The sequence below is a fragment of the Odontesthes bonariensis genome, chromosome 11 (assembly GCF_027942865.1).
Source record: "Odontesthes bonariensis isolate fOdoBon6 chromosome 11, fOdoBon6.hap1, whole genome shotgun sequence".
NCBI lineage: Eukaryota > Metazoa > Chordata > Actinopteri > Atheriniformes > Atherinopsidae > Odontesthes > Odontesthes bonariensis.
The window spans coordinates 23,064,679-23,208,857 of NC_134516.1; the positions used below are offsets into that span (position 1 = coordinate 23,064,679).

At 40.6% G+C, this 144,179-nt stretch overlaps 5 protein-coding genes across 13 annotated transcripts in view; 3 read left to right on the forward strand and 2 right to left on the reverse strand.

Annotated features, from left to right (window-relative positions):
* The first annotated feature begins 4,480 nt into the window (after positions 1 to 4,480).
* On the forward strand, positions 4,481 to 54,295 carry mcf2la (mcf.2 cell line derived transforming sequence-like a). Of its 6 annotated transcripts, none has more exons than XM_075477982.1 (32): positions 4,481 to 4,688; positions 28,427 to 28,510; positions 31,204 to 31,318; positions 33,363 to 33,453; positions 41,084 to 41,197; positions 41,299 to 41,415; positions 41,516 to 41,665; positions 41,787 to 41,911; positions 42,020 to 42,134; positions 42,226 to 42,345; positions 43,450 to 43,641; positions 44,376 to 44,567; positions 44,664 to 44,817; positions 44,958 to 45,010; positions 45,175 to 45,254; positions 45,423 to 45,489; positions 45,602 to 45,717; positions 45,801 to 45,870; positions 46,013 to 46,105; positions 46,198 to 46,290; positions 46,727 to 46,852; positions 47,054 to 47,275; positions 47,361 to 47,453; positions 47,533 to 47,611; positions 47,692 to 47,761; positions 47,852 to 47,958; positions 48,162 to 48,254; positions 48,893 to 48,967; positions 50,560 to 50,669; positions 50,787 to 50,899; positions 51,631 to 51,734; positions 51,915 to 54,295. In XM_075477982.1, exons 1-32 carry the CDS (start codon positions 4,556 to 4,558, stop codon positions 51,992 to 51,994), a joined length of 3,546 nt encoding a protein of 1,181 aa, XP_075334097.1. In that variant the 5' UTR covers positions 4,481 to 4,555; the 3' UTR covers positions 51,995 to 54,295. The 6 variants fall into 6 exon arrangements, with proteins under 6 accessions (XP_075334097.1, XP_075334100.1, XP_075334096.1 ...); XM_075477985.1 differs by lacking the exon at positions 4,481 to 4,688 and adding an exon at positions 5,846 to 6,075; XM_075477981.1 differs by lacking the exon at positions 4,481 to 4,688 and adding an exon at positions 6,770 to 7,133.
* A 724-nt stretch (positions 54,296 to 55,019) lies between these two features.
* On the forward strand, positions 55,020 to 68,917 carry cab39l (calcium binding protein 39-like). Its single transcript, XM_075477989.1, has 9 exons — positions 55,020 to 55,263; positions 61,826 to 61,956; positions 62,222 to 62,386; positions 62,512 to 62,630; positions 62,746 to 62,914; positions 63,486 to 63,545; positions 65,303 to 65,368; positions 65,459 to 65,602; positions 66,504 to 68,917. Exons 2-9 carry the CDS (start codon positions 61,855 to 61,857, stop codon positions 66,681 to 66,683), a joined length of 1,005 nt encoding a protein of 334 aa, XP_075334104.1. The 5' UTR covers positions 55,020 to 55,263; positions 61,826 to 61,854; the 3' UTR covers positions 66,684 to 68,917.
* Positions 68,918 to 68,967: 50 nt separating this feature from the next.
* cdadc1 (cytidine and dCMP deaminase domain containing 1) lies at positions 68,968 to 74,503 on the reverse strand. Its single transcript, XM_075477988.1, has 11 exons — positions 74,286 to 74,503; positions 73,663 to 73,763; positions 73,357 to 73,534; positions 72,723 to 73,020; positions 72,225 to 72,431; positions 72,044 to 72,144; positions 71,397 to 71,446; positions 70,734 to 70,903; positions 70,455 to 70,644; positions 70,249 to 70,297; positions 68,968 to 70,045 (listed from the first exon to the last, which is right to left on the reverse strand). Exons 1-11 carry the CDS (start codon positions 74,383 to 74,385, stop codon positions 69,954 to 69,956), a joined length of 1,536 nt encoding a protein of 511 aa, XP_075334103.1. The 5' UTR covers positions 74,386 to 74,503; the 3' UTR covers positions 68,968 to 69,953.
* A 553-nt stretch (positions 74,504 to 75,056) lies between these two features.
* Positions 75,057 to 84,050, reverse strand: rcbtb1 (regulator of chromosome condensation (RCC1) and BTB (POZ) domain containing protein 1). Of its 2 annotated transcripts, none has more exons than XM_075477990.1 (14): positions 83,996 to 84,050; positions 83,859 to 83,888; positions 82,722 to 83,022; positions 82,101 to 82,251; positions 80,980 to 81,146; positions 80,222 to 80,380; positions 80,032 to 80,139; positions 79,068 to 79,210; positions 78,675 to 78,741; positions 78,169 to 78,295; positions 77,897 to 78,023; positions 77,513 to 77,664; positions 77,280 to 77,410; positions 75,057 to 76,932 (listed from the first exon to the last, which is right to left on the reverse strand). In XM_075477990.1, the coding sequence occupies exons 2-14, from the start codon at positions 83,873 to 83,875 to the stop codon at positions 76,792 to 76,794; spliced, it is 1,791 nt and encodes a 596-aa protein (XP_075334105.1). In that variant the 5' UTR covers positions 83,876 to 83,888; positions 83,996 to 84,050; the 3' UTR covers positions 75,057 to 76,791. The 2 variants fall into 2 exon arrangements, with proteins under 2 accessions (XP_075334105.1, XP_075334106.1); XM_075477991.1 differs by having other exon boundaries at positions 75,058 to 76,932; positions 78,675 to 78,738.
* A 6,070-nt stretch (positions 84,051 to 90,120) lies between these two features.
* Positions 90,121 to 144,179, forward strand: part of LOC142391842 (fibroblast growth factor 14-like) — a 63,142-nt gene continuing 9,083 nt past the window's right edge. The window contains exons 1-3 of one of the 3 annotated variants that reach the window (XM_075477992.1): positions 90,121 to 91,107; positions 125,334 to 125,444; positions 129,595 to 129,698. In XM_075477992.1, the coding sequence (XP_075334107.1) occupies positions 90,426 to 91,107; positions 125,334 to 125,444; positions 129,595 to 129,698 (897 nt within the window). In that variant the 5' untranslated portion in view covers positions 90,121 to 90,425. Of the gene's footprint in view, positions 91,108 to 98,283; positions 98,347 to 115,849; positions 116,524 to 125,333; positions 125,445 to 129,594; positions 129,699 to 144,179 lie in introns of those variants that run through there. The other 2 variants (XM_075477994.1, XM_075477993.1) reach the window with 2 other exon arrangements.

A 144,179-nucleotide genomic window follows, 5' to 3' on the forward strand; every position in this document is an offset into this window, starting at 1 on the left:
GTACTTAAACAATTTACCTATAACATAACGTACAATTGCAAAGAATCTGGGGATTTCATCAATGACAGGACATGATGTGATTATGAGTTTAAGAAAATCCAGACATATCTCTGGAAATGAACGGCCGTGATCTTCAGGCCCTCAGGCAGCACTGCTGTAGAGGAAAGAAGAACACCGCCGTCACCAGTGTAGGTCAATGCATTTTGTCACCGGATTCACAAAAGTTAAAGTTCTAAGAAAAAATGTGTATATTGACCGAGCAGGAAGTCCAGGATGAAGTGCCAAAATGTTCTTTAATTCACCTGTTTATTGAAAAACACAAGTCCTCATAAACTCCTATGTTAAAATCTCTAATTCAGCAAAAGAAACTATTGTTGATAGCCCTGCAACAAAAAAAAATCTACTCTCCAGTTTAAACCGTGTTTCAACTTAATGTTACGCTTTGTTATAGACAGGCCTGTTATTCAACTGTCATGCAGTGTGCACTTGCTCTCACTCTTACCATCCCAAGCACATCACATCTGGCACCAGCGCAAAATGCTGAAGGTTAGATGCTGAACTTAAGTCTTCAAAACAACTTTTATATACTGTCTGTGGTATGAATAAGGACCAGATTATCAGCTGCTGTCTCTTGCCTTAAACTCCTTTAGGATTAACTGAGGAGACAACATCTGGGCTATTTGAAAGAAAAAATAGGACGTTTTTGTATCTACAACATTTGATGTGCTTCGGTAGCAAACACTTGCAGAGTGAACTTAAAAGAAAAAAGTGATGCAGAAGGACAGTAAACACGATGCCTCTAACTTAACTTTTTTGACACTTTTGACTCTCGCGTTGATTTAAAAATCCACCTGTTACTTTCTAAAACAACAAACCAAATGTCAAATGTCCGGGAGGTTTTGGTAAAAGGATTTTTGACTTAAATGTCGCGGCCTTCTAAGTTTCCAAACTACATTTTCTAAGAAAGGCCGTGGGTGGCAACAGGTGGTTTGATTCTTCCACGCACTTTTTGAGCTTGTAAAATCAGAGTAAGTTAGCTTTCGTTTTTGATCTAAGTTGTAAGAGATTTTTAGTTATTGTTTTGTTCATATTTTTTGTTGGAAATAAATTACATATATTTTTTAAACAATCAAGTCGGAAGTGAGTGGAAGAATCAAACCACCTGTTGCCACCCACAGCCTTTCTTAGAAAATGTTTGGAAACTTAGAAGGCCGCGACAGACACGTACCACCTACTTTAAGATGCGTACACCCTTTGTGGCATCTGTATTCTCTGATGGCAGTGGTCTCCTTCAGCAAGGTAACGCAGACTGGTACACTGCAATGAAAAGAAAGGAAAGTTTAAGGAAACTGACTTGGCCACCAACAATTCCAGATCTCAGTCTATTCAACGGTAGAGGGATGTGCTGTAAAAACAAGCCTTATCCATGGAGACCCCATGTCCCAACTTTGAGGACTTAAAGGATCTGCTGCTAACATGTTGGTGCCTGATACCACAGGACACCATGAGAGGTCTCCTGGAGTCTGTGCCTCCGCAAGTTAGAGTTGTTTTTGTGATGTGGTGGGGACCTACGCAGTAGTATGCTTGACTGGTGTGTAGGAATGCTTTCATTTTTATTATAAAATGTAGTGTAATCATTCACTTTATACGGACAAGCCCACCCTCCGGCTCTCTTTTGCTGTGATTAAACACAAAGCTGGCACAAATTAGGATAAATAGTCAGATATTCACAAGAAAATACGACACAGCAGCTGGAAGACTGAAGCTGAAGAAGTTCATGGATATTACATGAAATTTCTCCTCCACTTGAGTTAATTAAGACATCCAACAGGTGTTGTCTTACGTACTCAGATCTGTCCGTATCTATCCCCCAGTGTGAATTATTACTGTTTCCAAGAAAATAAAAAGTGTTTTTTCCCCAGATATAACCACGATAAACGAGTTAGCTGTCAGTGAGATCAGTTTGGTCGCCAATTTCAGACTTGGAGCACATGCGTTTGGATCATTTACTCATTATAAAATAACAAATCAAATTCTGCTGAACAACCAACCAACATCCCTTGCTACCTTTGAAGTTTTAAAGTGGGACTGTCGGTCTGATCGTTTGATGATAAATTCAGCGAAATAAAGATAATGTGATAGTCTAAGGGAGATGTAGATCTTTGCAGATGGCTCCAGTGTAATTTCCTTCGCCCCTCCATCACCAGCACTTTTCTAGGAAAAGTCCAAACTCACCATTGCCACAGTGAGAGGCGCCCATTGTCTGAGCCGCATACCTCTAAGATTTCCTTTAATATTCAGAAATCAATTTAAAATAGTTAAGAATTTTTGGGCTATTTTCCTTTTAGCCCTTTTTTCAAAACTCAGAAATAAAAAGTAGAGGCCCTTATTTACAATATACACCAGAAAACAGATTTATGCATACATATAAAAACATCACTTCATCCTTAAATCTTGTGGACTTCTTTCTGAAAACACTGCCTTAATGTAATAGTGGGTAAAGATTTATGAGAAGAAAAATATTATATTATGAAAAACTATGTTTCTGTTTGTATGTAACTGCTTCGCTGTTTATGTTACCTTAGAGTTAATTTACATGTACAGCGGGTCCTCCTACAGTGGCCATATTACTGCCTTAAAATGCTTGTAGAAGAGGAGTATTAATCAGATGGCGGTGAAGATAACGTGAATGAAATGGCAGAGTTTGAGGTGGAGTTTTAGGGTACACATTTGAGAAATGGAGAATCATGCTTAATTACAAAACGCAGCAGCAGGCAATGGTGCGTGAATCGAGTCGGTAAAGAAAAGTGAAATCATAAGTTTCATCAAAGTGATGATCAATGTTGCTTGTTTCCTCGTGGAGTCGTAATTTGGTCTACTGATATAAATGCAATATGTTGCTATTTCTTCTGTGGGTGACATTTCAGATGGTTTCTGTCTCTAACTCAACCACTAGATGTCAGCAGTTGTTACACACAGTTACTTTAAGGAACCAATGGTTTGTTAGCTTCCAGGTTCGATCCCCACCCTCCGTCTTTCTGTGGGTAGTTTGCATGTTCTCCCCGTGTATGTTAGGTTAATTGGTGTCTCTAAAAATTGTCCCTAGGAGTCAGTGTGAGCGTGTGTGTGGTTGTTTGTCTGGTTTGTCTCTGTGATGAACTGGCGACCTGTCCAGGGTGTACCCGCCTCTCGCCAGATGACTGCTGGCGACAGTTGGATTAAGCGGGTATGGAAAATGGATGGATGGATGGACGGCTGGTTTGGAAGCTGCTTGTAGTAACGAATGTTCCCATTTTTAACCCAAAAGGTCCAACTATGTAATTCTATCTGACAGCAGCTCATGCCAGTTTCTGTCCTCCACCTTGCTGGCATGACACCCTACTGCAAGTGGTGCCCTGTGTTCACTTTCAGAAGGATGTTCATGATGTGGTCCACTCCTTTGTGTCCATGCATCTTTTTCGCCAAGAGTCCTTCTCATTTTAAATTTCCTAGTCCGATCTTTAAGTTTCAACATGTTAGTCATACTCGGTGGCAATTGTGTTTTAGCCTCCTTACCTCAGTCATGTCTCTGAGCGGTTGACAACTTTTACTTCTGGTCACTTCAGGTATTTTGAGCATTTCGAATATAGCTTTGGAATATAGTAATGCTTGAGTAGAGTAGCCCTTGTCGTAGGCTTATGATTAATTACCTATTTTGCAGTTAATGCTTTTTTTTTTTTTTGCTTCAAAAGCTATTTGAAAGATGTTTTTTGTCCATTTTTGGACTTCTGAGTGTCGGTTACCTCTCTTTGGACTCATTTTACTTGAATAATTTAACACATGAGACTAATTAAGTCTCAAGTATTCAAGTGTATATGGTCTGGAACTTAAAAAATGTGCATAAATGGAATGATTGGGTCAGCATTATTACTTGCCAAAAAAATTGTGCATATTTTTCTCCATATGTAGTTTTGAATTTATCTATTAATGTCATAATATGAATGTTGTATTAACTCCTGCATATGGCATAAGTTATATAGTTGTTAGTCTTCTGCACAGCAAATATAACAGTGAAGCTAATGTGAAATTTGCGTAATGAAATGAAGTCTTGTGAGACCTTAGCCTCGATATCAAACACATTCTTGGGCTTTATTTGGCATCAATTCTTAAAGAACACTCAGTGTTGTAGCTAATTCCTCTTGTGCGCCCTCTTCATGTTGGGGCACATGAAATTGGACATGAAATGTGTAATGAATAAGTGGCCATATACTCTTGTTTTCGCTTTTAACACCTATCAGCAGGTCCAGAGTCAGTTTCCAGTTAAAATATGCTGCAGGACAGACACGTAAACACATTCATCAAGATAAGATAATTAGCTGTAGGGGGATTTATGTCTCGGCCCACCCTCCACCCCTCTTTTCCTGAGATAAACCCAGAGCTAACGTGAAGTGTGATGAATAATCACACATTTGCAAGACAACTACACAGCAGCCAAATTGAGGAGAGGAAGAAGAAGGCAACTGGAAAAGTTTCTATGGATAAGCTCATGTAATATGAAACACGCTCTAATCAGAAAATGTCTCTTTTGGAGTCGGTTCAAAACGGTGGAGAGTTGTTGTTCCAACAGCTGCACGATCTGTCTGAATCTATCAGTCTGCTGACCCGACGGAAACATCACAGCCGGAGACATCGACCATTCTGGAGAAGAGGTTTGTGCTGGCTTGGCTCTGTGCTGATTATAAATAAAAACACAAAGCTCTGCATTTCAACTTTACCAGTTAGTTTACATTGTTCACAGTGTACTCTGTTTGAGTCTCTGTTATTTAAATCAGTGTGACAGGATGACAGGACAGGATTTCCTACCCCTGCAGAGAGATTCCTCCTGCTGAGCCCCCCTCTCCCTCATTATTAGAGCATAATAGAATAACCTGACTATTTACTTTCCTGCTGGTTCCACAGTACGTAGGCGGTAGTTTGAGTGACTTGGAATTTGACCACAGGCGCTGCAAAGTGAATACATGAATCATTGACGCACTATGTTGTGTTTACTTAAAAAAGAAACTTTGACGTTGTAATCATAGCCAGTGTGCTTAATTGGAGAGTGATTTTAAAGTTGGATTTTCATGGATTTGCAACATTTAAGACTGACACATAAATAAACTGATGTGAACTTATGGCAGATTTAGTGTATTTCATGCCAGTCACCAATCGCAGTTAAATATTTGTCACCTTTTTTGTAAATTCATTGTTAATCTGAGTCTGACCTGTTAAGGAGTTGCAGTAAATGCATGCAATTTATTGGCATAACTGAGAATGTGGTTGTGTTTGAGAAGATCTCCTAATTAACAAACACTGTGGAGATTAGCTAAGATATTAAAGTTTTTTTCTCTGAGGCAGAAATATGAACATATTTTGGTGTTTACAACTTAAAAATGATGGTAATTATTCCAAACTCTCATTTTCTTTTTGTTAAAATCCAGCCTTTTTAAATATATCTATTACTATCTGAATGTGTCTGACTGCTAATTAAATGATCTGTAATATAGGAAAACTTATGTATATCTTTTTCTTCCCCTCTAAGTTATTTTTGTCAGGCCTTTATCTGCTGATAGCGACAGAAAAGTAGAGACAGGAAATTGTAAAAGAGGTCAACTGGCCTGGTGAAATACAAGTCTTTTGCCTGTTAGAAATATTTCTTGTCAATTTTCTTATAGCATTAAGTCAAAAAAAGTGCTTTCAGCATTTAATTACGATTTATAACTCATCAAATTAATATCACTGTATACGCTCATCTGGATATGAAGCTGACCAGACCAGCAGGAGCACGAGCTACCGCTTTGAGGCGCACTCTGTTTTCACTCTTTGTTTGACCTTGGTCACTGATTGCCAGATTTAGCCCTTGACAATGAGCTATGTCTCAATACTTCACCAGCGGAAATATGCATTTACAATCAAGGTCATTTTAACAGGCAGACAAGCACAAAGATTAGATTAGAAGGAGTGGTAGACCGTTATCCGCCATGTCTGCCAGTCTTTGCTGTGTCCGCAAAGCATGCGAAAGTGAAAAGAACAAGTCGTCTCAGACCAACACGCCAGGTGAGTGCTGAATTTTCTCGCTGTGTGATACATCTGGGAATCTGTTGCTTTGTGGCCATGTTTTGTAAAGTGGTCATTTCAGGGTTAAGGAATGAGCTTTGCTTGTTGGAATTTCAGATTATTCACGTGGCGCAGCCTGATCAATATTTGTGCACGTGAAGTTTGTCACAGGAGGTCAGACAGGTTCGAGGACTTATCTTTGTTTGTAGACCTTTGATGGGAGGTTGATATGCGGGAACTTTTCTAACCAAACAAAGTAAGTCCCCCTGGCTTTGTTATGAAGACATCTGCTTTGTAAAGACACCTTGTCTCTGCCTCATAATCTATGCTAACATACAATGTGGTAAAATAAGAACCAGCCAGTGCTGGCAAGATCAGTACAAACCATCATTAAGTTGTAATAATATGATTTAAACCTGGATTTAAGACTTGCTCCAGAGGCAACTCAGATCTGTACTGAGGCAGTCAAACCAATCAGGCTCCTGGCTGGACTATGACCCTGTCTGTAATCTTGTTTCCAAAGGATTGGTTTATCTTAGAATGATTTGTTGCATATTCCTCTTTTGTTAAGACTTAAAATTGCGTGAAATAATTGTTAGAATAGAAATCTGTTGCAGCTGTAATGTGGTTGGAATATCAGCAAAGTTGGACGATCATTCAACCAAATATGGGTATTTTTGAGACATGCAGTCAGAAAGTTTAAGAGCAATCTCTATTCTTCATCAGTCTCCACTTAAATATAATCTAAGTGTGCAGATTTTCTCAGCCGAAGGGAGGGGCAGAGGAAACAGGAGTGGTGTAATCATGAAAGACATCTTGACAGGTGCGTGTGTGCAGCAACAGAGGATTTGGAAATAGAGATGAGCAGAGCAGAATGAGGCATGCGGTAGTCTCCTCTCTGCCTGTGGAGATGAAAACGGTGAAGGGGGAAGAGGAGAGAAATGGGATTAAGGAACGCACAGGAAAACAGGAGTATGGGAAGGAGACGTTTATCTGTATCTCAGTGGAGGAGATGGAGAGCTACTACAACTTTACCCACTGCTGTCAGCGGCTGCATGGTAGGTTTTGCAGTATGTGAGATTACCGGTGGTGTGTGACAGGCAGGAACCTTTTAGCCTAAGTTACGTTACAGCTGTGAGCTAAAATTAGATGTTTGATTTTTAATTTTTTTTATTATCATAGTTTAGACATGAAACTTAAAATCCATTGAATAACTATGGAATTTTCTCCTTAAATCAACAACAGTGAACAAACTTCTATCAAACTACATTCTGCATCTCCCAATTCATACGTGCAACATTCAGGGATACATTAAAGCATAAGCTAGTGACAAACATCACTGCAAATAAATGCAGAAATTACTGCTGCCTTCCGGCAAATGTTGCATTTCCTTTGTGCTTCATGTAAGCCACATGATCATCACATGAAATTTTCTATTCTATTAACCTCTCGAAACATTTTTTCTGCTGTTTTACTTTCCGCAATCTTTCTGTAAAGCTGAGTCATGACGACAGGGGGATTTCTGTTTCCTCCTATAACACTTTCTTTATGTATTAAATAAATGCAATTGCTATCAGGTTGGAAACATTTCCTTCAATTTTTTTGTAGATAATTGACACTATCTGATTCAGTCTCATAAAAAAATCCTCCAAAAGTACATGCAACAGCTGCAAAGACCTCCTTGAAGCAAAAATTGATGCATTTTCATTAATAAACATTTTCCACGTTCGTGTTTGCTCTTGGTCTCTGTCATATGAACTTCTTTTTAAAAGCCCACATGGCAGACACAAATGTAAATAAGATTAAAGTTCACTTACTTTCTGCTCTCATTGACCTTGTGTTTGGTGTGCTTGTAAAGTCAGTGGCTTGCCCTTCTCTAGAGTGCAAATGATCAGTTCTGCTTAGCTGTTGATGTTCCCAACTGTTCATTTTTCTCAGCTAAAGAAGCGCTCTGAACCAATAATAATTAGACTTTTCCATAATTTTCTTGGTCAAAAGCATAGTTCAACTTTATTTTTTTGTCCACTAAACCTGAAGTTTGGTATTTTTGGAAAATGTGTAATGGTACATGGAAAATTTGTATCTTTCTTAAAAACCCTGAGTACATGTGAGGGAAGATTATTGTAGCGCTGCTACATCCTTATTTGCTCAAGGTGGTTCAGTAAAAGTTGGCGTTATTACTTGTCAGATTGTGTGTGTCAGAGGACAGAGAAGAGGTGTGTGTTTCCATTGGCAAAGGACAGTATTTGCCCACTTTTGGTCAGACTTAATCAGAGTCCAGGGTTCCTCTGAGCATGTGGGAAGAGTGCAGCATTTGCTTACTGATTTTCAGATCCTGGTGCCTGTCATCTATGGTTAGGTCTATTTCCACCCATTTAATGTGAGCGTTTGTCTTTATTTAGACACGATTCGAGTATTTATAGCAACGGCTTATCTGTGCCACAAAGACAATGCTGTGTCTTTGCTCTCGATCCTGTTTTCCTTTGTTGTGTTACTGTCTTCTCATGTTTCTTTCAATTTTTGGGGTTGAATATAGAACGGTGATGCAAAGACATTAAATATTCTTAAATATTTATAAGTTGGGCCGATTTTAATTTGGATCCATGCAACCTGGGAAATTCAGAGGTGTACTGGAGAGGAAAGTCCATCTGCTTGTGAAACCTTGGATTCAAATAACTTAAGCGTGGTGTGTGGGAGTTTTTCCAGCCATTGTACATGTATTTTTGAGGTATAGGACAAAGAAAATAAATAGATAAGTGTATGTGACACCTTGACTGTTGAAAGGTGGTAAAACCTTGTCTCACATAGCAGGAAACAGGTCACACTCATTCCCGGAGATGTGGAGTAAGTGCAGGACTACGCCTTTCTTTTTCAGATGACGCAATAGAGTGGCAGCCTTCATATTTATTTGGGACAGTTGGCAACTAAGTATGGAGCAGCTGGGAATAGAATTAGCACCTCCAAGTCCGAGGCTGTGCTTCTTGGCCAGAAAGAAGGTGCATGACCTGTTAGCTCAAGTTTCTCAAGGTCTTGTTTACAGATGGGAGAAGAAAGAACCGTGAGATTGACAGGCAGATTGGTGCTGGGTCTGATGTTTATGTGGTCTCAGTAGCAGTAGCAGTTGTCAGAGCGGAAGACATATGGTAAGAGGGGGAAATCTGAAAGACAAATGCAGTGAACAGGAATATAACAAGAATGATGGAGAGCATGGTGAAGAAATTATGATCTGATTGGACTCAAGAAGCTTAGCAGAATTTGGTCAAATATTGGTAAGAGCAGACGTCAGGAGGGAGAAGCCGTGAGGAGAAACTGCCAGTTCTGAATCACCACCAGCTACTTGTATTCCAGTGTAACATCAGTGACGTACAACAGATTTGTCTGCGTGACAACTGTAAATGCTTTCTAAAGATCAGTCAGATGAGCTGTTTCAGTTTGACAAAAGATCTTGTAGTGTGACTCCCTGCTGCTGATCAGTCGTGTGGTGTGAACCCACACCAGTGAACCAGTGCGTTGCATTCTGTGCACAACACAACAATCCAGTGGCACTGAAAATTGTAAAGTCTGAACATGGCTTTTAAGATCAGGAAAGGAGCTGCTCCTCTGCCTTGATACCCGTTGAGGGTTAGGAATTTTGTCTAACTTGGTTGAGACTAAAGCAAACTGTCATTAATCCCCTAGAAAGTTTATTACCTGCATAAGTGACAGTAAAAAGGGGATGGATGAACCATTTAATGGCATTGTTTTTTAATTTTGATAATAAAAGGATTACATTTAGCTTCTGGTACAAAGTTACCGAAGCTGTTAAAGTGTAGTAAGTGCAATAATTGTTTAAAAAATATACACGTGATGCCTCATCAAAATCCCACAGTTTTGTAATTGTCAGCTGTTTGACTTGGTGTTTTCCTTAATAATGAGCCATGACAGCATTCTGTCTTCCCCTTTGTTAGCAGTCCTTCCTCTTTCATGAGAAGTCTTATGATTTTGGGATCTGTTTCCTATTTCTTTTAATCGTTGCCATCACTACAATACTACTCTCCCCATTACACCTTTGTGCCATTGACTTGACTAGTTTAAGAGGTCCATCCTTTCACACTGCTTTCCTTCAAGTTCATTGTCCTCTCCATTTTTTTTTTTTTTTTTGCATGTTTCCCTTGGATGTGCATATAGGACGCTCCACTAGTTTAAGTGACTCTAACGATGTACCCTGAAAGGAGTGGGTCACTATAGTCAAACGATTAAGATGTGTAAATGTAATAAAATCCTCCCATGCAACGTTATTGGAGAATTGTGACCGTGATGACAGCTTTCATTGTGTTCAGTACTGCATTCGCCTTACACACACATTGTAAAATGTGCAGGTGTGTGGTGTCAAAGAACATCCTAGTGATTAGTTTTATTGGGTTTTACTCGAACATGTAGGATTAAGGATGTCCGCAAGATCTTAGCACTTGTTTATAGGGAACCTCAATGAGCACTGCCTCTTGTAAAACAATAAAAACGTAATGGGTTTAAAGGCTGGGTCCAAATTAATGATGGGCTTTCAGTAAACTACAGTAAAACAGGGTTGTGAATTAATATAGTTAACTGTTCTCTTTCTGTGCTATATGTCACAACAAGATCAAGGATATCATGAAGACTGTGAGTTTGAGAAGTGTGTTTGAGAAAAGCCAGTTGAGTCTGATTATAGAATTAAAGCAGATTTTTGTCCACTTTGACCGTAGACAGAGTGCACAAAGACCTGTTTTATGATGGAGGGAAACCTCGTCCATATGTGAGAACACGATTGAGGGTATTATGAAAAGAGTGAGTCTGCATGTATTTTAAGAAAAATCAGTTGAGTCTACTTTGGAATTAAAGATGATGTTGAGACATTTTCTACGCTTAAATGTTAGTCACCCACTACATTTACTCTCTCTGTACTCGGCCTAAACTGGTCAGCTTCGGTGCTCAGAGTACAAGTAGAGCAGAATATTAAGTGTAGGTTAGGCATGGTAGGGGTGTAAAGACGGTAGGATCATCTTGCAGGAATGATAGGCACATATCATTTGTATAGCAGTAATATGAGGAGCCATGTGAGTGGATGACCGAGCCCAAGGAGGTAGTTTATATCGTAGTTTACAGGGATGTGTACAGTTGTACGAGCCGTAATGCTTTGATAGAACAGCCAGTGAGGTACAATTCAAACAAAGAGTGCACTATACCTGAGATCCTCAACTTAGAAGGCACAGACAGCGTGATGGCATGATTTACTGTGTGAAAAAGCTGCTGACATGTCTCGCAAATCTGAGACTCTGTCAAGTCTATGTGACATCAAAGGAGTCGACCTGTCAAGTGTGCTGAGAAGGAAACAAAAAATTGGCCTGATGGCTCCCTGCTCTTGTATCTCCCCCGTACATAGGTGAATAAACAAAAAGCGATTAAGCTTTGGCTAGTATGTTGTTACACTCCCGTCAGACACACATTTTAACCTGTTTTTATTCTGCTACTTGAGCCTCTGCTTCTTGTTTCGGCCTGTGAGTCATTTCTCAATTGGTGTCTTCCTGTTTACGCACCAGCAGGCCAATAGTGTTTGATCGTGTTGTAGACAAAGACATGTGCTTAAATTCATGCTCAGCTGCAAGCTATTCTAGCTGCAGTCTGTACTACATCCCTCACAAACACACAAATAGGTTTCTGTCTGCTCCGTATCCCATGTAAACACACGTTTCTGTGTTGATTTTCAGTTAATTTTAGAGGCCTTGAATAGGTCAAGGGAAATGTTGCCCATGATTTCATCGTATGTTGCTTTTCATCAAATCTTCTGAGCCTTTTAGCTTAAAGATTATTTGTTATAAATGATCTTTTTGTATCTTTGCTGTGTGACCATAAACTGTAGTGTTAAGCTATGGCGTAGTTGTTTATAGAGTGAAATGCTGGACTAACTTTCTTATGAGGAATTTAAGGGAATTTGCTGTTTTGTACAGTGTGGGATTACAGCGGGAACAAAGAGTACATGTCTTATAACATGTTTTTACCATCTGTGTGGGCTGTGTGGTAAAAGTTAGTTCTAATAAACCTACTTAATTTGGATAATAATTACAAAGAAGTATTAGGACCATGTTAACAAAATGCAAAGTTAAAATACTACTGCAATAATAAATTCAAAATGTTAAGAAAATTGACTTCTGTGGTCTATAAATTCAAGTTTGGTTTCTCGATCTGAACACACTCAAAGTTTGCCACTATATCTTCAGAGTCATAATGTTCATACTGTGTTCATGAGCTAAAGGAGTGACCGTCTTTGTTGCAGAAACTGATTATGAACTACATGTTTACCAACTCATTTGCACAAAATGTTTTGGTTCGTAACCACACACCTTCATGCTCTGTGTTTTGATTTTGGAATTTAATCTTGGAAAAGTCAATCTTATTTTCAGAATTTCAACTTGATGATTGAAGTTCCTGTTTCTCATACGTTAGCCCTGACACTAAATAATAGAGCAGAGGCAACACATTTCTTAAATGAAAAGAACAAAACTGAACTTCCGTTGCAGTTGAGTAAAAAATGTAGCCAAAAAAGCCAGCTAAGGGATGATTTATTTATTTTTTTCACTTTATATTGTCAGTGTTCGGGGCGGCAGTGTAAATTCATGGTCAGAGGATGAAACTGCTGTTGCTGCTGGAGGATGAATCACAAGTGCAAGAAAATGACCGATTTAAAAAAAAAAAAATAATAAAAATAGTGTCTGACTCTTCCTGTCCCGCAGCCAACGTGCTCTATCATCTAAATCTGATGGGAGGATTAAAGTACACACACACGGTAGCATGTTAAAACGACTCTTGACACGTGGAACAAATGTAACGTCTTTTGACAATTATCAGCTGCATGTCTTTTCAGATCCTCTGAATCCCCTCATTTATTCATAATCTGATCTCCGACAAGATTGAAAGATTCCTCTTCAAATTTAGGCTAAATCTAATTCTTAATCTCACTCAGACGTCTTCTTTCTTCTCCTTGTGGCCAGTCATATCCTCTCATTTCCTGTCCACAAACAATGAAATAGTTTGGCTTGAAAACACAACCAAGAATTGCTCTGATCATGAAGCCGTTACTGTTTTTGCATAAATAGGATTGGATGTCTCCTATGTAAATCTATTTTCAGATGTGCGCTTAATGTGACTTTCTGGGGACATAATGCATGCGCACACAACACAACCACTGTGCAGGTTCATAAATGACTGGTGTGTGCTCATTGTGGAGATGGCAGGAGTGGTGGGCTGACCGAAACTGAGTAAGTGGTGGTCTTGTGCTTACATGTGTGTGCATTCATAGGTGTGTCAACACGTAAGCATGGATTATCTCCTTTGTGCCAGTCAGCAGTGTCGTAAAAACAGGTTTGCAGATGAAGATTCTCCTCGGTTTAAAATCATCTGCAGAGACTCTTTTAGGTGTTTAATGAAAATTATATTAAGGAAAGATTTAAAACAAAATGAAAAGACTAAATGTTTTTTAATCATCAGTTTTATCAGTTACGTTTTAGGAGCATCTACACATTAATTCCACACTCGTTTTATAAACTTATGTTTCAGTTTTTGCTAATATGAAGAAAAAACAATTCTGTGCAAAAGTCTTGAGCCACGGCTCACTTCTTTACATTTTGCCAGGAAAACAGCAAATAGATGCAGTGATTTATTGAATATGTGCAAACATAAATAGAAATACAACCTATAAGGCAAAAGCAGAGTTTGTACAATTCTAACGAGCTTGGAAGTCAATATTGGGTTTGATCACCTTTATTCTCCAACACAGCCTGAACCCTTTCAGATGAGCTTTCTGTCCTTTCTTTAAGGAGTCTTCAGGAATAGTTCTCCAGGCTTCTTGAAGGACATCCCAAAGCTCTTCTTTGGATGTCGGCTGCCTTTTGTTCCGTTCTGTCACGTTAATCCCACACTGCTTCAGTAATGTTGAGGTCCGGGCTCTGGGGAGGATTCATCCCTCCATCAGACCTGCTGCCATTTGGCATAGCTCAGGCTTTTCTCCCTGTTTCCCTTCTTTAAGAACAGCTTCCTGACAGCCGCCCTTCCATGGAGACCATTTCTGATGAGGCTTCAGTGAACAGTAGATGGATCCACTGAAGGTCCAGATGCATCTTACAGGTCCTGGATGCTGGATTTTTACCATTTTTCAAGGACATCACTTTCAGATACTGTTCACCTGTTGTACTGTAGATAGTTTCTTAGGACTGCCACTTTTTCGTCACTTGTACCATTTCCTCATTTTTCAAAGGACACACTGCACACCATGCTGAGAAGTGCCATGTTTTTCTCTAATAGCCTTTAGGGAATCATCTTGTTGGTGCAAAAATACAACAAACTGTGATTGTTAGCATTTTTCATAGATTCCAAATAGATAGATCAAAAGAAATTGGAACAAATTATGCATCTCTGTGACCGGCTGACAGTAATAAAGTGTCTAAAAATACAATTTAAAATTGGTTGTAGTAGACACAACACTCTTTCATCCATTGAATTAGGTGCCTTTTTTTACACTTGAATTAAATAAATTAAGGTAGCTCAATACTTTAAACATGACTGAAATCTCATGAGAGACAGATGTATTACAGGGTCATTTCAATAGCTTGCAAATCAGGATAAATTTCTTTGGCTCTGATGTACAACAGAAGAAATAACTGAGAGCTGCAGCCAGAATTCCATCACCTGATGTTGAATAAACCAACAGTTGAAAAGTGTGTGTCTTTCTCAGCAGGGCAGCTTGTTCTGAGCTGAACTCATGAAAGTCTGTTCACGTTTTCACCAGTATGTGGTGCGCTGGGTCCCCCTGCTGCCTTCATCTGCTGCCTTCATCTGCATTGTGTGTGTGCTTGTTGAGCGCAAGCTGAGAGAGAGGGAGAAGAAAAGAGAGAGCTAACAGGAGTCTTGCTTTTGAATTGTTTACAGTAAATGCATTAGAAGTTATGTTTACTTGACATTATCCCAATTTGGAACCTAATGGTCATTAAGATCAGAATTTGGGATGTCTGACACTTGGAAGTGTGAGCTGGCTTATCAGGGTTCTAAGAGAATGGGAGGAAAAGACTGCGAGGCATATTCATTTTGCATGGCTAACCGATGGATATAAACTTGCATATATTCTGCAGTTTTCTTAAAGGTATAACATGCAAAAAAACAAACAACAAAAACAAACAAAAAAAATCCTTTGTTTGCGTAACCATGACTATCATAATGTATTAGTTATTATCACTTTTGTCACCTCAGTTTCTGTCAGTACAAAAGGCTGCAGCTAAAGTTTTTACTCTAGACTCTGTTGTCATTGTCTGTGTGTGGAAACAGTCTGAAATGTGAACTCAGGGGCTGACGATCTGAAACTCCGCCTCCCTGACTGGCACATACAGGGAGGGTGTGTGTGTATGAGTGAGTAAGTGTGTTGAGGGGGGGTTGTGCTGCGCAGTGACAGCTCAGTAAGCAGCTGAAGTCTTCGGCTGCGGCGGAATGGACTGCCTGAACTTCCACTGGGATGTTCTCTGACAGAATGTGTGGCCGTGTGTGAGTCTGTTTTAAATTTATGAATGTGTCCGTGTGTGTGTGTGTGTGCACGTGAATAAGGGGGGCATACATGCAGCGACAACACAATGGGTCTGAACCGAGTGTCTCAACTCTGCCACGATATCACCAGGCTGTGGCTGCAGCTGAAGATGATCACAGGTAGAGTGTGTGTTTCTGTTTGTCAGTTACGTGAGAGAAGAGCAACTTTGTTCATCTGGTAGTGTGTTGTGTCTTTTTGTGAGTGTGAATACATTTTATGAAGACAGATGAGATTGTGAGAATTCTGCAGGTGTTTTTCTATGCGTGTGTATCCATGCAGTGCGGCCGCGAGTTCTGAAAGCAGAGAAGCTCAAAGTGTATTCTGCCTGTCCCCTATATGTTCACGTCAGCCTCGCTTCTGCTCTTTAGAAGCTGCTGTGTTTGTTCATTAATTCAAGTTGAAAAAGTGCAGAACTCTGCAGAACTTCAAGAATTTTTGAGTTTTAGAAAAATACTCTTTTAGCAGAGAACTTGGACTGAGTCTAAACCATGGATGTAGCCCCCAGGTCTTAAAGATAAAGCCGGTGCAGAAGTTTCATAACTCACTCACACCTAAGGCCTCATTTCACAAAAGGTTTTCAAGAAAACTGGAAACTTTCCATTCAAGTTTTTTGCTTTTCAGTCACTTCAGAAGCTTAAAACATTAAATGATAAACATTTGAGAGTTTAAACCTTCAGGTTTTCTTGTAAATTGTTGGTTTTGCCTTCATGTTTCTGAATGTTTTTTTTTTTGTCACTGCATGTTGTGAAAAATTCAGTGTTTGAAAGGCAAAAGCAACGAAAGGTTGTATTAGCTTGATAACACTTGATCTTCTAAATGACCAACAGGGGGTGACTCCTGTGAAAATAAGTCCAGATGTACAGAAAATGCCTGTACTTTTCACTTAATTTGTTACCTCATTAAAATCTCAGTCCCAGTCTCAATGGTAAAGTAAAATGAATGATAAAGCGGGGTTTGCCTTTGGGTGGGGCTACCTTGTGATAATATTTGCAAAACGGGCACAATTTCAACACAAATCCAACATGAGTTAAAGAAATGTCATGAGACTAAACCCAATGCGCTACAGTCTTTCTATGTAATAGAATCCAACTCCTCTGTGTGTGCTGATTTCAGCTTTTTAGCTGCTTTTTATTGCTTTATTCGGCACAAGATCACTTCCCCCTGGGGCACTCACACCGACACAAACATTGTCTTACCTCCCTACCATTTGCATCTGCCACCATCCCACTCTTCTTCTTGTACATTTTTGTTCATTCCTTGTTTTGTGTATGTGAACTGTGATCTGTGATGTTAGTATGCTGTGTTTAGTGTGGTTGTGTGTTGTGTTGCACTAGTGTTGTATTTTGTATTCTGATTTGTAATCAGTGATTTGTGTATTCTGTGCCCGTCTGTATGAGCTACTGGATCCTTAAATTTCCCTCGGGGATTAATAAAGTATCCATCTATCTATCTATTTATCTATTTTAAGATTATTGTACATAACAAAACATTTCGATATTAAGAAAGATTGACAGTATTTCATGAAATATCCTCCTAAGGGGGTCGAAAAGGGGATTTAAGAAGAGAGACATTGAATGATCTAGTATGGCCACTGAGTTTGAACAAAGTAAATGTGTTAGATAGTTCCGTCTTACATGCTCCAACATAGGGTCATCCCAGTTTAACTCTACCTTGTTAAAAGCAGTTTACAAGTGAGGCTTTATCAATGAACTAAATGAATCAACTTGGCCTGACTTTGTTATCCACATTGATTTTGTCTCAATTCACAAAGATGCTCTTCCTGCTAGAGGCATTACCATCCATCAAACAGTTGCATAATCCAATCTGAAGCAGACAGTGTACTTTGTCCTCAGGTCCTGATGCTGGGTCGGAGTGAGGTGTGTGTGAATGTGACGACGGCCTCTTCTCGGTACAGTGCTGAAGAGAACGTTGATGGCATGTTAATAACATTCTTCCCATTAACAGAGAGGGTTTCCTCATGTCAGTTGGGAGCAACGTTGGGACAAAACCCTTTTGAGTGTTTGAATGTCAACATCTCCTCCCCCTTCTTTCCTCTCTGCTGTGTGTGTGTGTGTGTGTGTGTGTGTGTGTGTGCGCGCATGTGCGTTCTTTAGTTGTCTCATTTATTCAGCCTTTTTGTTTGCTCTGGTGAGAAATGATGGCAAACCCATGAGCTGCAGTGTTTTTAATAATAATCCATAGAGACGAGACATTGTCATGTTTGTCTTGGCCCTCTGTGGGCTCTTACAGGTGTGTGTACAGTGTGGTGTGTTTAGTTTCGTGTTGTAGAAATTTAGCATGTTTGCTCTGCTGGCAGATGGGCTGAGGTTGGTTATCTTATGAGTCTTTAAACCCTGCTCATACACACAAACACAGTAACAAGCTCCATCGTGTCTACCTTCTTTTTTTTTTTTCTTTTGTTGCTTTTTGCCAAGTCAGGATTAGAAGTTGACAGCTATGCTTCCATTCGGCAGCATGGGATATGGATCCATGTGTGCAAGTCAGGGCCTCAGTATAAACACTAATCTGAAGTTAAAACTCCCTGTTTGCATTGCATTTGAAGCATCGGTTGCACAAGACAAAGAACTTGTAACAGGAGGGCAAAATCAATTAACATGAAGCCACTTAAATCTGTATCGATTCCTTAAGGAGGAAAAGGATGATGCAAAACCAAAACACAATCAATCAAAAAAACATTTGTCATGGTAATCAACTCCATTCAGCTCTTTGCCACAGATTGTACCGCACTGGGTACCTCTTTTAGTGTCATTTTCAACGTGCATTAACACAAAGCAGGATCTTTTTCCAAACACTAACCAAGTAGTTCTGATGAGTTCAGCACAAGTTTCTTGTACTGAACTCACAAGGGATTCAAAGCGTGATCTAAAAGGCAAAAGTTCTGCTACTTACGTCATGCACCGCCACTCTGAATGCCAACTTCTGTCACTCTTTTAAACCACAGAGACTTTGTGTCTGTGCAAAATTTTCTCGCAGAGTCTAATATCGGCATGATTGATGAAATGGAAGGGAAGTTGGTACCCAAAGTAATTTGCAGGTGATGGATTTAAAAGGGGGAACTGCTTCTTAAAAGCAATACACCTTCCCTGTGTGGAAAAAAAGCTCTTTCAGGGACCACACTGCCAGTAAGGTTACCTCAAACCCCCTTAAGATGAATACACATTTCCTGTCTATGTCTGCTGTTCTTGGTCAAAAGGAAGCAGAAATGTTTAATGACTTCAGTGAAATAAAAGAATCTGCAATCTCAAAAAAGCTCTGCTGGGAGAGCATGCAGCAAATGTTTTTCAGCATGACCTAATAAGCTTTGAAAAGAAGTATGGCTTTCTGTTGAGTATGGTTGACCTTTTTATCACGACAGCTTCGGATCAAGTTTCTGGGCCAGCCAGTATCATGCTGCTGGGAATATAAAAAGTTTCTCCATGCAAATTGACTGCGAGTTGCTTTTGTTTGAATTTTATGGCCCATTAGAAACCTGTCACCACGTTGTGCCAAGAGCCATTTGACTGCATTCGAGGCTTTGCACTTTGTAGAGAAATTACTTGATGTGGATGTAATAAATCCTTTCTATCTGATAACATCAGTGGCCGTTAGGTGTATTATAAGGCATCAATTCCAGTGGTAGGTGTCATTTTGTAGAAAAGTAGTGTTTGTTTTTTCCTGCAGCTATGGGTTTCATTCAAGACAAGTGAAAACACAGCTCTGTTGGATTATTTGCTTATTGGCTGCCTCCCTCTCTTTCTCTCTTTGTATGTCTTTTCCATTTTTTCCTCCCCACTCGGCCTCTCTTAGGTTTCATGTTCTTTGTACCGTGTACTGTAATGACTGGTAGCGATGGCCAGAGGCAGCTAAAATAAGGCTGCTGTTATATCTGCTGGTTTTGCTCTCAGTTGAGCTATTACTGTCTGTTTTTTTTCCCCTCTAATGGTAGAGAGAGAGGAAGGGAGGAGGACCTGGATTTAAACCCACAGGATTGTGAGCATGTGCTTTGTAGTCCAGTGACTTCCCCCACAGATCTCTCACTAGCTCCCAGTGGATTTGGGAGTTCCTTGTGAGAGAAATACCCATAAGAGATCACAGGTCCGCAGCATGCCTTTGCCTTAGGGGCAGGTAGAAACTCAGGACAACATTTTGACTGTTATCAAAGTTTGTGGCCTCGGGGTGGGGAAACTTCACATGAGGCACCAGCACCTCTGAAAGCTACTGATGATTCACATTTGCCTCAGGGACCGTTAGCTGTTTTTGCCTGTTTTTGCTGCAGAAATACAAGGAAACTATTGTCTGGCAGACAGTTCACGGTTTTTTAGGATGTCCCTTGAAAACAACAACTTTTTATTGAAACTATCAACCGATCCACTCAAAAGTAAGAGTGCGTGACAGTTATTGACATCTTGAGGTCAAAGTGGTGATAGCAACCCCCTTACATGCTGTCCACGCACTGTATAGCAACAAACTGCATGTATATTGGTAGGCTAGATTACCTGTCAAGGATCAATCGGAGCTGCTTGATGTTTGTTCTTGTTTCTGCCTTTTTCTTTTCCAAATTCACTTCCCCTCTTTGTGCTTTTGCTTCTTTTGACGAGGACGATTCACATGCCCTTGCCTGCCCTTTCATTACACAAGAATTATGATCCTCCTTTACTCAAGTCTGTACCCTCAAATTTCTTGCTCTTCTTCTGCATGCCTTCAATGGCAATGTCACCACCTAAACTGAGCTGCCACTCTAGCATTTAAAAGCAAAGGCTTTTCCCAAGGCACATGGTATTGTTTGTCCCCTTAGGAGAAAGATGGCAGCACATATGTGGCTGCCTTCCCGTGTAGAAGGACCTGCTGCACAAAAAGATATTTGGTTTCTTTTAAGGTAATAAAAACACAAAAATTAATTTAGCTAAGTGATTCGATATAAAATAGAAACACAATTGTCCTTGTTATTGTGATATACTGCACCTTTACAGGTGTTGGTATCCTTTTGCTACCCTCAAAATTTGACTTTTTCTACATGATTCAAGTTCCCTTTGTGTTTTTTTTTTTGAGACTATGTCAAAGTTTTTGAGTTGAAGAATGGCGTCCATTGTGTCCAGCGTTGAATTTGTTGTGTCCTGTGCTCATTTGTCTTCTCCTCGCCAAATTTCATGGTAAATAGCTGAACTTCTAACAGACTCACACCAAACTGTCTCACAATGTGATCTTGATTCAAAGTCCCTTTTTAAAAAAATTGTTATTTTGTACAACAGGACACAAAAAAGAGACTTTTGTATTAGGTGAACGGAGGAGCCGGCATTGGTCTCACACACTGAACTGTCAAGCAAGTTTGTTTCCCTTCTGAACCAGTTCTTACTGAATACTGAATTTTACACTTCATATTTGTCTTAGAAAAATACTTGATTAGGCTACATAAATAAACTACATAAAACATGCACCTGAAGAAAACTTCCCACTGAAATATGTTGCCTTGAAAGTCTTGCCGCATGCCCTTCTGCCAAACAACTTGAAGCAGCAAGTTGTTTAGCGTCAGCAGACAATTAAAGGCAATTAACCCATCCAGTAGATGATCTCCTTTAATTGCTGAATGCAAACTTGAAAAGCTGTTCGTTTATTCATTTGTACACACAGAAAAATCAGTTGTCGGTTCTCCGAAATAATTGAAACTCCACTAATTGGCAGTTTGTGCAACTGGTCTGAAAACAGATTTGCTTCAGTTGCTTAATGACAACAAAGGCTGAGAGGGATTGTATTTGCGTGTGTTGTGACGGTGGCGCAGACTGTGGACAGAGGGACAGTAGTGTGTTGTTTTGCCAAGATGATGATGCCACCATCTATTCAGTCGATTAGGGCTCAGTGCCAGTGACAGAGCTATGCATGAAACTACTATTTTGTCTTTCTGAATCAGAGCATCACTTCTGGCTTCTTGGCCTTTCTTAGACAGACATATGATAAGGAACTTAAACATTAAAAAGAATTTAGTAAGAAAAATGTGTATAGGTGTATATATATAGAGATTGTTTGTAGGTATTTAAGTGGATGCATGATGCACAGTGGAATTATTCCATTTAAAAATAAGAAATATACTGTTAATATATACGTTATTGTGTCAATATACAGAAGTCAGTTTGTCATAATCATTTAGTGCTTCCAGAAAATCAAATAAAAGACTGAATTAATATTCCTCAGTTTCAGAAAACAAAGAGGAACCCAGTCAGTCATGAAGTCATGTGAACATCAGTCATATTTTAATGTTTGTCCGGCTGTCTTGAGCCACACTAATTCATGCTTTAGGTGCGGGGATGGGGCATGGGCACAACCCCACGTAGACACAGACACACATTCCAGGCCACTGTTGGTCCTGTGACCCACTTGTTATTTGGCACGGTGTGTGCGCATACTAGCCACTGTCCTGTACGTGTGTGATGCTGCACCGCACGACAGATGGAGCTTTGGTAAACCCAGACTTTAATGCCAGATAAATAGGGCTTGGATTCCCTCACACAAGTGCGAACATAGGAACACGCACGCTTGTCTGCAGACTAGCAGGCACACCGTTGCTTCGCTGCATGAAAAACTAACTCATAGTTGGCTGTGTCTCTGTCGGCATTTGATACCAACAAGGGTACTTTTAACCCTCCACCACACCCTCACCAAACACACACACACACACCTCGTTTCTCCAGCCTTGTGCTGTAGAGTCTACATTCCAAGTTGCTCCTTTCCATTTGGTGCATACCAGAGCAGCAGATGATGAGCTCGAGGCCTCAGCGAAGCCTGAGTGTTGGACAGCGTCTTTTACAAGGTTTTTTGCTGTTCTGATGCTGTGCAGGAAATCCAGGATGCACACCTGAAATCTAGATCAGAAGTTACTGATGTGAGGTTGAACTCTTGTAACCGTTTCAACCAAGAAATTTGTGCGTTTTTTGTTGCATGTATTTCATACGTCTTTGTCCCACTTTAAGATCAAATCTTCAAGCTATCAGTGAAATCATCACTAACTCAGTAACTTGTATCAGTAATGGTTCCACTAAAATGGTGTTGGAGGAGCACATATCTCTGTAAATTTAATTTAAATCGGACCTCTTTGATGCTGAAATATTGGCTCACAAGACAAATTTTTTAATTAGAAATCAACTGTGGACTCTCCGTGGACCATGTTGATTAGGTCATCTCTGTGTGGTCAGCCATGTCAGGCTTGTTGTTGTTTGCCTAATTCACAGTCAGGGTCCTGTGTGTGTGCTCATGTGCGTGTTTGAGCGAACATCAGACAGCTCGCCAGCTTGCTGCAGCTTTGAACTTTGACCAGCCCCCCATCACCGGCGGCCATTAACAAGCAGAGAACAGCTGTTTGTCGTATTTGAACCGACAATGTGTGTTTGGCAATGAAAACCTGTAGGAACATGACTTGGGGGCACAAAGGAGGATGACGTGTGAGAATAATAGACACTGACAACAATCCCCTTTTTATAAGTCTCAAATGAGCAGTTTCCTGTCATCCACCTCTAATTGTTGACATACCTGAAGTTTGTCTTGTTTTGCAAATGGAGAATTTATGCAATAACATTATAAAGGAGTGTTGGTGGAAAATAAAGGCACACACACACACACACACACACTGGGGGGCTTGAAGGAACAACGGTGCCTGTAATTAGGTCTTCCTCTTGAAGCTGACTAACAAAATTATACTGTCAAGCATGTGTTAACACAGACGTGAACATTCTTCTGTTTTAGGCTGCAGTGTTTCATTTAATGGAATTAAATCTTCGGTGCATTTCATCCCAGTTTAGAAATCTAGATAAGATTGTCATCAGAAAACATAGAAATAGAATTAACGCTTGCAAATTGTTGTTTTGGGACTACCTCTGTCTAAAGAAATAACTATGAAACAAATCGAAATAACTATTTGTTTGAGGCCATATTTACTCGGATAGGAATGGATGGTTTGGATTGGAATACACCCTCTCTTAACAGTTGCCCCAGATGTTAAAGGGTACCTGGCGTGTTACAGCGTGACATAAAGGGTGAGTGTCTGTAATGCATGTGATGTGTTGTGCATGAGACAAACTACAGCAAGTGTTTGATTATTGAAGGAAGAAGATGATGATCTGAAACTGTGGTGGATGTTAACAGTTTTAGTAATGTTCAGAAGACTTTAACAAGCCCAAAGGTTTTTTTTTTTTTTACTGTCCACTGATCTTGTGACTGCATTTGATCTAAGATATGACAACAACACTGTCCAGCCTTAGAATGAAATAGTGAAAAAATGCCACCGGGGTTAGATAGTGTGGTGTTGCTCCTGACCACAGAGAGATCGCATCCACAGTATCAGCAACTGCCGGGCCAACGCATTAAATATGTAGGCATGTGTAAAGAAACCCTGTCCTCCATTTCATCTCATTGAGATGAGAGCACCTCTACTCTCTTTTTTTTTCCTCCCCTTGACTGCATCATTTACCCCTCTTCCCCTCCTCCACCTCTTCACTACCCTTTCACCCCTTTAAACCCAGGGCTTGTTTTGTCAAAGATGCACATAATTGGGAATTCAGCAAGAGACACTCCATGTGAGATGGCCCTGTTTGGTTCCCTGAAATGTGTAGTGGAATCCCTCTCGTATGGTATATAAATGTAAAATGATGTATGTAAGTTAGCACACATGTACCTGCTTATGCTGAGACATAACTCAGAGTAACTATCACTTTAATTTAACAGCAGGATCCAGATGATTATGGGCAGCTGAGATTAACATAACAGAAAAGAGTTTAATGGTGGAGTATTTACTTTTAATGTGAACATTGTTTGGTCATGTTTTATTCCTCAGCCAAGCCTTTGAGAAAAAAGGATGAATGAACTGGGGAAGGGGTGTCAGAGTCTGGGGGAAGGGTGCTAGGAGGTGGGGGGAAATTCTTTCTAGGCCCCCCATAATCACTATTTGTGTTTGGCAGCATTGCCCCACTTCTGGTGTGTGTGTGTGTGTGTGTGTGTGTGTGTTGTTTGGTGGGTAAAAGGGTTTACTTGCAGCCCTGCCATAGTTTAATTTCATTCATTCCATTGGGGACAAAGCACAGTTTTAGGGCAGCAGCAGCGGTGAAAAGCTGCTCGACGCCTGCATGTCTGATATATCTGCAGCATTCACTCGTATAACTATGAGCACCGTGCAGTTTCTTTCAGCTTAATGAAATAGTTGTTCTTCATTTTTATCATGTGTATCGTTAGTTCCGTTTTTTTCTTTTCTATTTTGTTTTCAATCCCTACACGAAGTTTTGAGTTCTTCCAAATATTTATTTTGTGAATAATTTGTTATAACATAATAAATAACATAAACAATGTCCTATATTATTCATATGCTGTCTTAATATTCTGCGGCCCTGTCTTTTTTTTATTTCTTTTTTTTTTTTTACTTAAAACCAAAATGCTTCATGAAGGATTTTTTTGTTAGACTTTCTGAAATAGCAGTCTCAATATATGCTTACTGTATTTAAATCGCTTGGGCAAAGTTTACATTATAATGGTTTAATTCTGACATTCAGCTGCAAAGATGAATGTCTGCTGATTTAACACGTACGGTTTGTATTGTGACTTATAAGTTGGCTTGTTGCATTTCCTAGAATAATTTTATTCTGCCTTTTTTTTCTCTTTGTCTTACTCCCACGCACATAAATGTATCCAGTGTCAAAGACTACTGTACATGTCTGGCTGTGATCCAAAGTCGGGGTCTTAGTCAGAGCTTACGCTTGACACTCTGAACTGACAGCTGCCCCACTGAGCTCAGCTTACACACATGTGTGACATGTGGCACCACACTTGCTCACACACAGTCTGCCTCAAATGTATCAGATGTCCACTAATGTTAATCATAAAATATCCAAGTGAACATTTATCAGCTTTCTCCTTGGCTTATCTTTACAGGAAGGAACTTTTCATAATTCGCTGCACTGCAAGGCAACCCCTCTCTTCCACCTTTTCCTCTCTGTGTAGCTGCTTTTGCTGGAGTTGTTTATCCACCTAGAACCTGCGTCCACCTGCCTCTAGATCCTTTCCTTTAGTCTTTCCTCTTCCCATTTTTCTTTCTTTTATCTTGACATGCATCCGTTTTTGACCCATTTGCTGACACAGTTTTTCACTTTTCTTTGTATTACTTATAGATCATAATCAATCTATGGTTTCAGTCAGTATTATTTGTCCAGAATTTGACTCAGTCCTTTCTTTAATGGTCTCTTAAAAATCAGTATTCTGGCATCTAAACATGATTCACTGACATCCAGAGCCTTGCCCATGACTAATCAGCCTTTTCTCCATATGTGTGTGTTACAGACAGTGTTTTACATATCCACGATGGACTCATGCGTCACCAAAAACTACTATAATTTGTGTTTCACTTGCTTCGTCATAGTGAACATGTTGAAAACAGGGGCCAAGTGTATGCCAAACATTCAGCAAACAGCTGCTTACATTCCCACACTTGCTGCTCTACACTGAGTGTGGACTGGAGATTATATTTATAGTGTGTAGTATGAGTCACTGTCTGGCCAATAGTATGCTGACACACTGCATGTAGCATTACTGAAGATCTAAGCTCTTAATCTGATGGGTTTCTTCATCATATAGAGTAGCTGCAGAGAAGCACAGAAGTGTCAATGGGCCATATGCATTTTTCAAGATGAAATAGAGAAATAACATCCATTGTTTGTGGATAATAGTGCCTGAAAAATAACATTTATGATGGAGTATGCAAGCTGCATGATCCCTTGAAAGGCTTTACACTAGTTTGGGGCACACGCTGAACTTAGATGACAAACACTGGATTTGCTAAATATGTCAGCCTTGTATTTGTTGCTATAAGTCAAGTAGCGTTAGGTAGCGGCTAGTGTGACTGTGGACTTACTTAGCCTTTGTTAATGCTGGATTTTAACAGGTTTCAAGTAAGGCCAGTCACACAGAGGAAATGTCCGGCAAGTCTTTATTATTGTGAATCCAGTCTGAGTTCTGCTTAACCAGCATTATAAACATTTACAGACAGAAATCAATCAAAAATGACAAAGAGATGCAAAATTGACCGGACAAAGAAGCAAAATTACAGCAAATGCGTAAAACCACAAAGTAGCACATATTGGCTGAAAAGAGATATGAAATTAGTCTCCACAGAGATGAGAAGTGACAAAAAAGCAGATGTCCACAAGGATGCACAATTTGGTCGGAGAAACTCGCATCAACCATGAAGAAATTTTGAAAAATAAACCGTAAGAGATGCAAAATGACAAATTACCACAAAAGAAAGCCGAATCCCTGCAAAGAAACATCTCGTTACTTAAAATGACCAAAAATGTATGCAAACTGAACACAAAGGGACAAAAAAATTTCCATAGATATATGCAAAATGAGCACAATGTTCAAAAAAAGAGATACAAAATTACCACAGAAAGACAATTATAAGAAGGAGGCTAATAGTGACTACAGAACAAGACCTAATGACTGCAAATTGACATTAAATGACTTTAAAGAGTGTCCCGAAGAGGTGCATTAGCTTCAAATAGATACAAAACAACCACCAAAAGACTCTCAACACATCTTTTTCCAAGTCTTTGTCCAGGGGCCTGTCACCTCACAATCTGTCTGTGATTGCAATAAGAAATAAGATTTCGGCTGTGCTTAGTTACAGAGAAGGTTGTGGGGCTTTTGAATCTGCACTGAACCCACTCTCACATCTCTTGGACTTTGAAACTCAAGAGAATCTCAGTGAGATTTTAACTGTATGTCTTACAATCACTCCTGTGGGATGATTTGAAGGGATGGCTCATCTTTTGAGCGTGAACAGTTTGTTTGGTTTGCACTTACATGATAATTAATGTCTCTTTCTGGCAGTCCCACCACTGTGTCTGGAAACCTTGCCACACTCGCTCACACGGCTGTCAGTGCCAGCCTTTGTCCACATGCACAAACGCCTCATTGTGAGCCTCCGTCATGCACACAAAGATGAGACGTTCTCAGTTTATATTCACAGATACACATATGATTGTACACTATTGACGGACCAGTGCTTTTGTTTGGCATGCATGGGTCACACATGGCAAACAAATGAAAGGGGAGGGGATGCTTTTTCTCTGCCTCCATGTCTGAGCGGGCTAAATGAGATTACTGTAATCCAGCTAGACCAGAGAGAAGAGGAAATCCAAATGCGGTTTACTTCATCCACTCTCTATCCCACTTTCACCCCATATTCCCTTTCTGCTCCGCTCATTTCTCCCTTTGCCATACTTCCTTTTACACCTACTTCCTATCCCTCTCCCATTGTTTATACCAGAGGAGGCTAAACATTTATTCAAGAAAAATATAGAGTTTATCAGTCCAGAATATCAATATAGTCTCGATTTCTGTTTGATACAACAACGAGAGTACAAAAGTAGTTGCTGATGAATTAGACCTATGAGTGCTAAAGACCGAGCGGGTTATGATGGATTATTGACTTCCTATCAGAATGTGGCCAGAGCGCTCCCTGCTGTATGATTTCTTGTGCATCTTTCTCATATTTTGTGGTCTCAAATAATCTGACCTTCTTAATGTTTGCCCGGCCTCTTCATCCAACAGAATAAATTACACATTTACTTTCCATTTGCTTCAGTTGACAGTGCTCAGCTCTGACCTTCAAAGTGCAATCAGCTGCGTGTAACAGCGAGAGAGCTTCCAACAACTCCAGCAGCTGTATATTATGCATATGAGTGAAAAGGATATTTCTGTGTGCATTCTAATATTTCTCTCTATCTCTCTGTCCAGATGACATCCTACAGAGAGAAGATGTTCCTCTGTGTGCAGCTGAAATTGGATCTGAACTTCAGAAACAGTTTGCCATCTTGCCAGGTTGGTTGATTTGTTTCTCCCCTGAGCACAGGTCATGCACAGCTTTAACCAGGGCTGAAGTCACGTATTTAAGCAGATTGAACAATTTAACTGAACTCCAAAAAAATATAAAAATACATTGATTGATGCAATAAATCCTAATAAGTAAAACAGTGAAACTTTTTGAAATAATCATGTTTGTTTGCCTAAAGTAAAGTGGTGAAACTCAAGATGAGTCATTGTTTCCGTGCAGCCTTGTCCTATCAGAAGTCAGGATAAATCTGTTGAAATGTTGGCCTAATGTTTGATTTTCTGAGTTTTTAAAAAAGAAATGGAGGAATGGTAAAGAAATGAAATAATAAAATTGTGTGAAAAGACAACTAAAAGGACATCCAACACAGATTTGTCATCTAGACTCCGGAAATAGCTTCACGTCTAAGTGCAGAGACTTAAAAGGCACTGCTTGAAAGGCTGTGGGTCTTTGGAGATTTTTTTTCTGTTTTTGGATGCGTTAGTCTGGATATTTTTGTCATAAAAGAAAAAAATTCAAGTGTCTCCTTGGTTTGAGCTTCAGTCTTAACCTAATAAAACCAGTTGTTTACTAGAAAACCTATCAAAATTACTAGTCTTGTGAAGAAAGATGATAGTATGTGGATTTTTGCTGATGCTCATCATCCTTTTGAAAGGTCCACTTCTGGTTCAACGTCAGCCTTAAGTCAGAGCACCTCAAACTATCTTCAAACATTTATTGACACTGTATGACACAGAAACCCTAATTGAATTAATGTAGTTAAGCTTCCCGTCTCCTGCAGGAATGAAGCAACCTTAAATCATAACACTTCCACTGCTGTGCTTCATAGTCAGTATGAGATTCATTCCCTGAAAAGCTGTTGCTATCCCAGAAATGTCTGTTGCGTTCTTCTGTCCAAAGAACATTATTCCCAAAGGGCAGGGCGCAAATGCACAAAATTGTGCAGATTTATGAATTTGTGCGTACGTGTGGTTCTCCTCTATAAATCTACATCATTGTGAAAATGTAATCCTTTGAATTCCTCTCCCATTTTAAGCCATGCATAGAAGCAGCCACTAGCCTAATTGTTTGGGTCGCAAGTACATCTGTTTTATTTTGAGCCAGCCATGTAAGATCAGAGCAAACAACCCTTCAGAGATTTAAAAAAAAAAAAAAAAGAAGAAGAAGTGGTCAGATTCCAAATGAGAGGCCAAAACATGCATCAGTTCCCACAGGGCATCATGTCAGGGCTACAGGTGGAGGACCGGCCAACCCGGCCTAATCTTCAACAGATTAAAGCATTTACAGTACACAGCCTGTCTTGGAGATGATCAGGAGGGAGGCAGAGAGAAACGTTCAGATAAATCACAGGATGTGGGCTGTGTTCTTATACAGCCTTTGGTAACCAAAAGCAATTTATGAGCCAGCGTTGTGGCAGAAAATCACAATGATTTATAAATCCCTGTTCATCTTTTTAAAGTCTCATTATCACGGTCTTCCACAGTCATCCTGACTCATGACAGTGACGCAGAGCTGCAGCTTTTTATAGCACCCGCAATTAAGTAAGAGTACATAATGAGAAAAACACGTGTTTCTATCCTGTTATAGTAAAATTGTCGGTTTTGCTTTATATTAAGTGCACATTCGTCCTTTCGAACCACCAGTGATATGCATGATTTTTGTGCATACACATAATTTATGCATCTGGAATCCTGTAGTTTTGCTCTGATGCTCATTTTGGACGGAAGCTCTTCTTTGAGAATTGTTTTTGCTTCTGTCTGAATTCACCGGAGTGACCAGTATTGGATTTAAATGTAAAGAATTAATTTAAATCCATTTGAAAGATTTTATTTTAAGTTGTTTGGATATCTTATAATACTTTATTTGCTTTGGCGCACATGTTAGTAACAAAGACAGCGCCAGGTTGTAGAAGGCTTTGATTGGGCAGGTTCCACCATAAAGGGGTGGAACTTTTTTCATATTTTGTAGCTTTTTCTTTTCAGCTTTTCTGCTGAACCCAGACAGGAGACACACAGACAGTCATGACCAACCACTTGCACAGAAAAGCACACAAGGCAACATAAGCATACACGTAGGACCATGTGTTGGGTTACCATGACAATCATGGCTGCTCAGTGAATAATTCATGGCAGCAATCATGTACTGTGCAACTTGACCCACCAGAGAAAGACGAGGCCAAGTTTGTGATTACATGTGTTTGGACCCTTTTGGTTTTATAGCGGAGATACTTGTATTGAGAATATTTTTCTGCCATTATGAATCAGATCTAGAGTGAGTTTTCAACTATGGGTATGGGGTCAGTATGTGATGGGATTTTTATCCAAGTAAAAAGTCAGGTTTGGGCCAGTTAACTTGTACACTGTGGTCATGTCGCTCTGTTTTGTTATTTGAGTCTATAATCCCAAGTTTTTTCCCCACAGAAAAATAATACAAAAATAACAATTAAGTCAAAGAAGAGTAACTCAAGATGAATGATCAGGAACTGATACACCTACATCTACTGCATAATGTTTCTTACATTATCCTGGTGACTTGTTAGAATTAGGATTCAGAGACGGTTAAGAAGTCAATATTATCCCTCCAGCTGTCAGCAGGTCAATGGATAATCCACAGCACCAGGTTGACACCAAGCCTGATTGTAACCCTGACCCTGTGAACTGTTCCCTGACCTCTGTGTCTCTAGGGGGTCGCGGGATGAACGGCAGCCCCATCGTCATCTTCCCAGAGTTCCCGGCTTTCAATGAGCTCGAGGAAGGAGAAGTCCAAAATGTGCTCGGCTACCTCACAAGTGTCCCCAGGTCAGTGTCACACACAAACCCATCTGCTCATGCTCGTTTTCCAAAGTGTCCTTTGGTCTGGGAAGTGAAGTGAGGTGTAATACCACGTGGTGCCAACAGATGCCAGTACAATACTAAAGGGACACAAGGATAGAGCCATAAAAGATTGAAAGAAATTAATTTAAATGGGAATGAAAGATTTTAAGACAATAAAAAAGAATTGAGCCTGTTAAAGAAGAATTAAGACTTTATTATTCCCATTGAAAATGTTCTGATCTTCAAGTAAATATAAATGGAATATAGACGCAATTTGCAAATATTTTTTCTCATAAATGCTGCAGTGACCCTTCTGAAACAAAAGGTTTTGGTTTTTGTTTGAGGCTCTATTGGTAGTTAATCCCCACCTCCTCTCATCTATCTGTTCTTATCACTCAATTTTTCTCCTTTCTCTCAATTCCTAATCACTCTCTCCTCCCTCCTTTCACCTTTCCTTTATCCCTGAGCACATTGTCCCCACACAAGCACGCTCTCCCATACAAAATTAAGGGGACGAGAAAGCATGAGGATGCATCTGTAAATCCATATGAGTGGGTCATGGCGGCTTTTTTTTTTTTGTGTAGCTCATCACCTTTTATATATAACACCCCCCCACCCCCCAACCCTCTGAGTCCCCTCCCTCTCTCCCCACCAGCTACTTGCACCATGCTGCCACTCAGCTGCACTCTGAGCTCTGATTGGCTATGGGCGAGCAGCAGGCTGCAGAGCTCAGCTGTAATTGGCAGGAGGTGGCTGGCGGAGGAGCAGAGAGAGGAGCAGAAGGAGGAGGGAGATGCTCCGCAAGGATGGGAACGGTCACCTCTCTCCATCTGCGAGCCGCAAACACTGGATGAACACAGAAAAAGGGAGATTTAAGGATTCTTTTTGGATAACACTGGAACATTGAGGGATTTTTTGCATTTGTTTTTTCTATCCTGGAATATCAAGATTTTCCTCAATTATTCAGTCACGTGGTTTGGATATTTTTTTCCAGTAGAGATGGATTGAGGATCTGCTGTTGCAGCATTCGCTCGGTACATCATCTTAGCGTCTCTGTGTGGATGTGTGCAATGATGAAAATTGGCATATAATGACGCCCGGATGGGCAAGCTCAGCAGTATTTCTGTGCTGGGCTCACAGTCTCTCTCTGTGTGTGTGTGTGTGTGTGTGTGCGTTTTGTTCTTGAATATTGAGCCTCAGTATTTTTAGGTGTTATGTCAGTTTGTCCAACCGGACCTTTGCTGAAAATGCTGCACCCCCCAACACACACACACACACACACACACACACACACCTATGCACAAACATTAGCTTAATGAGGCTGCTACATATGGCCCTGCCTGTGGAATGAATGGCAGGTTTTTCACAAACACATTGATGCAGAGCCAAGGTTGCCATGGCAATCCTAATTATTGCAGATGACAAATGATGACTGCGGACACATCAGCAACATTTTAACCTTTATTCGCACTGCTTTTGAATCACTGAACATGTATCCAATCAGAATTTCAAATAAAGACACTGAAGACGTTCAGCTAATAGTGATCCGAAGCGGTGTCAGTCAGTGAAAGCTTTAATATGTGCTCTTTCAGGCATGAAAAATGTCCTCATGTGGAGTAAAAATTAGCTTTTAAGGTGTTTATATCCTATGAACTCTACTGAAAATTACACAACAGTACCTGCCGCATCCCCCGAGATCAGAGTAAAGAGTGATGAAGATACATTTGAAGGTTTTTTTCAAGCTTACTGTGCTTATTAGGATATCTTTTAGAGACTTACAAGAGCACGAGTGTGTAATTTGATCTTGCAAGTGGGCTCCTGTACATAGAGTCCATTGCCATGCAGGACACACAGTCCCACATGCGGCATAAAGGCCCCCTCTGTTTTCACGTGTTTTGATCTTTTGTCTAGACCTAACACTTGCAAGATGTCGACTTAAACAGTACACGCCCTCCCCTTATCTAATAGACACACATAAACCCAGAAGAGTGGTTTTGTGATGATAACAGCGTGTGCTTCTCTCCTGCAGCGTTGCAGCATCAGGAGTGGGTTTCATCCTGGTCATCGATCGACGGCAGGACCGATGGGCCGCCGTCAAAGCCGCCCTGCTTCGCATTGCAGTAAGATCCTGTTTTAACTGTGTGTGAGCTTGTGAATGATGGACAGAGAGTGGAGAAACTGCCCCACTTTTTACTGGACCGGTTTGTTTGTGTGCATCATTTGCTGATGAAATACTACTTACAGCCACAAATAGCTGTTTTGGAGCTTGTGCATTAGTCTGCGTGTGTTAATGCTTGTGTTAACACGGGTCTGTGGTTGCAGTTGCTGGTGTCAGCTGTCTGTGGGTATAATTTGGTGTGTCACCACTAAGAATAATGACTGTTTTGGCATTTCTTCTGTGAGTTGGTACTTGCAGTAAGGGCTGTGTATTATTCATGAGATGCATGTTGAAGGGATATGTACTGGGAGTTCAGCAATACCTGTGTATCTCAGTTGGAGTTAAAAATAGTATATTACTCTGTAGTGGGTGGTGGAGTCTTACAACATGTGAATATACTATATGTGGGCGTTTGTGTGTGTAATTATATACACTCCTGTTGGGACAAAAAAACAAAACAACTTATATTTAATCCTCACATTTTTAACCATTAGTCTAATTCTGTAAATGTTTTTTTAACTACCAGCCTTGGATCTGTGTTCCATTAGCCTACTTTGTGGACAGTTTAAAACTTTTACTGGTGTCTTTGATACAGCAAGGGCGAAGGCTGTAAAGAGAGGGCATCAACAGATGGCTTAAAGGGGAAGAGAAGTGATGGTGTTTTGGCAGATTCCTACGTGTAAGCTTTTAGTTATCAAACATTAAAAATAAACAAAAAAACTTTTTAATCGACTCCAGAAACAAAAAGCAAACGTATTCCCTGCTGGATGTTTACCCCTTTTACTAAAAAGCAGGGACACAGTACAAGGGGTAAATAAAAGTAAACTGGAATGATTAGCTGATGACTTAAAGCCTCTGTTTAATTAGGAAATGGTAGAAGGAAAAAAAATCAACTTCTCAAACGAATAATTGGAATTTGATACCCGGGATGTGTTCCAAAAATGCTTATTTATTCCTCTTCTTTCAACTGTAAGTTTTTGAAAGCTGAGGTGATGGCGATGCTGTTGTAATATGTGATGAATGTTGTTTGGTAGTTTGTCTGAATAGCAGTAATTGTTGCTCCAAAATGTTTATATTAGGGCTGGGCAACGATTAAAATTTTGAATCTAATTAATCACACGATTTCCCTGATTAATCATGATTTATCGCATTTGTACGCAAAATCCAAAAATTAATTCAAAAGTAGCGTATAGCTTTAAGTATTTAGTTTTATTTTAAATGTGCTGCCATATGAATGAAAGTGCCATAACATTTGTTGTGCAAACACACTTTTAACATCAGCATCTTTATGTAGTTTTTATGTAGAAGCCTCGCTCCACTGTCTGTTTCCTTGAATGACTTGCTGCTATCAGTTGTGTGTTTTGCCATTAAGTGATATTTTAGACTGGAGCTACTACGGTGATAAGACAATTTAACTTGGCAGTGTTTACAGATGACTTTGTTTCTGTCAGCTCCTCTGTCTGGAAGAACTTTAAAATGAAAATGGCCGAGTAAAAGTTCCGTACCGTTGTTCCATGTTTGGTGGATCTGTCAATTACTTTCTTTTCCTGTTCCGCAGCAGACAGCAACAGACTTTTACAATAATAAAAGCCTGTGAGCAACAGACTTTTACAATAATAAAATAGATAATAAAACAGGGGTGGTCTGTGGCGTAGTGGATTGAGCAGGCGCCCCATGTACAAGAGGCTACAGTCCTCGCTGCAGCTGGCCCCGCTTCAAGTCCCGTATCAGACGGCCCTGTGCTGCGTGTCGTTCCCCCTCCCTCTGGCCCCTGCTTCCTGACTCTTTGAACTTTCCTATCCATTAAAGGCACAAAAGCCCCAAAAAATAATAATTAAAAAAAAAAAAAACTGCGTCAATGCGCGATAAAATATTTATCGGCGTTAAATAATTAACGAGTTAACGCGACAATAACAAATTAACTCGCCCAGCCCTAGTTTATATATATATTTTAGCTTTAATGGTGCTCTCACATATATGGAAGTTACTTAAGTCAGGATTTCTAAAAAGTACATCTAAATTTTGATCAACACTTCACATTATTCCATCATATCAGCCTCCATATCAGAGGAGGCAGCAGCATTTCTGCATCTTGGTTGTACGTTTTCTTTCTTTGTGTGGTTGAGTTTTAACTTGTATTTATAGATCCAGTGATTAACTTCGTTCAGACAATAGTTTTTATAAATGTTCCTGAGCTCATGCTGTGATTTCGACAACAGAATTATGTTGTTTCAATGGAATGCAGTCTGATTGTCTGAAGGCCACGCAGATTTTTTTCCAGTTTTCTTTTTTTAATAAGAAGCTACTTAATTTTTTGGTGTTTTTGGTTTTTAACAGAGAATTTACAGTCTAATTGTCAAATTTAATTTAGAACAATTTCACAAAATGATCTTTCTAGGAGGACACTGTACTGTTTTACTTTGGTCTTCGATTATGTTATTCATTAGATGTTTCACTGTTTCTTCTACAAATGTTTTTCACTTTTTTCATTTTTTCATTATTTTTTATTGTCTTCAATCCTTTTTGTCGGAATCATATTAACCAGCCCTGCCAGCAGGAGGTTGAGGCTTCACCACACCCTTCACATCTGTTGTCTGGATGCTCATCTTGTATAACACAGTTTAACATGTCCAATTTGTGCTAATATATGCAAATGTATGCTAATTGGACACTGGTTATCATTAGGCCTAATAGTTTTTCTACAGTATTTCAAAGAAACTATACCCTCAGTGGAAGTAAGCCATTATGGGAGTCTTTACTTTAGTAGCTGAAGTACTCAGACGAAACATCTGCACGCTTGAGACATTAGAATATTATTACAGTATTGAAAGGGACACTGGTGGAAAGTGTGGTTTAATTGATGGGACAGGATGGATTAGTAGATGTCTTCTTGCCACTGGCTGTTACTGTAAAGTCATGTGACACTGAGCAAAAGCTAATAAAGATACTAAGGACTAAGAACAGATGTGGTTTTTCCCCCCTAGAAAAGTATTAATGATGTAATTGGAGTCAGCATTAATATTGATCAAGAATACGTTTGGATCAGTGTCTGATTGACAAGTTATTACCATTCAGTTGATGTAAATATAAATCATTAAATTAGATAGATGAGGAGATCAATACTACATTCTCAAAGCTGTCAGGGCGAGCAGCTGGTGAGCCAAGTTTAGTGCAACCGGGGAAGAACTATTATTCTCCCTGTTTGTTTTACTCATCCGTCCAAAAGCAGCCGAATCCACTAACCACCGCCTGTGAAACTAATAACAGATTATACATCTTTTTTTTATCTTCATAAAATTATAAATCCATATTAAAATATAAATCTAGTGTCTGCAAGTTCCAACAATGTACGGAAACCAATGCTTTCCTAGTATGTTTCTTTTTTCCGGGTCTTGTTGTTCGTTGCTCAGGCTTTATTCTCTCTGAATTCAACCAGCAAAAGATAATATTGATGAAGCCATGATGATTTATGTCTCAACCTGAAACAACATAATTCAGAGTGGTAGTTGAGTTTATCAGCAGGGTAGCAGAAGCGTCTCTCCTCCTGCCTGTATCGCCCACTCTCATTACCTTTCTTCCCTCTTTTTTTTCCTTTCTTCCATCACTTCACTCTTCTGTTCTGCTTTTGTTTTTCCTCTCTCTCTATGCGTGCCCTCTGGGGTAATCCTCTTCACTTTCAAAGGGGAGTGTGTATTCCCTTTTTCTCCTTGCAATCTACCCTTCAAAAAACTGGTATAATAATGTGACAAACGTAAATAAAGAAGATAATGGGATTGGCTAACAAATCCAAAACAAGTGGATATTTTGTGTAAACCTTATGCAAACCAGCAGATGCAGCAGCTCGATATAGACACAGTGCTACAGCTTTTATTCTCTTTCATGTTTTACGTAGGGAGAGCAGAACATTAAGCACACAACGGTATTATAACTTAACCTGAAGGCATGAAGAGCAGGTGCCTCATATCCTGTCCTTCTCAGGCCCTCTCACTGTTGTGGGTGTCCCTGTTGGGCACGCCTGCTTTGTCCACCAGCCAATGACACTCAGTCTTACTGGAGGGTGAAGGTTGTTCATCCTCCCATGAGAAGCACTCTTCATCAAGGCCATTCAAGGGCACTTGCTACCATTTGCTTCCCTGGCAGAAAGAATGGAAAAAAAAAAAAACTGGCTTGGGCAGCATTGTCTTTTAAAGCCAGAGATTAGAGTAAAACACACGAGCACCGTACTGCTCAGAAGTCCAGTACTTTTTATATTTCTGATACAGTTTATATTAAGTTAACTAATAGGCTTTCCTTCCTAAAATCAAATTAAACTCTTTAGATAATTTGGTTAAATTTCCCCTTTATGTATCAGGTTCAGTCAGTGACCAAAGAAAAGCATCACTTCCCTGACCGAGAGAACACGAATCCCTCTAGGTTATCACTCATGTTCATGGTGTCTTGCTCTCTATCTCATCTTTTGGTTGCTTGCATCTGCTCCTCGTCTTTCTGCTTCAACAAAAGGCTCCATATTTGCTGACTTTAGATCCAACATTCAAATACTAGAGTGTCTATGTCAACATGCCCTCTAGTAAAAAGTTTAAAAAGGAACACTTTTATCTCTGTTGCAGCCCATCTTAGCCTAATAAATAAACCGTCAGTCAACTGTATTGGATAATTGCTGCGGGGCGAAGAGGCAGATGGCTCCGTCATCTGCCGCAAACAAGAGGCCTGAATACATTGCAACAAATAGTATCAGCTGAAATAGCTGGAGTGATGCTGAATTCAGGATTTAAACTGCAGTGGGATGTTCTCCGTGTTCAAAAGCTGAAAGATGGGAGGGGGGTTTAAGCACATGAAGGGAGGTGGTTTTAATATGGTGCCTGTCCAGCTCCCAGGAGAATAATGTGGATGTCATTAGAGGACATGCCAGGAGAGGTTTTCCCTGTCCACCCATCCTTCCTCCCTACTTCCTCGCTGACAGAATATGAATCAGCCCGGTCAACATTCTAATCCTTACATTTATTAATGCATTCTTTTTTATCTGTGAGAGTTGTATGCAAGCAGGTGTCCAGGGAAGCGTGTGCACATTTGCATATATCTGTGTTGGTGTGTCGGGGGGACGCACCGAGCGGCATGCGCATTGTCATGTTAATGCGGGGTTACAAAGGAAACCAAGACCTCAGGGTATATTGAATTTAATGACTTCCAGTATGAAAATATGAGATGTAATGCTCACACTGCTTTTAAAAACGAGGACACTGCATTTTCATGTTAGACACGCACTCCGACTTATTGGCTTTTATCTTGATCTGCAAATGTAATTTGAAAGCAGCATATCACTTAAATTAGGAGGCTTGTGATTTTATTTAAAAACATGCCGTATGTTATTATTGTTTGGGTTGATATTGAAGAACTTTCCAACTTCCAACTTGTCCTTCATCAACATCCCAGCAGGCATAGTTTGTATTTGTGAGTGTGAGACAAAAATAAATGACTAGAAGAGTTTTTTTATAATTTTTTTTATGCTCGCAGATTTCTCTTTATCATCGCTCTCTGTTGCGTCCCATCATCCGCTCTCTCCGCACATCTTCCTCTATGCGTTTTTCAAGGAAAATGGTTTCCATGGCAATGCAGCACAGGGCATTTTGTGACCATGATGTATGCATGTATGCACCCCTTCCTCCTTCTAGACCAGGGGTGTCAAACTCATTTTCACCGAGGGCCACATCAGTATAATCGTTGCCCTCAAAGGGCCAGATGTAACTAAATGCAATGTAAAATAAATGTAACTACTCCTTAATGTTAAATAACTCTTAATTTATTACTTATTCAAGTTACAAATATTATATATATATTTGCATAGATGTAAAAAAAAATATGTTTGCTTGTTGCTCTGTTATTATATCATAAATCCTTTTAATTTGTCAGGTTATGAAACCCACATCACTCCATCAAGTAACGATCAAACTATCCGAGTGAATAAAGAAAAATAACATCAGACACAAGTTATGACATTTACTTTGTTAAAAACTTGAAATATCAAACAAAGCTAGCTTTTACTGCCGCATTGTTTTTGGTTGGGGCTTTCACGAACACATACCGTTTTTTCTCCTTGAAGCACAAACACGTATTCGCCTTCCAATCTTTCTTGAAACAGAAAAATTGATGCAGATGCCCTTCCATCTGCATCAATTTTTCTCTTCTGGACATTTTGGGATCATCATTTATATTACTTGAGTTTGACACATATGTTCTAGACCATATTACAACCATGTGATGCATTTCCTTAAAATTGATTGATTAAAACGCTTGTAGCGTCTGTAATTCTGATGAATGGAACACCAATTACCTGATTTCATAGAGACTGGATGTTAAAACCTAATTAAACATTAATGGAAAAAGGTAAGATATGTTATTAAAAAGAACTATTTCAAATAGTTACAGGGAGCTCATTAACAGAAAAGCCCGCCATGTAACTACATAATCTAAGCAATGAAATATTCAAATTACTTGAATGTTTTTAACATTATTTTTTCAGGTATTGAAGCAATTAAAATGTCCTGCGCTTGTCTCACATCTCTGAGGCTGCCTCCAGTCTTGAGTGTGTGTGCATGTTTGTGTGTGTGTGTACATGTCAGCCTGTAATGATTTATCACGTCTAACAGGGTGGAGCAATTCACTCAGGGTTTCAGAGGAAGCCATATCCGATAAAGTCTTTCAGCTGAGTGGCCTCTTGGGCCGTTGTCTGTCTCTGTAAAAGGCTCTGCTAGTTATCGTGGCGGTGAAGAGATTAAAACTGTGGTTACTACCCACGTAACAGGACGGCAGTAGGGAATTACTACAATGAAATACAAAGATTTTATATATTATAATTTATATAAGATTTGTATTTATTGTAAACCTCATGTCTCATACATTCACAGTACATTAAAAGCCCACTTCACTTTAGGCTACACAAACTAACTTCCTTGGTAGAGACTTTTATTTTTTACGTCTGTTGCAGTGACTTGTTTTATAGTAGGAGATTAAGAAGATGAAAATAGTATCTTCTATCCTAGAAAGAGACACTAAACAACAAACAAACAGATGTGACTCAAACGCGGATGGCTAGACAACCGAAAGAGACATTAAATGATTTCAATAAGACATGGAATGGATACAAAGAGATGAAAATGAGTCATGTGAGACATGTTAAATAGAATGACACCAGATACAGAATAGCTAGAATAGCTTTTTTTCTTGATTGATGGGATATCTGCACTTCTGAGTTTAGGGGCCAGTTTCATATCCATCCACAAGTCATGTTTCATAGGAATATGTTGACGAAGCAGATTGAATTGTGCACTGTAGAGTAAAACAAGGCTTATTATCCAAGAAACGTTGAGGTAATGACGAGTTTCCTTTTTTCTTTTTTTTTTTTACTTTCATGAATTTGTTAGGGGCTCTAGACATTCGGATTTATTGTTTGATAGTTTCTTGGTTCTTTATGTTCAGAAAAAAAAGGTATTTTCCAATTATTAACATTGGTGCAGATAGCTAATTCTTTCCACAGCTGACATACAATCGTAGCAGATGGATAAGCATATTTCTGTTCCTCTCTTTTTCTCTTTCAGGGTTCATTTCCAGGGAACTTGCACTTGGTTTTGGTGTTACGTCCCACTACTTTGTTCCAGCGGACTCTCTCGGACTTACTGTTCAAGTTTAACAAGGATGAGTTCAAAATGAAGGTGCCGGCATGACTTCTACTCTGCATGTGTTTGGGATTATCTTGATAATAAAAATGAAAAAGAATCATATCATCAACTTACTGTGTTGGTGTGTCTGTCAGGTGGTGATGCTGAGTTCGGTGACTGAGCTCCACGCGTATATCGACCCAGGGCAACTGACCACAGAACTAGGAGGCACACAGGAATACTGCCATGACAGTTGGATCTCACACCGCACTGTATGTATACCCACACAGTTACATTTTTTTCTTTTTCTTTAATCACACAATGCACCCTTCACCCTTTTCAAATGTATAAAATCCTGGATATTCCCCACAGGCCATTGAGGCTTTCGCCCTCATGGTGAAGACCACGGCTCAGACTCTGCAGGCATTTGGAACTGAGCTCGCAGAGACAGAGTTGCCCAACGATGCCGAGGCCACCACCAACCTGCTGCATGTGCACACTTTGAAGAAAGATAAGATGAAGGTAAAACACGCTATACATGTGTTTAATGTCTGCTTTCAAAACTTAATATCTACTGAACAAAAACAGCTGAGAATGTTAGTAGTTGCCAAGTATTTATTTAAATTATTAATTTAATTTCAAGGAGGACCTGCAGGTGGCGCTATCTCAAGGAAGATGCCTGTTAGACTGTATTAATGAGCCTCTACAGACAGATCCTGAGTACACCATGACGCATGATGAAATGGAGAACTTAGCTACTGTACAGAGGTAGAAGAAGGGATTGATACATTCACATAGATGCAAGTTGAGCTGTCCGTGAACACATGAATGAGACTCTCCTCTCTTTCCATATTTACTCCCCTCGTTCCCCTTCAGACTCCTGGGTCAGCTTGATGAAACAGAGACAGCATTTGATGATTTCTGGGAGCGCCACAGCACCAAGCTGGAGCAGTGTTTGCAGCTCCGCCATTTTGAACATCACTTCCGTGAAGTGTGTTGAGTTTGATCACAAGAAATATTTTTCATTCATCTTCTTTCCAAAATATGAACTACAAGGTGTTACCTATCCCTGTGCTCTTTAGGTGCGAGCCCAGCTGGATGTGATGTCTGAGCGTTTGTCGAGTTTCTCTGAAGTCAGCGTAAGCCCCGCCCACGCCGAGCATGTCCTCCGAGAGCTCGGCAGCCACGAGGACAAGGCTTGTGTAAGCACTAACAAACAATAATTCTGGTCACATGGCTCAGAAAACAAAGACACTGACCTTTTGATGCATGCTCGTTTAGCTAATGACACAATCAATGCACTGATCCACCCTCCACTCAGTGATATAAATCAAAGAGGATGTAAGAAATTCACAGGCTGAAATTTTAGAATTTTTTTCTTGTGAAAATTGGAAAACGTAAAGATGAGTTTTTGTTTGTGCAGAACATCATATCCATATTTGCATTAATTACCGATGCAGGATAAGTCTGTAGATCTATACAGGTCTTAAAAAAAAAACACCAAATAAATCAACTGCCTTGTGTAATGTAGGAGTCCTACTCTGTCCAGCATTAAATAATGACCACTGCATTCTACATGTTGTTGAAGTTGGAGGCCTGATGCTTTGTTCTAACTCTGCCTACGTATGGGAATCATCCATCTGGCTATGACTTCCATTAAATCTGCAAAACTCAATCTTTTCCGTTCACTTTTTGCTGTTAGTAATTTGCCAAGAGTTCTTTACATGTTTTTAACTTTTATGAAAGATTGGAAAAACTAGTTGCCCACTATTTTAACAAATTGCTAGCTTGACAATGACACAGATACACATACACTCTTATCTAGGATATGAGGTTTTAGTAGTTATATGTGTGTGATAGATGTGTGCTTTTACCTGTCAGGCCTGGAGTGCCACACTTATCGCAGAATACTGATAAGAATTAGGGCAAAGCCAGTAATTTACTCTAAAAGCAGAAGGTTAACCCTATCAAATGTTTTCTTTTAATATTTCCACTATCCTCAGAGGCCAAGAAATAAAAAGTTTTAATGGACAAGTTTTTTAAGATATCCCTCCTGTTTTAGAGGAATTTTTAAACAAAGTCTGAAGTCATAATGGGTTTTAGGCAAGTTTCCATTCTTTCATAAATAGATACATTTACTTATACAGATTATATATTATGGTTACTGAAAAAGTTGCATAGAAATGAAGTGCGAAGAGGAAACCGATTAATATCGTCAGCCAGTGATTGATGGTGTTCCATCTGGGGGCGTAAATGAACAATAGAGTGTATTATTAAGCTCAGACCTCTCCATTGTGCTTCAATAGGACTTGCTGGACCTTACCCTGTCCCTTGCTAGTGAAGGCGACAGGCTGATAGAAAACGCTCACTATGCAGAGGACTCCATCAGGCCAAAGTGCAGCGAGCTGAGAGGAGCGTGCGAGGAGATAAACTTTACTTTGAGGAGCAAGAAGAGCCTCCTGCTGAGGGCTTTGGAGCTCCACCATGCTTTGGAGAAGGTAAGAGTGCGACTCAGGTCCCGGAAAAGTTTCTTAGCAGGAAAATAAGTGCTACGTCTCTGTTGTTTTTTTTTTGTTGAAAACAGATGAAAAACCCAGCAATGTTAAAAGTCACAGCATGGGATGTTGAAGAGAAGATTTACCATCAGTTACTTACAGCATGTTTACCCATAGCAGGGCTGACAACAACAGGATGGCCAGAAATCAGCCTCGTATAACAACCTGTACCCTTCCTTTACACCATTTATACGTATGGGTTAGACTTGCTTAATCAGTGAAGGGCCCTCACCCTGGTCTTAGATACAAGTGCGTTCTAAAACAGCACACCCCGTACATGTATAATACACATTTGACAAAAAAATTTAGATAAATGATCAAAAGAATATCTAAACAGAAAGGTCAAACGAAACAAAATGCCTGTACACTCCCACCCTTCACTGTGGCTTAATGGTTTGCCCAAACCAGGTGATCAATCAGGCAATTCCCTTCAGCTTGAGACTTTGGGCTCATGTGCGCACTCCTTGAAAACACACAAAATAAATGTCAAAGAGAGAGACTTTAGTATACTTCCCCAAAAATATAACAAAAACACAAAAAATTCTGTTGCAAATAAATGATTACATTTATTATAATATAAATATCACAATGTATGTGCATTTTCCCCTTAGTGAGAGGGATGGTGCACAGCACCCTCACAGTCCCCTACAAGTACTGATAAGTGTTTTCCCCCACAGGCCTCTCGGTGGTGTGAGGATGGCATCTTCTTATTGGCTAGCCAGCCCGTGGACCGCTGTCAGTCTCAGGATGGAGCTGAAGCAGCTCTGCAAGAACTGGAGCGCTACCTGGATACGGCATCGCTTCACACCCTCACAGACCGCAGCGCCATCTACTGTCAGTACGAGGCAGTACTCAACGCTCAGCTCAGGGTCAGCAAGAAGTGAATGCTTTGTCTGAAAATGTGTTGATGGAAATTATCTTTATTTACCGGCATGTATTAAAGGTTTGTTCTCCATCGTCCTCAGGACCAGATAGAGCGTGTTTTCCAGAAGCAGAGCTCTGTCCAGGAGATGTTTGAGAAGAGACGCATCAGTCTGAAGAAACTCGCTGCCAAGCAGACGAGGCCAGTCCAGCCAGTAGCTCCAAGACCGGAGGTCAAGTCTCCTCTTTCCTCTCCCAGTAAGTGTCAGTAAATCTGTATTTGACAGAAAGATGGATAGCAGGGTGTATCACAAAGGCCAACACTTGATATGAAAAGAGGGAAAGTAGATTAAAGACAAGAAACAAAAGTGGATTAAGAGTGATATTTTCTTTTCCAGGTCAGGAGAGAAAAGAGAGGAGATATTCAGCAGATAGTGCCCTCTGCAAAAAGGTAAAAGCATGGTTATTGTTTGTGCCATCATTTTTTAATGATAAATGACAGATTAAATTATTTCTGTATTTTTGGTGCTTAAAGTTTTAATTATATCTTAAAGACAAACCTTTTATCAAAGCTCAGTTATATGGCTGTTATGAGTAAAGATGTCCGGTTTCCAGGTGGAGTCTCCCGTACATAATGGTGGCACGAGGCACGCTTCTCTTTCAGAAGAAGAGGAAAATCTGGCAGTACTTCGGCGGTAAGTGCTCAAAAGTCAAGGATCAGAAAGCATTTAGTTTTCAATCATCTCTCGATAAACCTGGCACCCAGATACTTCAGTTCTAAAGTAATGACTTTAAAAAGCAGCATGACAGCGTTCAATCAATTCTGATGAAAGCTTAGTTTGTTTTGTTGCCGTGGTTTCCAGGCATGTGATGAACGAGCTGCTGGAGACAGAGAGAGCATATGTGGAGGAGCTCCTGTGTGTGCTGGAAGTGAGTGCTGTTATTCACTTACAGTCTAGTTAAGTGAGGCTGATCGTCAGCTGAGTGCACGACCTATTCCAGTATTCAAGTTATAGCTCATTGGTTGACGTCTTGTCTGCAGGGCTATGCAGCAGAGATGGACAATCCTGCCATGGCTCTCCTCATCCCCAGCACTCTGCTCAGCAAGAAGGACGTCCTATTTGGCAACATGTTTGAAATCTACCAGTTTCATAAGAGGTATACCTCGGTGTTATTTTGGACATTTTTATGTTTCCAGACTTGAAATATATTTAGTGTAAACATTTATTGTTTGTCTGTAGGACGTTTCTAAAGGAATTAGAAGCATACACCGACTGCCCTGAACTTGTGGGCCGCTGCTTTTTAGAACGGGTGAGTACCTCTTCCTCGGATTACTTTGTACATTAGGTTCTGGACTTATTACCAAAAAAGTATTTGCCTCAATAAACTGTTTCCATCAGCAAGCGGAGAACTTGTCCCAGCGAGCTGATTACACTTGCTGCTTTCTCTGCAGATGAAGGACCTGCAGATCTACGAGGCCTACTGTCAGAATAAACCTCGCTCTGAGAGCTTGTGGAGACAGTGCTCCGACTGTGCCTTCTTCCAGGTTGGCCTCGTGTCTCTAACAACACCCTCCTCTTTACATGGTTTTTACTAGATAATTGCATTCTAGTGATATATGTTTGTTTTACAAACCAGGAGTGCCAGAAGAAGCTGGAACACAAACTTGGGTTGGACTCCTACCTCCTTAAACCTGTCCAGAGAATCACCAAGTACCAGCTACTGCTTAAAGTGAGCGCTGCATTTCAGAGCCTATTTTAAACTAATCTTGAAAATGATTTAGTTCACATTTACCCTGCACACAATCCTCTAAAATGAGTGTTCTCTTAGGATTGATCCTACAAGCCTGCCATAGGCATTCATGGTTGGCACGGCCCTCTATGTCAGTCCTATTTCTTTATCCTAAATAAAGAAATGATCTAAGTTTAGTGAAATATCCCAAGATATGTATCTCAAGAACCAGTAACAGAAGGAAGATGCACAAAAGTTCCTTTTTGAATGTTGTACCAAAGGGTCTGAATAAATATGTAATGTAATATTTGAGATCTTTATTTTTAATAAATCAACTAAACAACTTGCCTTTGCTTTACCACTGTAGAGAATGATGGGTAATGTGGAGGAAGTGGACATGTAAGACTGACTTTATTATCTACTATGATATTTTCAGGAGTTGTTGAAGTACAGTAAGGGCTGTGATGGCTGTGATGACCTCCAGGAAGCTCTCTCCTCCATCCTGGGGATCCTGAAAGCTGTTAATGACTCCATGCACCTCATTGCTATTACAGGATATGAGGTCAGTGAAATTTCACGGTGCAACTGATTCAGAGACAGATGCAGTTGGGTATCTTGGTGGCTTGACCGAGGATAAATTGGCTCAATCGAAACATGAATGTTAAGAATAGAATGGCATATGCAGGAATATGTCTTTAAGATTGGTGAGCGTGATGGCTGTGGCTACATTTGCAGACCATATCTAATCAATGGTTCTTTTTAGGGTAACCTGTCAGAGCTGGGTCGTCTGCTGATGCAAGGTTCCTTCAGTGTGTGGACAGAGCACAAAAAAGGCCATGCCAAGGTGAAAGATCTGGCCAGGTTCAAGCCCATGCAGAGGCACTTATTCCTGCACGAGAAGGCTCTGCTGTTCTGCAAGAGGAGGGAGGAGAATGGCGAGGGCTATGAGAAAGCTCCGTCTTACAGCTTCAAACACTCCCTGAGTGTAAGCTCATGGTGTCACATTTAAAGACGGCTCACGTGAGTGCAAATTCCCTTATGTGCTAAAATGTCCCTCTCTCTTTGTTCAGATGAGTGCGGTGGGCATCACAGAGAACGCTAAAGGAGACAACAAGAAGTTTGAGATTTGGTGCAATTCCAGAGAAGAAGTTTTTATAGTCCAGGTAACATCACACAGCCTTATTTCTTTGACGGAGCACTCAATATATAACAAAGAAATAAATCGTTACTTTTTATGTTAAGGCTCCAACACCAGAGATTAAAACGGCGTGGGTGAATGAGATCCGTAAGGTTCTGACTCGGCAGCTCAAAGCCTGCAGAGGTAGGCTTGTTTGCTTGAATTGTTCCATCTTTTGCACGGCACAAACACTTGACACTGTAGTAAACTGATATATGTTTCAGATGCAATCCAGCAGAAGAGCTCAGACACAGTTTCTCCAAGTCCCACCAGCAACACCTCCATCTCCCTCAGGTTGGTGTCATGGACTTTACATAAGGCGTGTTCACCCACTCATATCTGCGCTGCGTTTATACTGATGTTTCCACTTTTGGTCTCTTCCAGCCCCTTCCGAAGCAGCGGTCAGAAGAACCAGAAGAAGCAGGAGGAGAAGAAGGCAGAGCCAAGCCCTACCTATGACACCAACTCGTGTTCCTCACCAAAACACAAAGGTGATTTTTGAATTCATGCTGCATCCTCCAACTGCTGTAGACCTTCAAGAGATTTATCTCTGTCCCACCTGAAAAGCTGCTCTGCTCTCTCCACTCCCCCTAACGTGGACTCCTCTTTTCTTCATTACCTTCATTTCCATGGTTCCCATGGTTTCCTATCTTCTCCCTCCCCTGCCCCTCATTATCAAACCATTGACCCCTAGATGAAGCTGTGACCAGCCCAACCACTGACAGGTCCTCAGTGGCTAAAAAGCGTTTTACTTTGCAGGGCTTCAGCAATCTCAAGAGTCCGAAAGGTAACATTGGCAAGCTCGAACGAGCTTGATATTTAGAATATTTTTGTTCATAGTTTCAAAAAGTTGTATTCAATAGCTATTATTGAGTGCCTGTTAATTAGAGTAATTGATACCTCAGTCTAAATTGATTGAGGGGCTGACGGTGTGTTCCCAGCTTGTTTGTTGGAGATAGTCTGTCTCCTGGTGGTAAAGTGCACCACTGCCACCGTTGTTAGGGCTTTTGTACTGGACACTATATCGCTGCCATGAAGTGTAAAACTTTGCAAGGCCATCATTGATGCTCCTTGTCTCAGCAGAATCAATCAGCTGATCAGTATGTATTCTAAACCTGTTTGTTAGATAGATAGATAGATAGATAGATAGATAGATAAATAAACTTTATTCATCCCAATTTGGGAAATTATTCTGTTCCAACAGCGTACAGTATAAAAGATATGTAAACAATTAAAGGAAAAACAAGCAAATAGAATATAATAAGAATAGAGAATAAACATCAGTTCTCTACCTTTCCAAAGACAGAATGTCAAACCTCTAACTGGGTTAAATTTTCTATGATGTGTTGAATTCTTGCGTCTCTGCTCCTACTCCCCACCCTCACCGCTCTCTTCTTCTCCCCCCCCCCTGCTTGCATTGCCCAGGCTCAGCTCTGAGCCCTGAGCACAGCTCCAAACGCCACACGGGCAAGAGTGACCCCACACCGTTTGGGTTCAAAGGTATATTCCTGTCCCATTCTAGGGTCCATCTGATTTTAAAGGCCATTGTTCACCTTCCCATCACTCACCATTAGAGTGTGCACCAGTCTTGTGCCATCATTAAGTAGGTTTCACCTGTAGCTCATGTAGAACGATGAAACTGGATATGTGAAGACATTAACCCCCCAATAGAAGCCTTTTTTTTTTTTTTTACAAATTTGGAGACAGATTTGTGCTAATACATAACAAATAATCAGTATCAGTGCATTTTCTTCATGTATTCCCAGGTCATTCTCCACTTGACATACATGATTAGGGATGAAATGTCTTTGTGGTGCATACAGATGCTTTGTGACATGTTTTTTTTGCCTCTGAACACTGCAACTCCTATGTCCACCACAACATGTTAACCTTCATCCACAGGTCATTGTTATCATCCTCATTTGTGAATTTCATGTTTGGTATCTTATCATTTCTGGAGATGCTCTTTCCTTTTCATGGGGGACCATTTAGCAAAAGCACCTGGGTAAAAATGACCTATAAAGTAAAAGAGAAAGCCCATGAGTGCTTTACTAACCCTTTCTCCTGCACAAGGAAACGATATAGATTGTGTTAAAATTGCAGCCTGGTCAGCATTCTAAAGCTTCACTTTACCGACTGACCAACTAACCATTTTTTTTCTACGCGACTGGCCGGCTGTCACTGATTTGCCGACCGTTTTTCCCCTTTAGAGCCAGTTCCACACATCACTCTGAGCAGAGTAAAGTGGATGAGTACCTCTAGTCTGTTGCAGAGCAAACGGCAAGGTACAGACCTGCTCTGAGGATCAGCCACAGTGGGTTTTTGCTGTTTTTTTGTGGTGGAAATGATTGATTTTGCCATAGGTGAAGTGTCGCAAAAAATATCAACCTTTCCAAGTCAATCTGCCTTGTATTGAGTCTTGAGAAACATTGTAGAAAGATATTAATTGAGTCTTGCAATTATCCAAAAATGAAATTCCACTCTTTTCTGAAGTTTTAAGTCTCAATTCTTGGCAGAATGACAGTGTCACAATGGCCGCTTCACCATTAATCAGTTATTCTCCCTTTCCTCTTCTTCACTGGGTGTTTTTGGTTTGTTGTGTGGCCTGAAGAAAACTGTCACAGTACGCGACTAATGTCCAACAATGGAATCTAGATAAGCCGTAAAATGAATCCAAGTGATTCCAATCTTCGATCAAAATCTACCTTTATTATCAGGTATTTCCTTGCTGTGCTCTATTTTTATCTGTTTACTATCAACATTCATCTTCTCTGGGAGTTTGGGTTGATCTTCGTGTTTTTCAGTGTGGAGCAGTTAGTCATGTTTCAACGGTAGTTGTTTTGTGCTCCTATTGTGTATCTGTGACATTCAGTTTCTCCCTCACAACCATAAACACATCTTTTCTTTAATGATTATATCAAAGATCTCTCTATAGAGCTGCTTTTGAATATGTCATCCAATAAGTGGCTCGGGAACATTCTACTGTCACAGTCTGTGGGCATGTGGTAAAGATTTGCTTCACTTTCTGTCCTCCTTTCCTTTGATTCTCTTTTTACCATCCATAATTGCCCACCTCCTCCGCCCACCTACAGGCTGGAACAAGGCGTCTCTCTCAGTGGATGCCTTAGAGGAGAATGATGGCTACTCCAGCGGTGAGGACCCCATGAACTCTGACACCGAGGATGAAGTGGTAAAAAAGCTGGTGAGCCTAAGCATGAGGATTTTTCCACACAATATAAGGTTTCCTATCAGTGCTTTTATTAATTTTGTTGCACTTGGTTAATCATTCACAGTCTGGTTGTAAAATTTGACCCTGTAGGCTCCAGGAAAGTACAATGTGGTAGCAGACTGCGAGAAGGCAGGACCTCAGGAGCTGTCTGTCAAGAGTGGAGACATGGTCCAACTAATCAGGGAAGGAGAGGAGGGGCAATGGTAAAAAAATCTTCTTTTTTTTTTCTTTTTTTTTAGCCAAAAACAATGTTTTAATATTATTGTAATACGGTAGTTGTATCCAACAGATTTGACACCGTTCTTATTCTTATCATTCTATTTCCATAAAATGAATGCAGCAAGACAAAAATTCCCAACTTTTCTGGAAATTATGTTTGAGAGAACAAATGCAGACACTTTATGACAGAGAGTACATCCAAATGTTTCTGACACCTTACTTCATATAGCATGAGGGGTACATGCACAACATTAGGCAGACATTTTCTATGTTGTGATGGATCAGAGTAAATCTGGAAGGTAACTCGTAAGTCTAATATTTCAGACTATTCCCACAGTAACACACAGTTGTTTTTTTTTAAACCTGGACCTTATATCCGACATGAAATACGTAAGCCCTGGATAACAACAACATGGCAGCTATGAGCTAACAGGGCAATAGTACGCGTTCATTCATTCATTCGTCTTAAAGTATTGGTGAAATAAAAACAGATAATGCCTTATTTAGAGGCTCTATTGTCTATGCCCTGTTCTCTCCCTTTATATGGATATACTCGGATCTTGACTGTTATCGGTGAGTAGATGAACGTAATTTATGCCAGAAATGAGGTCCACGTTTAAAAAAAAAAAACTTCCCCTTTCATGTCACCTCAAAGTCCTTTTTAAAAACTATTATGTGCCATGCCACATTGTTGAGTAAAGTTGAATCCTCACAGGTTTGTGAAGAACCTTCGCAGCAGTAAAGAGGGTTGGGTGGCAGCAGCAAACCTCCTCAGCCTCATCTCAGAGTCCAAGTCATCCCAATCTCTCAGCAGCTCAGGTAGGTTACATGAATTGGACGTATACACATTTTGAATCAATTTAAATCTACCCTTCAGCACCCTACTGTGTGTCACGTGATATTGCTACATTCATCATCCATTCTTTATTGTGATTAAAGAGAATGAGTGAACAGTGGGATAATGAGGCTGTTGTTGTTATTTGTGTGTTTGCCCTTCAGATGGCAGCGTCTCTGGGAACCTCAGCACTTCTTCCAGCTGCAGCGAGACATACACCAGCTTCTCCGACATCAAACCTTGACCTGAGATCGCCGTCCAATCTCCATTGCTGTATCTAAAACTATATCCAGGTGGAAAAAAAAAGTTAAGACAGGACTGACAGGAGGATACAATCAGTGTTTTTATTTAATTTTATGTTTTTTAACACCACTTTGTTTGTTGGATCCTACCACCAAGGCGAGAAATATCTCTTCGACTGATTCTAAAATTTCAAACTTCATTCCATTAGGGATCAATCATTGCTAATCATACACATTAAATGCATGTGATGTACCACCTCCTGTTAATCTTGCTTTAAAGATGTCAGGGGGCTAAAAGTCATCAGCCTTCATTTACTGAACAGGTGTTCAGTGCCATTATGTGATTATGTAGCATCAAAGTGGACAGTTTTGAAGAACGTCTGCACCAAATGCAACACTGCTGGTGTCGACCCATTTGAAACCCGTTCAACTCGAGGACATTGCAGCATAGCAACATGATTCTTGTTCGGGGCACTCGCAGATACTATCAGGCAGGTATTTCACACGACGCATCAGCTTTAGTGTCAGACATTGATTGTACACTGTGAAAAGTAGCAGGTGGCTGCAACAAGAGAAATGCTCTGTGTGTGTCTTGGAGCAAAGCTGAGCAGGTTGAGTGTTGCCACCTTTTTGTAAGCTACACACAAATGGGGCAGAGGGTGTGACAATAGTGACACAATAAAGGTGTAATCCTCCTAGATATCCTTATAGAAGAAACGCACTCAATGTATCACCAACAGCGCTACCTGGTGGACACACACGTCTTGCACTTCTCCACCTACTCAAAGGCTGGCAGCTTGGACATCTTTTGAACCTCTTTGTTTTCTAAAGAGGGATTCAAAGACTCGCCTCTGAACAGCTCTGCATTTACCTCTCAGGAAACCCAAGAAGTTGCGTTGAGCAGGCAGGTGTGACTGCATACCTCCACGTGTTGGCTAAACGTCACCGTGCGTGCGCATTCTTGACTGTGTGTGTGTGTTGGGGTGTGTGTGCGTTTCAGAACAAATCCACCACACCAGAAAACGCATCGACACACAGACACAAGACTTTTTAGTTACCTTATAAAGCTGTTTTCCAGCTTTGTGGGATGGTAAAAACAGTCTCCAAATCTAAATATTCTGCATATATGTTTGTTTTTGTGTCACTGTGCTCCCTTATATTTGGTCTGCACAAAAGCGAGCTTTGTCCTCTCCCTCTGCTCCCAGCCCCATTCAGGCATGTGACAGTGGCCACTTTTCTACATGCAGGCCCAGCCGGGGCCCAGACCTGCTCAACGTGTTTGCACCTCCAGCCTGAAAGTATCATTTGTTAACCTAACTACAAACTGTAGCTGATCGCAATCGAGTAAAAGAAAAAAGAATTTAAATAAATAGTGATAAAAGTCTGACTTTTTGTGGGATTTACACAACAGGGGTTGGTGAGTATACACACCTCTGAGGAACCACTGCTGTTATGAACACTGAATGACACCTTTTCTCTTCCGTGTTTTCTAAGAGTAAACATGCTTTTTATATACCAGGATTTCTACTGTATCCACAGGTCGCTGTAAAACACTCTTCCTTTTTTTTATCAGCCAGGAAAGTGCAGGACACTTTGGACTAAAACCAACCCCACCTGTTTATTACTTATGACCCATCAGCAGGCCCCACAATGCCACTTTACTTTGTTGAATTGGAGCTTGGCTCGATTCAGTGTCCTCCCTGTAAAGACGAAGAAAAAAGGAAGAAGCTAGTTTGCAGGCCTCTCAGTGTCAAAACTGTGCGTTTCTGGTCTTATGTGTTCATAAATGTTACACTTGTATAAATGTCTTCTCTATACCTCACACTATTTTCCTCAAGAGCATGTAAACTGTTTTGAGGATCATGGTTTTTGTGAGTGTCCTTGTCTCATCATCAATCTTTGTGGCATGTTATTCGCAGTTCAAATTTGAAACCTTCTAAACAAGGCAAGTATTTTCTACCTGTTGTAATATTGTGAGAGTTTATTTTCTGCCCTCTTAAGAAAGCTGACATGGGCACTAAACTTGTCAGTGTTTGATCGTGGTCACACAATAAAGCTTACTGAGTTATTTGTACTTTTTCGACTGAGGCAGGAGAGATGAGAAAGGGTTATATATTTTTTGTTTCTGTTTATGCAGCACATTGCAGCAACCACTGTCTTTATTTTCTTACTGTATATCTACTGAGTATGGTGGTGAAAATAAATATTATAATGAGACATGTCTGTATATTTGTAAATATGTAATTCTGACTTGTATGTAAAATGAAAAGCAGCTTTAATAAAATCTGAGATGGTTTCTTCTACGGGGTTTTGCCTTTATTGTGGGGAATTTTATTTTATTTTATTTTTTTTTATTTTATTTTTTATATAAGTATATATTTATTACCGGTCACATTTCTATTTAAAAAACAAAACAAAAACACCCCGTGGGTTTATTTCTCATAGAATCACTTGTTTATTTTGATGCGGATGCGTAATTTCAACCACGTGGTTTCTCGCCTCCAATGGGTCTTTACGGTTGAGACTGTCAGGAATTAGCCTGGGGTGCGTTCGAATAAGTTCGCCGTCTGACCTTAACCTCCTTATCGTGTTTTAATGTCCTCGCTGGATGACGAAGAACATAAAATAAAACAGTTAAAGTTGTCTTTACTCAAACTTATGATGAAAATGGTTTTACTCAAGCTTATTCAAATAAACACAACGCAGTAATGCAGCAGGAAAGGTGGTAAGGAGGAATTTTAGTGAGAGGATGTGAACGAGATTCAGCTGCGGCTGGAAAGATACAGATTTGTCAAGTTAGCGTGAATGAGTCTGAGTCATACCGGAAGTTGATTTTTTTTTGCGCAGTAAGTACGTCAGGACTCGGTGACATCGGGTAACCATAAGAGTGGGGAAATCTTTTAATTGACTAACAACTTTAATCAAATTTGTATTGGTATGGTTATTTCAATTGGAATTCCAACAGTACTTCTCCGTTGCAGCCGCGAAATAGGGAGTCCACTGGATTTTAATACGGAGGTTTACACCGGAAGTTCTTGTCTTGGTTCTTGCTAACTTTGCAGAACACTGGATGGAACACCAGATGGAATTCTGCACTGCCTTCTTAACAGATTCCTCACATTTTGAATTGTATTGCACACATTTTTAGCTGACTTTCCTGCTGACAAACAACCCTGGCGTGAACACAGACGCCTTCCTGGGAGGTTCGGCTGCGCTGTGAACTGGGGCAGAAGCGGTGAAGACATTTAAAGACGGCAAACATCTTCTCACTGTAAGTATCGTTCGTAGCTAATACTGTCGAAGAGCAATAGCTTCCAGTTAACCTTATGGTTCGATATTACTGCCCTTGAGAGTCTGTGTAACTTCGCCGGGGGTTGACACGTAGAAATGTCAGTTATGCTAATACTTGAGACCCCCTCCCACGAGTTGTTTCTGCAATGATGCAGACAACTGTGGTTAGCTTTGGAAATCTGTCAAACAAAAAAGGGAGTTTGGCCGGAGGCGAGAGGGGTGTAGCCTTTTTAAATCACATTGTCTGGGACACTTAATGCGGCCTTGTGCGTTGTTTGCGTCCGTTTGCGTTATTAGCTCATATTCCTCCAAATACTGCCGTTCGTGTGATCTTTAATTCTTCAGCAGCACATACACACAGAGTCTGTATTTTGTTTTTGTTTTTTTCCCCCTCTCTTATGTTACTTTAGACGACCAGCGTCAGGCTATCCTGAGAGAAGGTTGTTCCGTTTCCGGTAAAGGCTTTCAAAACAAAAGCTGCTCAAAAAGTCTTCTAGCAATAGTATTTATGCAACTACCGAAGAAAATACTAAACGTTTTCTGTCTACATCTTTCAGATATGAGAGTTACATTTACAGTCTTTTAAACGGATAAAGATATCTTTTGGAATTAAATGTGCATATGCACTATATTAGTAATTGTCACTTATCAATTCACCTTTTTATATTTGGGAATTTGCAAAAATGTTTTTTTTTTTTTTTTTACTTTTTTGAGACTGAGCAAATTTTGGGGAAATCAATCAGAGGTTTAATGCTCATGAAAATAATCAGTGAGTTGAAGCCCTACACTGAATTTTGTGTGGTCATTGCTTTTTACTTTTTAAAAGATCTGTCATCAGTAGTGATATAAGCTAGTAGACTTAAAAATCGATTTTACACTTGTTTTGCACTTAAGGATGGTTTAAGTCAGTAATTTTGTTATCTGAGCCCATCCCACAGAGACAAATGAGACAAAAAAAAACATGCACAATTGATTCAGTTGTTTAATTGAAAGTATTGCAAAATAACTTTGGGCAAAACATGATCATCACACATCATTTATAATATAATGTATGAAATTTCTCTCAGTAATCAACAAGCTTGATTTCAAAATGTTTTTTGTGGTTAACTAACAACCACTGCTGATTGTTGTGACCGTGTGCTGAGCTTTTAATTTGAATATAAAATTATACTATATCCTATATAGGAAAACCAGGGTAGGATACAGTAGGCTTTCATGTACTAGTAGGCTAGGCCTGTCTGACACTAGTTAAGAATATTAGCCGTAGTGACTCTGCACACAGCTGCTCCAACCTGCTGACTCACTCAAACTAGTGACGATCTGTGTAACCAGATAAAGCTCTTGCACTTCATTTTGCAGTTCCAGCTCGCTGTTGAAGGACATAGATAATGGTCCACCTTACCTTTCAGTAGTAATTACTTAACGGGGTCATTGAAAACTATGTAACTATGCATTTGAACCATTTCTGTTAACTTTTCTTTCAGTTACAGACTTTTGTGTACTTTTGTTAGTTCCTTTTTCACCAATCAAATACTGAGGTTAGGATTTAAAAGGTGGTTAGAGTTTGTTTCTGCTGCCTGGAACAGTAAAATATGATTTGGAAATAAAAAATCTGTCTGTGAGAATCAACTATGGACACAGGAACTCAAGATATTAAGTGTAATTGTTGTACTTGTATACAAAATGTTCCACTGCCGTGATGATGATTATTGAGGCAGCAGGTATGGGTTACACTAAAGCAGCTAAAAGCACAGAGCTGTAACTGAATTTGAATAGAGGTGAGGTTGTGCTTCAGTTAAATGCAGGTAAGCATCTCTCTGCAGAAAGACTTAAAAGTGAAAAAAGGAACAGGCTTTGTCACATTATTATCAATGCCAAAAATGAGCCTGTGGAAAAAATAAAGCAGAATTTGCAGCAAACTGGTGTTTTCAGGGCCTAAAAAACCTTTTTGATTTTTACCATTGCTGAAAGGCTCTCAGCTCCTGAAGGCTCTGTGCTTGGCAGGAAACAACATGTACTTTGCTGTGCTGTAATTTAAAAACTTCAGCAGATTTTTGTCAGCTTTATTGTAGTCTGTGTCACTTATACTGACGGTAATAATCTAGACTGAGCAAGTGGGTGAAATATAGTTGTTACTCCCTTCCCAATACCTAAATTACTGTTAGTCTTTACTGGAAAGCTACAGGAAGACGTGTTTCTGCTCTAATTAAAAGGCAGTACATTCTTGAAGTTGTTAAACAACCTGGAACGGGTTTAATGAAGCGTCAATCGCCACCGAGTGCTCAAACTATACTCACTGTTGCAGGTATTTATCTGCTTACACGCCTCACATGAGGAGTTACACGTACATGCGATAAAGAATGTGGGACAGGAGTCTATACTTTTACTTCTGGTGCCTTTTACTTAGTAGCTCTGACTTTCTGCAATTCTGTCGAGTCCTCACATGACCCCTGTTTTTTATCAAAAGCCCTGAAATGACCCAACTTGTATTCCCAACTGCTCCACACGAATGACATCTACAGTTCACTACCTCAACATCTCTCCAGCTCCTGCCTTGGATCGCTATCTCAGAATGTCATTGATTAGTCATCAGAGCCACTCGCTGCCATGGAGTTAGTTTCAGTGGATTTTACTGTAGTCTGATGCTGCAATAGGTGACTGTGCTATTTGAGGATGACTGGGTTAGTCATCGGCCTGAATGCGAAATTAAATTAATAAATGATAAATCTGTACTTTAATATTCCAATTGAGGAATGAACTTTAAATATGACAAATGTAATCTGCAGAGAAACGGTAATCTTTAAGTCCAAAAGCCCAGGATGAATTACAGAAGGAGATTTTGAATAGCAGAAGGGCTTATCTACAGCAGCCAGGCTAGAAAAGATGTATGAACAGAGACGCTGATGCATGCTGTATAGGACGGCCTGAGTTATATGAAGGATGCCGTCGGTTATGCTGGTAAAGTTGAATGTTGCAGGTGCTTCCTTTCAACTGTCTGCTTTGACATTGAGCCTACATGCCAGCAGCGGAGGCCACACTCACACATAATCCAGGAGAAATCTGATCACAGCTTAAATATGTCGTCATTTTCTGCTACATCTACGCTGGGGTCAAGGGAATCGTCTGCGACTCTCTTTTTTTCTTTTTCTTGACAGCGAGGCTTCTGTCAAGTCCCGGCATTAAGACTGTCAATGTACTTTAAAATGTCACAAGACAGGCAGCACCCACGCTGAAAATTCCTATTTTGTTATGCTCAGAAGAATTAAAAGTTTCAACATCTACCTTAGACGACTGATGGCCTCTCAGCATGTGATACGAGACGAAATGGAAGCTGAACATGTAGTGAAATCAAACTTTGCAGAGTCGAGCCTCCAACTTGGAAGAACTTTCAGTGTTCGTGTCTTATTACTTCATATTAATATTTGTTATAATTTCTCTTTGGGATAGGTACACCTTTTTTTTCATTTAATTTTCATCTCATTTATGCGATAGTAGAAATTACGAGCCATTTTCTCAGTTTTTTGACATTTTAAATGACAACTGATGATATCTTTTTGTTTTCCATCTGCTTGATCTTTTATGAATGAATCACAATAGATTTTAAAGCACTGTGTTGATGATTGTATTTATTCATGTTCAAATGAATGGTTTAAACACATCACCCTGACATTTAACATTATTGACCAACAAAGGCGTCTGACATCAGAGCTGAAATCATCCACATTACTGTAGGCTTATTCTATCTTATGAAGATTACACCTTAGATAATACATTAGGGGCAACGTTGAAGCCCTCTGGTTCGATTATACGTGAACAGAGCAGCAAGCTGTGTGCGTTCAGGCCCAGCGAGCACCGGATTAATTCCATTACACAACATTTAGTCTGTTTTAAGTTGGCAACAACTGGAAATGAAGGTTTCACAGTAACCAGCTGCTTAAGCTTTCCAGGGCTTAAGGGCTTGTTATTAGGTGATTAAAATGGATCGTTTGGACATAATTCTTTACTAATTATTAACATTTAAAACAAAGCCAGACTGGAAATGTTGAACTTCAGGGGCCAGATGCATAAAGCTGTGGGCTCTGCCTTATTATTCAATATATATATATATATATATATATATATATATTTTTTTTTTTATTTATTTTATTTTTTTTAGGGATTTCTTTAATTTGTTATTCGTCTGTTTTTCTGTATGGATTTTCTAAACATGGTGCCCTTTAAAGGGTGTACTTTTAACTCGCCTTTGACTGTGGAGTTGACATACCGTAGCGGTAGAGATGCGTAATCTGTGGAAAATGCCACATTGCACTATCAACATTCAGTATCAGAGGTGTGTTTATAAGCTATTAATGCACCTGGTTCATACCCTGAGTTGGGTGTGTTGTTTTTTTTTGTGCTTAAATGAGTCACAGGTCAGTGTTCAGTGGCTTCACAAACAAGAAAAACATCCCTCTGAAAATGGTCGGGTACAAGAACCGAATTGAGAACGAGTGGAAGAAGCTGCCAATATCCAAGAAAAACCTATTTGTGGGCTTTTCTGTGTAAGATCGCGGCTCCTCCAGTTCAACTTGAACCTCTGCGGATGTGTGAACAAAATAGTTTGAGCAATTTGCTACTTGTTGACTGCACATTTGAACTTTTCCTCGTGTTGAGGGGCATCTTGCTTGTGATTCCGTGTGTCAAACAAACCTGTTGCTCAGCCAGGAGATGGACTAGCATGATTACCAGCTAAAAGTTAGTCCTTGATGCTCAAACTAAAGGTCTGAACACTGAGGCTACCTTGAGAAAAGTGAATACCCTTTAATATTTCTACTATCTTTGTGAAATTTGATTCGTGAGCATCATTTGATCATATTTGGGCAACAGAACAGTATCGCTGGGTTTCAGTGTCATATACTGGGGTAACTGGATCACTCTTGCTTTTAGCTGTACAGATAAACGTAAAGACACATCTTCTCGTGCAGTTTTCATTCTTAAACCAAGTGTCCAGCTGTCTGGTAGTGCTTCTGTCCTCTCGGTGGTAATCGTTTTACGTTTGGCTCTCAGGAAGCTGGTCAGCTCATGTGCACGTTAAAACCAGCAGCTTGTGTCCAGTCTCAGTTTAGGCATGATTTTACTTAGTCATTTTGTGTACTTGCCCTTATTAAGCAGCGACTGAGGAAGCAGGAAAATGAGGGAATTTAGAGGGAGCGGAAGTTGCCGAAATGAGTTTAAGCTTAAAGGATGGAGCGACTGGAGGGAGGAGTGTAGCAGATATGGATGGAGTGGATTGAAAGTGGGAGTTGGGGTGAAAAGGGGGAGGGTAATGCCCTTTTACATTCCCAGAGGAGGATTAGCAGTCACAAGTTCCCTGGCTGTTTCTGACCTGACCTGCATTGTGAAGGCGACCACTTCCCCCTGAATCCTTTTCAAACGTTCACGGAGTCAGCAGCCAGAAGCTTAATAATAGATAGAATAATAATTTGTAAGTTTCTCTTGGCATTTGAACTAAAAAATAAAAAAATAAAAAAAAAACCTACAGCTGCCAGGTAGATCTTTTTTAAATGCTGCAACAAAATATGAGATGTAGGGATGTAGATCTTGATATTCTGGCAGTGTGAGGGCAGAAAACAGATATTAATATGATATTATGATAATGTAACATATGATGCCAGTACAGCCTACCTGACTTCAGATGGAGTCTGTATTTCCTCTCAGCTGATCCAGGCTCAATATCTGATAGTTCAGATGAATGTTTTTATTTTGTGTAGGAAAAGCTTTGTAGTGTTATTTTAAAGCTTACCTGGATAAGTGGATGCTCTTATTTCAGTCTGGGCAGGCCAGTGTTGTCATGATGAGTCCGTCCCCCCCCCCAAATTCACCTCAAAGTCTTGAGTAACATGCGGTATGATACTACTGATGTGTGGTAATGTTTTAGCCCTGACTCAAAGACAACTAATAGTTGCACATCTTATATGGAAAGAAGCATCGTTTAGACGGTTTACCTAAAATGGAATTCATGGCAAGCTCAATCTGCTTGTTCCACTGTGATCATCTGAGACTGTAGTGTCAAGAAGGCTGTGCTCACATAGACTTGAGATGACACCGGAATGTGTCTCCGAGGTGTAATCCTGAAGCACTGAGGCACTCACGCTTGCATTCCTAGGCAGCCTTTTGTTCAGTTGTCATAACAGGTTGATGGAGACAGAGGATTGTTAAAGGCAGGGAGACAGTCTGCCTCACAGAAACCACCGACGAGCAATCATCAGGCCCATATCCACACACATTAGATTTGATCTGGATCATGCTTCAAGAGTGCAAAAATAGTGGACTTGTGTCTGTGGAAATTTGCTCTTTTTAGATTAAATCTAATTAGAAACGAGTACATGTCACCAGACAAGTTCACCTTTCGCTGTATAATGTCCAGTTCACTATTAAATGATCAAATTTAAAGCATGCTTATGTCAGAAATCCAAAGTTTTGTGATTCGGGATGGTGTGTGAAAAGATTCCCGATTCATGCATCCAGCTTTGCACTGACTGCACCTTTGGTGTGTTTCGCAGATCCGTTTGTGTGTGTGTGTGTATTCATCATGCCGCTGTTTGGTAAATCGCACAAGAGTCCCACAGACATCGTCAGGACCCTGAAGGAAAACCTGGCCATCCTGGTCAAACATGATAAGAAGACGGATAAGGTAGGAAAGACCTCCTGTGTGTATCTGTAAATGCCTCGGTGTCCCGGGGCCCAAGGGTGACAGCCCTCTGTGAAATTAGAACATGGAACAGCCTGGGCCTGTCATCTCCTGACACTTCACTGTCAAGACATTTTACTCTCTCTCACTCACACACACGTGCACACATAAAAACAACTCTGTGCACCTCCACGTTGTGCCCTCTGAAAGCCCATTTACCCACCTGTCTCCTCAGATCTTTGCTCAACTCTTCTTCTCTGCTCTCCAGGCATCTGAGGAGGTGTCAAAGTGCTTGGTGTCCATGAAGGAGATTTTGTACGGGAGCAACGATAAGGAGCCGCACACTGAGACTGTGGCCCAGCTGGCCCAGGAGCTGTACAATAGCGGCCTACTGATATCACTGGTGGAAAACCTGCAGGTCATCGACTTTGAGGTAAGGAGAAATGATATATATATATATATATATATAAAAAAAAAAAAGGAATGCTCCAGTGCGGTTGGGAAAAAATGGTAAACTGCAGAATTGGACGATTCAGTTTGAACTCTGTTTCCTTCCAGGGGAAGAAGGACGTGTGTCAGATCTTTAACAACATCCTGAGGAGGCAGATCGGGACGAGGAGCCCCACTGTTGAATACTTCTGCTCCCACCAAGAGGTCCTCTTCATACTGCTGAAAGGGTGAGACGGGCACATACTGTACTGTACTGTACTCTACTGTACTGTGCTGTGCTGTACTGTTAGCCGCGTACTTACAGGATGGTGATGCAGTATTCTTTCTCTTGTGTGTTTAAAGATACGAGACGCCCCAGGTCGCACTGAACTGCGGGATCATGCTGAGGGAGTGCATCCGCCATGAGCCACTCGGCAAAATAGTTCTTCATTCTGATCATTTCCACAGCTTCTTCAACTATGTGGAGATGTCGACTTTCGACATCGCCTCTGACGCCTTCGCCACCTTTAAGGTACCTGCATAGTTTTGGATCTGAGCCGCTGAGTCACACCAGAATTACCCGCACGACGCCTACTCGGCTTTTAAAAGCAGATATGCGTTTAGACTGAGTCGTGTCTTACGCTAGCATCACTTGTTGTTCCCAAAATAAAGTTGGGTCTATTAAGGCAAATTTGGGTGGTTTTTAATTTCATTGATTTAGTTTATTAAATGGAAATTCTGAAACCAAAGTGAATCACGATCACTTTTTTCAGTCTCAATCCTGTTCAGGGTTTTTGTTCTTTCCTACACGCTTCAGACTTGGTTTTATTTTCAAAGAACATGCAGTTTCTGCTGGTGTTAACTCACCTAACGCTCCCAGATCATTTCACAGACATTCTTATTTCCAAAAGTCTACAAATATTCAGTTCGTCTGCACAATTTCATGACTGTTGCGGTTCATTCTAAACTGCAGCAATTGTTCAATTTTCATTGGATTGAGTTGGAATTTCTAATATTCTAATGAATATGTTCCTCGTTATGAATATTAACTGCTTTCCTGTTGCGGCTGTACGATCTGAAACCAATCTGGTTTTTTTTCGTAGGATCTTCTGACGAGACACAAAGTGCTTGTGGCCGAATACCTCGAACAGAACTACGACGCTGTGAGTGATCTGACTCGCTAATGCTTTTGTTCCTCTGCAGCTCTTTCCCAAAGAGGATTAGTTTGGTCTGTGGACGATCGTAAGAGCTGCTGGACATGTTGAGGCCAGTTTGCCTTTGATTTCCTCACGTCTGCCACGACGCGCATGGATCACCATCTCATCAGCCATGATTTGGAAACATAAACCCAGTTCTCTACAGGAGTCTGAATGAGGGAAAAATGCACAGATGCATAACTAGATGAGGCATCAGTCACTGCAGTGCTCAATAGTCCAGCCATGTCACACACAGGCCTTTGTGACAAATACACTTAAAGTACTGAGAAAAGTATGATTAAAAAGTGAATTTTGAGCCAGAACACATCGCTTCGACTAATTCCTGGTGGTCCAGATAGTTACAGCCACCCAGGTTAGCCTAAAAAGCCGTGAGATATGTTAAACATCATCTTATAATAATAGTACTTAAAAATGTAAATTTAAACGGCTTTTACTCCAAATCTATAACCTTCATTTAGGAACGTGTAGCTAAAGAATTTAAAGCGATACTCCGGAGTAGATTCAACCTGGGGTCATTTGAACCGTGACATCCAGCCAAGTAGCCCACCCGCACTTTTTTCGATATTGGCTGAACATCAGCTGAGTTACTGAGTTATCCCGAATAGCTTCGTACAAGGGTTAATGGAACCTGGTCCGTATCTCCAAAATTACCACACTAAAATCACATGCCATGACACCAAACTTCTACAGTAGTACAAATATGGTCTGTACTCACAAAACGATGCATTTGGAAGTTTGTACATAGTCCAGGAGTTTATTATTATCAATACAAGCCTGATAGCTTTTCTGCTGCTAAAGCTGCGTCGACGTCACTTCTGGGAGCTGGGAGCTTCAAAGTAAGATGAGGGTTGATCTACTACTGTAGACAACAAAGCAAGGCTGCTCAATTTCTCCATTGATAAAATAATTTCACAAAAAATTCATAAAAAAAACCATGTAGAATATAGCATATACTTTGTTGTCTACAGTAGTAGATCAACCCTCATCTTACTTTGAAGCTCCCAGAAGTGACGTCGACGCAGCTTTAGCAGCAGAGAAGCTATCAGGCTTGTGTTGATAATAATAAACTCCTGGACTATGTACAAACTTCCAAATGCATCGTTTTGTGAGTACAGACCATATTTGTACTACTGTAGAAGTTTAGTGTCATGGCATGTGATTTTAGTGTGGTAATTTTGGAGATACTGCCAGGTTCCATTAACCCTTGTACTAAGCTATTCGGGATAACTCTGTAACTCAGCTGATGTTCAGCCAATATCGAAAAAACTGCGGGTGGGCTACTTGGCTGGATATCACGGTTCAAATGACCCCAGGTTGAATCTACTCCGGAGTATCACTTTAATACCACAGCTCAGGGACAAAGTTGCTAAGAGACATAAAACAAACAAATGCAAAACAAAGGCACATTTTGACATTTGTCACTAATGCCAAGACAAGGATCCAAAGGTCACGCTGGCATGAAAACTCAAGGGCTTGTTTGGACAGATCTAACATGGTTTCCGGAGAGTCTGGTTTCTGTTTGAAAGTTTGGAGAAGGTGGAGTAACAGGTCGACACCTAGCTTGTACTCTCCAGGCAGCTCGAGGTGATCGCCGTAGTTTCCTTGTAGGCAAATGGTCGAGTTGAACAACAAAGCAAAAAGTCTCAAAGCTGGTCTCAGTCTGTTCATAATTCCTAACGGGGGTGTTTGTCGTTGGATTGCAGGTGTTTGCAGATTACGAGAAGCTGCTGCACTCTGAGAACTACGTCACCAAGCGGCAGTCTCTGAAGGTTTGGCTCTGATTTGTACATTCATTTAAGTTTACACAAGACTTCTTTTAGACAGGTTCTTTGTCACATTGCAAATCATTTCTCCTCCAGCTTCTGGGCGAGCTATTATTGGACAGACATAACTTCACAGTGATGACGCGCTACATCAGCAAGCCTGAGAACCTCAAGTTAATGATGAATCTGCTCAGAGACAAGAGTCCCAACATCCAATTTGAGGCCTTCCATGTCTTCAAGGTAAAAACAACATTTGTGCATTGACTTAGAGACGTATAGACAGGGGTGCACATAAGATTTTTGGTCTTGTTCTCAGGGGGGAACCTAGGGTTGCTGCTTGGTCCTCACATTTTAAATACATTTCTTCCTTAACCCACCTCACGGGAGGAACAAAATAGAGGGATAATGTACTTTAATTTAAACTGAAATGGAAGAGAAGCAGCACAACAAAATGTCTGTTCTTTAAACCCTTGTAATTTTCTAATAACATGACTCTGTTTCAAGCTCTGAAAACTAAATGTGCCAATATCTACTCGTCTAACACCGGAAACCAAATGAAACGACAGCTTTTTCAGCACTTACAAAAGTTACTATTTTAAATCACTGAAGGCTCCGTTATACTACAGAATGTCATCATCACATCAGTTGCTCGAACTACTTTCTGGTGCCCTCTGCTATAAGCACGCCAGCTCACCAATAGCTGGAAGACTAAGGTTTTTGGTACCTGTGTAAACGGCGCATTCTCCACCACATCTCTGTGCGTTCATCATTCCTTTGAAGCCGGCTGACTTCCTGCAACCACTTTTCCGAGAACGCGAGCTTCTTTTGCGGTTCGCATTCAGTCTGACATTTCTTTGGAGGTGGAGGAACACCAAAATAATCGCTTAATGGAGCTTGCTTCTTTGACATTTTGACGACGTTCTAAAACAGTGGCTCATTGCCTATCCTGCGCTACAGATTGCATCATCTCGCGCATGAGCATCACTTATGTACACGGTACCTCTGCATATAGACGCTCATTGACGCTTTTTCTTCCTCTGTGGTTTTGTGGATGTAGTTAATCTCTGGATTTAATGACCTACTGGCATCTTAGCAAACTATCACCGACAGTCGCTGAATTCCTCTTTCTTTCCTCGTTCAGGTGTTCGTTGCGAACCCCAACAAGACGCAGCCCATCATCGACATCCTGCTCAAGAACCAGACCAAACTAATTGACTTCCTGAGCAACTTTCAGAAGGAGCGCACAGACGACGAGCAGTTTAACGACGAGAAGACCTACCTAATCAAACAGATCAGGGATCTGAAGAAACCGGCCTCCTAGAGAAGCGTCCTTCCCTTCCCTTCACCCCAACTTTTTATCAACAGGAAGACATAGAAAAAGAAAAGTAAAAAAAAATCACATTAACAATAATGGTTATTCTATTTAAAAAAAAAAAAAAAAATTCTTCAAGACATCGCCTTTTTTTTTTTCCCATCTTCGTTGGTTTATTGAAAACTTGTGCAAGAGTAGCTCTTCATCACTGAACTTTCTTTTGTATTTTATTTTATTTCTTCTTCATTTGTAGCATGTAGAGCCACAACCACGTTGTGTTGGAGGCAGCTGATTTGCTTTGTTAGGAGAACCAGCGGTTAAAACAACTTTGGCCAAAATGGTCCAGTGGCTGATGTTTTGTTTTTATTTTTTTGCAGTTTCAATCATCATTTGCAGACCCTCTTGTTGGCCGCCGCCTTTGAGTTTACTTGTAACTTTTTAAATGAAGTAGCTGCCGATTAGAGGAAAATCATGAAGAACTTTTTTTCTTTTTTTTTTTTCCTGGCACGTGTTCTCAGCTCGAAGTCTTGTTCTTGGTGACTGGGGCAGGAGCATTTGTAAAAAGTCCAAACTTGTAGCCGTCGTATTGCCAAAGCCGATATATTTCTGTTTCTCTAAATACTATCTGAAATGCCACCGTGGCTCCACGGCAGCTTTCTCCTCCCGCTTTGCCTCTAAAGTGAAACACCTGAGTTTACCAGCTCAATGAAGGGAGAGCTGAGCGTCAACCTGTGACATTTGAAGAAATCAGTCAGCTTTAGTGGGAGAACTTTACCGTCACCGTTGACCAAAAATTGCCAACAAAACTTATTGATTGCTAACATTTTTAGGAATCTACAAAATGAAGGGCCTTTATTTTAATTAAATTGTGACACTGGGCCGCTATCGGTACATTAAGCTTCAACTATGCTGATCACTGGTTCTCTGCTGGTGGCTAATAGCACTTTCTGTATGATAAAATAATGCGATCAAACATTTTAAGCTGATCAGTTTTCACACTGCTTGATTTTGTTTTAGAAAGAGAGTTTCATTTCTTGCCATGTACAGTTTATGGTTTGTACGCCTGAAGTGAGTGCCATTATGAGTGAGAACATTGACGGGAGGCACCTCGCTGTGTGAGGAGAAGCAGCGGTGAAGATGGCTGTTTTGTGTTTTTGTTTCACTCCTTTTCTTTTTGTACTGTAACGTGCATTTTGATCCGATTTGATTCCGATGTTGGTATTAGGAAGGAAGTAGTCGAAGATTCAGAGGTGCCTTTTTTGTTTAGGTGCGTTTTCCCTTCTGTTTGTATTTACCGTAACTTTCTAGGGGAGCTTAATTGTTATGTTGATGAAAATATGCTCTAGATAGAACATATTTGTTTTTGATTAAGCGGTGAACCTCTTAACTCACTATATTTGAGTTACGCTGTCATTTTTGAAGTGTTTGAAACTTTTTTTTTCTTGCCATAGTTTAACACAAAGTAGTGCCGATTCAACATGTGAAGTGTAAACTGTCCACCATGAACTCATTTCAACTCGCAGAATGAAGCCAAAATCAAAGGACTTGTTGGTGAAATGGGACTGTGAAGATCCATGTGGAGTTAGTGACCAGAAAATGGGCCAAAACGGTGCACAGAAAGCACAGCTTAAGCAGGGTCAACTTTTCTTTCAATTTGACTTGCAAAGTAAATTTGTCTTTTTTTTTTTTTCCCCAAAAAGAAAGACTCACAAAAGTTCTCCATTTATTACCTAATCAATATGTGATTTCCCTCCACAAAGCTTTGAGCTTTCCTCTAGATAAAGTTGTAATTAAATAATCTTGAATTAGAATTTAATCTTTAAGTGAAAAGCATAAAAGTAAATTTCAAATTCTGGCTCAACAGTTACTTAAAGAGTGAAAAAAAATCATTTGCGGGGGAAGTAAATTGACCTTATTAATAGTAAACCTGTGAATTGCTACCCTGCAAAGTGGGAGAAAATGTGTGTGTTTTTTTTTTCCCCATGCTTGTCTTTCCCTTGACAAATAAATATACCACCAGCTAGTTTGGACACTTTAAAGCTGTGACAGTGTTATAATATGAGATGCAAATGTAAAAAAAAAAAATCAACCAGCTTTACATCTATATAGTCCATTGACAAAAACTTAAATGAGCAATTTTGGTCAATAAAATCTTCCCAGAATCCTTTGTGAAAGCAGACACCTTGTTTTCCACATTGATGCCATTGTACCACACTCACTACAAATAAAAGGATGGGAAGGCATTGTTTGTGCGCTCATTTGTTCACGTTTACAGACCGCTCATGTACTAATACAGATTCAGTTTTTTTATTTAAAAAAAGAAGAAGAAGAAGAAGAAAAACCCCACCCCCTTGTTTTTCTTGCATTGTTTTTCTGTTACAGTTACAGGACTGTTTTTACATCTTGTTGCAACAACAGGAAAAAATACATACAAAAGGCAAACTGAACAGATGATTTATAGAAAAATCAAAGCTGGAAGTTAATTCCTCATCATTATGGATAAATCTTTTCTTTTTGTGAGCTGCTATATGGAGCATTTCTGTTTATCTGAGCTTGTGATTACGGGTAACTTCCATCTTTGCGTCACCGTCAGCGACAACGTTCCGTCTTCATAATAAAGGTTTCTTCATCTAAACCGAGGGAAAAGGATTTCCTTTCTTCCAAGCCCGAGAAGTAAACATCCCATTTTACTTTAGTTAAGTGCAATTTTTGCGTTAATACAGTTGTATACTTCTACAGTCCCAAAGACTTGACCTTCAAATATTCTCACAGCAACAACCTGCAAAATACAAATAAAATAATCCAGAGATACTGCACCATTCAAGTGGCAGCTGGAAGTCTCTCACCAGACAATACTTCCAGTATGTTAAGTCCAACTGGTCCTTATTTCGATAGAAAAATAAAACCAACATCTATATATTACAGCTAATATCACTACTTTAAATATATTGTTATATCCCTATTTCTTTGCCATAACTCCTTATTTTTTTAATTGTCCATGCTTTTTTTTTTTACCCTTGATCCTTTCTTAGAGGTTTCCCTTTAAAACGTGCCGTCTTGTCTCTCCAACCCACGTGCAGATATAAATGAACTTGTAAAAGACACCGATTAGTGACATCACTTGTGGCAGAGATTCGATAATCGGGGCAGAAATAAATAACATTTCGCTGCGGTGCAGATGTGAAAAAAATCGAATCTGCGGTGCAGCAACTAAAAAGATGTTTCTCTGGTGTTGTTTTTGTTTTTCTTCCCCCATATATGGATTTGTCCGTTCATCCATCAACAGCTGACAGAAGGCGAGTCGCTGCACAGCTTTTTGTTTCTGTAGCTCTCCTGCTCAGTCAGCCTGCTGCGCTTCCCAACGCATCCATCTGCAACAAAAAAAGACGAGGTTACACTTTTTACCTCTAACAAATATAAAACCCCACTTCATATTTGATCTGTGCCAACATGGGTCTCATCTTGCCGTGTGTTGGTCATGTGATACCCCTCTAAACAGAGCCCAGGATTCAGAATGGTGGAATCTTTTGTGACATTTTGAACGGCACATGAAGGATAACAAAGTGCAACTTACTGCCAAGGTGAGGAGAAGGCACTGAGGAAGCTGGGGGGCTCCTTTGCCACTGTGAGAAGAAAAATGTCAATGTAGAGAAACCTTTGGACATATCTAAGTCTAATCCGTTTTCTTTAAATGCATCAGCAGAAAGACATCCCAAAGCCAGCGCACCAGAGACGAATTTCTACACAAAAAAAACAAGACGGAAAATAACGTGCACTTACTATGAACTTGCTGATGTCTTTCAGGCTGCTGAATCTCAGGTAGGAAATGTCCCCCTTATCCTTGTCCCTGTCCTGGTCTGAGGTGTAGATGTGTGTGATTCCAGCCCCTCTGATCAGAGGGACACACTCGTCACACGGACATTTGGTTACAAACAGCATGGTGGCCTCCTCCGGTTTGATGTCTCGCATCCTAAAAGCATCACGAGGAACATTTATGTACAGCGCGGGTGTCTTTACATCGCTGCCATGCTTGGAACGTGTAAATGAGCAGGCTCTGACCTGAAGGTGAGGGCGTTCTGTTCTGCGTGGACGATGTATCTGTATTTGCGTCTCTGACGGTCCTCCTGCTTGTTGTCCATTTGGGGGTATTCTGCATATTTTGAGCCTGCAGGGTAAGCGTTGAACCCGCAGCCCACCAGATGCAGGCACCCAGTTCCACTACAGCCAGCCTGGGACAAGAGAGCAGTTCAAAGCCCTTCATCAACAGTGGCAAAAATCCAACAGTGTCTTGGATGTAGCTTTAAATAAAGGTTTGCTGAACAAATGTTGCACCTAAAACAATGATTGTTTTTTTTGGATTGGAAAATGAGGAACATTAAAGGGCAGCATGCCAGCTCACCCTATTAATGAAGGAGGTGGCAATAATTCTAATTTTTAGTTAGAACCATCATATCAAGGAAAATAACTGGGGATTTGTCACAAACTGTTAGCACAAACATCCCACTGTATCCACCCACCCACACACACCAAACAGAAAACGTCAGTTCGTTAATACAGTCAGCCAGAGTTGAATCTATTTAATCCCATCTGCAAGAGGAAGATATCATATTTGTTCATTTAGCCCCTCTGAAACCCTCACACAGAGGGTAACGTCTTATCTGAACGAGGAACAAAATGTTATTCTTTTTCAAATCAATTCAAAGGCAAGAAAGGCAAGCTTACCAACTTTCCTTTGGCCCAGATCACAGCACCCACTCCCACCTTTGGGTCCTCTGGAATGAAAATGACAGCTTTGCAGGTGACTGCTGCTCAAAATTATTGTGTCATTTACAGTTGAAACCAAACGTTTACTATTTAATATCAGAGGTGTGTGTATATATATATATATATATATATACACACACACATATATCATTTTGTGTCTTTGTATGTTAACTTCTGGTTTCAACTGTAAGCCTATCACTCAGGAAAACATCCTACAGGCATGCGTCTGTTGCCTTCTGCGGATATTCACGCAAAGCTATTAAATGCTGACTTCGGTTCTTTTAATCTTGTAGTAATTATTTTTATCATTTCACAGTGACATAATCTAATCTTAACATTAATAGGACCTTCATACAAGCTAACAAAAACTAAACAGGCAACCTCTGCCCAACGCGATGAACACATTATGGCTCATTATTTACTCTATCTGGTTGAAATAATTCAATTGTGTTTTTGCATCGTCGTAGATTTGACTCATTTTTAAATCATAGCTTATTTTTCAGCTTAGATAGGTACATCTTGAAGTGTTTGATCCCGTATTGTTCCCTCTGATATTCATCAGAATATGATCTGCTCTGCTACATTCAGCTCTAGTCCAAACGCACCTGTCCTATAGGCCAGCAGCCTGGCCTGGGTGACGCAGTGGCGAGCCACCTCTTGGGACACTTCCTCGTGATGAGGAGGCAGTGAGGTTGCCAGCTGTTCCCTGGATCACAGAGACAACATAATCAGCAACAAATAACTGTGGTTGCAGTACATTCACATTTACATGGAAAAGAAATGAACCTGTAGAAACCACAGTTTCTCTGTGGAACCCCAGCAGCCACTGCAGCCAGAACCTCCACCAGCTCCCTCATGTTGTGTCTCAGGTTGGAGAAGTAAGGCTCCACACAGAAATTCTCCAGGCCCATTGGGATCAAAATGTCCTTGTGCTGCTGACACGTTCTGACCAGGAACCGCCTGGAGAAATCTCTCAGGTGTCTTCCGCGTTCTCTGCAAAGCATAAATACACAATATCCCGTTTGTCTCAAAATGGGACAAAATCTACACCCAGGAATTATTAAGAAAGCAATAACCACTTAAAAAGAAACATCACAGAAGTCCTCATCTGTATACGCATACAACAGACAAGTAATTGTAAGAAGTAATGTTTAGGATTTAGGATCTAGCGGTGAAGTTGCAAGATCCACCTTAAATCTAGTTGTATTTAATGCTCACGAGCACCTACTTAAGTACTCTCACAGTTATCTGAAAGTACAAAGATATGCAGGTACAGTGGAGTACCTGTTGAAGAGTTCCTCTCGGTTCAGTCCCGGGTCATAAGAAACCATTCTCTCCATGAAATCACAATCTCTAGAAGTCTCGTACACAAACTGGCCCAGGCCAGGCGCCAGCGGCTGCAGTTGCACAAAGATGTGAGGACGGCTGTTAGATTTCAGCTTTTCTGTTGCAATAGCGTCCAGCGCCGCTTCTTCTGTGATGGAGTGAGGCGGGCTGTGGGAGTTTGGACGGTTTGTCAACGTGGGCTTCAGCATGCTGATCTCGGGGGCTCCGGGCCAGAAGGAGATCTGACTGACTCCAGCTGAATGAGAGCAAACAACAGCCATTCAGTCTCATTCCAAAGTCAGAGGCACAATTCCAAAGTTCAGTTTGTTGCTCATGTACTTTAACACCTGATAAAAAGTGAGCATGACAAAAACGTTCCTGCAGTTTACAACAGTATGAATTACCTGAGCAACACACACACACATATGGAAGCTATAAAATACTCCCACCGTCCTAATGAGTCAATAAAACAACATCATCTCATGTTTGGTTGATCATTACAGTGTCACAAAGTAACATGCTCATCCTATCTGTTTAGAAGGATTGATTCTCACTTTCTTAAAATGTTAAAATAAGTCTCATCTCTCCCCACCGTTGATGATCATTTTAAGGCAAGTTGCACAAGGTCTCCTCGAGAAGTAGAGCTGACAGTCTGCCAGGCGGACCCCATGTTGGATGATAGCCGTTTGTCCTGCGTGGAGCTCAGCTCCTGAACAATGGAGGCCCACCACCTTGCCTTCCCGCACCACCACCAGACCCACCGCCCGGATCTGAAACCAAGGCAGATTGAGAACTTTTACCTCACAGGGAGCGTGGACAGGTGTGGAAACAGAGCCTGCAACAATTCACTGTATTGTATGCACAATGTCTGATACATGAAGTCATCTTTTATACTGACCTGGCTATCGTCATCCTCTTCATGATTCTCCTGAGGGAACAACTCCATCCACAAGCTCAACAAAGTGAACAGATTTACCTTTGATAACCTGGGGCCATGACCTGGGAAAAGATGCAACAGAGACAACGAGTGAACGAAGAGTCAGAGTCCAAAGCTCTGCTGGCTGATGGGAGAAGCATAGCACTTTGGTCCTGTGGGTGTATAAAGTGCTTTATAAATAAAGTTGGTATGGTATTGCTTGAGTGTTAAGGTGAGCAGTGACTGGATCTCACTTCTCAGAAGTCACTCTAGGCAGCTTCAGTGCCTTATAACTAAAGTAATAATGTATTGAATCACAGCAGCAAAATCAGACTCTTTTCCATTTAACGCATCATTTTCAACAAGCAGCCTTTCATTTTTTATGACGGCAAAATTAACCCCCAACCGCAGCAATTACTTATGCTTTATGCATGAAAACATCCTCAGCACTGCTCACGCAAAAACATAATTAGGTGTAAACTGTAGTAAGTACCAATATGCACTGTCGCTTCTGTATCACCCCCCACATATTTCTAATTAATCAGCTGTTCGGTGGCATCACAAGACAGAGGTGAAAACATGACATACTCCTCCATCTGGCTCACCTTGTATTTTGCTGTCAGTCTGGGTGCTGCTGTCTCTCGTTTCCTTGCACGGCCTGGACTGGCCCGGTCCGGCCCGGTCCCATTTCTCACTATCTTCCATTCAGCCCACCAGTTAAAAATTGACATACGTATCGTCCCAGCGTCTAAATGTAAGGGTTGGACGATAAACGTAGCTCAAGGAGAATAAATATTGACCCGGCTTAGTGTTAAGTTGGTAGGATAACGACTTCCCCGGTTATTGCTTTCAAAATAAAGGCGTCAAATAAGACACAATTGAATTACTTTTAACAAATATACATGTATTGTTATTGTTTAAACAGTAACGACGTGTCCCAATCATTAGGGAAAGTGTAAAAAGATCTTTACACGTTACGTTATTTGCTAGGAGTAGGCCTACTTGTAGATGTGGTGTCAACAAGTGCTTGTTGCCAATGTTTAGCTACAGGACAGTACCGCGTGAGCTTAGGGCTAATTTATGAGCCACGTTTCTAAAGTCAAATAAAAAAAAAAAAAACTGAAATATTTTTTAATTCAGGTACAAGTGTCTTGCCCATGTAATGTCAAAAGTTTTTTTCAATACAATTTGCTACACTTCCGTGTCAGACCGGGCTAACGAGCGCTAACTTAACAGTTCAGGATCATTTCCGCAAATATCTCCCGTATGACGTCACTGGAGGGCGTGGTCAGTTGTCCAGTAGAGAGATGACCGCTTAAATGAAAATGAAACCGTTGCTTTTTATGGGCTTTTTTTTTTTTATATTTATATATATATATATATATATATATTATTCAGCACAAAACACTAAATATAATACAGAAGAATAATCATTCAAAAAATAACATTTGCATCCAATGTAAACAAAGCATACTTTCATTTTATAAATTTCCTTGAGACCAACATCCTAATAAGAAAAAAAAAAAAAAAAAAAAAATCATAATTACAAGTATGTAACAGCTGAGGATGTGTAAAACAAATCCCAATATTAAAGCGTTATAAGTTACCATGTGCATGTTAACAGGCAACCATCAGCTTTATAAACTACTCCAAAGTAAAGAAAACCTTTTTTTAAAAGCATAACAAAATGATCCTAATACAGTGCAGAAAACAATTATTACAATTTTCATGTCCTTGTTTTCTTTTTAAAATCTGAGGAAAACTGCAAACCTATACTGCCTTCTCTTTTTCTTTTTCCTAAGCTGAATGACGCTGCTTTTATAATAAACGAAAGTCCCACTCTCAAGCATTAGGGTGCACCAAGAAAAGGAAACCTAACTCAGGAAACCGAAACAGACTTCACCACATGTACTGCAGATGACCTGGCCAATAAAAATGTTTTCCAATCACACCCAGTGATGCAGCAGAGTCAAAGCAAGGACCTAATGGGAGTTTTGAATCAACTTTCCAATCTTGCTACACTATTTGCTTGTTTGCAATCGTCACAATGGAATTAACACATGTGAAAAAGTTTTAGGTGTTTTTTTTTTTTTAAGGAAAAAAAAACAAAAACAAAGAATCAATAATATAACATGTCTTACATACATTTTTACAACTTATTCACTTGAAATGGGAAGAAAGAGTATGTCATGTAACAGCACCTCAAACTGCAGCTTTTTGAAACATTTCTTGTGCAACATCCTTTGAGTCAGTTTCCTCATCTGTGCTTCCATTTGTTTTACTGAACAGAGCAAGCATATATATATATATATATATATATATATATATAAAAGAACTGCCACAGAGCAGAAGCAAGGCAGAGGAATCTCATCAAAAGATACGAATGAAAATGAGAATATCCAAAAACAGTTCTGAACTACCAAACTTAATAGAACAGTTACAGTTACAGTCACAACTGCAGCGCCGCATAGGCTATGGGTCATTGGGTACATCATGAAGCCTTTAAGTGATGCATATCCTCTTTATAAATTCAACAGCTTAAAGAGATAAATTAAATGCAATGGCTCATCAAAGACCTGCAAACTCAAAAACTGCATTTTCAAAAGAAAAGCAACACAGAAGGTGCATTTTAGTCCAGTGGTACTTGACCAGTGTGCATCAGTTACATTTTCATCGCCTTCAGTTTCCAATCAAAGACACAGACTAGTGCTCTCCCAGCTTTTTGGTGCATCCCACTTTGTAATAAAGTGAAGGAGGAATGTAAGAACTGGTATAGAAAAACTAAACTAAAAAAAAACACATAAAGCTTTGTAAATTCATCTGACAAAAATGGGCCGCGAATTTGCAGAGGGGCTCCACGAACATCGACCAAAGTGCTGATTTTACAACCACAGACAATGCAGCTTCAGTTGCAGTTTAACAACCTTGCGCAGCATGCCATGTGCTTTAGTAGGTATACAAACGCATTCCAAAAGAGGGGATCCCCTTTTGTCATGGGCTGGATCAGTAGGAATGTGACCATTTTTTGCAACAATGATGCATTCTGCTGCTAAAGTTGAAGCACAACTTCCTCCACTCGAGTCTGAATTGCAGGAAAAGTAAGAGCACAACTCAGTTCTTGAAGGCTCCGTAGCGGCTGGCTCGGCCGATAAACTCCTTGAGCATCGCTCCGTCTATTTGCCAGAAGGCTGCCGTCTGGGTCACCTGAGTCAGATGGTTTACGCAAAACCTGAAACAGAACTTCTCAAGGTCCTGGAAAGACAAAAATGTCAAAAAGCATCAGAGTACAATGAAAATTCAACAGGACATATCTGACATCCTGTCAGATATAAAGCAAATAAAGCTGTGCAACATGGGCACAGTTTTTAATAAAGAGGAGAATATTATATTGCTCGTGCAGTTCACTGCATACACACCAGAGGTCACAAAAACGTTGCCAAGAGAAGCACTTCTGTGAACAAGTGACAACTGTATGGGGGCATGAAAGGGTGACGGATGCATACACTGCATTCAGCCTATATGAGACCAAGATAAACTAGCAGAAAAAAACTTAAATCTTAACCGTGGCAAGAGTGGAGAGTGTGATTGTACAACGGTACCTCTGCATCATATCGTATGGCAGCACACAGCAGGGTAAAGGCATTTTCCACCGTGATTCCTCTCTTGATGATCTGCTGACACAAACGTTTCAGGCGGTTTTCACAGTAGGAGGTGGCCAAGTCCAACAAGCCTGCAGCCAACACATAAAGACATATCAAAGGAAGACAAACACACCTCCGTATATTCTGATTAAAGAGATCACAGCATGTAAAAGAAATGCATGCATACTAACCGATGGCATCCTCAGGTGGAAGGTCGATAGTGTCCGTGTACAGAAACTGCAGGAAGGCTCTGTAGACTGGGTACGAAAACTGGCCGATCTCGATCACTTCCTGCTGGTCCTCTACCCACTGGGAGCGAAACATTGAGCGGAAATGCTCGCACCTGCTCGTTCAAAATACACAATTCAAGTTGCATACGACACTGAGAAAACCAAAAAATGTCAAAAGCTGCGTAGAACATCAAAATTATTTTGGCAAGAGCTACTGTATGATTGAACAGTGTCAATTTAAAAAAAATAAAATAAAATGTGGACAGAAAAAACAGCAGCTTCAACAAATTTTACTTGTAAAAAGTTCTTAATAACATACACTGAGAAAAACATACACACACACACCTGATCTTCAGCACAGCTTTGTGAACGTGAATACATTTGCCTTCGACGCTGAACTTGAGGTCGGATGTTTCTGGGCTGTCAAACTCTTTCCTGAGAGCCTCGGTAACAGTCATGAAATCGTCTTGATCTAGAATGAAGCAGAATGCAGCAAATCCTTGAGCTTTCACCACTGAAGTTACTAATTAATATTGCTGTAACACTTACAATAATGGTGCACTATTTCACTGATTTTCCTCATTCTGCTAGGGGGTGACATCCTCACTTTCTCTCACCCAAAGATATCAAGCGCCACGTCACGGAAGGAGTGGCGAAGCAGGCGAAGACGTCATCAGTGTCGGTGAATTGTGTGAGGTGGGGCACAACGATGGATTGACCCCGACACTGACCCCACATGTACACCTAAAAGATGAGTATTCCATCAAGCACGGTCACATTTGAGAGGCACAGACTGGCAAGAGCTAATGATCCATTTGTTTTCATGAAGACACTTTTGTCATGTCACAAAGGGAAAACAATCTTTTAGTTTCAGAGTCAAGATTTTGTATTAAACAGATAATAATTTTGATATTTGGAAGTTAAGTACACCACTGTGCAAAAAGGAGAAAACGACGAGCCAAATACAAAAACTGGTTGTTTGTAAGAACAGTATCCTGAATGAGCTGACTGGTTCAAGATCCCAGGTCGAAAGCAGGAGCCCCATTTATCATTCAGTTTTGATTAAATATTTGGAAATACTGCAAAAATATATATATATTAAAAAAAACAAACACACGTATACCTCCCCGCTTTGAGTCTTGGCTGCTGAGGTATGTGTTGAATGGCATGCGGCAACCTCTACAACCCTGCTGAGTGAAACACGTGTTAATATGTGGATCATTTTATTTCATCAAGTACATATTGAAACACATTGCAGATACTACTGCATTTTTGCTTTGAGCCAATGCAAAACCTCGACACACTGGAGTGAACAGTGCTCTGCCGAGGCAGTATCTGGCCTGTAGTCACCGTTAATAAAACGTCTTGAGCCCAATGACAACAACTTACGACCAGCGGCAGGATGTGAAGTACAGAGAGAGGAAGTGAGAGCAGGAAACAGAAGGGTTGAATCTGAACGGGACGGGGGAGAACCTTGTATGTCACCAAACACAAGAGCCTCTCATCTCCACTATACCTGTCTTTGTCAGCCATGATTTGCACAGGACTGAGGTGGTTGCTCTTGTTGCCAGTTCCAAGTTGACCATAGGTATTAGCTCCCCAGGCATACAGCAGACCTTCATCTGTTAGCGCCAGGCAGTGTCCGTATCCCGACACAATCTGGAAAGCAGAGAATGAGGCAACCATTCAATCCCATTCATTTCAACCACTAGATCAGAGATACTCATTGCGCGGCTCGCGAGCCACATGCGGCTCCTCAAGCTTTAATTGGCGGCTCGCACTCGCATAGTAGCTTATAACAATATGGTAACAATAACGATACATTTTTTCAAATAACATACAGCGAGTACTGCACAGTATTAAGTATTTTTATTAAGTTTGCGTTTTTGTAGTATTAAGTATTTTTTTTAAGTTTTAATTAAGGCTTAATGGTGTTTCCTAAAGGGGGCTCTGTTAAACCTGGCAACGCAGCCCGCTTAAACCACCGTCCGTCACACTTGACTGCAGTGCACGCTAGCTCCTTTAGCCGGCGCGAGATGCAGGCACAATGGATCGGTTTTTAATAAAAAAAGGGCAAAAACCAGCACAAAAACCATGCTCATCCTGAATGTCTCACTATGATTACAACAACAAACTACAAATACAACATGAAGAAAGTCATGGACATGCATGCCAGCTTCCGCTCATCCCAGTATTAAGGTAAATACGGTCTTAATTGAAAATGTATTGGCTGTGTCGTGTCTTTTTTTGTGGGATGTTTTATATGTAGAAATGCATATTTGCAAAAGGGGACTTTAGTATGTTGTCGTAAAAGTGGCTCTTCCCTTGATTTTGCTCTGCCAATGTGGCTCTTGTGAAAAAAAATTGTGAGTATCACTGGTGTAGATAGTTTTTCTAATAAACACCAACCACTGCATTCCTAAGAATGATCTGGCGAGTCTGTAAAATGAAATATGCAAAAGGCCATTATTTTAATCCACCTGTTGAATGCACAGCCCTTGGAGTGTGGCAAGGCGGCAAGGAGTCATCTGATTTCCATTGTTGCCAAGACCCAGTTGCCCGTTTCCATTATAGCCCCAGCCGTAAACCTGAACAAACAAAAACACACCATTTACTGTGATAAATTCAGACTTTGAGCTGGGCTCGTGAGAGTAAAAATGTCATCTTTACCTCTCCATTGTCAATCAGAGCCATGGAGGAGGTCTGACCGCACGTGATGCCCACTGCGTGCTTGCCCTGCAGGCAGCCGGTGACTCTCCTGGGGTAGGGCTGGTTGGCTGTAGAGCCTGAACCCACCTGACCACAGTTATTATAACCCCACGCAAACACCTACAGGGTGGATGGCAATGTAGTGAGAAAATATACAGAAATATCTTCCACAATCGTTATGGATTCAAATCTATCCATCTATTCAAGTAGATTTACAAATATTTCAAATGTGAGTGGGTATCAAAACAAAAACAAAGAAAAAAAAGAGGTCCATGTCGTGCTTAAAGCAGAACTCTTTACAATCCTTACAAAAGCCACAATCAGGACAAACTTATCCATATTTTATTTTTTGGGCTGCTGTGACATCTCATCATCTGCCCACACCAATGATGTACTGATCATAATGTGTATGCCTGGACTAATACACACTACTGTATGGCAAGTGACATTTGAAATGGTAACAGCTCTCCCTGCTTAGCAGACAAACACTCATCCTAACAAGCCTTAATTCCTTTGGGTTAAAAATAAGCTGCTCAGTGTGAAACGAGCAGGGAGGGAGATGGCTGATCAGGGTATTTAAGTCCAAACCAAACACAAAATACAAACTGACACATACAAAGATGTTTCAATTTAATAGTAAATGTGTTTTAAAGACCTATAAACTATACACGTTTTAAAACCAAGTGTCTTATTAACTCTCAAAAGAGGAACATACATACCTCTCCGTCCGCACTACGAGCCATGGAGTGATGCGAGCCACATGACACCTCGACCACTTTCTTGTTCTGCAGGTTAGAAGTGATCAACACTGGGGACAGCCCTTGGGATGTCGTGCCATTCCCCAGCTGGCTGTAGCCATTGTGGCCCCACGCAAACAGCTGTCCATCTGCAATAAATCAGAGAGTTTGAGTAAAGGTAATCCCTTTTTAGCCTGGGTTCTACCATTGTTTTAAAAAGTCAAATTCAATTACTTTTTAAGCATTCAACATTTCCAGCACCTCTTGTTGGTGATTAACTGCACACACTTAAACAGTACCTATAAACTCAGAATGAAAATTCCTCCTCCTAATGACATGAAATCAGATGTTATTGAGCTATAAAGACTCAAATTTATGTTTTGCGACAATCTACAGAAGGGTGATAAATGAAAGGCAAACCACAAAGTTTCAGTTTTAGAAAGAAAGCTTCACCTAAATTCAAATATACTCTGTTTTCTGTAAAAAAAACTGCATGTCTGGCAAATCAATTTCAATTCATTCTTCTTTGAAAAAGTGAAATAAATGAAAACAGAGTGAGGCGTCAATCAATGATCGATCAACCCTTTTGAATAAAAAAAAGTATAATAATTAAAACAAAAATTCCACAGTGCCTAAAAACAAAAATCTGCCATTATCTGCCTACAGCTCATCTTAAACCTCAAACATACAGCATGGATAAGACATTGGGTTATCAATTAAGGCTCTTTGAATATCAAACTAGCAATAACTTGAGTTAGTGCAATCGATCACTGTCTCCTTGAACTGAAAATGCACAACACTGAACACAAAAAAAATTATTTGCTTCTCTGCCACATCTTAGAACGGCCACGCCCTGTTTCTCCATCATCCCTCAATGGGACCGTCGAGTTGTCAGGACACAAGCACAGGGCTACACCGATTAAGTAATACTGACAAGTTGCAATGCAGGTTTGTATTTGTGCAGGGATAATATGTGCTGCGCATACATTTCTTCATACAATAAATGGTATTAGGGCTAATGGTAAGGGACACAATGGGTTCAGCTACGAGTGAAAGATTTACAAACTGAATGCTTAATACAGCCAATAGGTGTAATAACTCACCATCTGTAGACAACAGGACGTGGGGTCCACTGCCATAGCTCAGACTGAAAACCTTCTTTCCGTGCAAGAAGTCCAGTTTCTTTGGAACAATGATGCTCACACTGTCTCCTGTACCAAGGCAGCCACTGCAGTTCAACCCTAACACAAATATCTGGGAATAAAAGAGAAAAAAAGCAACATAAACTGAAACACTACTTAACAGTAGACAGATAAAAGGGCGAGTAACCAGGGGCCTTTATAACCGATTCACATGCAATAGGATGTTGTCCTATTGCACTTTGAGTCCATTATCAGCAACGGAAGTACAAATCTTTCACAAAGAAAATCTCTGGCTTTTGTTTACGCAGCTCTAAGTAAAGTGTTTTAATGAACTAAGCAGCTCACACCAGCATACACGATGCAACCACTTTAAAAACCAATAGTTTTAGGAACACCCTATCCATAGTGGCATGCTATCCATGTCATTACATCATGCAACAGAGCAATTTGAAAGACAAAATGACAACAAAGAAGAAACTAAAGATGAAACAGATTAGTTTCAGAACAGCAAAATGAGTTTAAGACTTCTAAAAGGTGAAAGCATCTACCAACATGCAGGTATATCGAGCAAGTGGTGCTCACCTCATTTCCATGTGTGATGTATATGGCTTCATTAGCAGAGGTTCCAAAAACACAAGCCTGTCGGACTGTAGCTTGTTGCTCGCTGCTTAGCAGCGAGAACAGGGGCCATTTACTGACATCTACCATGGCTCCTGCAAAAGTCCTCCTTCCTTGTTGATGAGGAGGAGGAGGAGTCAGAGGTGAAGGTGAAGCAGAGGTAGGTGGCACAGGAGGGGGGTGGCGAGGGAAAGGGAGGATGTTAGGAGAAGTAGGTGATGCTGGTGGAGGTGAGGAGCAAGGAGCAGGACCATCCCTGCTGACACTTCAGATGAAAAACAAGAGAAGAAATGGTTGTTGATAGAAAAGAAAAACAGATTATAAGATCACCGTTTTGTCTTTCCTGTGAAAATAAGGTAAATGTCTCCCTTTCTTACAATCTTCTGACCAGAATCTAAAGAAATAAGTCTCGAGTGACTGGCTGTATAGACATATAAATGTATGCATGCAAAAACAAAATTTGGTTGTAAATATAAATGTCAGAAGCATAAAACTGCCGGGATCAACTGAGTTTTTTCAACTAAAATAGGAGCATCCCTTACAGTTACAGTCACTATAACCAGGGTGAGGGATGGCATGCAGTCAAAGCACACAATGATAAATCACACAAGTGATGAAGTGATCTATTATCATGAAACGGTTAGCCTAATGCTTCATGTGCTGGCTGGCATTAACACGAAATAAACGTCAATTCAATCTAGCCCAGCTTACAAACGAATATGTCGTTCAGCTGCCAAATTCAGTACCTTTTATGAACGTTGTTAGGCAAAATATGAACATTTCCGCTTAAAAAGAACAGAACTGGCTATGTTTAATACTAGACTAAGTCTATGAGTCATTGTGTTATTTGATATGTCCTGTATTGGTCAAGTAAGGTTCAAATTTGGAGTAAAGTTTAGCGTCGCGTCCTCACCATCGGAGCCAGCCAAAACACGAGCATTATCAGCGAAATAAAACTGCATCATCTAATTCAAAAGCTCCCCTTTAAAACCAATGTACAAACTATACACATTTTTATCAGTCTTGTCAGGCACCGCGTCAAGCTTAAGCCGGAGTGGGCAGCTATTAGCTTAGTTGGGCGCTTTCTTGTGCTTTTCCTACCTAAAGCATCGCTCCATAACAACGAGTCAGCTGTGAACAGATGGAGATACAGAGTGCAGCGACATTTTAGCATAATATAACTATAAAAAAAAAACACCCCAACTTCTATAAAACATAGGACAGCCGGGATAAATTACCTTAAGTAAAAGGCTTTGGTCCGGTGTTGTTAATAGAAGAGACTGCCCAGTTTGTTTTCTTCTTTTATTTTAACATCCAGCAGAGTAAGCACTTACTCATTACAACACTGCCCCCTCTGGTCATTCAGTAAACTACAACTAAAATTCAATGCCTAAAATGAATTTTTGCCAACAAATTGCATTCAGTTAAGGGTTAGGGAACTGTACTTTACCTCTTACCTCTTAAGTCTTACTGTACTTTACAATAGAAATAGAAATATGTAATAAACGTATTAGAAAAAATGTAAACAGATATGTTCATTTGGAAATATTTTATCCTATTTGTAATGAGGAGCGCTTTGACCAAACTTTCTCTGGAGAAATTTCTGGAAAATGGAATACTCTCCTCAGAAAACTGATTTAGGAAAGTGGGCTGATCTAAGGTCAGTATAATTCTAGCTTGAGGATTATTCAACTTCATGAGGAGCTCTAAAAATGTGCAAAGACTAAACTATTTTAATCTAAGCTCTTAGAGCAACAGAGCAGAATCCAAACAGATCGTTTCAGCATACTGTTATTTGAAATCTAAACTGGCCATCTACCAGCAGCAATTCTGACGGTCTCGTCAGACGTGTAGGCCAGAAATTGGAGAGGCCAGAAACTGGAGGTCCAGTGTGTGACTTGTGGTGGAGTTGCATGTTGCCGAGGCAATCAGAGGGCAAAAAAGAAATTTAAGGTCAAGTTTATAGATACTGCTCCTTCGCAGTCAGCAGATTACTCCCAAAACATGAGGTGACTCATCCTGAAGCCAAAACCTGAGTCAAAGTCCAAGATGTTCCTGCTGTGTGTCACGTGGAGAGACCAAGTGGTCTATTTTCTTTTTTTGTTTATTCAGTTTTTTTTTTGTATGTTGTGTTCTTGTGTGTGGAGTGGTAGCATTTGCCATTCTTTAATTTTTTCCCTATTATTCAATATACATGCATTTGTTGACTTTGATTGAGAACATGAGTGGTTAGGGATTTAATACAAGAAAAAAACGACAGAGTATTACACTTACAGGGTTTGTCACGACTATGAGTACGTGTTCTGTAGGGGTCTAAAAGTCGAGTATTGTACGGATATTGGGATGAATTTTCGATGACTTTATTGAATACACGTGTAAATTTCAGAGTGAGGTGTAAAGGTGGAAAAGCGGTGTCAATTCAAATCAGTTAATTTCGATGACGGAAAAAAAAGCCTGAGAGTCGTTTGAGAATTTTCAAATGGGTCGTCTTAACCAACTCAAATATGAGAAATGGTTCCTTATTAAGATGGTTAACTAGAAATTAAAGTACTTTAGTTTGATTTTCTCTTTTTAAACAATAATTTAAACGACAACCAAAAAAAAAACTACAATTTTGCAGTCGCCAAATCCAGCAGAGATGCATGCAGTTATCACTTATGAACAGTAGGGGGAGTATTGCCACGTGGATTTGAGCTCATTACAGCTGAGGCAGAGAAACCGTATCTGGTTGTTTGTGTGCAGAATGAGTTGCGTTCTCTGGGTGGCAGATGCATGTTTAAAGTAGGTTCTGTCCAAGTATATTGATTTTAATTCTGGAAGATAATGACCCCTCTAATTCCTTTTAGATCTCACATCACATAACTTTGGTAATGAGTTCCTTTCAGATTTGATTTCTTTTTGTTTTAACCAATCATATTTTTCAATTTTGGTTACAACTTTTTCCAAGTAATGTCATCGAGTGGTTTGTAAATTGACTTCTTTTTAACTTTCTCTGCATTGGTACGTGGAGGTTGCTACTGCACAGAGACCTGCCATCTTCAGAAGTTTTCTGATGACTCTGCAGCAGTGGGATGTATCAGCAAGGGTGAGGAGACGTTGTGGGAGAGGAGCTGGACTCTCTGACAGTAATGTCGGAGAGAAGGATGTTGTCCAGATCCATACTGGACAACTCCTCATATCCTCTCCATGATGTGCTGGCCAGCCAAAGAAGCACCTTTAGTGACAGACTTATTACACCATGCTGCACCACAGAGTGCCACAGGAAATCATTCCTGCCAGTGTCCATCAAACTGTGTAACTCCTCACTTCATGTAAAATAATCCAGCTCACCTGACATTTCATTTGATATCTTATTTTATTTTGTACATTGTTTGTAAATTTGGGTCATTTTTAATTGTGTGACTCTCGTTATATTTAAGCTGTAATTTGTGCACTGGAGCGCTGTGGCGAAAGAATTTCCCGCAAGGGATAAATAAAGTATTTTCAATTCAATTACCCTTCATTTAAAAACCCTTCATCACTGCCATCAAAGGGATCAGATTTTTCACACAAGTTCTAAAAGTGAACCCAGTTAAACAAATATCACAAAATATTTTACGTTTTTTGTTGAAGAAAATAATCCAGTGTTGCATCCATATCAATAAACCGTAAAAGTACCAAAAACATTTGGGAAAAGCAGTTAATTTCAAAGTTAAAATAAATCGGCTCTGTTCTCAGCTGATAGAATGATAATCAGGTGTGAATGGGTGTCCTGTTGTATTCAGAGTGCAGTGATCTATGAAAGTTTGATCTTGACGACAAACGTTTCGGTGAGCGTATCATGGCACAAACCAAGTTGATATCTGAGGCACTCAGAAAATAGACTTGGAAAAATTCACACTCAAAGGGTGGAAATTCTAGATCTTTCTAGAACTCTTTAACCATCCCTATGTGGTAACTTCTAAGCAACAAAAGGCTTCTCTTATTTAGGCTCATTAATAAGTCCGCTATCAGAATGACTGTTTTGTCCATGTCAGGGCAACAAGCAGAACGCCACCGTTGTTCAAAAAAGACATTGTAGGTTGTCTATACTTTTTGGCCTGGCATTGTAACGGTTCGGGTCCGTTTTGCTGCACCTGGTGCAGCACAGCTCGTCGTTGCCGATGTCACAAGTAATTTTGAATCACTCCAAGGTAAACAATAGGATGTGTTGGAGAACAATCCCAAGTGCCCAAGTTGTTCTACCAAAGAAAGGCAAAATAAGCTTGTATTAAAATGGCCCAATTAAGTCTTGAGGTTTAACCAAACGAAATGCAATGTTTTGTATTGTAAACCAGTTTGCAAGGAAAATAACTTGAGTATCTCAAGCCTGCATCCTGTTATTGTTCTTATGAAAATAATTTTACCAGGCTTTAACTGCCAAATGCAGCTATCCGCTATACATTTGAAGTTTTCACTTTAAATGCCAGGTATGTGAAATTCTAAGTGTACAAATGAACTTGTTCCAGTCAAATCAACTTTGTGGGGGGTTCTTGAGTCCAGGATAACGGTCCAAACACAGGTTTGTTTGAATATTGTGACATTGAAAACGCTGGTCATTTCCTCATGGATAGCTGACAAGTGTCAGATTTGTATTTATTTATCTACTTATTCTGTACATTTTGCTCACAATTTGCAATGTTTATGAGGTCATGGCCACAGTACAGATTGCTGTCAAAATGTAAACTGTCAGGAAGCTGCTTCAGCTCATGTGCAGTACAGTGTCTCCATTTGTATGCAGTACACATACTCGACAAGCAATGACACTAAAGAAAGAGGAAAAACAAAGAAGGAAAAGTGACAGGAGTGGGGATGCAGAAACATCATCCAGTGATTCACAGCAGCTGTTGCAGCAGACTATATTGTATGCGAAATATTTGCCATCTAAAACACATCCCCGAACTGACAGCACTTTCTGAGTGTCAGGTTTATAGGCTGCAAGCCAGTATTGGACAACAGGATTTTGACAAGTGGGCTCACACTAAGCCTGCTGATGTATTGAACTGTTGACTCTGTATTGACTGTTGACTGAAAAAAAATCCCAGCATGCCCTGCATCCAGGGAATATCATATGGCTGCAAACCAAGCCACAACTGACCGCAACACAAGTACGGTTGGAGAAAAAGCTAATTGGAAATGATGATCCCCTTTGCAAGTCTTCATATTTACCCAAATTTAATCTGATATGAATCTTTTTCTTCTTTTTTTTTTCAAACTAATTTGAAATTCAATCCATTTTCTATACCCGCTTAATCCATTGGTCGGGTCGCGGGGGGGCTGAAGCCTATCCCAGCAGTCATCGGGCGAGAGATGGGGTACACCCTGGACAGTTCCAATATAAATTCTGACATATATTTGGCCTTATCTAAGAATCCCTCCCCCCCCTCTCTTATGAATCAGTTAAACGGTCCCCTGTCAGTAGAGTGTATGATGGTATAATTAAATCGGATTCTTCGTAGGGCTTCAAAATCGGGTCCAGTGTGATCATATAAAGCTTTAATTTTTATTTTTTTAATCTAAACTGCTTCTCTTTTGAAGAGTGACTTCTTCTTCCTCACATGTTGAAATCTTTTCTCAGGCCCCGAACCTTCATTTTGTGTCAGCTCTGGAAGAGGATTTATTCACGCCGCAAACGTCGAATGCATTTGGTGCATAAAAGTCCTTCTTTTCTCTGTGAAAGTGTTGTTTTAGGCTTAGGTTTATAAGCTGACTGAATCGAAGGCAAAATAGTCAGTAGAGAAAGGTTGGTGTGCTTCTGTAAAATATTGACCTTAGTGATTTATACCTGGGATGCAATCCAATTTATAGCGTGTCAGTTAGTTTGATAGGTTACTGACACTATCACTGCGGCCCAGAGAGCTCACTTGCATGTCAATAGGATAATTGAGCTGTCGGCTGATGAGATTTCCCTGGCGTGTGCTCGTCAGTGTGATGCGAGTTTGACCAGCTTGTGTGGATTCAGCACTCTGGACAGCGCCAGCTCTGGCTCTGAATTAAAAGCCACTGCAGCACTCTGAGCTCAGCTTCATCCTGCAGTCTCCGGCCGAGACAAAACCTTCAGTCAAGCATCACCAAGGAGCTTTTTAATTCCACAAAAAAACAAAAAACATCGCATTATATGTTCAAGAAATCATTTTTTAACCAGAAAACGAAAATAAGCTTCACAGCAGCTTGATATACTTACTCAGATTAAATGATGTTTCGGGTGGTTCATATGTCAGCAGAACACACTCAGGTTTCAAATGATTCATGCAACAGGTGCGCACATATACCGACAGGAAACGTGGCATTAAGCTGGCGGATTCTGAACGGAGTTTGGTGCAGAGGCAGAATTTTGCGGGAGCAGGAAAAAAAATATTAATTGTTTGGTAGAATCGTTGGGGATTCCACTTCGCTGCCGCCCCTCACCTTTCCAAAATGTTGGCAGTCAGATACCGACGGTGTGGGAAACACGTGTTTGCACTAACTGGAAACTGCTTCTCAGTGCGGGGCTGCAGCATGCTGCACAAGAAGGTCGGAAGTTGCTTTTTCCTACATAATAAAAGTAATTTTAAGAGTTACCTGCTCGGTGCTGGATTACCAAAGGCAACTACACAGTGAATGGATTTGACAGATAAAGTGAAATACTTGATATGCCTTCTTTACTTAAAACTTTTATAAGCTGTTCTGTAACACGCTCATTTGATTTAAGATGTGGCAAAAGTCGACATTTGTGGGAGCGATATTTTATTTGTTTAGCATTGTAATCATGTACAAATATATATAAGCAATATTCAACTGATCCTTAATTACTCCAATCTGTATTTCCTTATGGCAGATAAAAACACACAAATAGTTAAGGACAATAAGGCTGGTTTATATGGGGAAATGAGAACTTAGACATTGTAAACCGCGTCCAAACCGTGTGAAAGGATAGAACTTGATGGCTCAATCTATTATTTTGAAAATGCGGAGCGGAACAGATTTTTTTTTTTCTGTGAGACTGCTTTCACTTTGTTGCTGGTTGGATGTCTATAATCAATGCACCTTCTCGCACTTAACCGGCTGTCGGTCGTCTCTAGAGCTGCTAAAGAACAAGCTGAAGCTCTGTATAAAACAGCGGGAGGGCCACGAGGCGGACCCAGTCCTTTCCATTTAGTTTCTGGAGTAGTCTGGGCAGCGGAGCCACATTCCAGCAGCTTCTTTTTATCGCCAAGGTGAGGAACAGTAGGAGGAGGAGAGGGGAGGGGAAGAGGAGACGGGCAGACAGCAGCGGTGTCTTGGCGCATTGGAGCTTATGGATTATTGAGAAGTGAAGGCCGAAGTGCGGATCAAATATTCATAAGGACTTCTTGTAGAGGAAAACATAGAGTGGGCTAGTGCCGAGATTCCCTGCAGTGATTCACCTGCCCGGTCCGGCGCTGCGTGCGCACACACCGATCAGAGACCAATAGCAGCGCTGCTGCTGGAAAAGGATTTTGCATCCAGCGAGTGTGTACAGTGTGTGTGTGAGTGTGTGTGTTTGGAAAGAAGCCCCCTGCTGCAGTACTTTCCTGCTGAACGGGTAGAGTGATGCCACCGACTTGCTGACTGACTCCCAGTAGTTATCCACACCCCCCTCCCTTCCTCCTGGACGGACGGACCCATCGAACCCCTGCGATCCCCACTAATATGCAATGGTTTTTTGTGCAGAAGCCGACAGCTGCCGCGTACCGCCGACTTCACTCTAGCGCCGCCGCATGCCTGTCAGTCGCTGCCGCTCCGCTCCCCGCGCCGCGCGGCAGACGACGCCATTTAAAGAGGAGCGCTCGGGGGCTTTTCACGCCGCGGCGGCCGGGCGGCAGCAGCAGTGACTGCTCCTCCACAGCTGAAGACCACCGGCCGCTGGGGCAGCCGGACTCTGAGACCGAGGAGTGCAGCGCCGCAGCGGTTGCTCTTTTCCTGCCGCACGAGGACGACGTCGACGCGGAATACGTGCGGTTGGTGGTTTCGGAGCTTGTGGAAAAAGCGGGCGAGAATCCGGGCTTCCTACTCTTATTCTTGTCTATGGTGCAGATTGGGGGTTCGAAGCACCGCCGAACTGAGACCAACAGCTGGCCGGCTCTGCTGGCATGCAAACAGGGGGGTGTATCAGCCCCCATGCGGTGGGTGAATTTTAGGCTGCCGCATCCGGAGCGCCTCTCGTCCCCCACCTCCACCTCTTCCTCCACCCCCTCCTCCTCCTCCTCCTCTTCCTCCTTCCCCGTCTCGGCCAAATCCATGCGGTTTATTTGGAACAACATTTTCAGCAAAGGATCGCATATGCTGCAGTGTCTTTGTGGCAAGAGCCTCAAGAAAACCAAGAACCCAACTGGTGAGTTTGTTGTGCGCGTGTCTCCCTGTGTTTTTTTTATTTTTATATTTAGTCTGTGTACATGTATATGGTGGGGGGCGGATAGAAAAATACTTTTATACGGTGTTTTGTGCGTGCTCGTCAGAGTGAGTTGTGTGTGTTGCCTCCAGAGCCTGCACTGTTCGACTGGTTGCTGGTGTTTCTCTGCAATCGCAGTTGTGCAGCAAGTGAGAGCAATACAGGGAGGGGAGTGTGGGGGGGGGGGAGTGTATGATGGAAAGAGATGGGGAGGGGGGTTAACTTATTAGCACAGAATACGGACTATACAGTGGCAGTGTGTGCCAGTAGAAGCGTGCGTGCTGTGTGCGGAAGAGATGCTGCAGGAAATCAGGTCTAATGCAGCATGCAGACCTGCTCTGGCTCCAGTAACCTGCATGATTAAACAGCACATGGCCTTATTCAGACTTCCATATAGTGCACACTATGGGACAGAGTGAAGACGGTCCACAAGTGTTTTCCGACTATTGCTGCAGACATTTCAGCCACAGTGTGGTGAAAACCAATATCTCCTCTGAAGTCTGATTGCGACGCCACTCAGCAGAGCTTTTCTATGCACCTTTTCCACATTGTTTATTGCAACTTTTTCGTTTACTTGAGCTGTTTACCCCGTTTTAAGTCACCAACAGGTCCAAGCAATGCTCTCAAGAGAAATGGATTTGCCAACACTTTTGATTGAACTGAAATGTCTTCTTTGTTCGCCACCAGATTTTCCACTTTCTGCTCTGCGCAACAGCATTGGAGAGACTGACAATGGCATCATGAAAGGAATTGTTGACATTATTGGCATATTGACGTTTCAGACCCACCCACTGTAACCCACACACAGTATTTAGAGGGCAACGAGAGTGAAGCAGTCATTTTTATGGATGGAAGGGGAAGTTGTACAAGAGCATGCTTCCACTGTATTTTATAAATAGGTTTTCAATTTATTCTTTATTAGTTCTGCCAAAGGATTTCTGACAAACGTCTGTTGCCAGATTACGATATCTGTATCTGTAGGTGTCATTTCTCTTCTTACTTTTTAACCTTGGTTAAAATACGGTTACTGCCTCGTTTGGCAAAAAGTTTTTTTCAAAAGTTCTGTCCTCCTACAAAGCACCACACTAAATTAACACTTCCCTTTAGCAGATAATAATGTAAAGTTTCCACAAAGTAGGGGCTCTCATCTGTCCACAAGTCCTTTGCTACAGAGAGTTAAGAAGTGAGAACTTCTGAGTCATCAGAGAAAAGTATCTTAATGCTAGTATATCTTTCCTGCGCAATATATAAATGTACTTTATCAACAACAATTTTAGGGAAGAAGATATATTTCTTTAAAAACGATAAAGCACCTGTGCTTGGCACCAGATAAACCACAAATCTTCCAGATTAACAGTGAAAACAAACTTTGGCACAGGTGAAAGGATCAGTTTGAAGATGCAGCTGGACAGTTGTGCTAACTGCAAAATGCTCAGAGCTATTTTCTTTTCATACCAAAACATAACAGCCTGCAATTTGCAGAGTTGTCACATGACTGCTTATTTTTCCTCTGGGCTCTGTCTTATTTCCTGTCAAAAGCTCTTTTTTTTTTTTTTTTTTTTTTTTGTAATGTGTTTCTTTTGCTCAGTTGATGAACTTGTTGGATTTACAAGAGAAAACGTGTGCTGCACTTTGATACACAAGCAGAGACTTTTACAGCAGTATTCCTAAACCACAGATGTATTTTCAAAGAGAAGTGATGTTACAAAGACAAGATTCAAGGTACAGACCAGTGTCCTTTTGGTGAGCAGAAGAAAAATGAATCGACTGTAATGTTAAACGTCTTTAATTACAATGCTCTACTACATTTTTACTGGTTAAAGCGTTACTGTGCTGATTGTTTAACAGCTGACATGTTGATCTGACAAAGATGATACCCACCTTAAACTTTAAATTGCTTTAGATTGATAATTCTCTGCAAAAAAGAGAGACGAATCACACGATTTTCACTACTTGATATGACCCCTCGAGTCATCGTGTCTTGGTTAAAGTGACCGACTTGTTAAGTTTTCTGTCAGTATCATCTGTTGCCACGCCAACCACAGCTTGGTACAAATAGTTGAAATAGAAATGCCTGCAAACAGGAGCTCAACAAAACTTGGCTTTTGCATGTGTTGTTCTGTCATGTTTGCAGATTAACTGATGAAATATTATCTCACCCACCCACACACACACTAACACACACCATCTCAAAGAGACACAAGTTCTAAACAGCGTCCTGCAATTTAGCTCGTAAATTTACACAACCAGCAGAGTTCAGCTTTTGCTTTATTTTTTAAACAATTAGAGATGGCATATGAACTAGCATAGCATTTAATGGTGAAGGGAAGAGGGAGGAAAGGAGTTTTGCTTACTCGGCATCTGTTGATCTATTTATTTATTTAAAAAAAAAATCTTAATTACACCATTCAGTGAGCGTCCATCAGCCGAGCAGAGCAGTCTTGGTTAGCATGTGACTGCATGTATGGATGTGTGTGCTGTATGTACTGTAAAATACAAGCTGAAAGTTCTGGTTTCTTTCTTACAACGGCACATTCACTGCTGCAAGATCGCTGTGTCAGACACTGATTGATGCTGATTTTTCCCATTTGTCCTGATGGTGGCATTTGAATCCAACCTGTGGCATCAAGGCCACAGAGTAACTTTTCACAAAATGATATCAGTGATTGGGTTTGGTCAATTGAAAATGAATGGAGTGCGAGTATCATCAATAGGACTCCCTCCGTTTACTCCGGGTGAGCAGATTTCATTCATTGTTAAAAGCAATAAGGTACTGTGTTACTCAGTGTCTGGCATCCCAGGTGGTGCGGCCCAGATAGAAACATTCACCTTGTGTAGCACATGTAGGCAGGCATTCCCATGCATGCACTGACACACACACATACACACACACACACACACACACTTGCCTGCCCACAGTCTTTGGAGAATTTCCATTAAGGCATCATACTTCATATTTTATTCAAACTTACGAGGATAGCAGTGGGGGTTGTGCCACCTCAGATCTGTTTCTGGAAGTGAGAGGCTCACAGACACAGACTTGCACATACAACTACATTATACAATATGTGCGTGTTTCGCTCTCTGTCAATCTTTGTTCAAAGAGGATGAGTTGACAAAACAGTGGCAGCCATGGTGATGTTCTTCTCTGAAGGGTTTTGGTTTGGACGTGTGTGTGAATGTGCTTATTAGTTCATTGTCCAAACACACTGAGTCTGCAGAAAGACAGATGACTTTGCTGGTCGGATCTACTCTTGCCATGAATTCATCACGTACGGCACACGGCACAAGAAAAACTGTACAGTCACACAGTTCATCTCGTCTGGCCTGGAAGAAAAAACTAAAGTTGAAACTTTGTCTTACGTGCCAGCATTTCTTATATGATGCTCAAAGAGCTACATTTGCAAGGTTTTTGTTGGTCCTTTATGCAGATGCTAATTTAGGGAGATGCACCATAGCGACATTATAAACTAATATACAGTACAATGCTGTCTCCAGAAAGGGTAAAATACTGTCAAAAATACAGTTTGTTGCTGAATACACACATGGAGGTTAAACATCATATATGTGTGTGTATATATATATATATATATATATATATATATATATATATATATATATATATTATTGGCCTGGTGTAGGGGAAATATTTCAGCTGTTAGATAAAATGGAAATTATGGATGAGTGTGTCCTCAAGTAAGAAAGAGACCACCCAGATTGTTATAACATAGTTTAAAAGTATTACAGTTTTCACAATTAAAAAAAAAAAAAAAATGGGTGCATTACTGCAACTTATCTTTAGATTCAGGTAACTGGACTTATTCGGGGAAGGTTTTGCTCATTTCAGCAAGACGACGCCAATGCACATTCTGCACATATTAAGACAGACTGGGAGCTTAGGGGCTAAACAGGCCTGTCTGCAGTACAAACATGTCACCAGCTGAAATAAACTGGAGCATCATCAAACTTAAAGCAGGACCCAAACTGTTGAGCAGCTACATTAAACAAGAAAGGGAAAACATTTATTTTAATTAGTTTTTTTTATACCTAAGTAGGCGGTCCCTTTAGTCCCCAAAGACTTACAGAGTCAACTAATTAGGTGATGTAATACAGTGGTAAACATGCCCGTTTTGCAGTGACATTTTTCAATGACTCCTTTGCCTCTGTGCTACTTTCAGTTAAATATAGCATTTAAATTGTATGAGAAGCACTGGCTTCTGTTTAGAGGTTAGATTTCAATTGCAGTTCAAAGCTCGACATTGATGCACAGCTCCTCTACAAAATTGACTGCAATAATAAAACAATCTGTCAGACACTTGTGTCAAAACACTGACATTTAAAATAAATTGTTATTCTAATAGATTTGACAGAAAATACTTTAATTTTGAGGAAACTGACAGAGGGTCAAATCTTAAAAGAATATATTAGAAAATGTATCTTAAAAAACATCTTTAGAGATATATTAGAACTTGACATGAATGGAATTTTTTTTATTTTTTATTTTTTACTGGGGAGCCTTTATCCAAACAGCTGGCGAAAGTAAAGCCTTCATAAAGCTGCTTATGCCAGTCAAGTGTCAAACTATCCGAATTCTAAAAAAGTTGGGACGCTTTGTTGACATGCTACAAATGCCCCATTTTTGGTTCTCTCCTTTTAGAAGACAGTCCATGTGTAGAGTTAAATAAAATGAGTTATTGCAGAGTGTCCAATGAATAGTAAACAAAAGAAAGGAAAAAAAAAAACTATGAATAGGCAGCCCTGTTGATTGTTGTGAAAACACTATCATTTTGAGATTTCAGCAGAAAGGTGGGCGTGTGTTTGTGTGCGGGCACGTGTGTGTTTGGACAGCTCGAGCTCCAGGTATCTGCAATGAGAGGGTAAGTGCTGAGTGCTATTTTTCCAAGTGCACTTAGAACGCAGCAAGGTATCAAAGGCTCCACTGAGAAGTGTTTTCACAGACTGAATGATAAGAAGCAGAGAGACACTTGACGACAACACTGTTTTTTCTTTTTTTTTCTGACTGCGCCATGAGTCTCCAGATTCAGGTGTTTGTCCTTCTGTGTCACTTCCCCCTTTCCCCCCATGTGTATTGTTTGCATTGTGTTCCCTCCCTGTGTGAGTGGTGGGTGCAGCTGTCTCCCATCAATTCATCAGCCCTGCAGCATATCTACCCCAGTCTTACCTCCACTCGGTGCCAGATCGTTGTGTTTACCACAGTGGTAAATCCGGCCATTTCCTTGTAGAAATCCTTCTGCTGATCTTGTTGGCTTGTTTAAACAAGTTATCTCTGTGTCCTTTAGAACATTGTTGGATCAACCGGCAAATACGAATTCAAACACCGATCAGACTTTTGCCTGTATTAAGACCTCTGCGATCTATCGCCTACCGAGCAACGCCTGCACCCTCACAGTCCCGGTGTGTATGTCGACTCTGATTGATATCTGCCTAGAAGAAAGGAATTCCCTTAAATCCACTAGATCATTCCATTTCAGCTAATGCTCTGGATGGATGAGTGAAAGCTCAAGTAACTCATTGCACGGTCCCAGTTCAACTCGATCTGTCAGGAAATCATTCAGGAAATGAATCTGGTCTCCTCTTCGGAGTCGCCTCTAGTTCTCGGTCATCCCTGGATTTCGTTACATCACCACATAAACTGGATCTGTTTGTCACTGGAGGCCTAAATGCCATCTTACCTGTTTAAGATTCGCATGACTGCCTTCTGAAATCAAGAAGGAAGAGACTACTATACCTGACTTTCTCTCTGTTCCACACAAATATCATGACTTAGCAAGTCCAAAGCTCTCTCTCTTCCCCATTACCCAGCAGCTGTTTACACGATCCATCCAAACCAGAAAAAATAGTCACGGAGAAATGTATCAACGAGTCTTTAAACTCTGGCATGCATCTTCTTCCCCATTAAAAGCCGGTTTCTTCTTTGTGAGCAACAAAGACGAGACCCCTTCGTCTATGCATTGATTTCTGGGGTTTGAACGAGATCCCAGTCCATGATGAATACCCATTACCTCTCACTGACTCTGCTTTTAATGCCCTTCAGGATTCCACTTATCTTTACCAGGTTGGATGTACGAAATGCATTCTATCTAGTCTCTATCAAACAGGGAGATGAGTGGAACACAGCCTGAAAGGCACCCATGAGACACTTTGTGTCTGTGGTCATACCATTCGGTCTCTCGAATGCTCCAGCAGGTTTTCACGGTCTGTTTAACGGTCTCCTCTGTGATTTCCTGAATCGTTCTGTTTTTGTATACCCAGACGACGTCTTGATTTTGTCCAAGAACCTGTCCGGACACATCATCCACGTCCGTCAAGTGTTACAAAGGTTATTGGAGAACCAGCTGTTTGTGACAGCAGAGAACTGTGAGCTCCACACAGAGCCAGTGACACTTTCGGGTTACACCGTTGCGAGCGGGCAGATGGAGACCGATTCTGAAAAGGTAAAAGCTGTGGCTGAGTGGCCGAGACCTTCCTTGGTTACGCTTCACTGGATTCACTAACTTCCTCAGGCGATTCATCAAAAACTTGGCTGCAAGCATTGGCTGGAGGGGGCAGAATTACCTTTTATAGTTTGAACAGACCACAAAAACTTGTATTATAATATATATATATATGTGTGTGTGTATATATATGACTGGCTGCATAGCAAGCATCTTAGCCTTTGGTTGTAGTGCTCATGTACTGATGGATGAGGCTGGAGAAAGTGCTTAAAATATAGTATACCAACATATTTGAAACTACTGAAATGGCCAAAAATGGAAAGGTGAAAACTGAGCAGCTCATATTTTTTGATGGACTCTCACTCTGTAGCTTTTCTTAGCACCTCTTCTCTATATCTCTGCTCACCGCTTCTTCTTTGTTCTTCCTTTCACTCACACACACTTGAGTTGACTTTCAGTCTTGCCTTGTCTGTGTTAACCTTTCGCCTGATGACAGCCCTGCATGACATAATCGCCATATCTATGTGCAAGTGTTGATGTGTTTTCACATCTGAGGCCCCGCCAGGGGAGTCCAGAAGATTTAAGAGAGGGTTTTTCCAAGGAGGGCAATGGATCGCTCTTCACATGTTTGCATCTGTGTGTGTATGTGTGTGTGCCATGGACTTTGATTTTATACTCAAGGTAGCAGAGAGAAGGATTAAGGCTGCTTTGGGTAAATTTGAAGCAGGTAAGATTCCCTTTACTTACAACAGAAGTGAGCGTGTAGTATTTTCAAGGAGACAGTTGAGCAAAGAACTGAAGAATGACCCACAATCACCAGCATTACTTCCAAATATGATCACTAAAAACAATACAATGACAGAAGTAATCTTCCTGCAGTGCTGTAATATAATCATGCAAATGTGGTTATCAGATATAGACTATTTGCTACATTTTTCTTTGGTTTTATCACAAGTTTTCCAAACTCATTTAGCCTTTCTAAATACAGAGGTGCAGCTTACATCTCACATTAGCTGATGTTAACATTTGCAACTTCTGTCACGACTTTGACATTAAACGTCTCGCAGTGTAATGATGGGCACAGTTGACACTGTTGATTTGCTTTTAAGCAGGAAGGACGGATGCTGTCACCCCACCCACTCCGATCTTTAGTGCTGGAAGTTGAGAATAGATGATTAAGCCTTACACGTTTTGGGTAGTCATGGCCTGCTGTTGCGGTCGTGTCACATGGACGCTGCTCTACACAAAACAACAGCTTGGGGAATCATTGCCATGTCACAATCTGAAACCACAGGTTGTGACATTACTCGGTCTTGCATGTTTTTTTCTTATGAAGCTGTGCTGTGTTTGAACTGGGCTGATAACAAGCCTATCCTCTTTAGGCATGAGGGCATCGCCTCGATTAGTTCCTAACAGAATTTCAGATTTTTGAGGGCTTAAAGATCTCGTTAATTCATTGCCAGTTTTCAAACTGGTTGCTTGTTGACTGATTTCTCCGAATCAATTTGTGATATTTGTAGAGGAATTATTCAGAAACTTGTTTCCCATCCAGTTTTTCAAGGTTGTGAACCAGACTCTGTGTCTGGTCGAATAATCTATTTTTCTTTGGAACCTTCCTAACTGAATGAAATGATCTGGAAGTATCTAAGTAGTAGCCAATCTAAGAGCCATTTGAATGAATCAAACACGAAAGAAAGGAGCTCCAATGCTTCCTTGATTATCTCCTTTAGCATCCGATACACCGGACCATCCTTTATGAGAAAAAGGAGAAAATTCCATCCCACAATTCCTTGCATACGCAACTTTTATAATGATGCTTGATTATTTTTATCCAGTCGTACCAACTGTGATTCATGTGGCTAAAATGGGGGACAAGATGCTGAGTATCAATAGCCTGAGGAAACACAATGCTCACTTCTTGAAATATCTTTTTTTTAGTTTTTAAGTTAAATTCTATATCATCTTAATATGATGTATAGGTGATAATTTCAGTGTAACAAAGTGAAAAGATTGCATTAGATGAAGTCTTTAAAGCACTTTTTCTAGAATATTTATTGAACATCTGTAGTTTCAGTGCTGTGGACCCACGTCACAGCTTAGTGGAAGTGTGGTCGACCCCACGGTTAAGGAAGAGAGCTCAGAATAAGGCGACAGGAGGTCATTTTTGTTTTTACCCTTTCACCGGACCCCCGGCCTCTCCAAGATTCCTTTTATCTTTTTTTTTCAATATCCAATCATGTTCCTGGTTGGGTGCCATTCATCTCAGTTAGTTGTGAGATGTTCCGCCACATGTTTTCTTTTAACATAACACAGACTTTCCTGGGTTTCGATGCCTTTGTCATAAAAGTCTTTGTAGCAGGTTGCTGGCATCACATAAATAACGTGTCTTTAAATAAAAAGAACAAAAAACGATCGGTTTTAACACTCAAGATTTTAAAATTGTCTTATTTTCAATTAAACATAGGGTTTGAATGTCAGTTCATGATCGCTGTGATTCCGCAGCCCAACACGAGCATATTTATTCTTTACACGCCTCATAATTTTGGACCAAGAGTACACATAACAATCTGACACGCTACATAAAATAACTCTTGAAGTATTTGATAAGTTAGGCGTCACTCTCAAGCGTCTGTCTCGAGGACTCTTACATAGTTGTCACTGGTATATCAGTATTTCTGTGTGTGTGTGTGTGTGTGTGTGTGTGTGCGTGTGTGTGTGTGTGTGTGTGTGTGTGTGAGAGAGAGTGGCAAACAGATGAGGTCAGCTGCTCATCCGTTGCTTCCTGAATGCTGAAAGCGACTCTTTTGAAGAATTCCTGAAAGCTTCACTTAGCTGTAAACCTACCCAATGTCTTGGAGTCATTAGACATGCAAAATGAGAATCTAAAAGGCTTCACTTTGGAAAAAAAAAAAAAAGCCTTTCATGTTGTGTTTGATAAAGTTTCAGCAATCAGCAGATGGCGCTTCAAAAGTTTTTCAGTCCCCTCAGAAATGTCCCTGGTATCTATGAAAAGAGTCACTTTTTGATGTGTATTGTCTCAGATTAGTCACAGGTGTTTCTGGTGTTACTGTTGGCCTCAGAAATGTGTGCTCGCACAGCTAAAGCTTAAAGAACACTGCCTTCATATTCAGCCTGTTGACATCGGTGTTATTTACAGCAAATTGTTAGAAGAGAAGAGCTGCAGTGTGCAGTCATCTAAAAGGTTTTAATTGTACATAATCATGTTTATTTACACGTTAAAGCTGCAAGATTTAATTTTCTTTTTCTTTTTATCCAACAGGACTTAAACTCACACAACAATGTAAACGTCTTCTTCTATTACTTCTCATCCATTTAACCTGTGAATGTTTCTCGACAAAATGTTGTGAGAAATGACAACTTTTCACACAACGCAGTGGCTGCAGTGAAGGCTTTGCCCCACACTGCATGTGCATGACTGCGGGTGGTTCTGAGAATGCTTTCTTTGTTCAGCCTTGAATGCTTTTGAATGTCATGTTGTATTAACTACCTACGCTCTTTGCGTCTCTTTTGTGTTTTACTTTGTCCCACACAGAAGCATTTGACAGCAAACTTAAAAACTGCTGCGAAGGAAAAACAAGGCGTCTCTCCAAATGGCATCAAACCAAACCTTAATGGCCGCCTTGAGGAGACATTTGAAGTTCAGTCCGTTTTTCACCTTTTAAGAAAAAAATGGTTTGTGTTCATGCTGAAATCAAGCCAAGCAAAGTTCAGTCTTTTAAATCTGATGCCACAACCTTCCATAGCACACAGAAACAGAAAATATTACACCATTTTACAACATAAAACCTGTTTGTTTTTACTTTTTGCTTCTAGCACACAACCTAAGCCGACCACCTGACACACAAAACAGGAAACGTACAATTTCAGAAAAACTTTGGGTTTAGTTGGGTTGGTCTTGGTTTTATTGTGTGTTTTTTTTTTTTTTTTTGCTTTTGTTTTAGTCCTGTTCTGTGTTTTCTTAACTTTTCTTCCTGTTTTTTGTTTATTCTTTTTCAGCTAGTTTTGCTTTCCGCCCTTGCCTTGCATCAGGTGTCAGTTTCTGATTACTTCCTTCAGTATCTTGTCATTCCTGCTGGTTTCCATCACTTGTGCCTACCCCTGTGGACTGTTTCTCGATTTCTGTTGATTTTATTGGTTTTTGTGCTCCTGCAGCACAGTCTATTTTTGGTTCGGTAAGTTATAAAACTTTACTTTTTTGTCCTTCGCCTGCTGCCTCCTGCCTGTTACCTTCCACCATGGAGTGTGAGGGCCACTGACACTGTTACAAAGAACGACCTTCCTGAGATGTGATTTATTACAGAGAGACCAGGGTGGTCACGGTGACACGGAAACGCCTTGGAGCCACATGAAAAAAAATCACTGTCCTCACTCATTAAAGAGGAGGAGCTGTGGGCTGGCAGCATGGTTTAGCTGAGATCAGAAGAGTGCCGTTATTGAAGAAACATTTGGATTTTGACCCAGATCACTGCAACACAAGCCCAGCTGGACAGGCATGGAATAAATTAGCATTGACAGATGCATTGGATTTCTCTGACGTTGGTCCAGCCTAGTTTGTTCAGGCATGTATTTCTAAAGCTCTCCACTGGACTGCTCTGTTTGCACTTAATTGAGTTGTTCATTGGCAGTATTTTGTCATCAACTGGCCGAAGAGTTTAGCTTATAGCACGTTATTGCTAAAGTAATGTTAAATAATAATAATGGAGAGTGTTGATATGCAACGTTAGTAATGGGGGGAAAAAGGCGAGATGTAGCTGTGATGAATGTTACAGAAGGAAAAGACACGGATTAGGAGTTAATGGCAGCTGAGAGAAGAGACTGTGAAAGCTGGGGTCAGTTTACGTGGCCCGGGGGTCTCAGGAGAACTAAACGGGCTGCTGAACCTCAGCCCGTCACTAACCTAAACCTTAAACAGGATAGACAAATAGACTCAGTTGTTTAAATCTACCCAAGTTTGCTAACGCACTTAAGTGCAAAGTTCTCCTTCTTAGGTGTCCAAAACACGAGCAAAAGTAGTGTTTTTTATTACGAGTCAACATTGTTTTTCTCACTTTCAAGCTAAGATTGTTTCCCAACTCTGAAGAAATGATGAAGTTATGATTGCGTCAGATTCAGACTGACACAAGGCAAATTAGAGAACAGTCATGGATTACTTAGTTATGCAATTTGTCATATCCAAGATACTTAGCTACATCACCAATCAAACAGAAACTATGCTGCCCATGCCTTCACACACTCCTGTACATGCTTTCCAGGTTGTAGCTGAATTCAAGCGAGCAGCTCTCGGACGCAAAATTCAGTCATGTAATGCTCATTAGGTAGATCTGGATAATAGAAAGGAGATAGGCTGGTGCACTACAGATTGAGAGGATCAAACGTGTAAACTGTGTAGAAGTATAGTGAATTTTTTATTTATTTATTATTCTTTGACTTGTAATTTTTCCGTCCTTTTAATTCTTTCTCCCTGACTCAGAACGCACACGTGGAACTTACTGTATGTTGACGTTACAGAGGGAGACCGAACTGTCGGTGAATAGCACTCTTTCTTTCTGTGCATTTCACATTTTTTACAAGAATTTTTTTCTTTGACCCTCAGCATCTGGAGAGTTCTCCCTTCAGTCTCCTTTGTTCTCTTCTGTTCCCAAAGCATCCAGCATCTCCTCTCGTCTCCCCCTCCTTCAGTCTCCCGCTGGAGTTCTGAGGTGTTGGGGAAGGATGAGGATGATGTAACTGTTCTGATGCAGAACTGAATCTTTTGTTTTCTTTTCAGTTGTTTTGCGTTAAATTGTGACTGATTACTTTAGCCTCCTCCTGCTCCATTGATATGACTATTCCTTCTCAACAAAATGACATTCAGGCACTGGTGATACTTGTGGACAAAGTTTTTCAAGAGTTTGTCCCATTCTTCCTTCAAATCTTAAATTCTGCAACAGTACAGGGCTGTTTTTCCTTTTTTTTTTTTTGGTGGTGGTTCGTTTCCAAGCCTTTCACACATTCTCTGTTGGGGACAGGTCAGGGCTTCAAGTTAATGGACTGCATTTATATAGAGCTTTTCCAGTCCTGTTGACCACTTAAAGCACTTTTACGCTACAAGCAGCATTCACACACTCGTACAGCACTTCCTCGTCTATACAGGAGGCAAAGTGAGGTTCAGTGTCTTGCCAAAGGACACTTTAACATGTGCACTGAGGAGGTCAGGGATCAACCCAAGTCAACACCACATCCTACATTAGCCTTTTAGGCACAAATAGTTTAAATAGGCATCTGTGCATGTGACTCAACATCATAGTGCTTGAGAAAGTTTCGCAAGGCAAGGCAATTTTATTTATAGAGCACAATTCATACACAGGGCAATTCAAAGTGCTTCACAGCTATATAAAATCACAAGAAGGCAATAAAACCATTAAAAATAATAAAAAAAAATAATAAAAATAAAAATAATTTAAAAAATGATATAATAATAATACAAATTAAAAAAGATTAAAAAACCCATTAAAACAATCATTAATTAATCAATTTAAAAGTGAATAGTGCAGATAAAATACTTTCAGGTGTCATATGCACAGCTAAATAGAACTGTTTTCAGCCTGGATTTAAACATTGTCAGAGTTGAGGCCTGTCTCACATCTTCTGGAAGACTGTTCCAGACTTTAGGGGCATAAAACTGAAACGCAGCCTCACCTTGTTTAGTCCTGACTCTGGGCCCCAGCAGGAGACCCCTCCCTGAGGTTCTCAGAGCCCGAGTTGGTACATATGGCTCTAACATGTCAGAGATGTACTTTGGCGCTTGACCGTGAAGAGACTTGTACACAAGCAGAGCTGTTTTAAAGTCTATTCTCTGAGCGACAGGAAGCCAGTGCAGAGACCTGAGCACTGGACTAATATGGTCGTATTTCCTAGTTCTAGTCAGGACTCGAGCAGCAGCGTTCTGGATGTACTGCAGCTGTCTTACAGCCCGTTTAGAGCCCAGTGAGCAGGCCATTACAGCAGTCTAACCTGCTGGAGACAAACGCATGGATCAGTCTCTCTAAGTCTGGTTTAGACACTATTCCTTTGATTCTGGCAATGTTTTTTAGATGGTAAAAAGCTGCTGATGTTATAGATTTAATGTGGCTGTTAAAGTTCAGGTCTGAGTCCAATATTACCCCGAGATTTCTAACTTGATAGTTAGGTTTTAGAGAGAGTCTCAAGGTGACTGATAACACTTTCTCTTTGTTTCTGTGGGCCACAGACAACGATTTCAGTTTTGTCTGAGTTTAGCTGAAGGAAATTGTTCTGCATCCACACACTGATCTGTTCGATGCAGATGCAATCCTTTTCCAATGTGGCTAAATCGGCTATTGATGATCACAGCATTTGCCTTCTGAGGGATCAAAGGTTATTGGTACCCAGCTTAGACTTTTGCCCTTTCCCTTTACACGCTGAAATTTCTCTAAATTCCTTTAATCCTTTATTGATACTTTGCACTCTAGAGTCAAAATTCAATTAGTCCTTGAAGGGAACATCGTTTTAAACAGTTTGTCACTGTATATCCTCGGCCCATCTTTGTCCCTCAGACTCGGCCTTTGTACTAAATCGTGGTTTCAACCACCTGATGACAACAGTTTGGAAGAACTTTCTTTTCTTTGCCTTATTTTTATTTGGAATGGGATGTACTTTCTGTGTTAATATGACCAAATCAAATTAATCAACTAATTAATTTGACAACAAAAAAATATTAAATATCTGGGGTTCATAGAAAACACTATTCACATTTTCCATACCATCTCAACTTTTTCTGAAATGAGGGTTTGGAGTCCCTGAATAACTCCATAACAACGGTGTTTCCTCTCAAGCAGCGAGCGTAAGTGTTTGGGGAAAAAAAAACTGGCTTGAGACTAACAGAACATTTCCCTCTGAGAAGGGCAAAGTACCTCATTCTTCTTCCTGCATCGCATCAAAAAAGAATAAAACAAACTGAAACAGAAAGTGGCAAAAAAACAGTCTTTAAAAAATGTTTTTAAAACGCTCTGTAGCTCTGGGGAAATGCCAAGACCAACACAGATCGACATTCACTGTTATTGTTTCACACTTCAAAGTACCGACAACACCAGGGGTTTTACAGCAGAACTTTTTTTATATCCCCTTGAAATGTCCCTGAGGCTAAAAAATAAGCTTTTATAAGAAATATCAATAGTGATACGTGAGGTGTTGAGAGGACGATGGTTAATCAAGTGCTGCTATTATGAAGAGTCTGAGACACTTTACCTTTGGATCATTTGAGTTACTTGACATGTAGGAATGACACACTGATATCTGTTTAATATGTTCCCAATAGATGGAATGAAATTCACAGAATCTGAAAACCAAACGGAAATTGGGATGCCCTCGGACTTTTAGCACGCCGTTAAGCTCAAATATGCTTGTTGCAAGTTTTCTTTTTTTTTAGCTAATCCAAGAAACATTAAATTGAACTGCTCTACACAGGCAACCTTTCCTTCTGTCTCCACAAACCCAAGTATCCATCCTGAAAGACAGGAACTTGTACACACACAACTTCAACACAACAGTTGAAAGGTTGAGAGAGATCTAATGAGTGTTAAACCTCTCCAGTCACTGCGTTCTGTGGCGAGCGACAAATGCAAAACCATGCAAGCGGTTCCCTTGGTCACTGGTCTGCTGTGTCTTCCCATGAGAAATGCAGCAGTTTGTGATGTTGGCTGAATTTTTGTCAAACCCTACACCAGCTGTGTCATGTGTACAGTAGCTGAACCAGCTGGAGTCCGGGATGAGAATCTTTCGGTTGCAAGTCAGTGAAATGTTTTCATTTTTTTACTTTTTAGTGAGCATTTTTAACTGGTGTTTAAAATGTGAACTGATGTATATTTGTGTAGCGTTGACACGTTATTAATTAATATTTACCTCGAAAATAGCAGGGGCACCACCTACCTACAATCTTGATTTACGTTACAGTCAGGTAGGAAACTGTTACAATCTTAGATCCTGGTATATTAAATTATTAATTAATTAATAATCAATCTCATTCTGAGTCGTGCGTCCTGTTTGGAGTGGTAATCGGCTTAGTAACTGTCTGTGACGCTCTTAAATGGTTAATACAAACATTTATTCAACATTGCACAGGTATATAGGTGTATAAACAATTGATAAAGAGACAGAAATTAGAATTATTGGGGACACTCAAAGGGGATAATAGGGAAGAAAGGAGCAGGCCACTAACAGGGTTACCTATCAAAAATGTGACTAAATCTGGTTCGTAACACGGATATTGTGCCAACGGTCTTCTGCCCGCAGAGGTCTGCTCATTCGTCGCTTTCAGAGAAAGTTTTCACTTTATCCACGGTTTCAAAAGATCTCAAACCAGCACCTTACTTTGTCGTAGCAGCGTAAGGGATTCCGTGGTTCTTTCCTTCTGATGAGTTGGTGTCGAAGCGGTGTTCCCGTGGTAACCAGCGGGATGACGTAGAATCAACTTCTTCTTTATTCTTCGTCCTTGGATGAAGAGTGGCGGCTTGGCTGGGCTGTATGAGTTGGCACACACTCGCGTGTGTTGGACCAGACTTTTATATAAAAGAGAAGGGGAAGTCTAAAAAAATTGGGAATTAATAGTTACGGAGAAAAAGACAAGAGCTGAGATAAGAGGGCTGAGAGCAAGAGAAGAGATAAGCAAGGCAAGAGAAGGGATTTCCTGCGCGCCTCTCTTTTAAGCTGGAGATCACATGTCAGCTTTCGTCCAATCAGAGTTCAGCTGGCTTTTGACCCAAGGGAAAAAGGGGGGTTGACCACGCTGAATTCATGAGACAAAAAGGGGGGATTTCTGCTCCTTTCTTATACCGTATTTAACCCATATGACAGTGATTTTAGACAATATAATGTTCTTAACAGACAATAATGTTGCATACAAGCAGGCATAAACACCCATATGAGCATTGACAGTTATCAGCATACAATACTTCATATTTATCATGATAGAAATGGTATGACAACTTTTGGTTACTTGTTAACTAGAATAATCTGCAGCTCTTTGGTCAAATACCTGTGGAATTAACACACTATTAGGTTATGCATTGCACATAATGAGAACATTAAACATCCGTAGTTGAAATTGTCCATGGTTGTTTAGGCTGACATAGTGAAAAGTGTCCGTTATCCATGTCCTTTGGGGGGCACTGTGGCTCCACGAGAGGGATTCCTTTTAAATCCAATATTCATAACTTGGTAATTACTGAAGGTACAAGAATGGCGAATGTTTCAAAATGATCTGTAGATTTGTCCAGTAATGATTTTCACACTTTCAGTCTACGGAAAGTGAGGTTTATAGTGGAATTTTCACTCTCTGAAAATAGGGAAGTGTGGCATTCCTTTGGTTGGTCCAGCAGGAGAGTTGAGCTTACATCTGCTTCCCTTATCAGGAGGTGTCCTACATAATTTATTATTCGTAGCTGGTCTGGGGGAGAGAAGACTCGGAAACAAAGAACCCCATTTGGTTGGTCTCACATCTGGCTCCGTTATCTCCTTTGAGCTGATCCGTTGAGAGGGTCGTAAAGAGGGTACGTTTCTTGATGTCAAGAAAGATTGGATCTTTATGTAAACATCTCCGTGCTCTGTCTTTCCTGAGAGCACGCTACATTTGATATTAGGATTAAAGTTGTGGCTTTATTTATTTTCAAGGAAGTAATATGGCAGCTTCGAAGGCAATGTGCCTCTAAATCCGATTTGTAACACATCTCAGAAGTGAGGTCGCTTATCTGAGCAAAAACTATAAAAAATATTTCTATTCAATGATAATCTGATTAAAAGGAAAGAAACAAATGACTTGCAAGTGTCTGACTAAATATGCATCTTTTGTAAAGATCAAACTTTTCTCATAGTGCTCAGTGAATTTTGGAGAGTGTTGGAACATCCTCGAGTCACCGTGAAGTGAGTGAATAAAACAGCTACTTGTTGCTGAGAGAAACGCAGCTTCTATAACAACGTGTTTGGTCTTATTCCGCATGTCACTTTAAAAATGGACAAATGGTAAAAAAAAAAAAGCCTAATGTATTCTCTGAAGCACTTTTCCTTGAACTCATTGGGGAGAGGTTGAAGAAAGATGATGGAGGGAAACTGTAAAGCTTTAGGAAAAGATGGTGGCGCCATACTTCCACTAAGCTGTGTTGTGAAAGCAGAGCTGCCATCAAGTCATGATGGTTTCTGATTTTATTTTTTATTTTTTTGTTAAGGTTTCCTTGTCTTGTTGGGTTACATTTTTGGCTTTATTTTAGAGTTTTATCCCCTGTTGAAGTTCTGAATAGCTTTTAGGTCTGTTTTTTTCTTCTTCTCTAACTCACCTGTATCCACTTACCTAATCGCCCCACCCTGAAAATATTCTCATTTTTGTTTTTTGCTGCCAGATTCTCACTTTTATTCTTCATCGCCTTCTCCAAGTCAGACCTGCCCCATCTTCATCTTCAGCCCAGTTTAGTTTTTTTTGTTTTGTTTTGTTGGTTTTGGACATCCTGCGTCAGCAGCGCTTTTCATTTAAAAAATATTTTTTTTGGATCATATGTTTTATTGCTTTATCTGGCTACTTCTTTAGTTCTCTGTGTTTTGGTTGTGATAACCTTTCCACCAAAAGAGAAAAACAAGGTCTCTGCCAGAAGTGTTCTTGTCACATTGTTTAACGGAGGCTATATTCTGCCATTTTAATGTAATAGGACACACGAGAGCAACCACTGTTGGTCCTTTAACAAGCTCTCTTTGAATAGTTTTGAAACGTTGGACATTGAAGCGGATGCTCTTGTCTCAGATTGCAAATTGTATGATTCTACTTATTGTATTTTGAAGCAAAAGTGATTCAAATGAAACTTTAGATTCAAATGTTTGGGGGAAAAAAGACTCATAATGATAACTTTGTTTGCTGTTGCTGGGTTATGAGGGCTGGCTCATCTCCCAAGCATGTTTGTGATACAGAATCTTACTTTAGCGTTCCAGTTCAGACTTCTTTTATCTGGTATAGCTACATGTGAAGTTATTGTATCTGAAGAGACAGCAGACGGAGATTAAAGAAAAGAGTGGTGTGAATGAATAATTCAATCACCCCATTCCCTCTATCCTGCTCCCTGCTGACTTGGTGATGATACAAAGATGGATGAGGGGAGGATGAGAGAAGAGGGGGAGAGGAGAATGGGGAAACAAGGAGGATAACATTTAGATGAGAGGATGCGAGAGGAAACGTCAGACTGTGATGTTGTGATGGTCATGTTTAATGAAATTTAAGACCTGGTGTATTTATCTGTGTCTGTCTGTATGAGAGAGAGGAAGAGAAGCAAAGCCAAAGCCGGAGCAGAAACATTTATATCACTGAAGCCAGATGTGTGTGAGTGTGTCTGATTGTGTGCCAATCCTCTCAGCATTCAGCAGGTGTTCAGTCCCTCCTTTTGGAGACCCACCTGCGTCACTAATCACTAGTTACCAAGGTAACAGTGGACTTCCCCGTCTCTGGGCTTCTGTGTGTGTGTGTGAGCCTGGGCGGGTGTCTGAGCGTGAATTATGACTCATCCTGCTCACTTCAGAGAGGCATTCCTCACACTCCTGTCTGGGGAACACCCACCCACATCTGTTACCTCCCTGCATGCATCTCCTTCCTATCGCTTCATCACCCCACCATTATCAACTCATGTCTCTTCAACTTTGCAGACACGTACAGATGTAAATAGCTGCTTTATTCATCCGATTATGACGGGTAAATGTCATTTTTATCTTTCGTTGAAATTTGGGAATTGTTCAACATAAACAACAATAGTCTCCTTGATTCTCCAGACAAAGAATAGAGTGCCACCTACAGAGAAGTTGTTTGGCTGGCAAGTGTTTCCTTGGAATTGCTGGTAGTTTATTCATAAAATGTACTTGGTTATTGTTTATAGTTTTTATATTTTCCACCTGAACTTAAAGCCTTAAACTGAAAGCCTGCAACACATTCCAAAAAGTTTGGACAAGGTGAGTTTAGGTCTAGTAAAAATGATTGTTATTCCATCCTGATGATTTCTATGATGGTATCATCATATCATCGTATCATTTCATGATACAAAAGCAGCTTCAATGATAGGCTGAGCTTTTCAGAAGCAAAGATGGACAGTGGATCTTTACTTTGTCTGCTAATGCACGAGAAAACCATTGAACTATATGAAAACAATGTTCTTCATAGATGGATTCAAAGAGATTTTTGTAGTTGTCCATCTTATATCGGACTGCACGAAAAGAACTGTCATTCAGAGCTTATAGAAGCACAGGGGTTACTGTGTAAAACCCTTTCAAAGCACTAAACCCTAAAAACACAACATCGTGTATTGTGTACTCAATTAAAAAAAAAAAAAAAAACATATAGTGGAATGCAAACTTTTGGGCACTCCAGGCTAAAATATCTGCTGCTTTGAATAGAGAAGACAAGGTGACCTGAAGGCATGGAATTAATTATGAAACATTTTGTTTTAATATTTTAAGCAACAACTCTTTTTATTTCTTTTGTTTTCTTTTTTACAGCTTGAAAATACCTGAAACATGCACTGTAAAGAACTTGTAAATGCCTTTTGTTGCAGGCAAAGTCTTTTTTGGGGGGGATTTTCTGCAAAAGGCTTTTGGTTTAGTGAGTCTGTCCTGCCTGTATGAATCTTAAAGTCTATTGACTGATTTTCTTGCTGAAGTTTATATTGTGAGAGCCATCACAAAACTGTAACCTTGTGCCTAATATACCTTCTATATGGATTTTTAGGGTCATTGCCTTCTTTCCATCTTCAGAGTTTTACAGACAGTGTGAAGTTTGTTTTCATAGTTTGCTGTTGTGTTTTTTTAATGAATTCTTCCCGCTGAGACAATTGTCTCAGGTGTGTCAGGTGTGTGTGTTCTGTCTCTGCAGGTGTGTCAGGTGCCTTTCCCTGTAAGGTAACGATTTAATAATACTAAGGCAAATTGGTAAAACCAGCTACTCTCATCCTCCAAAATGTTATGTTTAATTTAGTACTTTTCCCAACAAGTCTTTCTGGTTTCATGCCTGAACTTTACATCCCTCTTTTGCTTGTTGGTCTGTAAAACACTTTTGTTTCCTCTGTGAAAAAACACCTTGTTTGGTTGCACCAGAGGGGCATTTGAGTAGCAAAACTACTGTTGGGGGAAATTAGCCCTAAACCTGCTTCTTACAGCACTGAGCTGATGATTAACTGTTTGACTTGTATGAAATGTCCATAAAAGGTTTTATGTTATCAGCTCCTGAAATGTTTTGTGGAATTTCAAACACACAGCCATCTGGCCCCCTTCTGACTCCTTTCTATTACTGCATTTTTCTGCAGTCATGGAAAACCCATTACTCCGAGATATATGCTGGTCTCTACGTTGCAGATTGTCATTATTGATTTTTTATATAATTTTTTTTTAAATGTAGCTAGCAGATTTGAAGAAAAAAAAAAGAAGATTCTTGCCTCTTGTATAAAATATCAAACAGGAAAATATTTTTAATGAACTATAAGACCTGCTTAGTATTGGTCTACAATCATTTTTCTACAGCCACTTTTTAAATATAGTTTGACAAAGATTTAACTTGCTTAACATTAAAAAACATTGTTTTTTCATCCTTTGTTAGAGTTGAAAAATAGTACAAATACACTAAATAAGTAAAAAAAAATGGCCAAAAGGAATAATCTATAAGGAGTAAGAATGTAAAAGATCTCAATATTTTCTTTGTTATAGCAAGAGTTGAATGAAGTAGAGGTGGTGGAAAAATGAGAGTGGAGAGGCCCATTCCCCTTGGGTGTCTGTAGAGGGCGCTGTTGCCTCTATACAGACCTGCTTTTAAACGAAGCATATAGGAAATCTTCAATTATAATTCAATAGAGAAGTGTGAGGGAGTGTTGGCTGAGCAATACAAGCATTTCTGTTCTCACTCATGCACCACATTGCATATTCAGTGTTTTGTGTGCATTTCTGCACTTTCGTCTGTTTTCCTTCAAACCGCATTCCCCGAAGCATGAAGACTTGGGATGCAGAGATTTTCTTTTGAGTGGGTGGATGGTGGGATAAGTGGATTGGGGGAGGGTGCAACGAATTTCCCTTTTGAAGTTTGAGAGCTGTGCCTCGCATTTCTGGGGTGTTATAAAAGCAGCCAAAGAGCTGAATTTTAATGTAAATGTAGCCTTCATTTATTCATAACTCCTTCACTTGGACTGACCTGGATAAAAATGTGTACACTTCCCCTCCTCACATACACAAGTGTGCGCTGAAATGCAGATATTTCTTTGTGCTCTCTTTATTTATTTATTTATTTATTTATTTTTGCAGTCTGGGAGAAAGACACGCAAGAGAGATGTATTCAAATGTCGGTGCGAATGTGTGAATGGCCTCGGTGTAAAGAATTAAAGGCTGGAACCCTCCAGAAGATTCCAGATTTTGCTCCTGAAATAGGACAAAAGATGCTGGAGGAAAACTTGCGTCTGTTGTTGTGCTTGAATTAGTCTTTGGGCTGAAAATCTAGAGCAAAACATACTTGTAGGTCAATGCTATGAAATAAGGGAATACTTTTAGTTTTCAAGTATAACAACCGAAAAGCTATTCAGAACTTCATTTGGTTTTTACAGCATTTGTGTAAAAGGTTTCCACAGCCACTCAGGCTCTTATCTTATTGTCTTCATGTACGAATGAATTTAATGAAAGTGAGCTGCTTCTGTGTACTTATGTACTTTTACCTGTTAGTGCTTTCATCAGTGAACTGCTGTTCACATCATTCTTTTAGACATGCTTTGCTGCCACCTAGTGGAAATGAACACAGCCATACATTATCTCCTCTCGTCATATCAAGGAAAACACAGTCTGAACACACACACACACACACACACACACACACACACACACACAAAGGCAGAGAAAGAGTAGTCGCTGAAAAAGATGTTTGCTGTCCATTTGAATTATGCATATTTCAGCTCAGGAGCTTCTCAATTCTCAAGATTATAGTTTTTTTTTTTTAATCACATCGGCCTCACCCGATGCTCTCAAGTCAAATTTATGGATCCACACAACATTGATAAAATCTCCCAGGCATGATGAGCTTGAATAGTGATTTTTTTTCATATTTATTAAATCAAATGATTACTGAAAGTTGATGCTGGTGATCTAGAGTAAATAATGGGCAACAACGAATTATCTGCTGTCCCTTAGCCCAACAAACATAGGGTTAAAGCAACTATTCGTATCGGGATCACGAGGCTTCGGCCCCGCAGGTGATTTGCACATTGGATGAAAATCAACCTATTCGACTGTGAGGAAGCTCATATGCAAAGTTGACATTTGGGAATGACACTGGTGGTTTATCCCCTTGGGAGCATGAACTTTATAGGTTAAAAGGTTATGCCTTCAGTGCATAAGCAGAAACACAAGGGAATTATTGCATGTATTATGAATCTTAGTCTAAACTTATCATGGACAGATATATTCAATTATGTATCAATCACACATTGTCAGTAGAGAATCAGATCAATTTGATTGATTGTGTTTGTTTAAATGTTTGATACTAACTTTGGTTAAGACACCATGATTAGTTAAGGATCTGGATAGTTTTCCTTTGCAAAAAAAAAAAAAAAAAAAAAAGCCTAATTTCAAGGTTCTTTGTGTCCATCTGGGTCCCAGTTCCGATTTTTAGAGATGGCTGACCTGCATGCAGCAAAATAAGAAAAAAAATCCCAAAAAACAATTCATGCTGGCTTATGAAATTTAGGAATAATTTGACTTAGAAAAATCAATTAGTAAAAATCATATTTATCCAACTGCATATACAATATAATACGTGATAACATGTTGATGCAGCCCTTACAGCACAGTGTTTTTCATTTCTTATGGCTTCCATTCAAGAGTGACCACAACATTTCATTGCTACAAAAGCAGAGTCCCACCTATTACTGCCCTGCAGGGAAATGTGAGCGAAGTGGACTCGGTCTATGAGGTATAAGCTTACAGCTGGAAACCTGGACCTGAAAGATAGAAGCACGTGTGCAGTCGAAGAACCAGACATGTGAGGCTGCGCCGCAGCTAATCAGCCCATCAATTGAGCCCACCTCTTGCATTTTTAAACCGTTTATTCAGACAGCTCTTCCTGAGCTGAATACAGAGAGTAGGAACATGTAAGGTGAGGGACTGAGCGCAGCAGGTTTCACTGTCTGCTCTACCTTTGTGGACACACAATGAGACAATGGTCCTGAAAGCACAAAGATCACCTATTTGTGCAACTGGAAGCCGAGAAGAGGTGATGTGCAACATTTTGTGTATTGCTTTGGGGTCGTTTTTGTTCAATTTTGTCTCATGTTCTGGTCATATGGCATATTTTGATCCACACTCGGGTTAAGTTTTGTCTCACATTGGTGGTTTTTACATGCACCTGGTTAAATATTAAGGCCATCAAGGTTTTTTTTTTTAATTTTTAAATATCCGCAACACCCTCACAAACAGCCAGAATTAACACAGGCATAATGGATCTATCATATTTATCTATCAAAAAAATAATATTCCACAGGTTAGATGGAACTACGCAACACACACACACACCTTCATAGCTGAGAATTACTGGTTGGGTTTTTTTTTTTGTTGCGCGTGGTTCTGGCAACTGTGCTCGACGTTTTGCACATCTGTCAGAACCAAGATCCCGACGGCATCCGGTCATTTCTTTCAAAGTAATAAACATTATCTTAAAATAAAAACTGAGAAAGAAACGGGTGAGTTTAACATAATTTGAAACAGTATTTTCTATTTACCTTAACTGTCGTGTTTAGTCTATGTATTATCAAGGAAACACTGTTCTAAAAGTTTCATTATTTGGTCCAGTCAGGCTTGATAGAAATAGAAACTGAGGTTTTTATTCAGAAGCAACATGAACCAGAATTGCCTGCTTCCTAGTGTCAGAAGAGGTAGAAATACTGCTTTTTCAAATTGTTTTTAATAAGATTATCATCGGCTTGTTACGGCAGCAACAAGTTGCCCTGCAACACGATAAAGGAAGAAAAAAATGATGAATAACTTTCAATAGCACTGCCATAACCTGCGCTATGCTTTGCTGTCGCCAGCTGAAATTCTGTCGCGGAAATTGCTCCATTGACGTGCAAAAATCAACTAGAAACCCTAGAGCTTTGATTTTGAAAAACAAACCACCGTTTTTCCGGTGATGCTCTGAGTGACTCGAGCTAATTTCATGCAGCTGGAGCGGCTCGCAGTGGCACGCGCGCCTCGCGCTTCAGTCAGCGGAGTACAAACGGACGTTTTAGAGAGGAGGACATAACTGCTTTCTGAGACCTTTCACCCTTTTCCCCCCCGGTTTTTGTTTGTGTCGCCTGTTGACTATGGCGACACAAACTGACAGACTGGGTCCGGGGGAATGGGCTGGCGGAGCCGTTCAGTGACAGCTGTTGTTATCTGACTGACAGGCAGACCGGTGAAACGTGACGGACAGGTAAACCGCTGTGCGTTTAAAACCTGTGGCCCGAACGATAACAGTCAATATGTTGTAACGTGAAGTGTTTATTTTGGACTTTACCGTGTTGTGGCTGAAGTATGGGGCTGTTATAGCCGGGAAGGCGGAGATTGGAGGTTTGTGTCTGGTTTTGTCTGCGCTCCGTCCCCTCCGGTGGACATTGAAGAGATTGGAGACGGGGACGGAGACGGGGCTGTTTTTGAATCGGCGGAGACATGGCAGCGGCTATAGCCAGCGGTTTGATCCGCCAGAAGCGACAAGCAAGGGAGCAACACGCCCACCGACCGACTACTCACCGGCGGCGGAAGAGCCCCGGTAAGAAGCCGGGGCTGTGCAACGGGAACCTGGTCGACATCTTCTCCAAAGTCCGGATATTTGGCCTGAAGAAGAGGAGGCTACGGAGGCAAGGTGTGGGGGCAAAATGGGGGGCTCACATGCACATGCATGCACACTCAGTTGCGGGCGCGCAAATCTATTGATGCGCGCGCTTCCACACATGCAGAAACCCACACTTTTACGCACAGCCAACACAGCTCGCGCACAGCCTCGTTTGTATTCACGCCCTGGGTGTTGCAGGCATATACACTCGCGCACGCACACGTGCATTAACACAGACTGACAGATCCGTCCTGTCTTTGCTCTCTGTGGTGACACGCGCGCACACACACTGTCATGTCTTGTAATGCCCCATGGTTCAGTAGTTTCCAGGTACATCCATTATTGAAGCCACAGATTAGACTGTCTAGCCCCCCCCCCCCCCCCCCCCCCCCCCCCTCCCCGTGTCTGCCTCTCTGTGGATCTCCACATCACACTCTAATTTTCAGCTCATAATTCAAAGTGGCCAGACTTTAACACAAGCAAAATGTCAGACAGAAACACAATGGCAGCAACAATCTAACCCTTTCCTTTTGTGCTGAAATTGCGCTCTCTCCTTGTGATTCAGATTTTTCTTTTGGAATGAAAACCGGATGCAGATTTTAGTTCTTGAAGAGATGGTTGAGGAAAAAAAAAAAAAAAAAAAAAGATCAAGTTTTCCACCATTTAGATCTCAAGTCCCTCTCAAAACCAAATTAACATCATTGTTAAATCAAGGGACGGAACTTGCCATCAGAGCAATGAGACATGATTGCACATACTGTAAGAGTGAATGCAGATTAATGAGAATGTTGTGATTGTGTGCTATAGAAAGCGTTCAACTGCAGAGAGATAAGTGCCGTTGTAATCAATTGATTGTGTGAGGAACCAGCAGGTGATGGTGTACGAAGGATGGAGGGGAGGGGATGAAAGGAGGGGAGAAGGCAGCAGGAAATGAGAGGAGGTGAGGGAGGAGAGATATTGGCGACGCAAACGTGAGGAGTCATGTTGATATGAGTTGATTTTCACTGGTTTGGTCTGGTGAGTGACGGGAATGTTTAGGATTCCAGATGCTCCCTTCTTTCCCCATCATTTTCCCCACATCTTTTCTTTCCGTACTCTTTCTTACCGTAGTTTTTTTCTTCTTCTTTTTTTCCCTCTGAATCTCCCCCTCTCCCCTCCTTTATTCTTCCCACTACATTTTACCTTTCCACCTCCTCTCTTTGTTCCAGCTTTCTCTCACCTTCCTCTGTCTTCTGGCCTCCTTCCATCTTAATGTCTTATTTAGCATCAGTTCCTCTAAATTTCTCTTTCCCCTATTCTGCCACCTTTCTTCTCCTCTTCTCCTCTCCTCACAGTACCATCCTGCTTTCTCTCCATTCTTATCCTCTCCCACCTTAGGTCTTTCCCTCTTTCCATTTTTCCTCCCTTTGAGAGCAGACATTGGCTTCCTCTCCTTTCCTCCCCTCCTGCACTTTCTCTGTATTTTTGTCACCTTCGTTCCTCCTTTGACACCTTTCCATTCCTGCTCTGTGGCTGATCACCCTCCCACTCAATCCTCCCTTCCAATCGCACGTTTTCCTCCCTCCTTCCAGCTTGGTTTGACTTTTTTCCTCTCTTTTTCACCTCTCCACCCTCCTTTCCCATACCTCCTCCTTCCAGCTTTCCCTCGTCTGTGTTCTCAGCTGTGAGGGCTGGTGGTGAAAGCTTGGCAGCATCTACAATTTCTGTGGTGTGTGTGTGTGTGTGTGAGAGAGAGAGAGAAAGAGAGGGATTTGCCAACATCCCCTACTGTCTTCCAGAGGTTTTGTGAAGGAGAGATTCACAGACCTGACTCCGACTGATCTGAAGCCTTCATTACTCAATCAAAGATGGATTCAGTGCAAAATTTGCATATTTGTAAGAGCTGGAGTTCAGTTTACATGGTGCCACAGTTACCTTTTTTCCTTGAAACATATTGGTGCACTTACTATGTGCGGGAACTCCTTCTCGTCCACATTTCGGTATGCTTTCTTTATTAGTGGTCAGACATCTGAGCAGACAAGGCATTTGACTCGTGTGGGAGGATTTAATCTAAAACGAGAACTGCTTACTTTGTCTCTGGAGGAATTGATTACAACATGATACGACCTTCTGGCCAAATTTAAACGTAATCACTACCCCTCAAAATATCGTCTTTTTGGTAGTTTTATTTGAAAATGTATTTTGCAGCTTTAAGAAATTCCTGTTAGCTGAGTCACAACATCAGCCGGGAGAGGTATTCTGATATTGCATGTCCTCTCTCAAGCTGTGATACATTCATATCAGAAAGGGTTTTAAGGATACCGACAGATTGATTAATGCTGATCTCTATACATTTAACATTAAGTGTCTATATATACACAGATGTAATCTGTTACATGCATATATAAAGTATATAAAAAGGACGAGATACAATGGAATAACATTTGCAGCAGTTTCCTCAGAGTGTGCGTCACACAAACAAGGATGGTGAGATTGAAACTGACCGGCTTAGCGTCTCTTTAGCGGGCAGCGTCGTCTGATTTCTGTTCCTACATGCAGATGCAGCGGAGATTAATTGTTATTTTGAGACATACCGACACGTGTAACCTAATGCTTCAAAATCTAGCCTTATTCATCACAAGAGAAGGTGTGAAACATTTTAATTAAAAGTAAATATGTCAATAATGTTAAAATAACTGCTTCCTACAGCCTGAGGTGATTACCTGTCCTGTTAGTTAGTTTGTGAAATAGCTAGGTTATTGATTTAGCCATGTACACACACACACACACACACACACACACACACACACACACACACACACATTTATAGACAAACGTATAAGACGATGCCCCTATTGGGGCAGAACATGTCAGACGGTTCTTTATTTTTTAGACTGACATGTGCTCTTCTAAGACAAAATATTTTTATTCTCAAAACACAAATTGAGACGAAGAATATTTTGCACAAAAATCTGATTCAACGTCTAATGAAAAGTCAAAATGCTACAAAAGCACATTAACATTGACTTCTGGCCACATTCTGCTTCACACAAGGCTGTGATCTGAATTAATTAATAAGACATTATTCAGGTTTTTCTCTGTCTGACAGTTAAAACCCAAAAGATGATGTAAAAAAAAAAAGAAGAATAAAATAAGGAGCATCACAGCTGTGGCACTCTCAGTCAGTAAGTTCAAGTAACCCTGTGCCTTGTTTTTGAGCAGCGTAACAAGGAGCATGAGGTTAACTGCTGGTTAGCCTCTGTGGCTGAACTGAACAGCTTTTTAAAGCCACAACCGTGATTATAGACCCTGCTTGGTGACCGTGAGAGTGAGAGCTTTCACCACAGATGTCAGAGGGCATAGAAATCAAGTCGCTGCCTGCCTTCATTAGGAGCCCATTACACTTATTAAGGGACCTGCTAAGGAGACCCTGGTGAAAAATTGCAGAATTAAGATACGGTATAAAGAAACGAGGCAGAAATTCAATGTTATTTCAATCTGCAAGTCACCCAACAGGTAAAACTCTCACCTGGTATTTACCCAGGACCGTTTTTCCCAGCTGACCTCTGATCAGCTGCACGTCTCCTGGAGGAAGATGAGTCAGAGGCTAATGAAAAGACAGCTCGGCTGCTCTGTTTCCATGCCACAACACGAGCCCTGACTCCAGGTAGAAAATGCAATTGCTCTTAATAAAATGGCTTTCCACAGATCAGACCGGCTTCACAGTTTTAGGAAAACATGCAATATCATTGTTGAAGTGCACTAATAATATGACTTGTGATCTAAACAAATACTCCAATATATGGTGCTAATCTCAGCTGTATTATTAAGGTTTGCGTTCTTCTTCTGCACCTGTGCATGCTGGTTAGTTGCATAACATGCACAAAAGCACATCTTCCTCTAAGTGGAATACAGCTCTCCTTAATACACCTTGTGTGATATGTACAATTCACTTGTCGATATTGTGATAACGACACATTTTTTATATTCATAGTGCAGCCCCAATCAACACCATTGTTATTGATGGACGGAATCCAGGGAGATTAATTTTTACAGTTGCTTTCGTTTTTCTATACGTCTGTGAGAAGCTGATTGTCTGTATGCTTTCTGATCAATGCATTGCAATAAGCATAATCAATAGACAACATGAGTGTTTTGCTTAACAAAAGTGTTCTGAAGTCTGGTCTGGAATAGCCTCTGAAAACAAGTACAGAATAAAATCCAAAGACAAAGCGGCGCCCGCTTGTACAGGATTGAATTTAACGCCTCGCAAGGATGAATCCAGTTTAAGGATCTTTTTTAGATGCATATAAATCGGTCCTTTTCAGCGCTGCGTGTTTCTCTAATGACATCTCAAGCCACTCAAATGAGGATGAATTGAGCGCGTTCATCTCCTGCACATGAATTCTTCACTTTGGTGCTTTTGTGCAGTGAGGTGCTGCACGTGTGTGTAAAAGAGAACCTCCTCAGTGCCTCACTTGTAGGAGACATTGGTGTTTTATATGGTGTTTAGCTCTACATGTAGACTCAGACTGGAGCGAACTAATAGACAAAATGCCACGTCGAATCCTGCATGACAGACTGATCGGCTGACTGATTGAATCACATCGTGCCAGGGTGAAAATACAATAATGTGTGTGTGTGTGTGTGTGGGATGGGGGAATACCTTTTCTCTGGAACAGTCTGGAATCACGAGACTGTTGCCATGGCAACGCGAGAACAGGAATTTCCCCGGTAACAGACGGGACACAGAAATACTGGGAAGAGTGGGAATATCACCTTGATGACAGCGCGAGCGTCGCTGCGGCAAGGGTTGGAGCATGAGAAATGGAAACGCAGGTGGCTGTTTGGTGGATGAAGAGATGTATAAATAGATGAGTAGATGAAGACACTCCTCTGGAGAATTATAGATTTCCCCCTTTTTTTTTTTTTTTTTTTGGTCCATTACTGCAGGGAATTAAAGCCTCAAAAGGTGTCATCGTTGGTGTTTGCATCATAGCACTGATACATAATGATGATTTCTAACCGAATCTTATTGGACTGGATTCCTAAATTTGCAAAGTTAAGATGAAACCCAGTATTCTTTTATAAAAGAGTTTCTTTCCTTGTCATAAAAAAACATAAAGTCTCCCTTACTCGGAAAGAACGTACAAAATAAGAGGTTTGGAGTCCAGAAATATTTATAAAGAATCAAGTGGGACGTTGTGATGATGCAGTGGAAGTAAAGTATTTAAACGGTTTTAAAAATGCATTGGTTGACTGGGGCTTTATTTGGTTTTGACTTTCTGTGAAGTGCATTTGTTCCATTTTGTCCACTTTTACACAGTTAAGGTAACAGATTTTCTCTCTCGCTCCACACGAACATATGCAATGTTTAATTTTCCAAAAAGTCGCAAATTAAACGTTTACTAAATTTACTGATAGCTTCATGCAAATGTTATGTAGATGTATAACAGTTATCTTAGCAACAATATCATCAGTGGATTTACTAGAATATCAATAAAAATCAAAATATGACGAATAAAAAACCTTCCTGAATATTTTTTCCTTATCATTTAACCTTTTACTGTTGAGTGATTAGATTTAGGAAACTCACCAAAAACCTTTGGACGAGGGGAAAAAGTTCTGTAACAGTTTACTTCTGTAAAAAAACCACAGAAAACTAATCGCAGAAAGAGAGCCAGACTGCCACTTTGTCTGTTTTGTCGCCACAATGTGCAGTTATAGATGTGAGCTTAACGTCCTTTAAGAAAAACCTGTTCTTAAATGAGCCGCAAAGCCTACAAAATTCCTGTCGATTAGATCTGAACACCAGTCAGGAAATGTTTTTTTTAAATTAAACGCTGCACTTTCTTCTGTTTCCCTATCAGACGGGGCTGTAGGCAAACACAGAGACGGATGTATGAATGCAAAGCCTGACTAGAGGGTACACTTTCTGTGCCTCCAGCTTTATTTCTAATTCCAAAGTACATTTCACAAACTTTATTATTCATATAATTTTCTTGATATCGCACTCGAAAAAGATGGGAAACGGTAAATTACATTTCTAGCAGCTTTGTGAGACGATGCGTCAGACAGAGGAGGATAAAGATACTGAAAATGGGACTGATCTTAGTCTGCATGCAGCAAAAAGTGTGTTCGGATTTAGATATTGGCATCTTATTAATTATGAAGCAGCAGGAATACCGCAACTGTAAGTTGGAAAGATATTTACAAGATGAACAATAATGCTGTTGCATTGAGGAGTGTTTGCAGTTATTTTTTGTCTTTTTACTGTTGTTATAAAATATGAGTGGGTGAATGCAGTTGCTGCCGACGCCGTTATAAACAAAGCAAGAATTTGTACTGATAGCACCACACGACAAAGTAGTACACGGGGAGTCTTTGCAGTTCAAGCACTGCTTTCAAGCTTCACGGCTTCCTGTTACCTTCTACTTCCCTGCTGCACAAGATGGATCCTTCACAGACACGGAAAACACCCCTGCCCCTGTCTCTCTCTCTCTCTCTCACACACGCACACACTCATGCACCTGAAAAACTGGGTCAGTCTTAGCTTTTTTTTTTCTGTCTCTGTGCATTAGGGTATACCATCACAGATTCACACTCTCACATACACACTCAAAGGGGATCCCCTGCTTTATTATAACTGCAGAGTCACTGGTGTGTGTTTTATGGAGGGATAACGGGTGTGGTCGCATACAACTGTGTGTGTGTGTGTGTGTGTGTGGCCAGTTTTACCAAACGATGGCAATATGTGTGTAGTCACAGGGGTTAATGTGTCATTCTTCTCTCTTTCTTTCTCCATCTGAACGTCTGCTGTTTCGGTCATTTTGTTATTTAAGTCATTTCTGGTTTGATTGCAAGATGCGGGAGCCAAACATCGAGAGGCAAATGGGACCTCTGTTTAATTGTAGCAACACAAAATAGCCCAGAGCTCAGTGTTAAGTAATTGAAAATAAAAATCAGCATTGGCACAGCATCAGATCTGTTATGATGCAAACATCTGCGGTTCAGTCATTGCAAATCAGTCAAAAATTAAACCGTCTGTGGCTTTAATCAGTATTTAGGTACACTATAGTGAGCTATAAAATGTTTTAAGGGCTGCGATGACATGAAATGTTCAAATACTCAAGAACATGCAGGTAGTCTTTGCATTGACATAGAGGCCGCTGCAGTATTTCCCATTGGAAGCAGGTTTTCGCTTGCTTAAGTAACCCCCTAATAATTTCTTTGATATATTACCAGGAAAACCGTAATTAGGTGCAATGATTTATCAGAAATGCAAACATAAATGGAAATGCAGTGTTTGAGCAAAGAACAAAGTTTGGACAATTCTATTAAGCTTGAAAGTCAATCCTGAACCCTCTTAGAGAAGCTTTCTGTCATTTCTTTAAGTCTTCAGGAATAGTTCTCCAGGCTTCTTGAAGGACATCCCAAAGCTCTTCTTTGGATGTCTGGCTGCCTTCTGTTCACTTCTCTGTCAAGATGATCCCACACTGCTTCAGTAATGTTGAGGTTCGGGCTCTGGGGAGGATTCACCCCTCCATCAGACCTGTTGCCACTGATTTTGAGTCCAGTTCTTGTGTCATTTGGCACAGCTCAGCCTTTTCTCCCGGACAGCCACCCTTTCTGATGAGGCTTCAGTGAACAGTAGATGCATCAGCGGAAGGTCCAGAAGCATCTCTCATGTTCTTTGTCAGGTCTTTACTGGATTTTTTCCCCTATCTCTTGAGGACATCACCTTCAGAATACTGTTCATCTGCTGTTGATAGTTTTTAGGCCTGATTAGGTTAGGTGCCTTTTTCTGCCTTTTTCTATGCTGAAATTGTTCAAACATCGGTATTAATTGGTTTAACAAACAAATGAAAATGAGTGAACAAGCAGCCAATTTCCCAAAAAAAAGACCTTCAGAAAGCCGGGAGAACCATTTCTCAAGACCATTTTAAAAGATTACAGGAAAGTCTGGCTGCATGGAAGCAGTACATAAGGACATGAGGGGTGATCAAAGACTTTTACTTCACTGTACTCTCTCCTGGAAACAGGGGTTTGACTGTATTGTGAGTACCATGTAAGAATATTGCTGTTTCTCTTTCATTTGACAACAACACAACAGGGTTTTTTTGCGGCACCAAAATGACGTGATAAGGGGAACAAACGGTTCACTGTAACTGAATTCTCTATGCAAGTGTGTGTGGTGTAGCAGTATGTGTTTATTAATTAAAAAATAAAGATATGTTCAGCATCAGTTTAACCATGGAACGAGTGGAATCACTGGGACCTTTAGTTATTTAGAAAAACAGCTTAACATGAGAAATCATTCCATGGAAAGATATTCAGAAATGTTTGCTATCAAGAATCATACATATAACTCGATATATTGGGCAGTCATGAGGAGATCAGCACTGCATGAGAGTTCATACAAAGCTACTGTAAGACTGAACTTTACCATCAAAGCTTCTGAAATAATTGATCAATGTTATTGAAGTGGAACAATGATCACGAAGGACGGATTAGTGCAGGATTCCTGTAATGGATTGGATATGCTTGACTAAATTCTCCAAAGGAAATCCCTCAGGATGTAAGAGGTTACATGTGGTCACATTGTGCTTCTTTGAAACTATTCTTTCACAAAGGTGCCCTCCAGGACGTGCGCGGGAATTGAGTTTAGAGGATAAAATTGTGCATAAATTACCAACTTCTGTGAAAACCAGCAAAACTTATTTCAAGTTCTGTCCCATTTAGGTTTGACTTTGAAATTTAAGGCTTGTGGAACATAAAGCACGGTCCATTATGGTCATATAGATCACCGTTTCTCAACTGTTCTTCTTTCTGTCTTTTGTCTGTGTTTTTGTGGCATGTAGAACCACAGCTGAAGGGCATAGTGACCAGGTTGTTCTGCAGACAGGGCTTCTATCTCCAGATGGGCCAGGATGGAAGTATGGACGGGACCAAAGATGACAGCACCAACTCCTGTTAGTAGACACACACACACACACACACACACACACACACACACACACACACACACACACACACACACACACACACACACACACACACATATACACACACACACTTAAAAGCCATACACAACCGGGCGTGAAACGTATTAAGTGTGCATTTAGTTGTGCTAAACATGAGGATCTTTCACAGTCTGTAGTCTAAAATGTGGTTTAACACAAACAGCAGCTTATACGTCCAAATGGGTTGTGACAAGACAAGTTTTCTATTATATAAGCATCAATTTCAAGGGTCGGGTTCGTCGCTGGATGCTTTTAGATTACAGGGTCAGGTCTGCTATTGATGGCTCCTACATGCATGTCTAAACCACATGTTCAACAGCACATTTCTGGCAATGCATGAATGTGAGGCTCAGCAACAAGTGATGCAAGAAGAAAGTCTAAAGAGGGAAAGAAAACACCCACGAGGAGACTTGCAGACAAAGAAACTAATTTCCATCTTGGCAAAGAAAAATCTCTCCCAAGGCCTCAAAGTTTTCAGTGATACCCGAGTTTTTCAGCACTCATCTGAAGGTCAAGTCACATTTCTTTCTTATTTTGATGATGAAATACCAGAGGGAGGGAATTAAACCCATTAACCTGGAAATCTGAGTTGCCACAGAAATATTTGAAAAGCTCCATCAAGTAAATCTCAAGTGGCCAAAATAAAAGTGTGTGTTCCTCCATTTACAAGGGAAATGTAAATGTATTACGCAGGTCAAGCATTCGGTCACACTGATCTGAATGACAGGTTTTTAACTGTCGGTATTAGCTGAAATTTGATGGTGACTACATCAAGAAGGTTTAACTATGTGCTTCTAACAGCTCCATTTGGGCATTTTCAGAGAGCAGACCAACTGTTAACTGATAGCAACAAGTGGCTGCTCAGAGGATTTAGTTCGATGGCTCCATTTATTGGACTCCTGCGCCCACCACAGCCCTCAGGAAGGAGCTGCTGATGGACAGTTCATTTATTAAAAGTCTTTTTGCAATTTTCAGAAGAACAAAACTAAGAGAAAATCAAATGCTAATCAGTAATCGCACTGGTCCACAGAGTCCTCTCCACTTTGGCTCAGCTGTCTGATATCTGCAATCATCCTGTTTATATTCTATTTGTTAACTCTGATTTATTTTTTTTCTTCTTGCTTTTTGGCAAATCTTCCCTCACTGTTTTTTAATTTTCCACCACAGCTCAGTACATAGAATAAAACAGAATTCGCTCACACTTGTTGCCATGTCACATATCCCACCTCTGCCCAGCTTCTGCTTGGGCAGGCGTCGGCCCCCCTCCACCCTGCTCAGGATTCATTGGGTACAGAGAGCAGGTACTGAGAATGGATGGACCACATCGCTGACATTTACTCCACCATTCAAACCGGCAGCTCGTATCGCCTCTAATCAGCTGTTTGCATATATTTGCTTTAATGAAGGCTGTGCAGGAACCTGAATATGGTTTATTACGAGTGATTGCTCGCCGGTATTTTGATACATTTCTTCTTTTGAAAAATCCAAATCTTCTTTCATTTCAAATACTGGAAATCTTGGTTTAAGAAATTCAGCAAGCATTTCTACAGTACTTACTGTACTTGACTGAGGAGAGCTACATACACTACATGCAATCAGCCTTTGATTGAAAAGGAAAGAACGCATCTACAGTTGCCACCTTAGTAATGGGTCTTTATTGTGGTTTTATTTCAATGTGATTTCAAATATATTTATTATTTTCTTTATTTCAAAACAAATCTAAATATGTTTGTTTGTCTATAAGTCAGTCGTCACTGGGTTGACCTCTTTTGGTACACTTTTCCAAAACTGTTTAGAAAAATGTTTACTATTTAAAAAAAGAAAAAAAAAGTGTGAGAGTGAAGAGATATTCCAATAAAACTACTTAAAAGTGAAATCTGTGGATCCTCCAGAATATTTGGGACATTGTTTTACGCACTTTGAATTACCTTGTGTACGAGTTGTGCTCTATAGATAAAATTGCATTGCATTGCAACGCTCCATCAACGCTCTGGAGTCAGAAAACTCAGAGGTGAGTATTTCAATGCCAGGCCTCAAAAACTCGCAACATGAACCAAGAGAATCTATTTAAGTCGGAGCCACGGGCTGCAACAGCTAATCAAAAAGGAGCCGCTGAATCCCAAGACAGCTGCGTCATCCACAACTCGCGGAAACGTCCACAGAATGATGTTTAACAGATAAAGTGAGTCAGGAGCCACAAAAAACAGGATGAAAGAGATCATCCTTTCCCAAATGGAAGCAGGCGTTATATACTTACAGAAGAAGATATCAAATAGAAAAGCTTGTACTGCACAGAGCTCAGAAAAAAAACAGTGAAGACATTTCTGAACATTTTTAAATTCCTGCCATTTTAGGCTTTACGTTCTGTTGCTGCTGCAGTCTGCGTGATCAGTGTGGGACGTTCAATGTCTTTTGTTCTGGTTTACGCAGTATTTGCATTTCTCATAGTTGCCATTATGATGTTTATTGTAATTCTTGTAAACTAAACAGCCGACTTATTCCAACAACATTTCATTCCGCCTGTAAAGGGCTGAAGTGAAAATAAACTTGACTTTAGTTCATTTGACATGTTATGCAAAAAAAAATACAGATGTTGTTTGAAGAATGAGGCCTGGACAGACATCAAAGGGTTAGGGTAGAGTCATTATCACGAATGAGTCTGTTCGTCCTCCTGAAAATGATTCCATAATTATGGAGATGTTAGTCCTCAAAATGAGGTGTTTCACCTAATGATGGGGATCATCACTCTTCACTTCCATCCTCTTGTCTTAAAGGCTCAGTGGGCAGGATTTAATCATGTTGTAACCAAGTGAATGAGGATAAAGGGACAGTGGCTGTCCAAATGCTGACAATAATTAGTCTTTTCTGGGCTGCTGTATTAACATGACGGAGCAACCTGGGAGAAAGCAAACGCACCACATCTCCAGATGCAAATTCTGCTTCTAAGATAACGAAACCGCAACAATTGCTACCTTGAATTGTAGTCAATTTAGACTTCAAAACATCTGTCCAAACCAGTCTTTATACATCACATAAAGAAATTTGTCAACTTTGCTCAAATTAAATCTCTAAATTTAAATCCGGTCAGCTTGATAACAGCCTTCAGGTCGTTCTTGAGGACACGGTTTACTCTAAATCAAGTGTGACTTTGTTTCTGCCATAACAACTCGGCTGTCTGCTTTCAGCAGGCTAATCAATAACTGTGTCATTGATTAGAGGCCCACAGGTTAAAGGGACATCACTGCAGCTGACCTCGGTGAGAGAACATACCCGTTTTGTTCAGTCTCATCTGAGGTGACGTCAAAACATCGATCTATGTTTCAGTGTTGGCAAACACTGCTTGTATACACATAAAAAAATCTATGCTAAAGCATGAACCTTTTGCATTTCCCTCCTTTTGATCAGGACACGGTTAACTTTAAACCGTAATCCTGGGGTAAAATGCGTGTAGTTATCTTTCATATTAACAATCCAACCTGAATCGAGAACTATAACGCATTTCAATTCTTTTCCTGAACAAGAATTTTTTGCTCAACATGTCAGTCATCAGCTTTCGTCAATAAAAAAAATCTGATCTCTCCTAATTGGAACAGATCTAATGTAACACAAGTACAGTACGGTTGCAGGTAGTGACACCAGCATTGACTTTTGAATTAGCAGCCCAAGGCTATCAGCTGTCTTATGTTTTACCGTCACTGACTGCTGTTCTTTAGACCTGACCTCAAGGAGCTGGGAGTCGGTCTGTGTCTTTAAAAAAAAAAAATAGACAAGAAAGGGCAGAAATTAAAATGTCACGAATACCATGGTTCAGATTTGCTCCAGTCCAGTTCACATGATGGAAACTTGGAAACCTGATCCTTTCTGGTTTTGACGTCACACACACAGTTTCTACATGATTCTTTCCTGCAGGGATTTGTTTGTGCCAGAAAACAACATTGTTCATCCATAGATTATAGTCAGAATTGTATTTCTCTTTTAGGCCCAGCTGCCTCTGCCCCTCACCAACAAAACCAATCCAACAGAGCAACTGACATTTTAATTGTCGGAGCTTGTGATATCTACAAATAAACGCGGTTTGTTTGTTTCTTTCCATCCTCAGCTCTGTTTAACTTAATTCCTGTGGGTCTGAGAGTCGTGGCCATCCAATCAGTCAAGACAGGTCTCTACATTGCCATGAACGGAGAGGGTCACCTCTACTCCTCGGTGAGCACACACACACACACACACACACACACACACACACACACACACACACACACACGGACATGAGAATCACAAACGGCTGAAGGTGTCCATGAGATGCTCGTTTTAGAGCTGCTGTCTTCAGCTCTGCTTTTTGTGAGTCAAACTGAACCTTGCATCCTTCTCTCAGGTCTTTCCTTTTTAAAACAGTGGAGTCCCCAAATTGTAGGACTCGCTTGCAAAGGATGTGTTTTTTTTTTGTTTTTTTTTCCAGGTGTTTTGGTTTCGATGTGCTGCAATCCCTTTAGGGATTTTAATTAGAGACAAATGGAAATATTGGTCTCAGTTTATCCTCGAGGGTAATCAGTTGGTTATAAAGTGCTCACCAAGTGCCTCAGGGTGACGGGTCTGTTTAATAAGACTGTTATGTTTAAAGATTTTTATTTGCTTTCAAAGGACAGGTTGCTTTTAAGATTTCCTGCAAATACAGATTGTTTCATGGTTATTTAATATTCTGTTTTTTTACCATTGGATATTTGAATAATAAAAACCCCAAAGAATCATGAAAACATAGTCAAAGCTCTCAGTGCTCGTGGTGAAGTATTCAAATTGCTTGTTTGATCGAATTTGTAATCTAAAACTAGAAAAAATTTACTGTAGGAGACTAAGAAAACCAGCAAATATTACAACCCTGATACGACTAATTGCTAAATCTTTTCATTCCTTATTAAATTGTTGCTTTTGTTGTTGATTTGATTTGATTTGAGGAAGAATATACCAAGAGAAATGTACATGTTAATACAACACACTTCAAATAAACTAGCTGCATTCTCCTTCTGCCGTTTGGATGATTTTAGCTGATGAGTCTGTCTGAACAGTGTACCTGGGACTGTCTGAAGGACGATCCACTGAGAAGAATTAGGTAAATGGATCACTCGCCTAATATGGCCAGTGTGGTTACAAAGGAGTGATGGAGATTAATTAGATGTCAGTGGGACATGCCAGTCTAATTGCATACAAATGAGAACTCAGGAAAAGAGAATTTCTGCATTATTTGGTCATGTTGTATTTCAGTGTCCTTTCCAGAAGCATCTCCCAGAATGTGTGAACAATTCTGGAAAAAGAAACGACAGGAAATTAAATGAGTTGTGAATAAAAAAAATGAACAAAACAAGGATGAAAAGTCAAATGAATGAAAACCTGCTCGAGTGACTAAAGTAATGTAGCGACAGTGAGAACATATGGAAGACATGAAATCACTGATAAACGGAGAAGAGGAGGTGAAGAGCAAGTGGAGTGTAGGAGAACAGAGGGGAAGCGAGGGAGACGTTTGAGCAGAATATAAATTATTTCAATGCTGACTCTTCACAGAGAGTTCACACTCCTCCCCCGATGTCCCTTCTTCTGACATCATCCCTCCTTTTCGCCCTGCTTCACTTCTTTTTCTGGTGGAGAACACAAGAGCAGACAGAAAGTAATGCGAGGAGAAGAGAGGTGATAGATGGGATAGAAGAAAAAGGCGGATGGGAGGGGAGAGGAGGTGAAAAGAGTGAACTGAAAGGGAGAGGTGAGAGGAATAAAGGTGAGGTCAGGGCAAGAGAAGAAGGAAAAGACTTGGAGACGTGATAGAAGAGAAGAAGGTGATGAGGAGGGTGAAAGAGGAAGGTTCCAGGCAGTTGAAAGATGAAACAGGAAAGACAAAAGACAGATGAGCACAAAGATGGAAAGGACGGGTTATAAGTCGTAAACAAAAGTGTAAAAAAACCAAGTAATGAAGGAGAGGAAAAGACTGGCATAAATTAAAGAGGAAATGTAGGCAGACCAGGGAGTTGGAAAAAGTTGGAGACAGAACAGGAAACAACAGAGAGGAAAAAATGGTTGTTGACAAGGGGATAAGAGGAAGAGAAAGGAGTAATTGGGAAGAGGAGGAACGCAGCTATGTGCTGCTCTGCTGCACTTTCTCAGCCTGTCGCTGAAAGTCACAGATGCATGAGGGCTTCCTATAAATAATTGAAGAAGGGGACTCCCCCCCCCCCCCCCCCCCCCCCCCCACACACACACAGTAGAAGTCCCCTCCAAAGCTGCATAAAGGCAAAGTGAGGATGTTTGATCATGTTCCAGCTCCGGGACTGATGTGCAGGCAGCTCCATGATAAGAAATGCATAAATTATAAACAGCAGGTCTAATTTATCCTGATGTCAGCACTGCTTGATGTTTAATTGGCTGCTGCAAAGGTCCTGGCAGGTAAGGATGGTGGCACCAGGCTGTAGAGAGGCTCATTAAAGATTACTAGGCTGCCATCACAACTACAGTTGCCTTTCTCTTGTTTTGAACCAAAGAGCTTCAACTTTATTCATTTTTTAAATTCACATCACAGTGCTGTTTTTTTTTTAACACACTTCCACCCAAGCTAGGCTTGGTGGCGGTGACAGGATGTCGATATAAATCAGACTGCAGTACCTTTACCTTCAGAGAAACACGACGTGCTTGTCAGCAGTCTTTTCTGTAACATGTTCAAGATGCAACACATTTTCCACCTTTGGAAAATTGTTTTGTGTTTGGCAGCAGATGTCAGTATGTCTTTATGCAGCTGCAGTCTATCTTCCCTTTCTGTAGGTTTAGATCACTTGTTTTTGATGAGCCGTGAAGCATTAAGCTCGCCCCAAATGACCTGAACTAAATGATCAAACATGTTGGAGTACAAACAAAAAGCTTAAGGTTCCTGTTGCAAACGCATTCCGTGCAGCACACTGCTGCACTGTAATTATTACAAAATAATACACATTGTTCTGTAATTCTGATTGGTGATTTGGTTTTTGTATCCGTGGATCTGAGTGTTCGGGGCACAGTGAGCTCAGTTTTGTCTGGATTCACAGGACTTGATGCACTCCAAACCCTGGATGAATGGCTCTCATTTTCTTCCTAAAAACGTTAAATATTAATTGAGTTTATATATTTTGATGCATTCTTGCTTTGAGATATCGTGACTCATATTTTTCATTTCCAGATCTCCAAAATATTGCAGAATATGAGAAATAAAATCATTAAGGGGACTGCTGGGGCTGGAGCTTATTATTTATATCACCACATTGCCTTTTTTCCCCCTCATTCATTCTCTAATGTGTCATAAACAGTATTAAAAAAAAAAAAAAAAAAAAAAGATACTGCTATCAAAAACAAAAATGTGGGACTTTTCCTTGTGTCTTACATTCTGATTGCAGCAGAAGTAGTTGCCTATTGTCTCTAAATTCATGCTGCTCTGCTTTCAAAGGGATTCTTTATCCTCTTATTGGAAAGTGTTAATGATATGCTGCAAACTTAGTTACACACAGTAGGTTTTAATAATACCAGATTTCCAGCATCTGGCAATGTGCGGTGGCTGTGCGTGCACATGCGTTGGTCTTTGGTGTGCGTGCGCTCCACCTAACAGATGGCACCGTGCGCGAGGAGCTTATGTGATAATTATGAAGCATGCCGGGGAAAGTGGGGAAAAAAGTGCTGATGAGTTTAGGACTGTGCGTGCGAAGGAAACTGAGTGGCGAGGGCGTGCACGAGGCGCACATTTGGTGTGCTGTGCTTGTGTGTGTGTCGCGGTTGCTGGGTGGGTGGAGGTGTGAGGATGCCAGCTGAGAGGTGAAAGAGGAAATTGAGTTTTTCATCGAAGTCACTGCACATGTCCTGTAACACACCACTATTACCGCTGCTCCTGCTGTTACTCCTTCTAGTGCCAGCGTTCAAGTAATATGTGAGAGAGGAGAGACAATATTACTTTAGGGATAAGGGTGAATTAAAATTATTTTCAGCCTCCTCTCCTGTTGAGAATAACATTTGCAGCACGACGGTTACATAATGCAATAACTGAACTCTGAGGCACTTTTAAAAAAGTATTTTCAAATATCTTCAAACTTGTCTTTACCTTTGAGACCATTTCAAGGAAGAATTTATGCAGTCTATGAAATGTGGTCAAACAGCAGGCTCAAGTACAGCAGCGACGCCTTAGACTCTTTTTATTTTTCTAAATAGGGATTGTGCTGACTATCCACCAGACAACATTAGTGATGGAAATATATTCCTATATTCCGACCTCAGCGAATCGATCTCATTCTTTCTCGTGTTGCCATTCTTCTTATTTAACAAATACTTTACCTTCACCCAGGCTTTTACTTCCCTTTAGAACATCAAGTTACGCTGATACATTCTCCACATGTTGGGAAAAGTTGAGCTGTTTTCATTTTCTATGATGTCTTTGAAATGTTTTTAAAAGCATGTTTCTCGAATCTGATTGTGTGAATTTGCTGCTTTTTCATGTCGTTTTATAGCCTGCTTCTAGCTGAACATCAGCCGAAACAAAAGCACACATACTGGTTTAAATTTGAGTTGCTGTTGGTGCAGAGAGCTGTTAACAGCTCCACAATTGCAGCTTAAAAAATAACTCTATTATTGCGACTTGCCACAACAACACACCTGCAACACATTCATTCAAGACCATAAACAGCTGTAATCACAGAGTCCCAACTGCTTTAATACTTACTGCTCCCATAATGGGGAGGTTATCATTTTAAGTTTAATTAAGTCATAAGTTGTTTTCTTTTTTTGTTTTTTTTTTGCTTGAGGTGCAGTAAATTTACAAGTCTAAACAATTACTTCACAGTGTTTGTTCTCCACGTGAGAAATGTGTGAGAAACGTGTCATCTGAGAGGGACGGTGAACACTGGCAGAGCACTGTTTAGGTCTCGTTAGGGACGGAGCCCGACAAAAAGTCTGACCCTAGAAAGGCCCCTGATACGGTTTCAATTATTCACAATTCGTAACGTTCTTTTTTTTTTTTTTGTGGAAATGAGGCTACTTTTAATGCTTGAGCTGTAATCAAAATGGCTTCATCATCCAATAAGATACCCCAGGTCCTGGCGTAAGCTTTTTCAGATGTCTTGTGGCCTGAATTCAAAGGCATGTGGTTTACTGTTATATGACAAAAAATTACTGAAACAATTGTAGGTAAACGGTGGCAGACTATTACTCTGTTAGATATCATATCGATTCATCAGCTCTTGGTCTCAGCTCCGTTTTATTCGGGACGCTGTTCGAAGCTTCATGCGGACCTAACAACCTTTTGTACACTGGATCTGTCCCTTCCCATCTCCACACAGCTCCAACCTGTCTGGGGCTGCCGCATGTTTTCTTAGAACAGGATGTTTTCGACAAACAGGGTGGTGTGCGGTCTTGAGTGCGCCTGCATGTGTGTCTGCCGCACGTACTGTGTACGTGGGCGTGTATTTCCATTCATAACACAGTCAGTGCAGCACTCAGACAGAGCGAGTCCTGTGATGTCTACAGCCAGAGATGAGAAGGGAGAGGAGAGGCAGAGAATAGATGTTAGCCATGTGAGTCATGACACACACACTTTCTGGTAACTAGAGAATAAATGAGTTGTTGAGCTTCTTCAAAGACACCACTCTGTGAATCCTGACATTGAAGTACCACAAGACCGACCTCACACCTCAAATAGGAGGCGTGAACATTTTGACAAACTGTATTATCCACTGATTCAGTCACTGCTGATGCATATGTGGTTTTTCCCAGCCTTTCTCCAACAAATTAGCATCCTTCACTCATCGGAAACTCTCATCAAGCAGATCTAGTTATAGATAAAGATATACAGAAAAACAAAGTTAAAACACGCACGAGACAGATTGGATTAACTTGTGTCACACTGCGATGCATCAGTTAATTTGGCAGCCAAGCAGCAAACGTCATCGGTTTGAGCCATAAGCAAAACAACAACCTGTCATGAATAACTCCGATGCCTCCGTGCCTGCAAGGTTTTCAACTTAAAAAAAACAAACCCGAGGAAATCCAACCTGGACCTCGCATCTTTCAGGAAGCTCCAAAGCAGAGGATTCAGAGGCTAATTAGACTTGGTGAGAATGCGTTCGACCTAATGAGGACCCTAAAGGGGTCCTTACGTGCCTGCTCACCTAAACCTCCAGTTCATGAGAGGAATTTTCTCGAAAGAAGTAGCTTGCAAAAAAATCATAAAGTTCTAATTTGAATACATTTTAAATAATGAATTTTAGCTGCTGGAGCTGGTATTATATATTTTTCTCTCTAAACCTTATCAATTATTCTTTTCACTTGGTAGAGCTGAAAGTTGTTAGCCTGGGTGCCAGCCGAACTTAGCCCCGCCCATAAAAGTTTTGGTCGGGAAGTTCGGTCTGGCTCTGCTCAGTTGGGAAATCATTATGCCCGACCAAGAATCGGTCGACCCAATCAGATTGCCAGGGCGGGCTTTATACGATGATGGACAGATGATCAACAGGGACATTATCGAGTACGTCACTAAAGAGCTGAACACGGCTGCCGCTGGAGAGCTAGGGTGTGTAGATTCTGCCATCGAGTCTGTTCTACAGGATCTCCACATTGCATTCATTTTGAAAGACGAACAGAGGAATGCGATAAAGGCTTTTATCGATAGAAAAGATGTTTTTGCCGTCCTTCCTACAACAAGTGTGTGTTGCTTAATCTACGTCACATACTACGTTGCTCTGATTGGTTGTAGGTCTATCCAATTGAGCAAAGAGGCATTTTTTCTCCTGGTTCGGTTGAAACACGCCCCATACTCAAATCTCTATTGAGTGGTATCAGACTCACATTCTGACTAGAATCGTGAGTATGACGTAGTCAGGCTAGAAAGTTGTACTGAGCAGCCACAAAACCCGAAGCATGATTTATAACTAAGTGATGCGAAGAAGTTAAATTTGAGAGTTTTGTATCTATTTAGAAGGGTAATCAATTTTTGGAGAGTTTGGATCCTTCTAGATTTTCTTTCTTTCTTTTTTTTTTTTTTTTTGACCCGTTACAGAGAGGCATACAACACACAGCTCTATGATAAACCTGTTCATAAGTAGCTGCCATCACAAAATGGGCTGATGAAGCATTTTTTATGAACAAATGTAAAAACCAACTCATCAAAAATGTATTTATATACAAGCCTCAAAGACAACTTTCTTGAAATATTCAAATGCCCAAATGATATTCATTTTCAATGAATATCAGGCTGCTGAAAGATCTTCATGTGTTTTCTCAACAACATCGCAGTTGGGGGAGTATCCATTCTGATACATGTGAAAAACCAGGCCAGTCTTCTGGAAAAATGTTTCTGTTTCTGTTTCTAGAAACCAAAAGTGTGTGTGTGTGTGTGTGTGTGCGTGTACATTTTGGACCGTTCCATACATAGCTATTGTCTGTCTTTGTTTCTCTTGCCTTGGCAGGAATGTGTTTCAGAGTATAATTTGGACATATTCTGACTGTGGTTTCAGGTCAGCATATGGGTCATTAGTCACCTCACAAATACTCTGATCTTCATTTGTCTGCTAAGGTGTTTGTGTCAGGCTAAAGAGGAGAGGTGGAGCGTGGACAAAGGGAGCAACTCTTCAATTTTAGTGTGGATCGAGATCATGCTATTTGAACTCTTAAGTGTATAGTCTAGGTTACATATTATAGGTCAGAATATAATCTATGTATCATGGCATCATCAAAAATAGCACAGACAGTTCATTTAACTTCTCGTCATAAGCCGAGTCCTCTCAGTGTCTACTTGGTGCATAGCGTTAAACGCTTGAGTTCTGCTACTTCTCGGATATAAAAACCAAGATATGGACACGTTAACAGGGTGAAAAACGTTCACCTTGGGCTGGGCCTTCGATATTTTGCTGAAGACCTTCCTCAACAGGTCGGTGAAGAAGCACCTGTGCTGTGAGCAGCCTGTGCGCACCTGACCCAATAAAGAAGCAGACATTTTCATCACATAGTAAGTGAATCAGGTGTGCAGATCTGAAGTGTTTTGAGGAACACTGTGGCACTCATCACATGCTGAGAGCAACAGTGATTTCAGAGCCAGATTTATGCTGCAATTCTAGTCTGCCTCGGCAGCAGGGCACCCTTTCAAGTCTCCTCTCGAACCACACGCTCTCGTCACTCTTTTGTTTTCTGATGCCAACACTTTTCTTTCCACTCCTCTTCCTCCTTCTCTGTGGGCTTCTTTTCTTTAGAATGATTTGTTTACCCACAATCCTCCTGGGTAATTAGTACTGTGATAATAACTGGTGTTGGAAACAAACACACCCACTCACTGAACAGTGCACACAAACAGACTCACACAAAAATGCATATGCTTACACACGGGATGGGAACGACTTCCTTGAGTTTGGTCACATTAAGCATCGCTACAGAGTGGCAGCACCTCCTAAGATGAGGAACACACAGGGACAACGTGCCCCTATTTTTGTAATTAATTGAACAACATTTTTAATGTAGTTCCAACAAAATTGGTTAACAAACTAATTACCTTCGATTAATGAATCTCGCTGTGTTATGATGGTTATGTTTTGTTATTTTTTGCTCTGATTCCATGTAAATTGCAATCAAAAGCAGCTCATGATTAGTGAAAACCAGGTATCACTGTTGTCAAAGAACTAAATCCATTAAAAAACTAATTAAAAAAGAAATGACAGTAAAAAAAAAAAAGATAATTTATTATGAAAAAACATTAGGAAGGATGGATTGGTCAATAATTTGGGATGCTACTCCACTTCTCAATCAGCGGCCACCTTTGTGTTCTCTCAACAGTGACTACAGTCCTTAACTCAACTACATGCCTAAATCAAACAAAATCTCGTCTCTAGTGGTCAGTAATTACCACATTAAATGTAACAGCTTTGTGCGTTGGCCAGTAACACCAACAACACATCAGTAAACAAGCAAATTAGCCGTTTTGGAAGGCAGTGAGGATCATTTAGAAATTAGGATTTGTTGCATGTTTGGTATCTTCATACAATTACTACCTAAAAATTGAATGTGCACATCAGCATGCTCTACTAATGAGGTCAGATTTTACCGTTTCTGCCATCATATCATAATTACCAGCCCATATCATCCTTTAATTGTGTCCTTTAATTATGCTTACGGTACATTCTTTATTTGCTTAATTCGGAGCAGTGGTGGGGAAAGCTTTAGCGTGTCTCCCTACTGAATAGTCGACTGCTGCTGTGTAATTATGAGGTGGTGTTTACTTTTTTCATTCATTTTGATGGTTAAAATTTAATCCCTGCAACAGCGGTGAAAATGGTTTTATTAGACGTGTGTCACTGAATAGGAGGTGACGGAAACATTCAGCATTCAGAGTCGACGATCTGGAGGAGAAAACACACGCAGCCCAAGCCGATCGCATGCTGTCCATGTGTTGCTTTCTGTGTTGTAACATTTTTTGCGGAAGTGCAAAGTCAGCTGTGGCACAGCAGGAAGCCGCAACTGGTCAAGTAGAAATCTAGCTTCCCTCGGCCAATCAATCAAGCTGCCCGTGAGGAAATCTTGAAGTGAGAACTTGGCGCAGCCGTTCCAAAGCCCTCCTGATCAGTGGGCCTCAATTGAGGCTGCTCATTCAGCTCCCTTCAACAACCTGTGTTCCCGATTGTCTGTGGATCAGAGGCTTTGGTAGATTACAAAAAGAGGCCCCAGAAAATAAACGAGAGCAGTCATTTTTCACAATAAATTACAGTTGGACTGTGAATGTCCTTCGACTGGAAAGTTTCTGTGGTGCCAGCTATAGGCAGCTAGTTGCCAGGTTTTGTTAGTGCTGTGATGTGCCAAGATGTGAGATGGCTTTTCCCACCCTGTTTTTGAATTCTTTATTTTTAGGTCTTTAATTGACCAGGGACAGCATGCTGTCTGTATCAATTTAGGCTGCTTTGGAGCAGGATGTCTAACATGCTAATAGGCTTTTCTGTCTGATTGTAGCTGGTTGGCAAATAGTTTGGTATGGCGCGCGTGTATGCATGCAAGTGTAATTCCAAAAGATAACAACGTGCATGCATGTGTGCAGTGTGTGCACTCAATCTGTGCAGAGAAACGACAGAGGTGGGAAAAAGAAGAGCGACGAGAGAAATACAAAGATAAGAGAAGGCAGGGAGGACGGGAGGGAGAGAATCCCCTGCTGTTTTTCCAATCAGGAGGCGCCGTCCTCCTCACTTGGTGATTTATTCTCTCTCCCCTCTCCTCCATGTCCCAATTTCCAACCCCTCCACACAACCAGCCCTCCATTTCTTTCATTCATCTCACCCTGTCTTCTTTCTGTGGGCAGCTTGTGAACATAGCTATTTAGAAATGACGACAGAAACACATTCAGGCAGGCAGTGCTGTTAAAATGACTCCCCTGTAAGGCCGGGAGGTTTTCATCTCTACTCATTCTTACAGGTCACTTATTCTCTCTGAGTTCACTCTGATATCTCATCTGAAGCAGCAACATCTATTCCAGATATATATATTTTTTTTTATTTTAAAAGCAGCCTTGAATGATGTATGACCTCACTGACCAACATTAATAAGCATCTGGCACCACTCCTTGTACACCATCAAAAACCATCCTTCTTGACAAATGAATTATGAATCCAGGGTTGCAGGTCAGGACTAAATATACATATATATTACCAAGTTAATTTAATCCAAGAATGAAAAATATCAAGCTCCACAGAGAGCAAGCCTGCTGTTGATAAGAATCAAAATTGCAGTTACTAAAGGGGAACATTTGCTTCTTTAAGGTATTTTTCGTCTGTGTGTGTGCGTGTCACTGACACTGCCAATAAATAGAGCATTCATTCATTATCAGCTGTCTTGTTTTGCTGCCAACCAATAATTTAGTCGCATTTCACATCCCCACACCTCCCTCCATTCATCCCCTAGAGCCACAAGTGTGTGCTTGCGTGTGCACCGCTGTGTGATGCCTCACAGCTGCCTATACCTTTAATAAGCGTGTCACTTCTATGTTAGCATGAGTGGATGTGGTGGAGCATGGGATATTGCACATTATTGTTGTTTTAAATTACCAATGCAAATCTTTATGTGTGTGTGTATCTCTCGCTCTTACAGCTCTCTGCTCAGACGCACACACACACACACACAAATTGACCCCTCCCTCTCAGTGCTGGTTGGTTGCCACGGCTACAGTGTCGCCTCTCTTCCTCATGTTGCTATGAGACTCGGACCGACAGACCTGAGCTGAATGACAATGTGTCTGTGGCTCTGGCAGGAGGCCCACAAGAACCAATAAGAGGCAGTCTAGACAAACACTTTCCCAATCTGGGGTCGAGGGACCTCGGGAGTGATTGTTTGGGTTGGCAGGAGCATTCTCAGTCATATGGGAAGTTGGTTGTTGACTCTGTTTATTTTATTTCTTCAGCAGACGTCTCTTTTTGTACATTATGGCATGCTAGATAATTATTTCAATTTCTTTATTGATAAAAATGTCGCCCCATGGCAGGAAGGCCTTTGTTGTTCGAGGGGGAAATAAAACCAAATGCCTTGACTGATATTTTATAGTAATTGCAATAGGGTTCATTAAAGGTGTGAAGCTCAATATTTTTCAAGTATTATTTATGATGTCAAAAGAGCTTCTCATAACAAAGCCTTGTAGAATTATCTAAAGTTATGAAAGTCTTTTCAGCCTCTTTTATTGCACTGTTTTTGGTTTTTTGATGGTCAAACTCTTTATCTCCGTCCGCACACATAGTTTCTCTGTCTTAGTATGCTTTACTGAAATTATCTTGCTCCCACTCCCTCTTGCTAGCATATAATCGTAGTCTTCTCACTCCTGAAAACTTAATCAAGTTTCTGACTAGAGTCAAATATCACAGACAGAGAAGCAAAGAAACTTTGTTCAACATCTGTGCTTGAGAAAAGTTGACTACAGGTTTTCTACTTGCTATTTAAAAGCACTTAAAGCAATACTATGTAACATTTCTACCTAAAAATAACAGTTTGAAAAAAATTGTGCGGCTAGAATGAGTTTTAATATTACGATTGGCCTGTCTCCTATGCCCTTCGGGGGTCTGAGTTGGAATAACTGCGCTATGTAACTTTGCTGGACCGGCCCGGGAGCTGAGCGGAAGTACTTCGACTTGCTTTCTGGCACACCTACCGCAAAAACAAATAGACCCCTCTCACGCTCCCAGGTATAAGGCTAAGCTAGCGCAACATTGTCAGTACGATCATCATGGCAGAGGCACCGAAGAAACAGAAGAAGACGTTGACTGATGAAGCAAGGAAGAGAAAGAAATTTACGACAGTGTCTTAACCGTACATTACCTCCAAGCCTGTAGGGGGAGCTCCATAATGGGCTTTTTGAGAAGTTACATAGTATTGCTTTAAGCTTGAAACTAAGCGTGACGTTGCTTACATCAGTTCATGGCATCAGCTGCAGAGCTCCCTGTGGTTTTGCCATAACGTAGTCTCCACACGCCGCTCCAAACACTCCTCCCTTCACTGAAAATGAAAGATTTCCCTCGGATTACAGTTTATGCGAGACGGGGCGTCTGAGCCTGGGCCGTCAACACAGTCGGTGCATTCAGGCCCGCTACATGATTGTTAAGGTGTTTGGCATGCATCATCATCATGTTTATTTAAATCCCATAACGATCAGAAGTGACGCTGTGTCACTGATGGATGTTCAGCAGTAGTCCAGCATTTCTGCTGCTTCTCAAAGAATATGATCTGATATATAAGATGTGAGACAATTTTCTAAAAAAAATGACCTTTTCTCACCTCCGTTTTGTTTACTGATTCAACTAATGTGAGTGTACTTAAGCACAATGTCATCATCACCTATGTGATGTCTAAATGAATTGGTAAGTGGACAGTTGTGCATCTGACATTTGGGATTGTATATATCCATATCTGGTTGATTTAAAATGGAGATGAATAAACCAATTTATTTTGTTGCCATTAAAAAAAACAAACCTGTTGTTAATGGAGGACGTGCTGCTTTTACTGTGGCATTGTGTATTTCTCTCACGCCTCTAGTTTTATTGCTCTCATTCGCTCCCAAAAAAATTAATTAATTAAAATTTTACTGATTTTTAGAAGCAAATGTTTTTGTTTTTCACTTCTAAAGACGGCCTGGTATTCTTGTTAGGCCAACAAGACCCAACTAATTTTTTTTATCAGAGGTCCATTATGGCTTCACTGTTGTACTTTTAGTCGGAATCAAACTGTAAACTCCAAAGAAGTTAGTTGAGAAAAGACTTAATGGGCCTCATGCAAGAACATTTTCGTATTTTTATTCTAAATTTCTCTTACTTTTTTCGTAAGAAGGTCTCGTACGAACACGCCACGTCAGATTCAACAAACGCTCTTATCTTCGGAAAAAGTGTGTAAACGACCTGCGTAAATGATGAATCCCACCTGTGCGTATCTAAGTGCACGAGGATATTAAATTTGCATACTTCACGTCCAACTTTATACCATAAAAGGCAGTGCTTCCTCGCTCCTGTGCCAGGAAGTGTTGAGTCATGAGAATGGCATCAAGGAGCAAAAAGAACAACTTTAGGGGCTCTGGGACTGAGGTTCTGCTTTCAGAAATCCAAAAAAATCTGTCATTTTAGCAGTGTCAGCAGTGGAATTATCTGCTAAAGCGAATAAATGGGAAGCAATTACGAGTGCTGTTTATTGTCACCTGTAGTTCGTAATGTCACCGAAATAAAAAATAAATGGTTTGATATGAAAATGGCTTAAAAAAAACGTCTCGCCATGGCCAGGCGCTCGATGACTGCAACTAAAGCCGTGCAATCAGTTGTTGCCTCATCATGATGGTTCTTTGATGGGGTGGTCCATGAGGGGGGTCTTCTGGCACCACACCTTCTGGTCTGCCTGGGCTGGTTCAGGTGGAGACCCTCGTTCATGGCAATATTGTGCAAATCTGGCATGCCTTCTCTGGGCTATAGAGCAGTTTGCTCCCAGCTGTATCGAGACACACCCACCTGGCCTTCAGCTCAGTGCGCTCCCGACAGCACGGGTGCTTTAATGCTTATATGTGTGCAGTCTATTGCACCAATTATGATTGGCAGTCCAGCCACGGCATGAAAGTCCCTCTTAATTTGTACTTGTTGGACAGCGGTGTGTGGGAATCTGATGTACCATGGGTGATAAACTGATGAGAGCTTTGATGACCAAGGGGAGCGCACGACTCACAGAGGACTGGGACACCCCCGATCTGTCTCCAGTCTCCCTCTGAAAGGTTCCAGTGGCCAAAAATCCAAGGGTGGTGAGGACCTGGGCGTGTGGTGGAATTGGGTTTGATCGGCGTGCTTTTCTCTGGAGTTGTGGCTCTAGCAAGCTGCATATTTGCAGCAGCACAGTCCTTGGGAATCTTAATCGCGATGTCAGCCATTCGTCTGTCTCTACACGGTCTCTTCCAAGAGCCTGACGCGCTAAGGCATCCAAAAGTAGCAAGACAGCCGCTGGTTACGTTTCCCATTGACCTTGTTATATACAGAGTCAAATTAACCTTCGATTAATGCATAATTTAAGTCAAATAGAATAATTTCAGCATCATTATGGAGTATAATGTATATATTTATTTATGTTTGCTTCAAAGTAATTAAATATACAATCCATTAGTCAAGCAAACTTGATTTGAATAACAGCGGACTATTTTACGAAACTCCTACGTCAGGT

Bases quoted from the DNA above. Each gene is read 5' to 3' on its own strand.
- mcf2la (XM_075477981.1), top strand. From the start codon at position 6,950: ATGAGGCATGCGGTAGTCTCCTCTCTGCCTGTGGAGATGAAAACGGTG. The intron at 45,255-45,422 runs GTAAGTGCTCAA...CGTGGTTTCCAG, and splicing joins AATCTGGCAGTACTTCGGCG to GCATGTGATGAACGAGCTGC. The intron at 47,959-48,161 runs GTGATTTTTGAA...ATTGACCCCTAG, and splicing joins TTCCTCACCAAAACACAAAG to ATGAAGCTGTGACCAGCCCA.
- cab39l (XM_075477989.1), top strand. From the start codon at position 61,855: ATGCCGCTGTTTGGTAAATCGCACAAGAGTCCCACAGACATCGTCAGG. The intron at 63,546-65,302 runs GTGAGTGATCTG...GTTGGATTGCAG, and splicing joins TCGAACAGAACTACGACGCT to GTGTTTGCAGATTACGAGAA. The intron at 65,603-66,503 runs GTAAAAACAACA...TTCCTCGTTCAG, and splicing joins AGGCCTTCCATGTCTTCAAG to GTGTTCGTTGCGAACCCCAA.
- cdadc1 (XM_075477988.1), bottom strand. From the start codon at position 74,385: ATGGAAGATAGTGAGAAATGGGACCGGGCCGGACCGGGCCAGTCCAGG. The intron at 73,021-73,356 runs GTGGGGAGAGAT...GCTCTCATTCAG, and splicing joins CCTTAAAATGATCATCAACG to CTGGAGTCAGTCAGATCTCC. The intron at 72,145-72,224 runs GTTCATTTCTTT...TCTGTGATCCAG, and splicing joins AGAAACTGTGGTTTCTACAG to GGAACAGCTGGCAACCTCAC.
- rcbtb1 (XM_075477990.1), bottom strand. The intron at 80,381-80,979 runs GTATGTATGTTC...TCCACCCTGTAG, and splicing joins CTCGTAGTGCGGACGGAGAG to GTGTTTGCGTGGGGTTATAA. The intron at 78,742-79,067 runs GTATAGTGGAGA...TGTTTCACTCAG, and splicing joins ATCATGGCTGACAAAGACAG to CAGGGTTGTAGAGGTTGCCG.